Genomic DNA, 144,179 nt, shown 5'->3' on the forward strand with positions numbered 1-144,179 from the left:
TGGGTGTCTCAGTCGGTTGAGCGTCCGACTTTGGCTCAGGTCATGATCTCGCGGTTTGTGAGTTCGAGCCCCACGTCGGGCTCTGTGCTGTCAGCTCAGAGCCTGAAGCCTGCTTCGGATTCTGTCTCCTCTCTCTGCCCCTCCCCAACTTGTGCTCTGTCTCTCTGTCTCTCAAAAATAAATAAACGTAAAAAAAATTTTTTTTAAAAGATTGGCAAACTACAACTACCAATCCAAATCCAAGAGAAAATTTTTTTTTTACATTTAAGTTATAAAAAGAAAGGAGACTATATGATAGAGTCCTTATGTAGCTCTGCAAAGCTTAAAATATATACTATCTGGTCCTTTGTAGAAAAAGCTTGCCAATCCCTGGAGTAATCAAACACTGAAAGGCCAGGTACAATCTAAAGAGGTTTTTCTTACCCAGTGTAAATATGAGATCGTTTTCTCTAGTCCACTACTCAAGTAACTAATTTACAGAATTAAGTAGCAGTTACATCAAAATGTTTACTACTAAGTGTATTTAGCTTCGGCAGGCAAAAACATCATTCTACAAACTCAGAAGTACAAGAAATAGAATTTATTACTATAACAACTTACTTTCTATTTCTCATTCTACCTAGGGAGTTGAAAGTTAATGTCAATCTGGGATTCCCTTCTTTTTAACAGGACTGAGATTAATTTTGAGAGGACATTTGGTTACAGAGTACCACATGCTGGTACTGGTGAGACAGGCCCTACCCTTTCTGCTCCTGGGTTACTGGTCCATCTCAACTCTTATGCAGCCCTGCTTCCCACCCACGCAGCTCATTCAGGACTTTCCTCTAGGTTACTTCCTTGCCACTAAGGCCAGGATGGGCTCACTAAATAGAAGCTAGTTTCTTTCTGCTTGGATTATTCAGTGCCTGTAATTGTCAATATTTGCTTGCCTCATGTCTTAGGCTTTCCCTACGCTTTAAAAGTTATCCCTCTTAGCTTCACTATATTCTGCAATACATCTTTTATAGCATTTGTTAATTTTCTATTTTTGAATTTATTTGCTCCATGGTTTCTAAACACCTTTTGAGAATAGGTACCATTTTGTTTCTTCATTTATGCATCTCCTGTTTATAGCAGCTGCTGATACATATCAGGCCAAAAATATTGGTTAGTGTTAATGACTCACTAAGTATGTCCATTACAGAAGACTTTTCAGACTTGATTATAGTTTTGTCAGCACTTGAGTTCTTGTATACATCAAAAATAAACATTACATTTCCCTTATTCTTTTACTTCCCTTACATCCAATGAGATTTTGTTCATGTTCGTATAAATATTTACACACACACACATACCCCTGAGGTCTTTAAAATTTCAATGAGTATAGTAGAAAGAGGAACTAGAACTGGTGAGGACATTAGATATTACCAAATATGATGGGGTTTTTCATTAAATATTAAAATAAGGTCCACAATAGCTTCTGGCATATGGTAACCACTAGTTGGGTAGACATTGAATGAACTTTGTACAAACATGACAATCATTTATTTTAGATACACATTTTATCTTGGCCTACAAATACTCTAGCTCTTGATGTGGAAATGAAACAGCTCTAAGTTCTCCCTAATTTCTCCAAGTATTAACTTTGTTGCCTGCTCATCTATCAAAAATGTACAGAAGACATCGCTTTATACACCTGTCAAGGAGCTCAACATTGATTTGAGTACCGTCCAGCAGCTTCAATGTAGAGCTGAAGCAAATAAAAGCCAAAGAGGGAAACATACAGAAAGCTATATCCCTGACTGTACCAGCTTACTTCTCCACAGAATTATCCTTAAATTATGACTTAATATTTTCTTATTGGCTTTGTTCTGAGAGGAAAGTTTGGACATGCCCTGTAAAATCACAATTGAAGATTATGGGTGGTTATAGGATAATGTGTCAACTGAAATTCAGTTAAACACAGAGGTATGTGTCTAGGCCTGTGTCCTAGGCAGCACAACAATCTGACAAACTGAGCAAACCGGTCACTTTGGAAGTGGTCTCTGCTGAAAAAAAGGGTACTTAATCGAGCAACACCAAATACCTGAAATGCCCCTTAAAAGTACTTACCTCACACCACTTCAGTTCCATGCACAAGTAGCCTTCTGATGATTACGTGGAGAGAGGATACGTTGTGATTTGGAGATGTGACCATTACAGTTACTGGAGCGTTTTCCATTGTAATTCTAACCTGACAAAAGTGATTTTTAAAAATGTATTCATGGTATCAGATACATACAACTTTAGTAAATATTGATAAGGTCCAGTTACTGCCAAGAACCACTCAGCTAGCTACAAATTCCCAGACCAAGTTCTGAAAGGATAGGGACTCTTCTTCTTTAATCCTAGAAAATCAGCAGCTGTCATCCAACACCTGGTATATGTAGGAGCTTGGATAGTTGCTGAGTGGAATGAATAAATGATGTGCACATATAGCTAATTCATTGTGAGGCTGACTGATAGCCCACTATATTTCCTTCTGTTGATCCCAAATTCTGTCTCCTTGAATAGGCCTTCCTATTTAAATTTTAGCAAAGACATTTGTTCATTGTTAACATTCTTTACGTAAGAATTCACAATGTAACCTCCTTCTAAATTCTGGTGCCAGAAAAAATTAACTCCAGGAAAAATTAAGTGCTTCCTTTTATCCGGTGTAAAAACTTCATCATCCATCATAGTCTTTTTGTCTTTGCTGCCAGGAAATTCAAAGATACATTTACGTATAATTGCAATGATTATTTTATCTTCTGATAAGATTTCTTTTAAACAATACCTCATTGTTTTAATCTTTTATTTGTTACATTTTAACATATTGCTATTTCTAAGTTTATCCATCTTAAACATCTACTGACTTTCCATGGTAAAAAAGAACTTTGCCTGCTTGAGACCATTTCTCCTTGCTTTCTTTTCTTCCCTCAACCCCCAAGTTATTAGTTTTTATCATGCTTTGTTGGTTACCTTTATAACTTTTTTTTTCTTTCTTCTCTGCCTCCTCTATCAGAGACAGTCTCTCTCCTTTCTTCACGTCCTCCACCCCTCACCAATCTCCTGTGAACTAAGGATATAAATGCCCTCTCCCCTTAGGTCTTCTTCCACCTCCTTTCAATCTTCTAATTTTTAACAGCTGTCTTTTTACAGTGTCAAGGTTGATATTTACATGCAGCACCATAATCAATGTCTACTGTGCTCTATGGATTAATTCTAAAACAGTATATTACTGTAACTATGTATATTCACTGAAAAGTTCAGCAGTATACTTTAAGCATTCTTGTATCCATGTTGTTTTCCTGGAGCTCCTACTTTTCTTTCCCTTTTACTTAAAAAAAAAAAAAAAAAGAATATGCATTTTTATTGCCTTTGGCATAGTGGCACTGTGACAGATGTCAGTTCCAGGGTCCTCATTTTGCCAGTTCCCTGCTGCATGTCTGAACAAATTAATTACTTGTTTGAAGTTTGCATGGAATAAGAGGGCCTTGACTTTTTAGAAAGGCATCACTAGGGATGATCTCTAAGTTAGGCATTTTCAGAGGACTTCAGAGAAAGTATGTCCTTCATTAGTGAAGTCACAAAACTCCAATCAGCGTCATAAAATATAAAGTTAAAGCCATTCCATGACTGAGGGGTCGGGGGAAACTTTGTTAAAGTAAACTTCTAAATAGGCAAGAAGCAAATTTATAGAATCTAAGAAGAAAAAAAAAACATATTTAAAAAATAGAACTAGCCAAATGAAAAGCTAACAGTTGCTCTGACACAAATAACAACAGAAACTAACCCTAGCAGTAACAAAATGTATATTTAGTATTCAAGACAAATAGGGCAATATTTTCATAATAAAGCAAAATAAATCTTAAAAGTAGGCCAAACATACATTCCCCTTACCCTAATGGTTTATATAGGCTTAAATCATGTATTCAGACTTAAAGATTCTAACTAACAAATTTGCCTGTCAACTGAGTGCCTTCCAAGTGCAAGGAACTATTCTAGGCACCAGGGACGAACTTGAAAACCCAGACAGGTGTTCAAGGACTTACCTTCCAGAGGCAGCACACATGAAAGCAATAAATGACATCACACTCCACAGGGTGCCATGTGAGTAAAGACCACCTAACTGCCTGAAAGACTTAGGGAAAGAGTACCAGAGGAGATTTCAAGAATAAGGATTTTCTTAGGAGATAAAAGGAAGGGAAGGGTATCATAGGAAGAAGAACAGTTCAACAGACAAGAGATCTGAGAAATCAGCCACTTGGATAATGGTGAGATACCTGGCTCATGTGATCAGTGTGAGGATAGCACAGAAAGCAGGACAGTCAGGTAAGAAACATACCAGAAAGGCTTTACGTGTCACATGACGAAAAAGGATTTCATTCCAAAGTAAATGAAAACTTTTCACAGCAAAGTAATGGAATAATCTGATTTGTATTATCAAGGTAAGACTGAAAGGAGTCAGGGCTTGGCACAAAATCCAGTGAGAAAGTTCAAGTACTTTGTGTTACTCTGCTAGGGCTGTCATAACAAAAACCCCCAGACTGTGTGGCTTAAACATTAGAAATTTATTTTTCACAGTTCTGGAAGCTAGAAATCCAAGATCAGGGTGCAGCAGGGTTGGATTCTCCAGAGTCTTCTTTTTGATTTGCAGATGGCCTCATATGGTCTTTTCTCTCTCTGTGTATATCCCTGATGTCTCTCTTCCTCTTCTCATAAAGGCACCAGCTTACTGAATTGGGGCTCCACATACTGGCCTCTTTTCACCTTAACTTACCTCTTTAAAGGGCCCCATCTCCAAATACACTCATATTCTTAGGTACTGGAAGTTAGGACTTCAACCCAAGAATTTTTCAGGAACACAACTCCGTCCATAACAAAGTGACTGGCAGTAAGAATGGAGAAGAGAGGACAAATGGAAGGATAGTTAAGAAGTAGAAATCAAATACTTGACTGATGAGTCAGGTATACACAGGAGATAAGGGGTTCTGCTTGATCTCTGCTTTAGGCAATCAGGTATATGCTGGTGCCATTTGTCAAAACAAACAAAAACAATAGAGAAGGAGGCTTGGTGTGCTCAGAAAAGTGAGAAGTTCAAGTTCCAATTGAAGTACTCATTTCTAGTTAACAGGTAAGTAAAATTTGAAGCTTAGGAAAAAATAATAAATATATTAATGATATGATATAATCCAACAATATAGATGGAAGCCCAGGGTACAGGAGATTATCTAGAAAGAAAATATAAAATAAAAACAAAGGGAATGAAATTCGGTAAATAACTTTAAGGGTGCATGAAGAAGCCAAACATGAAGGCTGTGAAGGTATATCTGGACAGACAAAGAATGAGAACAAAAGAGAGTGGCACAAAAATTAAGGGCAAGAAGAATTTAGTGGGAGATGGCTATTAATTCCTAAGACTTTTTCAGAAAGTTAATGGTATTTTACTTCAAAGATGGGCTTTTTAAGAGTTCTAATTTGTGCTTTTTATGAGTTCTGATTTACAATATTGTTTGTGATGATTTCTCACTATCCAAAATGTGTTCAAAATACCAGTATTATGTAACATTCCTTATACCTTTTGAAAATTATAAATCTTTGGAATGAAAAAAAAAACCTTTAAAGCCAGAAATGTCAAATGTATTAAACTAATCAGTAAAATGATTTTTTTCAAGGTTAATTATTCTTGACAACGCTCACATTTATGCTGGAAGGCAAATGTTGAGGTGGGCTACCTACAACAATGTATAGGCCTTAATTCCTGTAGAGGTGGTAAGATATCTCATGGATTAATATCTGAACAATAGAACACATCTTGGAATGCCACGGTCTCATAGCACTAGGTAGCCTGAAATCTGTTCATGAAATATATTTGAATGGCACTACTGATTTAATGTACAAAACAGAAAAACAAGTTGCAGAGGGGAGTAACATTTATTTGTCAGCTATTTTGTGAGTATTATTTTTAGACAATCACTTATAGACACTTCAGAATTCCACATTACTCTAGAGACCCAAAGGCACAGATACAATTGATTTATTATGTTTTTTAAAAAGTGACAAAAGGGAATATTAGTTCTGGAAGATTTTTAATCAATTCAACACTATTATACACTAGAGAAAAAAAAAATTTCCACAAACATTCCTTCACAAAATCCATAGTTTTATATTTACATAGAATTATTATAGCAATTTTAAATGTTAATCTATGATACAATGTTACTTCAGATAACATAAAAAATATAGTTTTTTTTAATAGCCATGCTCCCATTTTCGATGAAAGCTAGTCAGTTCATCCTAATATTAGTTTAACACTTTAAAAATGCATAACAGACATTCAGTCAGCCTTATAAAACCCCTACGACAGAGGCTGTCAAACGGAATAGACAGAGGGCTCATCATCACTTATGTCTGAATCATCTTCATCTACTCCTTCAATGACTGATTTCTTCCCTTTACAACAGGATACAATTAATCCAATCAAGAATACCTATAAATTTAAATAAGTTACATGTTACTTCTTAAATCTAAAATCACTCAGAAAGTAATGAATTTAAAATCCAATGTCATTACTGTGATACAAATGGGAAATTAAGGATCAAATCATCCCTAGGTATGACAACAGTACTTACCCCAAGAAAGGCCCAGTTACCAAAATAGTATGCTGCACTAAAGAACCAGAATTTGTGAAGGAACAGGTACGTCCGGGTAACAGTACACTGATCTATAAAAGCAAATAAAGGACTATGGTGAGATATTTTCTTTCTTGAAATGGACTATCAATACTTTATCTAAAAGACTGTTAACCAAATAATGGCCATGGTCAGTAAGTGTTAGAGATAGGACTGAAATCTAGGTCCTTCTCCAAAGTCCACTCTTTCAGTACCCTTATAAATTACCAAATAATAGGATATTTAAAAAAATGAATGTCTCCAATGTAATCCTGGCTTATATAAGTATATATATATATAAAGCCAGGATTACATTGGATTATGTGTATATATATATAATATATATATATATATATTATATATATACTTAAAAGCCAAGATTATATATATACATTATATATATATATATATATATATATAGAGAGAGAGAGAGAGAGAGAGAGAGAGAGGCTAGTTTAATTTGAAATAGAAAAAGCATTTAAACATGGAGTGTCAGATATGTGCTAAAACAAAACAGATAAAAAGTTCCCCTGATGAAGACAAAAGAACAAACAAAACAAACAAACAAAAAAAACCAAAGTAATCAGAATTGATTATAATTAAGTTGTACTTTTCTAAGAATCCAATTTTCAGGACAGCTCAAATTTGAGAGTTTTTTGAGATTTTTTTTTTCTTTTTAAGAATGCTATTGAAAAGGCTGCTACTTTTTTAAATACAAAATTGTTATTTACTAATATGATATTGCTTGAATTTTAGATTAGTATTTAAATTTTGAATTAAAAATAAATCATACACCAAAATGAATCAATCATAAAGAAAAACGTAACTCTTAAAGAGACTGATTGTTTAACATTTTTGTCAGACTCCATACTAGTTTTATCCAAATAGAGTATTTTCATTAGCTTACAGAGTCCTCTATCCATATACACATATATCTGATAAATAATATCTAAGGAAATATTCGTTTATTAAAACCATTCAGAAAAGGCTGGGGCAACAGATACAATATAATGTATCTGATTGAAAAATTATATATGCTGCAGCTAATAAAGGATTCTAACCTTCTAAACTTCAGAGGGCCCTTCGTTCATTACAGAAGAAAATCCTTATCTTACAAGGCAACTTCTTTCCAGTCTATTGATTTCTGCATATTTTAACCAAAATTGACAATGGCAAGAAATTTCACATGCAGTTAGGAGACTAATATCATAATCCTATAGCTGATTAAGAAAATAAATACACTGTTGATTTCTAATTTTACCAACTCTCTTATCGTCATCAATAAATGCTATTTTCTCTTAAAACATAAAATTAAGCTGAATCTGTAGCTCAATTTATTACACAAGGGTTCTAATACACTTTATTTTGGGGCTATCACATGGTTTTCTGAGAATAGCCTTTAGGTTATAGTTTATACAAATACAAGACTTGTTACGTAAAGTTTTAGATATGTTACATACATATAAGATAATCTAAATCTTATCTACTCTAATCCCTTCCACTGTACTTCAAACATTTATTTCTGAATTGCTCAATACCAAACTGGACAAAGCAATCTTTTTTTTTTTTTTTTATTTCTTCTTTAATAAAGAAGCAATCTCTTCCTTTCATAAACAAGAACCACCAATCTAATGATGATCTACTGTCCCCCATCAAGGGCCTCCTTCATATTTTTTTCTCTCTTTCTCAACAGAAAAGTCTAGAAGGAAAAGTCAAAGCTCTCTAACAAAAACCAAAATGGCTTCAAGCAGTGGCGTCTGAACAAATGTTTATCTCCTGTCCTATGGTTACTAGCACTCAAGATTATAGCTGGGTGCTGTGCTGAGATGAGAGTTCAGTCTAACAGAGGAGAATCACAGAGAGGAAAGTCATTAGTCATTTACTCTGCTCCACAATATTTTATTCTCACCTCCACTACAGATCTTGCTTCAAAGTAACAGAATTACAGGCATACCTTGGAGATATTGCAGGTTAGGTTCCAGACCACCTCAATAAAGCCAATATTGCAATGAAGCAAATAAAATGAATTGTTTTTGTTTTCCCAGCGCATATAAAAGTTATGCTTACACTAAGCTGTAGTCTAAGTGTGCAACAGCATTATGTCTAAATAAACAATATACATACCTCAATTAAAAAATACTTTATTGCTAAAATCTAACCATCACCTGAGCTTTCAGCAACTCATAATCACTGATCACAGATCACCATAACAAATATGATAATAATAATAAAGTTGGGATTTTGTGAGAATCCTAAAATGTGACACAGACATGAATTGAAGAAATGCTGTTGTAAAAATGGCACCAGCAGACTTGCTCAGGCAGAGCTGCTGCAAACCTTCAATCTGTAAACAATGCAGTATCTGCAAAGTGCATTACTAAAGCAAAGCACAATAAAACGAGGTATGCCTGTATTCAATTTGTCACTTTTCCCATTAGATAAGTCTGAGTACTCTAAAGTATCCATCAGTGAACCTGGCATTCATATTTAAAATAGCTGCCAAAGTAAGCTAAAATTTTTTAAAAGGGGTATTTTATTTAAAAATTGTATTGCTAAATAGTACCTTTTCTAATGTAACTAAAATCTGACAAGATTCCAAGGATGTCAAAATGAGAGACTTGCATAGATCATGAATATGAAGTATAACTACAATGTCCAGTATGGTGAAGGAAGAACCCAGACTCTGGTGTCTGACAAACAGTGTCAAATATCATTTGGCCACTTCCTTGCCAAGTGAATGGGCAAATGTGAACTGTTGAGACTATGCTTGTGAAATGGAGAGATTGCCTCTGTACAGGGTCATTCTAAAGACCAAATGAGGTATACCAAAATCTCCGTGCAAAGTGGCAGTTAATATTAATTTTCTTTCTTTTTTTTTCCCCCTTCTTCAAGGTATAACTGAACCCATGATAAAGAACATACTTAAGAGCGGCTCAAGTGGTCTCAAGAAAAACAACTAATATTAAGATTTTTAAAGTATATGTCCAATAGTAGTAAAGAAAATAATGGCTTAGACATCGGTATCATGACTATTGTGTCTATATTCATTATTTTTATGTCTCTATAGTCAAAGTGTCACCACCTAGACCCCAAGACCTGACCTTTACTGCCCACTAGCTTATATTCACTAATCTCTGTCTTATGTTTTTCCTTAAGCACTTCTTTCTTGCTTACCTCTCAATTCAGGCAAATGAAACTGGAAACCACCCCCAGGTGATGGTGACTGCCCTGACAAGACCTCCCACTGGACTAGATCACCCAGACCATTTGAGCTAAACCCCTGACTTGTGCCTGCACAGATGCACCAAGAAGTGATCCCTGGAATGACCAGCAATTACCTTTACTTCATTATAATACTGAACGTCTGCCCAAGGAGGAGCCTTAGCCTCATTTACATCACATATAACATATGTATAGACATGTCTATACATATAGATATGTATAGACATGTCTTCTTAAGGTTCATGTGTGACCTTATGCTTCCTCTACATATGACTACAAGGCTTCCATATCTAAATATTCACCCCAACCTTAAACAAAGGGTACTCATTCACCCTCTCTTGGGGAGTCACAGATTTGGAAGCCATTCCACATGATCTCCTTATCTGCTGCAAATAAAAGTTTTCTTTGTGTGACAACTCAACCTGGTGCACTTTCTAACTCACCAAGGAGAGAATTCATGTTGGTTCAGTTAGAAATTCAGACACAAATGGATTTAGCGAAATTCAAATGTGTATAATTCAGTAATATGATATGTGCTAAACAGTAATATACCCTTAAATAAAAATAATCCATTTGAATGTTTCAGAAATGAAGAGAGGGACAGGCTGGGACTTGTGCAAAAAACGCCTGTTAACAATTATTTTAAAAACAAGAACAGTATCTTCTATGGCTTAAGTATTTTATGAGCTTAACCCTACAAGTATAAACATGTTTGAGAAAAGTTCTTCAACCTTCTCCACGTTGTTACAATGTTCTAAACTTTAAAAATAAAAGTTCCATTACTCCTTTCCATACTGAAAGATATTTCGGGATTCAAAACACCACTGAGTTAGAAATCTCAGGGCCAGAACGGGGATTTTATTTTATTTTATTTTTTTTAATTTTTTTTAACGTTTATTTATTTTTGAGACAGAGAGAGACAGAGCATGAATGGGGGAGGGTCAGAGAGAGGGAGACACAGAATCTGAAACAGGCTCCAGGCTCTGAGCTGTCAGCACAGAGCCCGATGCGGGGCTCGAACTCAAGGACCGCGAGATCATGACCTGAGCCGAAGTCGGCCGCTTAACCGACTGAGCCACCCAGGCGCCCCCAGAACGGGGATTTTAAAACAGAGGCTGAAATGGCAGAAGTCAGTCAAATCAACTTATTTTTCCATAGAGGTCTAATAAACCATTCAGTGACATTTTAATTTGTCTTATCACCACTGATTGTTTGGCCCACCACAAAAAAATGTATCTCATTTTTCCTATCATGTTATTTTACATGTTTACCATTTTTAAAGGCTGTAGATTTGACACAAACCTTCTAAAATAACATTAAAAGGTAGTCATTGTTAGTTTTCTATGTTGTTGAAAAATGACACTAGATCACAAATCCATACACACAGTATGTAACAACTCTTTATAGCTATTTTTATATGTAATGTATATATCATTATGTTTATATTGATATAAAGTGGTATATGTCCACAGAAGAGTTTTGGTTAATAAGTGCATGCAAATATATTATATCCAAGTGATGATTCCACACTCAATCAACAGAGGGGGCTTTTCTCCTCACCATCTGCCATCTTCCAGCTGTTTACCTGAATCATGGATATCTAGGAGATCTATGGATGTCTTTATACAGTTATCTAAAAAATTGTAATTAAATATTTTGTTGATTTTTTTTTTTTAATTTTAGAAAGAAAGAGTGCAAGTGGGGTAGACGGGCAGAAGAAGAGAGAGAGAGAATCCCAAGAAGGCTCTACCCTCAGCACAGAGCCCGATGTAGGGCTTGATCCCATGAACTGTGAGATCATGACCTGAGCCAAAGTCAAGAGTCAGATGCTTAACAGACTGAGCCACCCTGGTGCCCCTATAATTAAGTATTTTGAACTTGGTTTGACCTTCAAAATAAATTTAAATCACTGGATATTTCATTTAAGGATTGTGTTCTAAAATTAACTGTTCAGGAAATTTCTGTTGTTCCTCATAAAGACATATAAAAGTTCTAATTAAACTAAAGAGTACTGTTAACAATGAAAAATTAAAATAAGGGTTCAGATAAAAACATTTTTTTTTTCTGATAAGGTGGCCACACAAAAAGGATCAAAATTAAGACCCAGGAAAGGATATCTGGAGCGCATGAATAAAACAAGATACTTTTGACTACTGACATGATGGTCAACCCTTCCTCCATCTCTTCTCACTTATTATCAAACAGATGAATAACAGAAAGTGCAATTAAATCTCTATTTTTCATGTAACAGCAACCATTATAAATATACCTGATAAATTTTATATTATGTATTTCCTCTTTCCTTTTAAATTGTTATGTCATTTTTAAAAATGTTTATTTATTTTTGAGAGAGAGAGAGAGAGTGAGCAGGGGAGGGGCAGAGAGAGACAGAGATACAGAATCCAAAGCATCCGGCAGCACAGAGCCCAACGCAGGGCTCAAACTCACGAGCCATGAGATCGTGACCTGAGCCGAAGTCAGATGCTCAACCAACTGAGGCACGTAGGCGCCCCCGTATGTCACTGTTAATGTGTGCTGACTGACACTAAAATAACTTTGGTTATTAACTATGATAAACCACAACTTCTACTTCAAATATATTTTTAAAACATGTAGTGTTGATTTAAGCCACAATTAAGTCATCATGTTATACCTTCACCTGAAATCAACTCAGAATTAATTACACTCTATATCTGTACTTAACTTATATAATGAATTCTTATATTACATATGCATATATAGAGAAGGCCTTTGAGAAAATTCATGTGCCATGGAGAATGAACTTTAAACTTTAAGGCAAATATTTTGTCTGACAAAAACAGACATCTGGACTATTTAGAATGCCACTTTATGTCTCATGGTTGCCCCTGATTATGCTAACTCTGATTTCTGCTTAGGGTCTTGATACTACTGAATATTTAGAATAGACATGTAAATCTTAACTGTACATAGGCTAAGGAGCTTGACTTTATTGTGATATGATTAGGAATTATTTATCAAATGATTTCAAGAAAGGGAATAACATGAGTGGAATGTAGACTGGCAGAGGGGATTGAGAGTAGATAGAAGTTCACTAAGTCAGGAGACAATCTGAGTGAAAACGTGAGCTGTCAGGATAGAAAAACAGGTTGGACTGAAAGATTTTGGAAGTAAAATCCCAGTTAATCACTGTTTTACTGTCAAACAGACTTAAAGCATATGAAATATATACACATAAAAACCTTTGAGATACTAACAAATTACATCTCAATAAAAAAAGAGGTACTGGCAATATACTTCCAAAAAAAAAAAAAAAAAGCAGAAAAAAATTTTAAATATGTAATAAAAACCAAAGTTGTATATTTATCTTAAAATTTAATAAATGGGGTTATCTGGGTGGCTCAGTTGGTTGAGGGTCTGATTTTGGCTCAGGACAAGATCCCAGGGTCATGGGATGGAGCCCTGTGGAGCCTGCTTAAGATATTCTCTCTCTCTTGCCCTCGGCCCTTCCCCCACTCACTTGCTATCTTTAAATAAAATGAATCAAAAAAAAAATTAACAAATAGCATATAGTTAAATCAATATTTTGTTAAATTTCACTGGGGGAGCCAAGTAAAAGGGAAAGAAAGAATTGGTGAACATTAAAAATCAAAATTCTAAAGGAAATAGTTTTATTGTGTTTTATGAATACACAAACTATATCTGGTTAATAAAGATAACACTTGTCAGATGTTTTACACTAAACAATGAGTTTTATAGTGATTAATTTTAAGAGCCAGTATAACTGGTGTTGAGTTCTGATTACATTTAAGTAAGTTTAAGATATTTCAAAGGTGCTAAATTATGTAGTGCTCCAAGAAAGAATGTTCTTAATTTCATTTGTGTTATCCACCGGCCATATAAAATTTATAAAAAGGAGTTACAAAGGTAAGCATTAGCATATAACTTGTAGAAATAATCACAAACTTATTAGTAAACTCTAAATTAACAAGATTTACTATCTACTAGTCTTTTTCTATATTTTTTTTAACATTTATTTTTGAGAGACAGAGCAAGACAGAGCACAAGTGGGGAAGGGGTCGAGGGACACAGAATCTGAAGCAGGTTCCAGGCTCTGAGCTGTCAGCACAGAGCCCGACACAGGGCTTGAACTTACAGACCGTGAGATCATGACCTGAGCTGCAGTCGGCTGCCCAACCAACTGAGCCACCCAAGTTCCCCATATTATTTATTAGTCTTAATTGACCAAGGATAGTCAAATAAAAAAAGGGAATAGAAAACAATTGTTTTCCACTACTTAATTTTTTCATGTAAAAAAAATAGTTTGGTGGGTATAGTAAAAAATACTAAAGTTGGAGATAGAAAACGGAGGTGTCAGTTTCTTTGTAAGTGACAATAAGATGATATCTGCCCGAGGTATACAATGACAGGATAGACTGACCTTCTGAGAATTAAAAATAGAGAGAAATCTACATGTGATTGCTGATGTTTTAGGAGTTAGCAACCTTAAGCAAGAATCTGCATATTCGTGGCTGAGAAGTTTCACAAATTACCTAGACTGGCTTTGGCATAGACTCCAGAGAACTTAGAAAGCTTATACCTAATTAACTTCACTATTCTTAGTTGAGCTTTTATCATCACCTAGAAAAAGAACTTTGATATCAAGAAACTCTCGGGATCTCAAGCAAAATCCAAGAAAAATGATGCTCTGGTCAATACCTAATTTTCTGGTCTGCATGGCAACCTCACTTGACAAGAGACACAAGACATTAGGCTATCTCAGCTGGATTTTACCAGCCAGTAAGATCAATGAGGCCCTCTTTCTGACTCCATGCCTACCTAGAAACTATGTGACTATAAATCTGATTTTCCATACAGATTCTTTGTCTCTTGTGAGAGTTCACTAACCCAGGCCTCTAGTTTCTTTGATAGTTGTGCTTCCTGTGGTAAATTAATGAACTCACAGCTGGCTAATACATTAGTCTCTCTTCTGCTCAGGTATCTGAAGCCAAATATAGTTGGTGATCACCAAGGTATGGTAGTATTTGATGGGTAGATTTAAATCAAATAAAGCTATCAATTCACAAACTTATTATTTGTCAAGTAAAATATTATAAATTTACAGTACTTAACCATGAAGGACTATTTCAATCTGTTGAGAACAAAAGTTTTTTGGTTCAAGATGACAGACTGGGCACAGTCATTTGTTCCTTGTCCTTCCCAGAACCTCATTAAAGCTAGAGTAGAGGAATAAAGCCAGGAGCAATCTTTTAACAGCAAATAGAATGGGAAGAAGGCCATCAGGTGATTAGAGACTTCAACAAAAATCTGGAAGATGAAAAGCCACATTTAAAAGCTTTCCAGTAAAACTGGTTTCCCTCCTATTTATTATAAAATATAAATTTAAGGATCACTAGAAACCTCAATCACAGAATTCTCATGATGAGGCCTCCTAGTTTCTGACACTTAAATATAAATTAACATAAATATGAATACACTATCAGATATATATAGAAAATATCAGCATGAAGGAGAAAGAATAAGATAAACAGAACTGTTCCTAGACAAACAGAATTGTGATTTTATTTAAAGGAAACCATTACGAAAAATGTATAAAACCTTCAGATATTGGAGAAGATATTACACATCCATAAAACAAAGATGTTTGAAAAAGACCAGAATACTAAAGTACTTGAGGAAAGTAAGACTTTGTTATATGAAATAAAAAATTCAGGATATAGTCTGAAGATAAAGCTGAACACATACTTAAGAATCCAGACTAAAAATGGTAGGCATAAAATATGAAATATAGATAAGACAAATGATCAACTGAAGATATCCAGCAACTAATGAACATAAGCTCCCAAAAGGAAAGTGGAGAAAAGAGAGCTTACCAAGTTAGCTTCAAAAGAAGAAATACATTGGCATTAGATATCTCACCAGTTAAAAATGAAAGACAGAAGATGATGCAATGCCTTTAAAGTTCTAAAAGAAATAACTTCTTATACAGAATTCTAAGCATAACCAAACAACCCATCAATTATATCAACTGAGAACAAAATAGTTTTCAGACATATAGGTGTTTTCTGATATGTATTTCATACAAAGCATGTCTTTTTTTTTTTTTTTTTTAAGCTCAAGTAAAGCCAGAGGCTTGGGGGAAGAAATCAAGAAAAAAGATATGGTTTATAATGCATCAAAAGTCCAGTGAAGAGAAATTATAACATTATAGATGAGCAGCAGAATCAGAAAGCAATTGAACCAAATAAGAAAAGGAAGTCAGTAGGGACTTAGAAGGTACAATGGATTTCATTCAACAGATAAAGTAAGCAAGAAGCTACAAGATGCTAGGTATATTAATATTTTATGATACTTTAATAACATTTTTTAAAAAGAGAAAAAAATAACAAATAAAAAAAGTAGTTTAATTCTACAAATTGTTGTTTTGAGGGAGACAGAAAAATATACTTATGTAACATTTTCTTAGCCTGAAGGAGCTATAAAAGGGTGTCTGGCTGGCTTAGTCATTAGAGCATGTGACTCTTGATCTAGAGGTCATGAATTCGAGCCCCATATTGGGCACAGAGATTATTTAAGAAAGAGTAGAACAGAGATAAGATATATAAATGACTATAAATTAAGACAGAGTAAGGTAATGTGATAACAAGTAAATGTTATGGGAATTCAAAGGAAAAAAAGAGACCACACATGTTTGAAGGTTCAAATCAGAAGGTCAGGTTTAAAGTAAACATCAGATAGTCAGGATTCTGGGTGATGAACATGGGCAGGGTGACAACAGAAACTAGTTGTGACATTTCAAGGACAAATAGTTAAAAAGTAAAGGTGGAAAAGATGGTCATGTTCAGAAAATGTATGGAAAAATCCTACATATTTGAAGGATGGATTAAATAGTGGTAGTCCATCAATCCTAGTCTGAATCTGTCAGATGATAAGGGTAGAGGAACTTAAGGTTTCTACTGAAGGAATGGCATTATCAGAGTACTTCAGAATAGTGGTTTCCACACTGTGGCTCCCAGATCAGAATGCTCAGAAAATTCTGGAGTCTGACCTCAGATTCACTGAATCAAAAATTTTGTAATCTATGTTTAACAAGCCTTCAGGAGACTCAGATGCATGCATAAACTCGATAATCACCGCTTCAGGACAATTAAGCTAATAGCACTGGGTAGTGTGGATTAGAGTGGAGTACTAGTTAAAAGGTACAGCAATTCATGTGAGATGTCATGCAGGTGAGATCTGAGGGTCAATCTGGCTACAGTCCCTTAGCAGCTGACTAGGTGTGCAGAAAGAGTGGATTGAAGGTAACTGTGCTTTGAAGAATGGTGGTAGTGTGAGACACAATGAAGTCAGTAAGTATAGTCCAAGGTCCTTATGTAATAGTTTGTATTCTCTTTATCGAGAACTATTCATTTTATTTTTTTCATGTGTATTTATTTATTTTGAGAGAGAGGGAGAGAGAGACACAGAAAGAGAGAAAGAGAGAGAAAGAGAGACAGAATCCCAAGCAGGCTCAGTGCTGTCAGCCCAGAGCCCAACATGGGGCTCAATCCCACAAACCATGAGATCACGACCTGAGCCGAAATCAAAAGTTGGACACTTAACCCAATGAGCCACCCAGGCACTCTAAAAACTATTCATTTTAAACATTTAACAGAATAAGGTAGGCTCTATATATTATTTTCATTGGATTGATAAATCTTATTTAGAGCTATGCACAGATAGCTAACAGGCTCACATCTTTATTTTGCCTGCTTTCTTGACCATGAGGTAATGCCCTAACCTCACATACCACATACCACACTTGCTCTCAGCCTTAAGGGAAATCTAATGAGAAAATGTGCAATGACTAACCATAGACTAAGAAGTTAGTAAGTTATCTTGTTAGTTTCCAACTTATGAAGTAATACCATAAACTAAGCAAAGTCAAACAGGCTCAAGGAAAAAATGTATAACCTTAATAGCTACAAATATTGGTTTTAAAGATAATTATTCTAGATGTTATCTAATAAGTAAATATATAATATTAAGTATCATTTTCTAATTAAAATACTAAAAAACATAGACATCAGCAGGGGGTGCTGACTGTGGAGCCTGCTTGGGATTCTCTCTCTCCCTCTCTGCCTCTCCCCTACTCACACGTGTGCTTTCTCTCACAATAAACATTAAAAAACAAAAACAAAAACAAAAACATAGAAATAACCCCTGACTCCTTTTTCTCTCCTATCTTATACTAGATTCCTCAGCAAATCCTACTGGTTCTACCTTCAAAATACATCAGCATCTGACCACTTCCTGCCACCTGCACCACCCCAAGCTCTCCCTTGGATTACTCCAAAAGCTTTCTGGCAACCTGTTTTTGTCCTTGGGTTTATAATGGCCTATCTCAAGGTTTGGCAAATTATAACCTAAGAGTTACATTCAGCCCGTCACCTGTTTTTATAAGTTTTACTGGAACACAGCCACAGCCATCCATAATGTATTATCTATGGCAGCGGTCATGTTGCAATCAGCAGAGTTGAACAGTGTGCCCCACAGAGCATAAAATATTTACTATCTTATCCTTTACAGAAAACGTGTGCCAAGCCCTGGCCTATATGCAACACAGTGATCAAAGTGATCCCTTGAGAACATCATGTCATTGTTCTGCTCACAATCTTGCATCTGAAAGTAAAAGCTAAAGTCCTTAAACTTGACTGCTTCCTGTTCCTCTACCTCCTCCAGCACACTCCCACTCTGCACATTTCTTAGGTCTGGAATGCTCTTCCCCAGATAGCTGCCTTTGCTCCTCACTTGTTTAAGGTCGTTTTGCTCAAATGACAGCTTCTCAGTAGTAATTTCCTTTCTACTCAAAATTTCCAATCATCCCTCCTTCTGGGCACCACTCACTCTCCTTTAGCCCTTTATTATTCTCTATAATACTTAACACTTGACATACTTATTTGCCTCCTTCTACTAAGTAAGCCTCATGGGGACAGGAATTTTGACTATTTTGTTCACTGTTATATCACTAATACACAGAAAAATGTCTGACACATGGTAGATATCAGTAAACATTTGTTAAGTGAAAAAACACAGGAATAATAGGTAAGTAAAATTAAATGATAATATAGAATCCTGGAAATTAGCACATCTATAAATTTACCTCAGAAGTTCAAGACAAATAGGACTATAATCCTTAGTATTACTAAAAAAGATGTCAATATCTTCTAAAGGTGTGCAAATTATAATAGTCAGTACTTAATGTTGGATTTCTCAAACTGGATAAGTTTCTGAATAAAGCTATTAAAATCATCACAATGTTAAGAGTTGACTTATCCTTAACTTCCCACCCCCAAATTTTCATAAAACAAAAAGACCATATAGTTTTTCTTTTTAAGGCCAATGCCCTAATGTGCTTGAGTCTGAGGGTAAGGATGACACATATTCTCCAGAAATGGATCTACTTATTAGTTACAAAATTCCAGAAAGCTAAAATTAATTAGCTTCACCCAATATGGGGTAGGAGGTGTTAAATTGATAGTCCATATTTAAATCTGCCTTTTAAATCTCCATAGTAAGAGTCTGCTATCATTTTCATTTCAGATTATATTTAAGGACCACCGACGTGGACACAGCACCACAGGAGACATTAACAAATACTGTCATCACAAAATAGCAATGTCCTTTTTTTGACCTCAACCCTTAAGGCTTAGTTTCTAATGAAATCTCTTGAGCAGCTTCATTTTCAGCCTATTAAAACTGGCTTTCCTTAAAATGTACATTTTATTTATAATTATATAAACCAAACATGAAATGTCAACTAGTGTAGTAACTCCTTTAGTAATATGGATGTTTCTTTTTTTTTTTTTTTAATATTTATTTTTGAGAGAGAGTGCGAGTGGGGGAGGGGCAGAGAGTGAGGGAGACACAGAATCTGAAGCAGGCTCCAGGCTGTGAGTTGTCAGCACAGAGCCTGATGCTGATGCTGGCTCATCAGCCAGGGTAGGTGGGTAAAAAAAAAAAAAAAAAAAAAAAAAAAAAAAAAAAAAAAAATCACCTGAATCCATTGTTAGTGTAGTGATCATGTAAAATGCTTTGAGCAGTACTGCTTAGTTACCTAAGACTTCAAAATTAAAATTTCCTGGAACCTCAGAAGCTTAAGTAGAAAAAAAGTTCCATATTCTGGCCAAAAGGATGGTACTAAGAATTTAAGAAATTTTTCAAAGTTTCAGTAAACGCCCAACCCACTCACACATTTCAACAAACTGGGAAGAAAAAGTCTTCTGTAAAATCAGTATCTACTTGGTAGATGCATTTTTATTTCATCTGTCATTATTTCCACCCCTAAAAAGGCTTACAGTGCTTTCTAATTACAGAATAAAATCCATTCTTTAAAAAAAGAGTAAATATTTACTTCTTGTCTTTACTCCAAATTTCATTTTCCTGGGGTACAGACAGATTTCTAGATGTGTTTGCCAGCAACAGAATAAAAAATGAGTATCATTTTCTAATTACTACTATCATACAGTATTTTTCCACCTACTATCATACAGTATTTTTTTTTTCTATGTTGAAACATAAAGCTATATCATTGTCTATGATGTTATTTCAAGAATTCTCACTGGTGGATAAACATTAAGTTGTTTCTTTTTCTTTGCTATTTCTATCTAAATGCAATGGGACTTGGCAACTGGCTAGCTGTTGGAAGAGCAAAAAAATGTAAATACGATTTCAAGATTTCCATCTGAGTAAATAGCTGTGGGCACAGAAAAGGAACAGGATAACTCCCCCTGCTCCCCGCAACAACATGAAGGTGACAGGTAGGAAAAGTGGAAGAGTCTTAGACTTGAGGTTTGAGGGGTTGGCTGGGCATGCATTTCCATATAGATACTAGCAGCCAGCAAATAAAAACAGAGGTGTAAGATTCTGAATCTCTTGATTAAATTATTATTCCTTAAATTACTCAGCATGAGTAGGCTTATTTATTGTCAACTAGCGGAGCTAAATTTATTAGATTAACTATAGTGAGGGAAAACAAGGGAAAAGACAGGATAATTATAAGGTTTAAGGGATTGGAATGTGCTGGAATGTGCTTTAGTCAAGGTCTTGAAAGGTAGGGAACTGGGTACAATTGGGCTAGGTTTTGGACAGAAGTTTTGGATTGGTGGATACAATGAAATGAGAAATCTTAAAGTAAGTTTTATTGAGCAAGTAAGCTATTTTAGTAGTTTCACAGTCAGGAGTACTTCCTGAAGCAAGTAGATAAAACTATTTTTGTTCTCAGTATTATTTAACACAGGGATAGGAGATAGGTCTGTGCCCAAAACTGCTGAACATTAGCAACATTGTGTTGGTGTCAGTTCCCAACATTTTATGGGATTCAAAAGGTTTTAACATTTATTGATAAGCAGTTGAGAATGGTTTAGACTTTAGACGGTATATCATGAATTGTTAAAATATGATACTCTGGAAAGGACAATATGCTAGAGTTAACAGAGTAAATCTGAAAAGTGTTCAGAAAGAAAAAGGCTAGGTTGCGGACACTATCATAAGAAACGAGTTAGAAAACCCACATGTTTTAGCTCATAGCTTTCAAACAAAAGCTTCACATAAAAAAATGTAAAAACTGCTCTATCATTAAAAATAGGTAATAAATTTTGAGAAAAATCTTAAATTGTTTAAAGAAACTGGATTATATTGCCAAATATAGAACACCATCTTTGCACTTATAAATTGGTGGATTACTAAAAATATGAAAAAATTCTTCAGTAAGTTTTAAAGTACTATGTGCCTTTAGAGAAGAGGTTTAATTCTAAAGAGTTTTTAATATGTTCTTTCTGGATTTAAACTATCCTTCTGCATAGGGCCTCAATAGAATACATTCTGTAAACCTAGTCAAAGAAGACTCATTTTACATGACTCAATATGTATGTCTATAATTGAATCAAGGTTTATTTGATGCTAGAAAGTTATACCAGAAGTGACAGGAAAATGTGATACATGAATTATTTTGTAGAAGATTCAAAATTAAAAACAAACAAGGAAGATTAACTCAATTTCATAAAAATTTATACCTTTTATTCGAAATTGCTTAGGGAATTCATTAACTTTTATGTTCAAAATGTGTTCTATCATTTTGTAGGGCAAATATAACATTGAACCACTGGGGATATAAATTTAAATTTATGGAACTTAAGAAAAATATCATATACATGTATACATTTTTAACAGTAATAAATAATATATAATTATATAAATAATATAATGTATAACATCTGCCAAATGGTAGTTAGAAATGGCCGTCTTCAGTAGTTTCATATCTTGTCCTATCCTTGGGACTGCGAGTGTTTAAAATAGTTGTCATTTGCTGGTGTACAGCCGTTCCCATGTGGCAGTCTACTCCCTTTATCATTCCCTCAACATATACACACTTATATTTTCTGAACTGTATATGTCGACTTAACATCTTAACATGTCTGTATTTTTCAGCAGAAGGATATTTGCTTTCATAACCAGAGTACAGCTATTTAAGAATTTTAACATTGATACTATATTTTTAGAAATTTACTCTACAATTCATATTCCCACCCTGTCATTTATCCCACTTTATTCTTTCTAGTATTTTTATCCTCTACTACAGGATCCAATCCAAAATCATATATTACTTTTGGTTAACATGTGTCTCTAATATCCTTAATCTGTAACAGTTCCAAACCTCCTGTCTTTTACGACACTGACATTTTTAAATCATACAGGCTAGTTACTTTATACCACGTTCGTCAATTATCAATTTGGTTTTGTCTGATATTTCTTCATGATTTGATTCATGCTCTCCATTCCTCTCAGGATGTCATATCTGAAGTCACGTGATGCACTGCCAGTTGATGACAGTAATTTTGTTCACCTGGTACAGATATGGCACAGTTTCTCTGATGTACAGCTATCATAGCTACTACATTTCCTCTTACAACTAATAAACAATGTGTGCAGAACTCATTGTGGTTTTAAGCTGTAGTCCCTCAAGTGAGTTTAATTCCCATTACTGTGTGTTTATTTCTAAATATTGTGGGGCGCCTGGGTGGCTCAGTCGATTGAGCGGCTGACTTCGGCTCAGGTCATGATCTCGCAGTCCGTGAGTTCGAGCGCCGCGTCGGGCTCTGTGCTGACAGCTCAGAGACTGGAGCCTGCTTCGGATTCTGTCTCCCTCTCTCTCTGACCCTCCCTCATTCATGCTCTGTCTCTCTCTGTCTCAAAAATAAATAAACATTAAAAAAAAAAATTAAAAAATAAATAAATAAATAAATATTGTATTTGGCTCAATTACGAATCTGTTACTTTTTCATTCACTCATTCTGTTGTCCCCTGCCAATATTTTGACCTGTTCTTACTCCTTTTATCATAGCTAGCTGCTCTATAATCTGTGTTGATAATTCCAATATTTGGTCTTTGCAAGTCCCTTTTTGCTGCCTGCTATTTTTTCTAGCTTTCCTTCATGGTGCTTTGTTTCATCATGTGCTTAAATATGTGGCTCCAATGTCTTTATTTGTGCTCTTCTGCAGGAATTTTTTGAGGCCTCAATTAAGGTATGTTCCTCTAGTGAGCATTTACTTGTGCCTTGTGCCTGGTCTGCCCGTCTGAGATGACAATGAAACAGATTCACTCTAGTGATGTGTATCTGGACTGCAAATCTGCAAAGGGTTAGTACTTTTGTGGTTACAATTTCTCAGGGATATGATTCTTCCCTTTCAGTCTTAACACTGAGGCCAAATTTTCATTCAGCTTTCTGGAAGTAATATAGCTTTATTTCTGTTCACCCTCATGTTGGTGATGTAATTCTTAGGGGAGGGAGGGGCTCAGCTTTACAAGAGGGTACCTGCATCACCTTTGAGATGCTACCACTCATGTGGGCTCTAGACCTGCGTGTCCCATATAACAGCTACTAGGAACATGTGTCTGTTAAATACTTCACATGTAATCACTGAGACTAAGGAATTGAATTTCTAATTTTATTTAATTTTAATTAATTCAAATTAAAAACTGAAGCAGTGTATAATATTTTTTTTCATTAAACACAACCTTCCTGCTTTGGTAGAACCATATTTCACCTTAATAAATGGTTTCATTTAGAGTTGTTCAGTTGGTTAAGTGTCCGACTTCAGCTCAGGTAATGACCTCACAGTTCATGGGTTTGAGCCCCACATCAGGCTCTATGCTGAGAGCTCAGAGCCTGGAGCCTGCTTCAGATTCTGTGTCTCCCTCCCTCTCTGCACCCCGCTGCCCACTTTCTCTCTCTCTCTCTCTCTCTCAAAAATAAACATTAAAAATTTTTTTAAAAAATAAATGGTTTTATTTAGATGATGAAAACTTAGGGTTTGAATTACGGTGTTATTTACGTGTCAGATATACCCCAGGTTTTGAAGACTTAGTAGGAAAAAGGCTATAAGGTATCTCAGTAAAACATTATGTTAGTTACTACATGTTGAAACATTATTTTGGATATACTGCTTTAAATACAATGCCATTTAATAAAATTAAAGTCCTCTGTTTCTCTTTTCACGTGACTGCTGAAAATGTTTAAATCACTTATGTGATTCACGTTACGTTTTCATTGTACAGTACTGCTCTAGACTTTATTTTCTGTCCCTTTTCCCTCAAAAGGCTGTGAAAATTGGAGCTTAAATCACTGAATTTGGTAAGTGACCTCAGAACAAAGCAGCTTAGCACTCTACTCACTTCTTTGTTCTGGGGTTCTTTCCTTCACTCAGACCAATGCAGCACCAGAATCACCTGGACGGACTATTAAAACAGACTGCTGGGTTCCATCCCTTGAGTTTCTGATTTAGGTGGGGCCTAATAATTTAAATGTATTCTAACAAGTTCTCAAGTTCCCTGATATTGCTGGTCTAATGATGTTGACTGAGAACTGAGATTTTTTGTTTGTTGGTTTTGCTTATTTATTTATTTTTTGAGAGAGAGCAAGCCAGGGAGGCCAGGAAGGGCGAGGGCGGGGGGGAGGATGTCGGGAGGGGGTGTGGAGGATCCCAAGCAGGTTCCACGCTTTCAGCGCAGAGCCCAATGTGGAGCTCAAACTCACAAGCTATGAAATCATGACCTGAGCTGAAATCAAGAATTGGACTGAGCCATCCAGGTGCCCCTGAGACTTTTGTCTTAAGATCTTATCAGCACTTTGATACTTTTAAGAAATTTGGTATTTAACTCAGCAGTTGTTGTTTTTCCTTGGTGTTTCTGCCATGACAATCATTTCACACTGTTGGCCACTCAAGTCCCTACTCCCTCTTTAATCTGCTCCAATCAGGTTTCTTCCTGCCCCATCTTGTCATAACTGTTCTTGTCAGTCATCCAATTAAATGACCCATGAAAATGACCAAAAGTCATTTTTTAGTCCTTGTTTTACCTGACTTATCCTGACAATGTTGAACTTGACCAGAGCCCTGTCATCTTGGAAACGATGCTGGTTCTTTCTAGCCTTGTTTACTCCTCCCCACCTAGGGAAAAATCCTCTTTTCTGCCTGATCTCTGAAACAATTGCAGCTTCATGGTCAGAAAGTTTTCCTTATTGCAACAGTTCCCCTTTTCCTACTGTTATCATCTGTTCAAATACAGTTTCTCTCTCTTTCTCTTTTCTTTTTTTCTTTTTTTTTTTTTTTTTTTTTTGTTAATTTGGCAAATGCCAGCATCTGAAATGGTTCATCACTCTTCCTTTGGCTTATAGGAAACTATATTTGCCTAATTTTCCACCTAACTCACTGGTTGTCCCTTCTTAGTTCTTTGCTGGTTGCTCTTCTTCTTTCTAACCTCTAACCACCAGACAGTCACAGAGCCTCTTGTACGTCCTCTCCACTATACTCAGTGATCTCTTACCCAGTCTTACAGCTTTACTTCCCATTGAACCCTGACTAATCCAGCATAAATTTCTCTACAACTTCAGATCCAACTCTGCCAACTCAAGATCTCCACTTGGATATTTAAGGAACACTCAAACAAAAATGTTCAAAACTGAACTCTATGTTCTTACTCAATGCATGAATTAAGGAAACAGAAATGTGGAATTAAGAATACATTGACTTTGGGGCGCCTGGGTGGCTCAGTCGGTTGAGCAACCAACTTCGGCTCAGGTCATGATCTCACGGTTTGTGAGTTCGAGCCCCGCGTTGGGCTCTGTGCTGACAGCTTGGAGCCTGGAGCCTGCTTCTGATTCTGTGTCTCCCTCTCTCTCTGCCCCTCCCCCACTTGTGCTCTGTCTCTCTGTGTCTCAGAAATAAACATAAAAAAAAATTAAAAAAAAAAAAAGAATACATTGACTTTGTGAAAAGACTTGAGGACTTAGCCACAGAGCAAGCTCCTGAATGCATTTTAGTATAATCTCATATTAAAAACTGGATTGAAGGGTGCTTGGGTGGCCCAGTCAGTTAAGCGTCCAACTTCAGCTCAGATCATGATCTCACAGTTTGTGGATTTGAGCCCTGCATCAGGCTCTGTGCTGATGATGGCTCAGAGCCTGGAGCCTGCTTCAGATTCTGTCTTCCTCTCTCTCTCTATCTGCCCCTCCCCTGCTCATGTTCTGTCTCTCAAAAATAAATAAAACGTTAAAAATTTTTTTTTAAATTAGATTGATATACAACTTTAGTAATAACTCCATGCTTTTAGTTCATATGCCATGTAATATATGGGGTTTTTTAAGGCTATGTAAAAAGCATGACAAAATCCCAAACCAAAACCACATCAAGGTAAGGAATTTTCTTCACTGTTAAATCTTTTCACTTAATTCTCTACTACTTTAGCCCCAAACTACCCTACTAAAACTGCATTGTCAAAGGTTTAAGATTTGCTTGCTAAATCTCTCTCTGAAGCATCAACACTATTGACCTCTGGACACAACACTCTATTGGTTACTATAATGCTATAGTAGTCTTGTTTTCATCTCTCGTTTTCCAGACTCTTATTTTCCTTCTCCAAGAGCCTCGGTTTAACTCTTGAACCTCTGGTTTTCCTTTCTATTGTCTGTGACTTTCATTCCCTCAAGGCTTCAAATAACTATCTCCCTTAGAACTTTATTTTTAAAATTTAAAGGACAGATGATACAAACAAAACACAAGACACAACAATGTTAAATGTAGGAAAAAAAGATACTAGGAATCCAGACACTTGCATTGAAGTCCAAAGTCTCAAACTATCTGTATAACTTTTAATTCCCATTTCTTAGGGCCTTAGTTTCTGTATCTGCAATAAAGGGAATTAAATAGTTAGATGTCCTCTCTAAAGTAACTTTTGTTTTTTGTTTGTTTTTCACTTTAACATTCTAATTTATATCTTAAAACTGTTTACAACTTACATGTCTCTTTGTGGCCTTTTTTCATTTCTAGAATTCTCACAAAAAAAAATGCAAAGAAAAAAAAAAGATTCTCTATACCTAACTAACACAGTATCTTAGATAAATGTTTTTAGAAGGATAGCTACTTGAGGTTCTGAGAAAACAGGTCAACTTGTTTATTTGCTGGCATAACAGCCAGGTAAACAAGTTTCATTTACAGAGAATGTATTTTGAGTCACTTCTGGATGATGGGCTTGTTTACTCCAGAATTTAGTGTTTAACTACTTTCTAAAGCAAGCTATCAATACACAGTTTACTTTATTAACATTATTAAATTTTTCTTTAGTTATTCAAAATAATTCCCACTTTTCCCTTTGTATTTAGGCTCTATAATTATAACCCTACTTTAGCTTTTTAAGTCTTCTCAGTTTTTTTACTGTTTATTTTTATTTAAATATTTATTTTTTATGTTTATTTTAAATTGAGAGACACAGGGAAAGCGAGCATTAATTGGGATGGAGCAGAGAGAGAGAGGGAGAGACAGAACCCCAAACAGGTGCTGCAGTGGAAGCACACAGCCATACCCAAGGGGGCTCTGTCTCAGGAACCATGAGATCATGACCAGAGCTGGTATCAAGAAGCTTAACTGACTGAAGCTTAACTGACTGAGCCACCCAGGCGTCCCTCTGCTCAGTTTTCTGTAATTCATGTAGTTTAGTTTAACACATCAAATTCTATTTTAGCATCATCATTTAACTTGAGTCATCTTAACCATTTGTCCTGGTAAAATTATAGCCTAACATGAAAATCTAATGCTATATAGATCATCTGATTATTTTTTTAAGATTGGCTATATATATTAACAAATACACTTAACTAGAATAACCCACAAAAATCAAGTCTGACTTATATGATCATTTCCAGTTCCAAGACAACACAAGTTAACTTCAAGAAAAGATAAAAGAATTAAATACGACAGCATAAATAAGACTTGGGGGTTCATGGGTTTTTAAAAATAGTCATTTGGAAACATATTATCTTGCTTCATCCCTCACTGAATTCCCCAAATATTCAATGTTCCTGCCACAATTTATGGTTACTATAACATGCCAAATATATTTATGTCTTTATGCCTTATTAATGCAGGTGCCTTCTCTGCTTGGAATATCCTCTAGTATTTTTTTGTTGTTGTTGTTCATTTACATTTATTTATCTTATGCTTTTGGGCCCAGCTGAAATGTTATACTGCCTCTTGGGTAGAATAAATCATTATCACCTTTTGCCTTCCCATAGCATTTTGCCTATAATTTCTTTATAGTTTGCCACTTACTTTTCCTTCTATTACAATTATTTATTTTCATATCAAACTGCACTAGTCTGTGTGCTACTCGATGGCAGAGATACATATACTAGGTAGGCGTTTCCTCTGACACTTTCCCAAAATCTACCCTAGTATTCACAATATCTACTGTGTTTGTTTATTAAGAGACAATGATCTTTTATCTTCCTATTTTGACTCAAATATTTATATATGTATATGTTACTTTTAATAATTCTGTGCTTTTCTTAAATATTTTATTCATATAAACACCCAAATTGTATATTAATGCTTATTAGATTAAGTAGCAATTAAAGAATATATAAAACTAGGAATGTAAAGATCCTTTTGCCATAATGGCATATAAAAGTTAAAGCTTGATTTCTAATTTGCTGAGTTGACTCACTTTAAACATATAAACTATGCACTACCTGTCAAGATAAATCACATAATATTGTCATTTTAGGAAAACTTTATAAACATAGTATGATAGGTATTATTCATAAATCTGCTAAATCATTCTCTTCTTTAAGAGATTATTTTAAACACAAAAAACCTAAACTATTTTTAGATGAATGACTCTTTTGAATCTTAGACACTATAACCACTTAAAAGTAGGGTGTCAGTATGTTTTCTATATGTTTAATAAATGCAAGACTACCTCACATATGAACACAATATTACTTAAGAAAAAAGTCTCTAAAATGTACTGATTAATAAAAGATCCATATATGTATTTTTAGAAATTGATGCTTTAATATCTTTCCAAGGAGATTATTTTTCTCAGAAACAATTTTAAGTATAACATTATAATTTTTGCTTTTAAATCTAACACTCTCCAAAATTCTGTTACTTGCAAAAGACACATAACAAAGGTGCCATCAAGTGCCTTATGGCATATTTATATTGTAGCATCATCTACGCTAGCCAAATGTGCCCAACAAAATGTCACAAATATTAGTGCTGATTTTTTTCTCTGCATGCTGAGATTTCCGAATTCATGTTTGAATGGATACAGCCATACCAGTCTGTCACCATACATTCCACACCATTCCCACCCCTATGTGTCAAATCTCATGTTCTAATCTGTTCTTCATCTCTCTCCATCATTATTTGTATTTAAAAAATCTACCCTGCTACCCTAAAACTATGGCCATATTTCTACCATCCTCCTCTAAGTATGCACAGGCAAATTGAACATTTAAAGATGAACTAGAAAACAAAGAAAAAAGGTGGAGAAAAATTAATCATGTCCATAAATCTAAAGGTGTGCTTTTGTACTGCAAAGTAACATTTCAAAGGCTAATTCAACTGAAAAGTTTAAGAAAAATCTTCAACAGTTCAAATGGAGTCATTTTAACTAAATTAGATGAAAAAGAAAAATACTAAATGTGATTCATAAAAGGTTATGGTCAAGTTGTACCATCTGACTAAAGCTTGTTGATCTAGGATACACAAATTCACTCAGTTCAGCAATACAGGGGCATTTTAAATTCCCTTTACCAGTGCAACATAATTTGAAATCCTAATTTTTTTAAATTTATTTTTTCTGCTAGATTTCAATACTGCCATAAGATTTTTAAAAGCAGAACCTATTTTAGATCTTCAGGGTCAATGCCCTCTTAGTTCAAAAAAAAAGAAATTACAAGTCAACTCAGCAGTAATTTTTCATTCTATTTTCACTTAGCTAAAAATGACAACCCAAAGCATTTCAACTATCAAACCTATTTGTGATGTGATGTATGTGTACATTTCAAAGTCAAAAATCTGGGACTAAAGTCATTACATAAGTATAATTGGAAAGTCAAGTCATATTTTTTATACTAGAAACGTTTTACTATTTTTCTTCAGGCAACAAAAGGTATCTCACTGGATTTGTTTTCCCATCTCCTCTCTAGTTTGTTCTTTTCTCCCAGTTTTAGAGTCTTCCCTATCCCGTACGCATCCCAGATTCTGTGGTTGGTCACTTAATTCTCTCACTCTCAGCCTGTCCTTTGCCTTGCATCCTACTTCAACTCTTCAACCTATATTCCCCAGACAACCTAAGCACTGATGGATAATAATCATATCAGTTGTAAAGATCTATTCAACAAAAACACAAATTGACAATTTCATCTTTGTCCTTTGACGTATTTATCTATCACCAACTTATTTTCAGTCATATCCCTATTTATTCACCTTCATGGCCTATCAGAAACGTTTGCCACTTTTGTCAATTTCATGCCCCCATGGCCTACTCAATTCTCAGCAGATGACCAGAACTTACACTTCAAAGCAAACGGAGACAGTCATATACAAATGACAAATTCCTGCCCATACTCATCACTAAGAAATTACTATCTGAGTCCATATCCTTGCTTCTTCCCTCACAGTCATTCTACCTAAAGCATCCTGTCTTGGATGTTCATAATACCATCTCCTCTGGAACTGGACATTGTCTCCTCATTCATCCTTTCTGATATTTTTCAACTTCTCCTCCTCTATTCCATCTCATCATCCCTGAAGTCTCTCTTAATCTATTAAAACAAACAAACAAACAAACAAACAGCAAAACAAAAATTTCTTTGACCCTGCATGTCTTTAGTTTCTGCCTAGTCTCAGTCCCTAATACAAATTTCCATGAAGACTAATAAGTCACTAGATATATATTCCTTTTTACCCATGCGAGTAGATCTCTCTTCATCAACATTTTTTTTTTTCAGTCCTCTTCTCTGTACCTTCTTTACCTTCTTTCAGATAACTTTCCTGAGATCCAGTCTCTGTGCTCCTCTCACTCTCTATCATCTCACTTCCTTACATATATATTCATCTGTCTCGGAAACCTCCACCTGAATTTCCCAGAGATATCTCAGGTCAACTCATCATTTCTTACAATTCTCTCTAATCTTCATATGTATTTTTATCTCAGTTTGGTGATACCAAAATTCACCAAATGACTCAGTAACTAGAGGGCCATTCTAGAATCTTTTTGTCTTCTTCAAAAACACTTTAGATCCAATCAGAAATCTCATTTCATCCGAATTTCTTTCTTTATTTCACACCCTCATGACCACTGTTTAGTTCAGGCTTTTACCATCACTCCTGGATTACTATAATAGCTCCTTCTGGATACCCCTCTCATCTGATTTCTATGCCCTGGTTTCAAATCCAGGCTCTATATAAGACACAACTGTTACACTTTAAGTTACGGACAATAAATCAGATCATAACTTCTACTTCCTCATTCAAAAATTTTCATTGGTGCTCTTACTTTCCAGAACATTTTGTGATCTGACTCCTAACTCTATAATCTCGTTTCCTCCATCTCTCCAAACTCTTACCCCTATAATTTAAAATACAAAACAATAACAATGTTTTAAATTCTTTTAAACACATACCCATATAGTTTAAGATAATCTACTTTGTGCATTTTGTTCCTCTGCCTAGAACAACTTCCCTTGATGCACACACACCAGATAAATTCTTCTTTAACTTTGAAATGCAGCTCTGATATTGCTTTTCCAAAGCCCATCTTTTGACTACCACTGCACAATGATCTCCTCCAGGTAGAGGTAATTACTTCTTCCTCTGGGCTATTCCAGTATTCTGTGCCTATTCTTCCTATTACTCCATCACATTCTTTAGTTGACCCTGCTAAAAACTCAGAAAAATTTATCTTTTTATTATGGTACCCATGGGTGATTTATGAAGAGATATACTATATTGGACGTATTATTTTACCATGAAATAAAAGCATTTTGAAGCCAGGAGTAAAAAAAAAATAGCAAATTCTGACAGAATGTATCTGGAATCCTTAGTAAGGACAGAATACTGTAATATTCAAAAGAAAAAAAAATCACCTAATGCACAGGAAGAGGAAAAAAATAATTTTCTAAAATTACACAGAGGAAAAGCATAAGATCACAGTTTTTCTTAGAATACACATAAAATACTTAGCATAGTGCCTGGAATGCAATTATATGTTCTTAAAAGTGAACTGCTATTGTCATTAACATTACTATTATTAAATAACTAGACACGTATGAATTAAAAGTTCTAAGTCATAGGTACTTACGGTCTTGGTCCTAAGAATTACACATTCTACCAAAACTATCTTGAGTTTTATAAGGAAAATAAAAGGTATTTAAGAGTGATTTATTACATTAGTAAATGTAATAAATAATAACTACCTTTTGCTATTTCATAAGTAACTAATTTATAATGGTCCTTTCCCTAATGGAAATCAATATATCACCAAGAAATTCTATTGAAAAGACTTAACGATTTCTTCTTGCTAAAAGTTCCTTTGTCGCCACATATTAAAACAGATGAATCAAATGATTAACACAGCAAAATGCAAGCCAACTCTTTTCTCATAGAGTTATAAACTTTAAGATAGTTGATAAGAGCTGCCTCACTTACCTTCAGGGGCATCTGCATCACATCTCTTTGGCACAGGGAGGGCTGAGTTGTTTTTATGGTCATCATAAGTTATATTGCTCTGAAAGATGAAAATACAATTAAAATACAAATATTACATTAATACATATATTTGGACTAAAAAGTAATCACATTATGAATTTTAACTCTGTTTTCTATTAAACTACATCTAGCTAATATTCTAAAAGGTAATTTTTATGCAAAATTACAATTAGAAGAGAAAGATTTATGGTAAATGTAACAGTAGGGCTTTTTTTTTTTTTTAATTAATTTTTTTATTTTGAGACAGAAGGGCAGAGAGAGAAGGAGAGAGAGAAACCCACGGAGCCAGACATGGGGCTCAGTCCCACGACCTGTGAGATCATGACCTGGGCCCAAATCATGAGTCAGACACTTAACTGAGTGAGCCACCCAGGTGCCTCTAACATTTGGACCTTTTTGCAACAATCTTTAGGTCCTGGTTGAACAACAGAGTGTTTCCCAGAGAAACAGCCTACTTATTGTTCCACTGTAAAACAAGAATTATCTTTTGTCCATGCAAATGCATGACCTCACTTCATTTATTCATACAAGAAACTTTAACAGGCATGACCTAGTGAACTAGGTGGAGGGGATAAGGCAAGAAGAGAATAAAAAGATACAAGAAGTAGAAAATATGATTCAAGTGATCTTCCAGTACTATGTTTCCCAAACTCAGGTTACTCATGTACCTCTATTACAGTTTGTGCTTATATTTGTTCCACCTACATTATTACTTAATATTTGTCAGTGAACTAATTTTTCAACAATCGGTAATATTATGTATGGTACTAATGGAAGGCTGGATGTACTTGTTAAATTTTTGTTCTTAATTACATGTTAAATAAAGTAAAGAAAGAAGGAACTACATGATAAAAAAAAAGGAGTGATCTGGGTAGATTAGTAACCAAAGACTCCATTAAGAGCAAGGCTTGAAATAGAACCTGAAACACAGATTTGATTTGCATTATTAAATAGAGCAAAGTATTTTAGGAAAAAGAAACAAACCACACAAAGGTTAAATCAGATATGGTCAAAATATTTTAATAGGTCAAAAAATCCAAACTAGCTGTCCAGTTACAACTAGGAACTGCAGCTGGCTTTTTGAAAGATCAATATCAAGAAAGAGTATAACAGGTAAGAGGATACCCATTATGTTAAAAGGAAGCTCAGACACCCACAAATACAATATTTTTAAAGCCTCTTCTGTGGGATTCACAGGACTGATGACAAACTTTGCTCATCAAAATTCTGGAGGAAGTCATATTAATAAAATTACTTGAAATATTTATTTTAGAGAAAATATTATGAGTTTCAATAGAGTGCTGAGATAAAGCTCAGCACCTTGGTACCAGGGGATCCATTAAGGAACTATTATAATAGAATTCAGAGTGTTATTAAAACACTTGTAAGAAACAAATATAAATAAGTTCAAAAACAGAATGAAAATCTTATTTTAGCAATATTAAACTTAATCTGATGAGCTATTACCTTATTGGAGTCTTCACAAATTAAAAACTGTTTTTAAATATCACTATCTTTAAAATGTCACGATAATGGGGACACCTGGCTGGCTCAGTCCGTTAAGTGTCTGACTTCTGCTCAGGTCATGATCTTGTGGTTCATGGGTTTGAGCCCCGTGCCAGGCTTTGTGCTGACAGCTCATAGCCTAAAGCCTGGAGCCTGCTTTGGCTTCTGTGTCTCCCTCTCTCTCTGCCCCTCCCCAGCTCACTCTCTCTCTCCCTCTCAAAAATAAATACTAAAAAAAAATTTTAAATAAAAAAAAAGTCAAGATAATGAAGTTTAAAATTTTACACTTACCTCTATTAAGTAATTTTGGCTTCCATACATAACATATTGGGGAGCAAGACTATAAATCATGTAACTAGTGTGAAGGACAATAAGCAGAAGTATCATGCAGAGAAATAAGAGTGCTTGGGGCCTTGTTCTACCTCTTCTAATTTTATATAGCTGCAAAGAAAAAAGACAGTAACGATATTTCAGCAATATGTTTTATTTGTACGGCACTAAGTCCTGCTCATATGTTAAAGGTAATGACACAGTTCAATCAACCATTTCTTTCTTCCAAAATAAATATTAAGAATTCTTAATCATTTTGGGGCACCTGGGTGGCTCAGTTGGTTGGGCATCCGACTTTGGCTCAGGTCATGATCTATCTCACAGTTTGTGGGTTCGAGCCCCATGTTGGGCTCTGTGCTGACAGCTTGGAGCCTGGAGCCTGCTTTGGATTCTGTCTCCCTCTCTCTGCCCCTCCCAACTTGCGCACGTGCACGTGTGCTCTCTCTCAAAAATAAATAAACGTTAAAAAAAATTTTTTTTAAAGAATTCTTAATCATTTCAAATGATTATGAGAATGACAAAGACAATTCTTTCCCTGCAAATCTTTTAGGTGTAGATTTATGTTTCCTTTAGTCATAGCAAAGCATCTATATTCAAAGGATCCTATAAATGATCCATGAAAAACTCAAGACCTAGAGAATATATTAGTATTCAGCTGGTTTGTTTCCAGACAAATCTTCTAAACTTATTATGTAATAGCATCTGCTAGAAGCTTATAGAGCTAAGAAGAATTATGAACTACCACTAATTCTATCCAAAGATTAAAGGAATGAGTTTAAACTGTAGGTATTAGTAATATATTTGTGGTTTTATATATTACTGTACAAGAACAGACATGTCACATGTTTATAAATACTCATTTCTATGAAATACTCATGACATCCTCCTACCATACTATTATAAATTCTAGTTTAAAATAATTTATAGGGGCGCCTGGGTGGCTCAGTCGGTTAAGCGTCCGACTTCAGCTCAGGTCACGATCTCGCGATCCGCGAGTTCGAGCCCCGCGTCGGGCTCTGGGCTGATGGCTCAGAGCCTGGAGCCTGCTTCCGATTCTGTGTCTCCCTCTCTCTCTGCCCCTCCCCCGTTCATGCTGTGTCTCTCTCTGTCTCAAAAATAAATAAACGTTAAAAAAATAATAATAATTTATAATAATGATTGTAAATATTTTCATATATATCTATAATAGAGAGAAACTAAAACGTGGTATCAAATACAATGAGCCACAGGACTTTCTTCATTTCAGTGTCAGAGAACATTTTTATTTTAGCAACTAAGATATCACTTTCCTGTTTTATTAATAGATTTTAGGACAACATAGAGTAAATTAACTCCAATTCTGGATGAGATGAAAACATGAACACCTAAAAATTGACATTTCCCAGTTTCCCTTACATCTCATCATAGCTAGCAGTGATAAAATATTAAACATCAAAAGGAAAGAAGTGTGCTGGGGATTTGTGGGAGTTCTGCTTTATTGATAGAAATGTTTTTCTAATGGAACTTGAACAGGATAAACGGAGCTGCAGCAGCCATATTATGATCATGCAGGAGAAGCCAAGAGAATTACAGAGATGTCGGACTTGACACTTTTGAGCTACAAAGCAATGCTAGATTTTTGAAATTTTCCACAGCAAGAAATCTTTCATTAGTTCAAACCACTATTTCACTGGGTTTTCTTTTACTCACAGCAGGACGTAGTTTCTATCTGAATCACCTTCATCTTAAAATTCTTAATTTACCTCAAAATGAGTGTAAGAAGAAAATAACTTTTTCCAATCATATAGTAATCTTTAACTTCTAGTAGGAAGAGCTGTCTTTTGAGCTATAGTGTATCCATCTGTACTTCAATACTTCCATGCAGCCAAACACTATGGAAAAAATACAAGGATCTCTGTGCCTTGGCATTGTTGACATTTTGGGCTGGATAAGTCTTTGTTGTGTGAGGCTACCCCGTGCAACACAGAGTGTTTAGCAGACTCCCCAAGCCTCTACCCACACTATACACCAGTAGCACCCACTAGTTTTACCAACTGAAAATATCTCCAGACATAGCCAAATGTACCCAGGGGACAAACCTGCCCATTTACAAACCACTGCTCTAAACAAAAAGCATTTTTATGTTACCATGAAGTGAGAAAGCAAATATTTCCATCGCTTTTAATATCAAGATATTTACTTTTATATTACAAATCTAGGTTAATGTGTAGTAATGGAAATTACATACAAAATGAAAAAAATCAAAATAATATTGTTATACTTACTCTAACCCAAAAGAACCATATGCCAATATTTCGAATTCCTGCCATTGAAGTAAAAATAAAGTACATAATAATAATTGTTATAAGAATATAATCAAGAGGAAACACCTGAAAAAAAGATAAAATTAAATTTAATACACAAACAACAGGAGTTCTGGAAGTCATATAAAGTTAACTGAAACTTCATTCATATTTGACAAGTGTTTAAAATATCAACTCTGATTTAGACCAGGCTACTATGATAATACAAAAAAAAATAATAATAATCCTCCAAAAAACAATTACTAGATTGTTACTAAATTGTTTAGTGCCACTATCCTAAGAAAAATCCTGTAACAAATTAAACAAAAATTACATCTATGTATGGAATAAAAGACTTCATTAGTTCAAAAATAGGAATTCATTGGAAAAGTTCATCTTAGGTATTATAATGTATCCCAAATCAAATTACGTATAAGAGTTCAGTAATATGTCACTATAATAATCTTGAAAGTACTATTATCGATGTAGAAGTCATATGTAAATGAGCCAAATCAGCAGAAGCCCAAGCATATATTGCCAAGTATCAATAGTCTGTTAACATACTAGTTTGACAGAGTGTGAGAATGTTTGCTAGAGAAGAAAATGACTGATTTTTTTTTCCTTTTACTCACTGTTTGTAGAACAGGCAAAAGCATATTCAGTGGATTACTCAGGTTTGCTCCAAAAATTATAAAACCAGAATCTATTCCAGCTGAATGAAGAGCTTTATCCAAACTAAAACAACAAAAAATTATAAAGAGTGAATTTATACATTATACTAGCACATTTTTAATTAACTTCACAGGATGTGTGCTGTACAGAATATGTGTACTATACTCACTTTGATAGGAAGAGAGAAATTACAAACAGCAATGCAACTAAGATGAAAAATATTCCCCAAATGATCTAAAAGCACAAAAAAAATCATTAAAATATAATTTTAAAAGGTGATATTAAAAGCACAAAACCATTATGCTCAATATGAGTTGCAAGCATACGACAATGATCCAAATAAAATGATCCATGATATATTTTAATTCAGCATATAATCCGAGGCATTCATCATCTAAATTTTCATTATGAGGCTATTTGACTCAAAACACATACACAAAAGAGACAAAGTATTTAAAAGTCTTTATTAGTAAGTAAACAAAGGAGACTCTGCTAAGTCACATAAAAGGTTTATGTTCAGTTAGACTGAAATATAAACTTCAAAGATAAATGAAAAGTACATTAAGACTTACTACATACACAGACAAACCAAAACCATGAAACTCATCAGGTTATATAAACCTTTTGTCAAAAAGGGAACTTGGAACATTTTCCCCACAGATTTTTTATTCAGACATACACACACACGCACACACACACATACACAAATTCACAGTTTTTGCTTATGTTGTGTGGTAACTAACTAACTAACTAACTATGGCCTAGAACAGCACTGAAGACATTGTCATGTTAAGATTTCTGGTGAAGAAATGTATTAAGCATTGTAATTAGTAGAATACATTTCCTTACTGTATGAACTTTATATTAGAGATGGTAGAAAACAAGCAAAAAATTTTTGGAACTGGGTCTCTTAAGAATAAAAACGCCTGAAATCTATGTCAGTAATAACATAGGTTCTTTTTTTCCCTGACATCTTCCTTAAGTTCCAGTGACAAGTAGGCTGAAGAGTCCACAAAGTCAGAACAAAAAAAGATTCCAATTAAGCAGAGTTCAGTGTTTTTACCTTCTCTTTTGACTGGAGTTGATAGGAATAGATGGATAATATAATGAATGTGATGGTGTTTTCCACCTTACTTCACATTTTAGAATTCTGACAGGATAAATGAAGTAAAACAGCATCCTACCCCACATATAAAGATGAGTTTTGGAATAAATTTTAAGCTGTGTTCCTGGGAATTCTTCAGTTCTGAGAGAGTGCCTTTGGAACTCATTGGGAAAGAAAGTTGGCAAGAGAAGACCAAAAAGGCTATAGTCATTGCTTGAAATAGAAAACAATGCATGTACCTGGAATTTCACATAAGAATTCATTTATTTAAAAAAGGTCTCACTGCTAAAGAGGTTCGAAGTGACTCCTTTATAGTAACAAAAGTTCATTATAGTAGAAGCTATAAAGGAGCTTACACAGTCTTTTTCTACTAGATTTGAGCACCTTTATTTGATAACTAGGTGAGGACAATATGATTACACTGAGGATCAAAAAGTGAAACCTATTACTTCCTAATAGACTGTTAATAAGAAATAGCTTGTAGAATGAGGGAGTATAACTACCAGATACCAAATAGTAGTAAAAAGAACATGACACAGAAATAGCAAAAGTTAAAATTCCCTTTCCTTGATGTCGATTTTGGGGAAGCAAAAAAAAAAAAGGAAAAAAATCCTTGACTATTTTCCCAATCTGTTGGGATATATGACCCAGAGTTCAACTGTTTAATCATAGCTACTTAATAGAATATATTATAAATGTGAAAAGATAAATTTTATAAAAACCTCAAAAACAACATACACTTAAATGAGAACTTAAATTAGTACTTGAACTAAGTGGAAACCATGACTTAAGAACTAAAACTAATAATGAAAACAATGTCTCACTAAAGACTATCAAGGGAGAGAAATTATAAAAAAGAAGTGAATTGAAATTCTAGAGTTGACACTGATAAGAAAATTTCATTACAAGGGTTAAACAGCAGATTTGGGCAGGAAAGAAGAAAATATCATCAAACTTAAAGCAACTGAGATGACCAAGTCTGAGGAACAGAATGAAAAAATAATGAAATAAACTGAACAGAGACTCAGACACATGTGACACCTTGAAACATAGCAATATAAGCTCAATAGGATTCCCAGAAAAAGAGGAGGGAAAGGGGCAGAAAGAAAACTTCAAGAAATAATAGGCAAAAACAATCTAAATTTGATGAAAAATAACCTATGCATCCAAGAAACTCAACAAAGTCTAAGAGGAATAAATTCAAAGACATCCACACCTAGACATGCATAAATGGAGGGGAGGGCAAATCAAAGAGATCTTGAAAGCAATAAGAAGGAAGAGACTCATGTAAAGCAGATTCTCAGCAAGATTAACAACTCATTTCCTATCAGAAACCATGAAGGCTAGAAGACAGTAGGAAAACAATTTAGATAAACCTAGTAGTTTCTTATAGTTGAGTTTTAAGAGTATTTTATGTATTTTGGATTGAAGCCTATTTTTTAAGTTTTTTTTTTTTTTTTAACTTTATTTATTTTGAGAGAGAGAGAGAGAGAGAGAGAGAGCGCAAACAGGGTAGGGGCAGAGAGAAAGGGACAGGGAGAATCCCAAGCAGGCTCGGTGCGGGCAGTGCAGAGCCTGATGGGGGACTTGAATTCATGGAACCCTGAGATGTGACTTTTTTTTTTTTTTTTTTAGTAGTCTTCACATGCAGCGCAGAGCCCAACACAGGACTTGAACTCACAACCCTGAGATCAAGACCTGAGCTGAGTCAGATGCTTAACCGACTGAGCCACCCAAGCACCACTGTGACCTGTCCTTTTACTTCCTTAACAGTGTCCTTCACAGAGCAGTACTTTTTAATTTTAATAAAGTACAAGTTATCCATTTATTTCTTTCATGGATCACGCTTTGGTGATGTATTTAAAAACTTACTACCATACCTCAGGTCACCTAGATTTTCTCTGTTACTTTCTAGAAGGTTTATAGTTTTTTTTGTTTTGTTTTGTTTTGTTTTGTTTTTTAATACAACGGGTCTATAATTCACTTTAAGTTTTGTGAAAGGTCTAAAGTCTATGTCTATATTCACTTTTTTTGTGTAGATGTCAAATTCTTTCAGCACTATTTGTTGATAAGAGTATCCTTTCTCCAAGGAGTTATCTTTCCTACTTTGTCAAAGATCAGTTAACCTCATTATGGGTCTATTTCAGGGCTCTCTATTCTGTCGCACTGGTCTATGTGTCTCCTCTTCCACCAATACCATGCTGTCTTGATTACTGTAGCATTAGAGTAAGTCTTGAGGTTGGGTGGTGTCAGTCCTCTGACTTTGTTCTTAGGTATTGTGGCTATTCTGGATCTTTTTTCCCCCTCCCACATATGTTTTATAATCAATTTGTGAATATCCACAAAATAACTTGGGATTTTTATTGTAATTGCATTGAATTTATAGGTCAAGTTGGGAAAAATTGACCTCTTAAAACAATGTTGTTTTAGAGACATAAATATATAGAACAGAAACCAAGTTTTTCCTGTGTATCAGATATGAATCATGTAATGTTCATTAAACCACATTAAAGAGGTGAAACGTTATAATCTACAAAGAATACCAAGTAAGACATTACTTTTTTCAGAGTAAAAATACTATCAATGTTACTAACTTGACGTGTGATGTTATCTAAAGCAATGATGAATCAACTGTCCAGAAAATTTTCCATTACCTACAAAGAAAATTTATGTTCCTCTATCTCATTAATAGCATACCATTCCCCCAAATCTCTTCCCTTTCCCTTTTACTAACTTTAAAACCCTGTGTTCTTTTCTTTCATTTAAATCAGTGGTTCTAAATTGGATATATTCTACCCCCCTTCAAAAGGACATTTGACAATGTTTACAGAAAGTCTGTCATGATTTTGAGTTGGGCAGGGGTGTTACAGCAAGCAGGTAAGAATGCTGCTAAATACCCTAAAATGCACAGGACAGTAGTCACCCTCCCCAACAAAGAATTATTGGGCCCCAAATGTCAACTGTGCTGAGACTGATAAAGTCTTATTTAAATTGAACCCTGAATGGTCTTAGAAAGCAGCATGAATAAGCTATCACTTTAGCAAAAATAAACTTTCAATCACTCTCTTAAAATCATTTGTGTTTTGAGATGCTAATTAGCCTACCATAAATCTCTTATCCTAGAATTTAATACTGTCTGACAATGTGAAACAAAACCTCCAAACAGTATAGAAAGAAATAATTTAGGATCAGTTTTTTTTGTTTGTTTTTTTTTTTTTTAGGACACACCTCTTATCAAGTTTCATAGGTGAATTTCCTATATCCATAAAATAGCTTTTGTGTATACAGAAATATAACCCAAAAAAGTAGAAAGTTACCACACCTAGAGACTCAAATAATAGTTACAAATGTAAGATAAGAATAATTTCTATTGTATCTTATTATTTTTGTTACCTTAAATAAAATACCATGTACTGCTTCCTTTTTTGCCTTTTTCTAGTTTTCTTACTCTTTAATAACAATGCGGATAGGAAACAGAAGCATGTGGTCCCTTTATAACTACCTAGAATCTTGTTAACCAAAGAGTGGTCATGGACCATCAGTGTCAACTGGGAGCTTGCTGGAGCTTACACACCCTTGGGACTTACCAAAGGTGGACTGGATCTGAATTTGTATTTTAACAAGAGTCCCAAGTAATTCTTATGTTACAATTGAGAAACTGTGCCTTAGAAAAGTCATTTAGAATATCAGATGACTACCATAAAAAGATACCACTTCAACCCAGGTTAACAAGAGTTTGAAAAGATAATTCTGGAATGGAGAACTGGATTTTAATTTAACCCAAACTGAACATTCCTCTCTCTAGAAACCCATCTGACATTATGTGTCCAGTATTACATAGCTAATGGCCATGGGTCCCAGGTCCCCTAACTCTAAGTGGCAAATCAATTAGTCTTCAAGACTCTCCTCAGAGGTAGAAGGTTAATACATAATTTTCATTATCAAATCTTGATAGGACATTGAGGGTTAGTTCTAGGAAAAGAATTAAGTTTCTTTACATGTTGCAAGTGTTGTACATAAAGTTTTTTAAAAAGTTAGAAGATCAATAATATTCAGCTCTGGCTACAAATTATTGTATTTTAAATTACAAAGAATCTCATAGTGATTTGTTAGGGTAGTACTTGCTAATGGTATTTGGTCATTGTTCTATACTATTCTTATAGAAGAGACTTTCATAAAGATTGACATTAAAAATGAGAGTGGTAAGGATAATGCCAAAATCAGGGTGGGGGGGAGGGGGAAGTAGGGGAGGTCTAGTAGAAGTTAAGATTTTAAAGCCTTATTTTGCCATAATTTCAGATATATGAGAAAACTGCAAAAACTGCACAAAGAATTTTGGTATACGTTCCAACTAAATTGTCCAAATGTTAACATTTACCTTGCTTTATCATTCTCTAGGTGGCTGAACTGTTTTTGAGAATAAGCTGCAGAAAAATACTTTAATACCTATCCTCCAAAAGCAAATTCTTTCACATAATCACACTTCAATTATCAAAATCAAGAAATTAATATTGATATAACACTATTATATAATCTATAGACTTAATTCAAATTTTAATTGTTCCACTTAAGTCCTTTAGAGAACAAAGTTGTGTTGTTGTTTTTTTTCTGGTCCAAAATGCAATTCAGCATTATACTTTGCTTTTATCTGTTTAGTACCCTTTAATCTGGAACAGTTCCTAAATCACTTTTACCGTCATGACCTTTATATTTTGAAGAGTCCAGGACAGTTATTTGTGTTGTCCTTCAATGTGGGCTACCTATTTCTTTACAATTATTTATATTCAGTTCATGTATTTTTGGCAGAAATGACAGAGGCACAATCGTATCTATTACCCCATTACTGATAAGCTTAACTTGGATCACATGGTTAAGGTGGTTTAAGCCATGTCTCTTCACTGTACAATTACTACTGTCCCCTTTGTAATTAGTAAGTCTTGTGTAGAAATAGTGAGATTATGCAAATATCCTGTTATCCCCAAATTTTCACCTTCTAATTTTAGTATTCATTTATTTCTCTTGCAAGAAACAGTACTGTATGTGATGTTTGCCAAATACTGATTTTCTAATTCTGACATTTATTCTACATTTATTAGAATGCCACTGTAGGGTAGAGCTTTCCTTTCTCCATTTACTTATTTCCATCATTATACTCATATATTTTGATACTTAAATGGTCCCAGGTTTAGGAAGCAAGAGCCCCTTCAAGCACATTCCCTTATCATACTCTAGCTATACTTCTTCTCTAACATAAGCAGGTGTGGGCTTATATACTTTCCCAGCACCAGCCTCAGCATCAACCATTTCTCCAATCAGCCCGGTTTCCTTTCAATGAAGTTAGTGTTTTATCTATTAGTTGAAACATACACATAGAAATTATTGATCTAGTTTTCCTCTTATTGTTTTCTGATTTTATGTTTACTTTTTTCCTTGTGCTTTCTGTTGGTTTACTTTGCTCCTTTGCTAGCCTTGCATGCTTGGAATTTAGAGTATATTTTTATCCTTTTTTATTGATAAATGTGTTTAAGGCTTTGAATTTCCTGATCCTTATTTCATGATCACTGTCTTACATGTATCTCATAGGTTCTAATATGATATTTCCATTGTTAATTTTAAGAATTTTGAAGTTTGTTTTTATTTCTCCTTTCCTTTCACCCAAGAGTTGCTGAATACAAGGTTAATTTCCAAGTGAAAAGTGTCCTACTTTATTGATTTTATTATAATTTCTAGTTTTAATGCTGCATTGCAATCAGGGAAGAGGTGTTTGTAATATATCTACTCTGTAGAATTTATTGAAGTTTCTTCATGACATAATATATGATCAATTTTAGTGAATGTTCCATGTGTACTTGGAAAGTATAGACTCTATATTGGGATTTAAAGTCCCAAAGTTATGATATGCCTTATTGACTTAGGTCTTCTATATTCTTACTCAATTTTGTGCATCTGAAATGTCTTACCCTGAGTATGGTGCTATGTTATTCTCCTACTATTAACATATTTCAATCTACGTCTCCTTGAATATCTCATACTTCTTGCTTCATAAAGGTGGTTGTGTGTTCTTTGGTACGTAACTATTTCATCTTCATCATAACTTACAAATTTTCTTAATAAGTATATTAGTTTTCTATTGCTACAGTGACAAACTACTACAAATGTAGTGGCTTAAAACAACATCTACTTCTTATTCTGTGGGTCAGAAGTCTGGGCACAGCACAGCTCAGATGGTTCTTTGCTTAAGGTGGCACAAAGCCAAACTACCAAGTTGTCAGCAGGGCTGTATTCCCTCCGGGAGGCTCTGGGGAAGAATCCCTTCATGCTCTTTCAGAGTGTTGATAGAATTCAGATCCTTGAGGTTGTAGGGCTCAATACAGGGTTGTAGTCTTTGATGGCTATCAGCCTCTCAGTTCCTTAAGCTGCTTGCATTCCTCTTCATACTGCCCTCTCCATCTTCAAATTAGTAATGGCAAGCCAATCCTTTATCACATTTTCACTATCCCTGACTTACTCTTTATACCACATACATCTCTCTGACTCAGGCCAAAAAAGTTCTCTGCTTTTAAGGGCACATGTTATTAGACTGGGCCCACACAGATAATCCAGGATAACCTCCTAAAAGTCTGTAACCATAATTGCATTTGCAAAGTCCCTTCTGCCACTTCATGTGGCTACTATAAAGGGTTCCACAGATTAGGGCATGGAAATCACTGAGGGAGGAGAAAAGGATTCTATCACAAAAAGTATCCTTCTCTGTCGGACTTAATGTTTTTCAGCTTGAAATTCTACTTTGTCCAGTATCAAGATCGCTATACGTTTTCTTATCATTTCCATTTGCCTAGTATATCTTTTAATATACATTTTTAGCCTTTGTCAATCTGTTTTAGGTTATACCTCACTTTGTGAGGAAAATTTAAATTTTTCTTTTAATAGTGAGTTAGGTCCACTCATATTTATTGATATGCCTGGAACATTAATCTCAACATATATTATTATCTGAGACTTGTGTGTATTTTATATTTCTCGTGTTTCTTTGTTAATATGTGTTCTTCACTCTTCCATTTTTAAGTCCTTTTTGTCAAGTAGCTTTATACTTTTGTTTCAGTGTATTTTAATTTTCAAATGCTCTTAGCCCCTGTTTTCATATTTAGCCCTTTAATATAAAGTTGATTAGTTTTTATGTATCCAACTCCCACCTACTACCCATACAGTAATCTATAAGAAATTCTACTTCTCTCTCTTAATTGCATGATTTCTGTCTCATCAGAACCTATGTTTACACATATTCTCACCCTTGCCCACATCTTTTCTTCATAGATCTGCAATATTAAATATTCACCATTACTTCTTTTGCTGATGTTTTCCACCTCATCTCTTGGTTGGTTAGAGCTTGGCAATTAGTGGATTTCTCAAGAGCCCGTGGGTACAGAATTCCCTAAGTCCTTAAATGTTTAAAAATCTCTTTTCTAAAAGATAGTTTGGCCAAATATAAACTTCTGATTTTGGACTGTTCATTTAGGCCTTTTTTAATGTCCCCCCGCCCCATTCTTGCTTGCTTTATGTTTTTTGAAAAATCTGATAATAAGTCTAACTATGTTGACCTTGTAAATCAGTGGATTTTTTTTTACTTGGAAATCTTAAGGACTCTTCTTTAATTCTGAAGTCAGTGTTACTAGGAAAATGCACATAAATTTTCCCAGGTACAAAGTGGCTATTTCAATGTGTAGATTTCATGTCTATTTTTAGGTCATTTTTTGGAATCACAACTTTAAATATTAGTTCCACTAATTTCTTTTGTTTTGCTTCTGCATGGACCAATTAAGCTTCTCCTTCTCCAATTAAACACATGTAGTTTTTCCTTCTCTTCCATTTCAACACTTTTTGATTCTTTTTACTTCTTGTTTCTTTCTCTTGGTTGTTTCTCCTACCTTTCTTCAATACTGCTTACCAAATTTTGAGTCTATTTTCCTTTGGACACCCTGTAATTTTGTTTTCATCTCTGTTTTCCTCTCATTTTTCCCACAGTCCAACTCTTCATGTCACTCTGGTTCTTGGCCATTTCTGGTTTTTTGTTTTTGTTTTTTAAATAATGGTAAAAGATACATAACATAAAATGTATCATCATAACATTTTAAGTGCACAATTTAGTAGCATTAAATACATTCACAATGTATAACCAAACTCCAAGAATTGTTTGTATCTGGCAAAACTGAAACTCTGTACCCATTAAACAACAACTCCCCATATCTCTTTCTTTCCAACTCCTGGAGGCCACCATTCTATTTTCTGTTTTCATGAATGTGACTACTCTGGATACCTCATATAAGTGGAATTACACAGTATTTATCTTTTTGTGACCAGCTTATTTCATTTAACTTTTAGGGGCTTTCAGATCAATCTTAGGCCCACCTCCAAATTTCCCCTTTTCTCCCATGCAATTTTCCCCAGACTGACTATCTTTGTTTAAACACAAAGTTTTGCAATAAGAGCTGGAGGGAAGACTTGCTAGATTGGGAGATTTCTTTTTGTTTTTACTTAGAGGTACAGTTGATTCTCATTTGTAGATTCTGTATTTGCAAATGCATCTACCCACTAAAATTTATTTATAACCTTAAAATCAATACTTAGGGCACTTACGTGGTCTTCTGGGATATGTGCAGGGTAATGAAAAATCTAAGTCACCTGATGTGCAAATTCCCAGCTAAGGTTGAACAAGGGTACACCCTTTCTTGTTTCAGCTCTCATACTGTAAACAAGTATCCAGTAAGTGGTCTAGTTAGCATTACATTCTTTGTTTTGTGCTTTTGTGTTGGTAATTTTGCTCTTTCAAAGAGCCCCCAGCATAGTACTGAAGTGCTCTCTAGTGTTCCTAAGACTTAAGAAGGCTCTGATTACTGAGGATGTACTTGTGTAGGTAAGCTTTGTTCAGACAGAAGTAATACTGATGTTGATCTTACATCTACAGTTCAATGTTAATGAATCAACCATATATGTTAAACAAGTCTTCTTAAACACAAACACAAAAAAAAAGATCAGTCATTGATTTTTTAAGACCCACTCCAAGCTTTTCTATGCACTGGAGTTTCATTATTATACCAATGTAAAGATGGATTAGGTCACTTACAAGTGGGTTTATTCTTTATATGAACTACAATATCCATACCATAAAGTTACTGGGAATCTACAAAAGATACTGTAGGTTCCAGAAACTCTAATATACAATTACTATTACTCTAAGAAGCATCTACATTAAAACCCCCCAAAAAATCTCTCTCAAATAGTGATCAAGTAAAATTTGAAATGCACATTTATACATCCAGCAAAAGCCTCCTTTAAAGTTAAAAAGTGCCAGTCTTTTTCTTTAGACATACCTAAATAGTATGACCTAAAACAAACAATAAAAACATACATGCTTTAAATATTATTCTCAGAAAGGAAATCTGCTACATCTTTAAACATAGTTGTAGTAAATTCTAGAGGCTCCTGGGATGACAAAAATATTAGTTAAAAAAATTAAAATATTCCCACACACCTTCAAAACAACTAAGCACTGTCTATGTATGATAAAACTATTTTTCATTGTTTGTTTACCTTATGAATTTTAGTTGTGTTTGTGTATGTGTTGGGGGGTTAGGAGATTAGTGGGACAAGTAGAAATATAAATTTTAATAGTTCTTTATTATGTGTCTGATTCAAATAAACAGAATAAAACAAAAATAATAAAATGCTTAGGAATAAACTTAAACAATGAGACAAAAGACTTATCCACTGAAAACTACAAGACACTGCTCAAAGAAATTCAAGTAGACATAAATAAATGTAAAGACATGCCATGTTCATGGACTTCAAGACTTAGTATTATTAAAATAACAATACTACTAAACGTGATCTACAAAATCAATGCAATCTCTATCAAAATTACAATTTTTTTTTGTTTATTTTCTGGGTTTTTTTGCAGAAACAGAAAAACCCATTCTAAAACTCCTATGAAATTTCAAAAAACCCCAAATAGCCAAAACAATCTTACAAAAGAAAAAGTTACAAGACTTGCATTTCCTGATTTCAAAACTTACTACAAAGCTACAATAATCAAAATAGCTTTGTACTGTCATAAAGACAGATATATAACTAATGTAATAGACCCCAGAAATGAACTCTCCCATATATGATCCATCGATTTTTGACGATGGTGTCAAGACCAAAAGGTCAGTCTTTTCAACAAATAGTGCTGGGTCAAGGGCATCCAAATGCAAAAGAATGAAATTGGACCCTTAACCTTAATCATATAAAAAAGTTAACTCAATATAGTTAAAAAGACTTAAACCTAAGAGCTGAAACTATTAAACTTCTAGGGATAAAAAGGGGGAAACATCTTCATGGCACTGGACTTGGCAATTATTTTTTGGATATGACACAGAAGCACAGGCCACAACAACAACAAATATTAAATAAATTGGACTTCATCAAAATTAAAAACTTTAGTGTATCAAGGACACTATCTACATAGTGAAAAGACAAACCAAGGTTGGGAGATAGTATTTCCAAATCCTATATCTGATAAGGGATTAATATTCAGACTACTAAAAAAAAAAATCCCTTACAAGTTGACAACAATAAAACATAAAGAATTTAAAAACAGACAAAAGACTTGAGTGAACACTTCTCCAAAGAAAATAAATACACAAATAGCCAATAATCAAATGAAAAGATGCTCAAGATCACTAATTATTAGGGAAATGCAAATCAAAGCCACCATGAGGTATCACTCCACAGCCATAAGGTTGGTTATTATCAAAACAACAGAAAATAAGTGTTTGCAAAGATGGAAAGAAATTAGAACCCTTGTGCATTTCTGGTGGAAATATAAAATGGTACAGTCGCTGTGAAAAAAAAGTTTGTAGGTTCCTCAAAAAACTAAACACAAAACGGAAATGTCATCCAGTAATTCCATTTCTAAGTATATACTCAAAATAACTGAAAGCAGGTACTCAAACAGATACTTGAACACCAATTACCGCAGTAGTGTTATTCACAATAGCCAAAAGTTGGAAACAACCCAAATGTGCACCAATAGATAGATAAGCAAAATGTAGATTACATACACAACAGAATGTAATTCAGTCTTAAAAAGAAATGAAATTTTGATGCATCTACAACATGGATAAATCTTGAAGATATTATGCAATTTGAAATAAGCCATACACAAACGAACACAGTAATAATTCCACTTATATGATGTACCTAGAACAGGCAGAGACAGCAGGACAGAGGTCATCAGGGGATATGGGCTGGGGGGTGGGTGTGGAATGGGGAGTTATTCTTGTTTAATGGGTGTGGTGTTTCTGAGATGAAAAAAAGTCCTGGAAATGAATAATGGTGATTGTTACATAATGTTGTGAATGTTCCATGGTTAGTATCACGGAATGCATACTTACAAATGGTTAAAATGGTAAATTTTATATACATTTTACCACAATTTTTAAAAAGTCTCAAAAAATCTGTGATATAATTATGAACATGTATTTACAACTTTCTATGTAAATACAAGAGGTATGTATATAATATAAGGTATATATATATAGTAAAACCAAAAGTTGGATTTAAAACCTAATGAATCCATAGGTTACCCAGGCCAATTAGCTATACAAGTTCGAAGTATGCTGTCATGTAGTTAACGAACATCAGACTGTATTCATAGAAATGTGTTCAGTATTATTTCTGAAAGTTGTTTTAAGAAGCCATTAATTTATTCTAATTAGATGCTTAGTTTTATAAATGTCTACAACATAAAACGGGTATTTTCCTTTGAGTTCTATGGCAGCATTTAAGAAGTTGAAAAATTTTAAATATAAACCTATAACAATAGCAGCTGCAATCTCCTGAGCTGTTTACATCAAAAGGCATTAACACTACATACATTATTTCTTTTAATTCTCACAACAAAAATAAGGTAAGTATATAAATCCATTAGTGAGTTAAGTTAAGGTGAGAAAAGTTAAGGTTTAGAAAGGTGAAGGAACAGAGTTTAGACAGCTGGTTAGGATCAGAGCAAGGACTCAAAACCAAGTGTATGAAACAGCAAAGTCCATGCCTCTGAAATGAGGTATGCATATCCTAAGAATGCAGAGCAATGTGAAACCACAAGATCATTAGGTTTCTCATGAGGATTTACTCTTATGAAAAAAAATTATAATATTTTGTCATAAAAAAAACTATAGAATCGTAGAACTGAATTTTTCCATTTGCGAAAATTTAAATCCAATACATTTTCTTTTTTTTTTTAATTTTTTTTTTTTTTAACGTTTATTTTTGAGACAGAGAGAGACAGAGCATGAATGCGGGAGGGTCAGAGAGACCGAAAGGGAGACACAGAATCTGAAACAGGCTCCAGGCTCTGCACTGTCAGCACAGAGCCCGATGCGGGGCTTGAACTCACGGACGTGAGATCATGACCTGGGTCAAAGTCGGACGCTTAACCGACTGAGCCACCAAGGCGCCCCTCCAATACATTTTCTAATAAAAGAAACATGGATCAGAATACAGATTAAAAGGCAATATTAGCACAAAAGTTTGAGATAGAACATAACTTCAAAGGAATTTCTATCAGGAGAGTCTCATGGATTGTAAGTCACCTCCGGCAGGTAGGGAACAGTGAGTGGGATGAGTGGACCTGTCTCTACCTTCTTCCACTAGGACTACTTAGATGCTAATATTTAAGAAGCATTAAGAGCATGTATCTTCCACTTTATGAACTATATCAACTATGCACAAACACAGAAGTGATAATAATTTTTATATTTCATTTGAGTAAAAAAAAGCAGTGTTTATCCCGTCACAATCATGTTAAACCCTCAATTATATAACAATTTAAGTTTGTATCCCCAGAGTTTTCCTTCAGGCATGCCTATTTTCATTCCTCACTGTTCCTAATTATTCCTCTTATCCTTAACCTAGGCCCAGAAAATGAAAGAAAGGTAAGAATTTAGATCCATATTCAAGAATAATACAGTCATATAACAAAAAGAATAAGTGGTAAATTGATTGTACAGGAGGTTTGGGCCAGTGCAATAATGGGAAGAAAAAAAAAAGCAATTGGGACTCTTACACTGGAAAGGAAGAAATAAAACTGTCTTTAAGCATCTAACATGTTCATGTACATAAAAATTCCTTAGGAAACTATAATAAAGCTACTAGAAGTAAAAATTTAGCCAGGTTGCATGATATAAGGTCAATGCACAAAAACAAATTTCTACATACTAAGAGAAGCCAATAATTCAGGACTGAAGGTAAACAAAATCATAAAATCTTCTGTCTTCTCACATGGAGGAGGGGGTGAGAGAGCCCTCTGGGGTCTTTTTTATTAGGGCATTAATCCCATTCATAAGGTCTCAACCCTCATGACTTAATCAGCTCCCAAAGCCCCCACCTCCAAATACCATCACATTGGAGATGAGGATTTCAACATACAAATTTTGGGGGAACAGAAATATAAAGATATAGGTAAATTTATCAAAATATTTTCAAGACCTCTACATTGACCACTACAAAATGTTGCAAAGAGAAATTTAAGTTATCATAAATAAATGGAAAGCTCTCACGTCCATGAATTGGCAGGTTCAGTATTAAAATATAAGCCGGCATCCATCTTGTCAGCTCAGATGAAAGAATGAGCACTAAAGGTTGTATCATCCCCAGGCAAGGCTGGACTGGCCAGGGAACCTGCAGAAATGCAACTCCACTAGCTTATAAACAAAGATATAATCACCAAATGTACCTAATGAAATCTCTAACATAAAGAGTAAAAGCATTTTTCAGATTCCAAGTCTCCTGAAATGGAAAAGACTTTCAGGAGACCAGACAAAGCAACACCAGAGCACCTGCTAACATGACCTTCTGGGCCTCCAATCAGTGGGGTCCACCTTCTCAGGAGGGCCTTTGCACCAAAAGTTGCCTTTAAAAACCCTAGTTTGTCAGGGCCCCTGGGTGGCTCAGTCAGCTGAGCATCTGAATCTTGATTTCAGCTCAGGTTATGATTTCGGGGTCATGGGATCAAGCCCCAAGTTGGACTCCATGCTGAGTGGAGCCTACTTAAAGTTCTCTCTTTGTCTCACTCTGTCTCTTTCCTTCTCTCTCTCTCTCTCTCTCACCCTCTGCCCCTCCCCTGCTCACACTTGCACTCTCGTGCTCTAAAATTAAAAAACAAAACAAAAAAACACCCTCACCTGTAAGCCACTGGGAGAGTTCAGGACTGTGAAGCATTAGCTCCCTGTTATCCTGGGTGGTGCCACACCAATAAACAGCCTTTCTTGCAATAGGCTGGTATCAAGTTTTTACTTGCTTGCTGTGCATCAGATGGATGAACTCTCATCTGGTTCAGTTTACAATATCAAGTGTCCCCAAATTTGCCTACAGATTCAAAGTAATCCCACTAGAAATCCCAGTGGGCATTTTGTAATATTCTAAAATTTATATTGAAATGTGAAGGATCTAGCATAGCTAAAACAATATTGAAAAGAAGAACAAAACTGAAGAATTTAGACTACTTGATTTTGCGACTGATTATATAACACACCAATAATCAAGTTTTAGCATAAGGACATATAAATAAATGGAGCAAAAGAAAAAGTCCAGAAATAGACCCACATATGCACATGATCAATTGATTTGGCAAAAGGTACCAAGGAAAGCCAATGAGCAAAGAACAGTCTTGACAAGAAAATGTTGCTGAAACAACTGCATCTCCACATGGAAAAGAAGCCCTTAAGTTATACCATCCCATAAAATTAACTTAAAAATGACGACAAACCTAAAATATGAGTTAAACTGTAAAATTTCCAGAAGAAAACATATCAGAAAATGATTGCTATAAAAACTTAAGGAACATCTCTTTGAATGACAGTGTTAAGAAAACATAAAGGCAAGCCATAAAAAGAGACAACATTCACAATACATATATTTGACAAAGTATTTAATCCAGGACACATAAAGAATTCGTAGCTCACTCATCAAACAAAAACTTAAATTTAAAAATGGACAAAAGATTTAAACAGGCATTTTAGAGCAAATATACAGGGGTGTCTGGGTGGCTCAGTCGGCTACGCAGCTGACTCTCAGTTTTGGGTCAGGTCATGATCTCCCGGTTCATGAGTTCAAGCCCCTTGTTGGGCTCCAGGCTGTCAGCACAGAGTCTGCTTGCGGATCTCTCTCTCCCCCTCCCCTACACGCACACTGTCTCTATCTCTCTCAAAATAAACAAACACACTTAAAAACTCTTACAGAAAATACACAAATGGCCAATAAGAATACAAAAAGTGCTCAATATCATTAGTCACCAAGGAAATGCAAATCAAAACCACAATAAAATATTATTATACAGCCATCAGAATAACTATTACAAACAGTTACAATATAAGAGCTGACAAGGATATGAAGCAATCTGAAATCTCACATTGCTGTGGGAAAAAAAAATGGTACAACCACTTTGGAAAATACTTTGGTACTTTCTTAGAAAGTTAAACATACATTAAACATTAGACCCAGAAATTCTACTCTTAGTTATTTACCCAAGAAAAATGAATGAAATGAAAACACATCTACAACAGATGTTTACATCAGCATTATTCATAATAATCTCCAACTGGGAATAACTCAAATCTCCACTAAAAGGTGAGTGGATAAACCAACTGTAACATAGACACCAATCAGGATACTACCCAGCAATAAAACAGAATGAACTACTGAAAAAAAAATGCAACATAGACAAATCTCGAAAACATTTTGTTGCGCCAAAGAAGCCAGAAAAAGGATTATACTACACTCTATTCCATTTATATGAAATAATACAACACATAAAACTAAACCATAATGACAGAAAGACATCAATGGCCATCTGGGGTCTGAGTTCAGTGGGAGACGGGAAGACATGGGGTAGTTTTTGAAGTGATGTGGGTCTTCTATATCTACATAGTTGGCAAAATCAATCTGCACACTTAATAAAGTTGATTTAAAAATCCCTCTAAACTAGGTTCAGTGAAATAGGACAGAGCATGTTTAAATCAAGGCAGCTAATGTTAGAGACCAGGTTATAAATATTTATAAAGAAGCCATATAAAAAATTTAGAATTAAGATAAGGTTGAGGAGAAAAAAAAAGAAGAAGAAGATAAGGTTGAGGAGGGTTTTAGCATACCTTTGGTATTACTAAGACAATCACCTTGCAAAAAAAAGAGTGGTGAGTCTTTAACAAAATTGATTCTAACAGAAGGTTTAAAAATACACAATAGGGGTGCCTGGGTGGCTCAGTCGGTTAAGTGTCCAACTCCGGCTCAGGTCATGATCTTATGGTTTGCAAGTTTGAGTCCCGCATCAGGCTCTGTGCAACAGCTCAGAGCCTGGAACCTGCTTCAGGTTCTGTGTCTCCCCTTCTCTGCCCCTCCCCTGCTCACTCTCTGTCTCTCAAAAATAAATAAACATTAAAAAAAAAAAAAAGTAACACACAATAAATCTGATTATGATATAATTTTGAAGAACTCTTCCAAAAAGGAGATTTTTAGGATGAGCAGTCAGTGCATTTCCTTATTTCCTTTCTAATTATAAGAAAAAGATAAAGCAAAACTCAACCTAACTAATCCTTTCATGGGGCTCTCTAAAACATTTTTTTTTAAACTTAGGTAAAACCCACTTTAGAGCCTCATCTTGCCTAACATTCTTTACACCAGTCTATTCACTGCACTTTGTAAATTACAACATGCATACTGTTCTATACAAAGTTCAGGTGTTTGAAATGCCAGATACAGAATGGACAATAAAGAAGTCTGTTGCCAGCAGTTCTAGACACTTTTTAGACTCAGAGTTGTATTATTATGCCCTTAGTTCAATCTAGGTCCTTAAGTGTAGGTACCACTATCCAATCTGAAGAAATCAAGGCTAGCAAATGATCGTTTCAAAAAAGAAAAGAAAGAAAGAAAGAAAGAAAGAAAGAAGGAAAGAAAGAAAGAAATGGTTTTCTGCCCTGAATAATACCTTTTTATATACTTTCAGAAACATACCACCTAACAAGGAAGCAAATTCTATTAATTTCAGTTAGGGTACCTGAGTTCTAAAGTGGGTCCCAGTTTTCCTATTTATAGAAAAGTACAAACTTGTGCAGCATGTGGGTGGCTCAGTTAGTTGAGGGTCTGATTCTTTATTTTGGCTCAGATCATGATTTCACAGTTTATGAGATCAAGCCCAGCGTCAAGACTCTGGGCTGACAGCGCAGAGTCTGCTTGAGATTCTTTCTCTCCCTCACTCTCTGCCCCTCCCCCACTCATGCTGTCTCTCAAAAATAAGCAAACATTAAAAAAAAGTACAAATTTTCAAAAATGTGCTGGCAGCACACATTACTTACCTATATTCTAATTTAAATTTCCCAACACCTCTGTTACAATACTTGTTTTACACAGGAGTAAATGAAGTTCACAGAGGTGTGTAACTTGCCCAAACTACCAAATGACAGAGCTATGATTCAAAACCAGTTTAACTTCAAAATTCATGCTCAGAAGTATCATGCTATAATGCCTTACAAAGAGAAGTCATTCTCTCTGACAGGTCTATATAAACTGAAGAGTGACAACATAATTTTTGAAAACTCCATTTACCTTCAGGGGACGCAGAGCACCACAAAATTTTGTCCACCAGCTGTTTTCAATGAATTCTAAGTGCCTCTCTCTTTTCCTAAGTGTTCGTAACCTTTCTTCAAATTGTTTTAAAGCACGTTTATCCCTTGATGGCAAAGGTCGACCATCCTTGCTCTACAAATAACAGACCAAAATAAAACAGTTTTTTACCATTAAGGTCTTAGTAAAGTATCCATCAAATTTAGAAAATCATGCAACAAAAGCTTTTTTAGGTTGGATATTCCTCAGGCAAATTTACAAACTGAAAAATACAGACAACAACTAGGTGACAACACACATCTCTGAACCAAGGTCAGCATCAAAATGCAGATGTATACACATTTAATACTGAACTTCTTGATCCCTATTTTCCAAATACATGGTCAAGTTACATGGAGAGACATAAATATCTTTAAAAATACCTTTTTATATGGTACTTTATTCAATTTGCTCAATTACTCTCCCTAACCTCCAAGCTCCTCCTTCTATTCCTTAATATGTTTGGTCCTACCCCTCCTCTCCCTTTGGTCAGCACAGGTTTCATATATCAGCAGAGAGATGCAATACTAGTATGTGCTATGCAGATGTTTTTAGAACTGCTGAGAACTTGCACTTTCTTATTCTCCAAGTACTTTTGCAAAATGAGTCATGTTTTCTTTAGCCAACCTACTGACGGAAAACTCCCAACGACCTATGTTTATGTGATGCTTACTGTAACCTTGAGCAGTACCTTTTCCATGGTCTCGAAGATAACACTTTCCCACTTGAATTCTCCTGGCCCTAAGTGTCTTCAATTAGGTACAATAATAAACTACAGTAATATGACAACTGCTGAATATACAAAAAGGTGAAATGTAAACTTGGTTTTATTGGAAGCAACAAGAAACATATTTACATGGAACTACATTTTTAAAATATAAAGACATCAGATATTAAAATGTTAATATCCCTACTTAGGTTTAAGTAGGTTCTTAAGACACAGACAACAAAATTGCTCTCTAGTGTATCCCAGTGCAGGCTCATCTGAAATCATCAAAATAATGAAGACAACACTCAAATATCCTTTAATAAAGAAATTTACACAGTCATAAAGGTCTCTTTACATAATGGCATTGCCATGCTCTTCTAGACCGAGCCATCCTCTTCCATACCTTACCATATTGCTTCTCAAACTTTATCATGCATAATTACCTGAAAAGTTTGTTAAACACAGATTTCTAGACCCTATGAATAAAATTTAGTTGGTCTTGGGTGGGGCCTAAAATTTGCATTTCTACCAAAGTCCCAGGAGATGCTGGTGCCACCCAAACAGGGACCATACTTGACATACCTGAGGCTATATTTAATTATCTTCACTCCTTTAAGTCAAATACCATATGTACTATCAAATTGTATCCTCAATAAAAGGAACCTGGGAGAAAGGTATTTTCAGAAGGACAAAGGAATAAAACAAACACTCCCTTCTAGAAGACAGATCCAGGCAATAATACTTCAAGTGTATGGTATGAGAAAGGTTTGGTACTTTGTACCTTAAACATTCAGTTTTTCTCAAAACTGCCATTCTATTATCCAAAGGATACCAGCAATAAAGTAGTTTTATTTAACAGCTGGCTTTCACTATTTCAGAAAAAAAAAAAAAAAATAGTAAACTGATTTAAGGGTCCACTGAAAATAAATCCAAGTTATCTGCCTATTTGGTGAATATTTCAGTGGAGTAAAAGACAGAAGTCCATTCTGCTTTGCCTATTAACCAAACCAAGATAAGAAGAATATTGGTTAGAGAAACAAACACCAGGATAGAAACTCAGCGGGATGCCTGGGTGGCTCAGGTCATGATCTCCTGGTCTGTGAGTTCGAGCCCCACGTCGGGTTCTGTACTGATTGCTCAGGACCTGGAGCCTGCTTCGGATTCTGTGTCTCCCTCTCTCTCTGCCCCTGCTCTGCTCGCACTCTGTCTCTGTCTCTCAAAAAGTGAATAAACGTTAAAAAATATATATTTAAAGAAACTCAGCAACTAATTATCTCATCTGGAAAAAATATACATATAAAGTATATGAACACATAGCCTTTGTTCAAAAAAAAGTAAAATGTGAAAGAAAGCTTCCCTTCACACTGTCATTAAGTACTACTGCCCTTTCATATTGTTATCACCATTAAGTAAATCAGTATCCTTACACACATTTTCTATGGATTTATATGCATTCATATATGCTAATATAACATATGGTTTTTGTTATACGTAATAGCTAACATTTCTTGAGCACATTTCTTGTGCCTAAAACTTATCTGTTCCCTTACGTTTATTCTCCTTAAATCTTCAGAACAAAATTTTGAAGTTGGTAGTACTAGTATACCCATTTACTAGATGAGGAAAATAAGGCTCACAGATACTATAATATGCATGATAAGAAGAGCTAGAATTTGAACTGAGAGACTGATTTGATAATCTACCTCATTCTTTTTCATCACTGCACACCACATTATACCATGGCACCTTAATAAATACTTTATTTTTGAACACTTAGACTGTTTTCTTTTGGAAGGGGAGGGTGTGCATTAACAGTGTGCATGAACATCCTTATATAATGAAGTAGGATACATTCCTAGACATCAGCTGCTGGATTAAACTTTACTAACGGGTGTGTTTGTTTGTATATGTACATGTCACATCACATAGTTTTCTTTAAAAAGCTGTAGACTTTACATTCCCACAAACAGTGTATCTATGCCCCAAATCTCATTAATACCTGACAGAGGTAAAAATGTTAAAGATTTCTAAAAGATAAAAAAATAAATATAGGGGCGCCTGGGTGGCTCAGTCAGTTAAGCGTCCGACTTCGGCTCAGGTCACGATCTCACAGTTCGTGAGTTCGAGCCCCGCGTCGGGCTCTGTGCTGACAGCTCAGAGCCTGGAGCCTGTTTCAGATTCTGTGTCTCCCTCTCTCTGACCCTCCCCCATTCATGCTCTGTCTCTCTCTGTCTCAAAAATAAATAAACGTTTAAAAAAAATTTTTTTTTAAATATATATATATATATATATATATATATATATATATATATAATGAGTACTTCTAATTAGCACATCTCTGATTATGAAGGTGACCAACCATCCTGGTCTCTGTACTGCAAGTTCCATGTTCTAGAAAATCTCTCAGGTCCTAGGTGAACTAGGATGCTTGGTCAACCTACTTACTACTAAAGAGCTGAAGCATCATTTTGTAACTTTCACTGGATAGTTTTTCCTTCAGTAAATGCTATTTGGGTCTTTTGTTCAATATTTCTATGTAATGCTTGTCCTTTTTTCTTACTGACTGGAAGATGTTCTTTATACATAACCTATACTGCAGATTATTTCCTCACACTTTTTTTGCTGGTTCTTTAACTTCCTTTTTGGTGGTACTTTTTGGGTACATAAATTTTATTTTTAAAAAAATTTTTTTTCAACGTTTTTTATTTATTTTTGGGACAGAGAGAGACAGAGCATGAACGGGGGAGGGGCAGAGAGAGAGGGAGACACAGAATCGGAAACAGGCTCCAGGCTCCGAGCCATCAGCCCAGAGCCTGACGCGGGGCTCGAACTCACGGACCGTGAGATCGTGACCTGGCTGAAGTCGGACGCTTAACCGACTGGGCCACCCAGGCGCCCCGGTACATAAATTTTAGAACATAAAAATGTAAAACTCACCAATGTCTCAATCAGCATTTGGGATTTTTGTGTGCCTCGTTTAGAAAGGTCTTCTATACACGAACAAAAACTTTACTTTCACTTTCTCCTAATGTTTTTTAAGTTTTGTATTTGATTTGAATTCAGGATTGTTTTACTCTATGGTAGGGGGGTCTATGAAAATTTCATTGTCTTCTATGATTGCACTGAATTTCTACCTAAAGTTATGAACAACTGTCACCTCTACAATAATGAATCTTTCCAATCAGGAACTGAGGAAGTTCTCCATTTATTTCAGTCTTCTATTATGTATTTCAATAGATTTTATAATTTCTATCAGGAAAATTCTGACATTTCTTATTATTTTACTGTTTACAGCTATTGTGAATGAGATCATTTCCTATTACATCCTCCAAGTCGTTCATGATTTCTGCATGTTTGTATCCAGGCACTTTGATGAACTCTTATTAGTTCTATTAATTTGATTAATAATTAATTGAGGTTAATTTTTTTTTAATTTTTTGTAATGTTTATTTATTTTTGAGAGAAATAGAGACAAAACATGAGTGGGTGAGGGGCAGAGATAGGGTGACACAGAATCCAAAACAGGCTCCAAGCTGTCAGCACAGAGCCTGACACGGGGCTTGAACCCACAAACTGTGAGATCATGACCTGAGTGAAGTTGGGTGCTTAACCGACTGAGCCACCCAGGTGCCCTAATTAAGGTTAATTAATAAACAATCAGGGTTAATTAACCCTAACCCTGACTCTTTGATTCTGTCAGATTTTCTTGGTAGATGATATCTGCAAATAATAAAGGATATTTCCCTTGTTTTCACTCTCTCATTCCAATGTTTATACCTGCAATCTTTCTTACCTGACTAGCACCTCCACGAAAATGCTAACGAGCAACAGTGATACTGACTGCACTGTCCTGAATGGGAATGTTTCATTTATCATTAAGTATGAGGCTTGTTACAGGCTTCCTTTCCTAAGTACTTTCTTTTCTTCTAATTTGGTAAGGCTTCTTTTTTGTTTGTTTATAAATATAATTTATTGTCAAATTGGCTTCCATCCAACACCCAGTATTCATCCCAACAAGTGGGTAAGGCTTCTTTTTAAATCATAACTACAAATTGACTTTTACTAAATATTCTTAAGCATCTATTAAGATGCTAATATTTCTCATTCTTTATCAACATATTAAACTATTCTAATAGATTTTTCTAATGTGTCAGACTTTGCATTTCTATGATAAACCTAATCTGATAATTACAACATATTCTATTATAGCATAGGTTTGAATTGCTAATATTTTCTTTATAACATTTGCTTCTATGTTCATAAGAGAGATCAGTACATATATATATCCCTTTTTGTGTGCAATTACCATCTGGTTTCTATATCAGGATTATGCTAGTTTAGTAAAATAATTCAGAAAACTTTCCATTTTTTACTATGGTCTATAGATAATATTTATCTGCTCCTTGAAGGTGATAGAGAAAGAAAAACTTCATTGTGTTTTTAGAAGTACATTTAATTGGCAAGTGGTTACATGTAACTTTTAGCTTATTCCACTAGTATGTAAAACTTGAACATAAATGATACAGTAAAATCTGATGTTACACATGTAATCAGTATATGTGGGATAAGCAAGGTCCTGTTCATACCTGAGAAGAATTTTGTTTTTTAGTTGTTTGAACACTGATAGAAATTCTCAAATTGTCAATGTTTTGCATTTCACAGAAGACAAATTTTAAAACTAAGGACATAGTTTCTTAAGGATATGTTGCAAAAAAATTCAAACAATGTCAAAAATATGGAATTGCCAATATCTAAGTCATATCAGAAAATAGCACAAAGACAATGTACTTTTATGCTTCCCAATTACAATAAAATACCAACTTACTTTTGATTTAATCGTTTGAATGTGTTGCTCCACTTCTTCAATGTCTTCAGTGTTTTCTAAACGTTCATAAGCAGCACTTCTAGTGCCTTTTATCAGATTTAAAGGTAATGCAGACATGCCATAGGCCTAAAAGAAACAAAATTAAAATGTGTTTTCAGTAACACTATTTTACACACAATTATACACAATTTTGAGGGGGAAAGATCCTTTAAAGCAACTGCCAGGGCACCTGAGTGGCTCAATCAGTTGAGCGTCTGACTTTGATGTCAGTTCAGGTCATGACCAAGTTCATGGTTGTGGGATCAAGCCCCATGCTGGGCTCTATGCTGAGCATGGAGGCTGCTTAAGATTCTCCCTCTCTCTTTCTCTGTCCTTCTCCCCACTCGCATGTGCTCTCTCTTTATAAAATTAAAAAAAAAAAAAAAAATAAGAGCAACTGCAGAGTAAGCAGTTGTAAAGGATTATAGTCACTGAAGAACATGGTACATGGGAGTGAATCATGATTATACTGTCCCATAATTCTCTTATTTCACATAACAGTTATATAAATTTACATCTGTATAATACTATTCACAGAATAGATAACATGTATGGTTCAAAGGTAAAGTTGCAAAAATAATGTAAATATAGTACAACAAGCTCACTGATTCATGCTTCTGTTTATCCCTTCTGCTACTGAACCCCTCTAGTGTATTTTTCATTTCAGTTATAACTTCTATTTGATACCTTCTTATATTTTCTGTAGTTCTGTTAAAGTTCTTGCTGTGTTCATCCATTCTTCTCCCCAAATCAGTAAGCATCTTTTGGACCATTACTGAATTCTTTATCAGGTAAATTGCTTATCTCCATTTCATTCAAGTTTTTGTTTTGTTTTAAGTAGATGTGCCTTATTCTTTGGTTTGGGACATACTCTTCTATCTCATTTTGCCTCTATGTCTATATGTATTATGTGAAATAGCTACCTCCCTCAGTCTTGAAAGAGTGGTCTTGTGTAACAGCTGGTTCATGTGGGCCATGAGACCAATCTCCCTTGGCCATCAGAGCCAGGCACTTCATATGAATGTCCACTCTATTTGCTGCATATGCCCACCAGCTGTGGCAGAGCCAGCACTGTTGTGTGGAAAGGTCACTCATCCCACCCAGTTGTGGCTCAGGCACTGTGCAGGAAGAGTGGGGTTCCAGCTGCTTGCCCATCATGGTTATGACCCAGTCTCTATGCAGGTTAGATGGGCCTTAAGGTCCCTCTGGAAGCTAATTACAGCCTGGCTGCTGCTAGGGGACAACAGGGCTCAGGTGCTCATAAGCCCAGCTGTAGCCTATCAGGTGCACAGGAAGGTCTCAAGTTGCTGGACCAACTGGGTTGTGGCTTGGCTGCTGCACAGTGAGGGCAGGGCTCAGCGCACTCTACCAGCCCAGCTGCAGCTTGGTTCTCTGCACAGGTTGGGCAGGACTTACAGCACCCACTTGGACCACCTGCAGCTCGGCTGCTACATGGGGAAAGTGGGGATCATGGTGCTCATCTGGCCCATGTGCAGTCTAATCACTGAATGAGTACAGTGGGGACACTAGCCTGGCCCTTTTGCAGCTGGGGGGCTATGTGGTGCGGGGTGCTTGCCAGCCAGGGTAAGGGGTAAGTGGACAGAGTATGCACTCTAGTGCTAGCATGCTACAGGAAGGATAACAAAAATGGCACACATCTGCTCTGTCATCAGCAAGTTAGAATGAGATTCCAAAAATGGACTCCACCAATGCTTCCATCACCAGATAAAGTCCCTATAGGTCCCTGCCTTTGTCATAGCCACCTTAAAATTAGTTAAGTGGTTCTCTCTCACAGTATAAGTACTCTTCAATCTGTTGCTTTTGTGCTGGACCTTGGGGAGAGCAGGTGTACGCACACACCACTTATGAACAGAAATCTCTGTTCCCTATAGTTCTATGATTCTCCCTCTCTTAACCTACCCATTGATTTTCAAAACCAGATAGGATTTTTTTGGCAGGGGGGTGGGGGGGGGGCAGCATATCTCTCCAGTGCCAGCCCCTAGGGTCAGGATGCCTGATAGGGGACACAATCTCTTTACTCAAGGGAGAGTTCCTTACTTGGGGGATCCCTCCTGATTGTGGCGTCACCTGGGATGGGGTCCCCTGGGTAAGGCCGTATCTTTGATTCTCCTACACTACTGAATGTGTCTTTTTTGTCTTTTGTTGTGGAGGTGCTGTTCATCTAGTTCCAAATATAGCTGTAAGTTTATCGTGTCCATGGGAGAAGGTGAGTTCAGGGTCTTCTTATGCCACCATCTTTAAACTCCCTCCATGGTTTTGTTTTATTTTATTTATTTATTTATTTTTAATTAGGGGAGAATACAAAGAACATACTAAAATCCCAGAAATCAACTAGTTCTATCAGGTAATACCTACTACCTATAACACATTGTATCTAGATAATTATACAAAATTATTACCCAATATTCAAATCCTTGTTATTTTCTAAGGGAGAAATACCTTAAAATATAGTATTTCAAAGTTAATGTTCTCATGATTTCCCTATCATCTCCCCTTCTTCCTAAAGTGGTAGTAGGAAGTAGGTTCCGATAGTAGGAAGAAGGTTCTGTTTCATATTAGAAGAACACATAATTTAGAGTAATTTTTTTGCAATTAATAAATTCTTATCAAATCTATACTTGTAATGACCTTGATAAAATAGAAAAAGTAAAGAATATAAAATATTATATACTTAAAACACTGAAAATGTAAATTAAGAAGCCTACAGGAGCCAAAGTATACCACAGCTCTTTAACCTTTCCTTACAGGACTTTCCTATCCCTTTTACCATCTGACCCATTTGTTTCTTCTAGTAGTTCCACAAATTTTCAAAACATTATTGGGAAGAAAGTAACATAATACTTTCAGACTCTGATGAATAAGCAGTATTACCATGATTATTTGCCAATCATCTGCATTCACATATCGTTTTAACACCAAGTCTATGTTGCTTTTTACAACCAAATTCCAAGGCAAAAATATTTTGCTAAACAGTTTATGCCCAAATAAATTCCCTGTCCTCCCAACCACCTCCAAACAAGCTTATTTTACCCCAATGCTTGTTACTCTCTGTTGAATGGATTTTATCCCTAAATACAGAACCTCAGTATTCAATATTATTTCCGAAAGAATCTGTAGTCTACTAGTCTCACTTCTATAAACCTAACTTCTATGCTGCTTGCAAAGTAATCTCTAGCACCCACATCAGATTATGTCACTCCTCTAATTAACTTCCATTAAGATATCTAGGATGAATTAAAATAGTTTTCAAAGGGCTCTAGGAGGAGACCCTAGGATTCTGGGTAGATGCCTTTAGCGCCACTACAGGAGACAAGAAGGCAGGTAGCCAGGCCTGCTGCTACTTCAACCAGAGCAATTCTATGTTGTACAACTTTTTTCTGTATCATGTAAGATTGTTTTGTCTCATTTTGCTTTGTTTTGTTTTTTTCAATGACAGGTAGAATGACTGGTCTTATGAATTACTGGTCTTGTAATTATCTAATCCTGGCATACAAACCTCTTCATGACCCCTACCAGCGTGTCTCATGCCTCATACCTCTGAATTGTTCACTATTCTTAAAACACTCCAGTTTTACACAGGCTTTTCCAGCTTCCACACTTTGGCACATGCAGTGCCTTTATCTAGAATGCCCAACTTATCATCTCTACTTCTCTAGCAAATTTCAGTGCCCTTCAGGCCTCAGCTTAATTACACCATGTCTGAGAAATATGCCTTGACTTGAAATGTGCCTTGCTTATAACTCTATTATAGTACAAAACACTGTACGTTAACATGATTGGTCTGTACATTTGTTTCATCACTAAACACACTGCACATTGGCCAAACTTGGCTAATCAGAATCACTCAGAAAATTCTTATAAACATAGATTTATCAGCCAGACTACTAACAAGTACAGGAGACTATCTGATCTATAAAAACTAGGTCTCAATTCTTTTTCCTACCTTTATTCTAAGAATAAAGATTTATTAAATTACTAAAATAATTTTTTCTATTAATATTTAACCAAAAATTGTTTGAAAAATAAATCTTAGTTCACACAAACCTAATTCCTTACATGGAATTTACATATTTATTAGACTAGCTGAACTAAATTCCTAAATCGCTTAAACACAAAAATCTAAGAAAATAAAGATATGTCCTTGGTAACACCTTGTGCTAACAGGGGACCAGAATACATCTTTTCATGAATTTTTAATTGTCTTAAAAAAACAATTAGAGAAAGTTGTCATTGTTTGGGGTTACCTAACTTTTAGAGTTTTTTTTTGGGGGGGGGGGGAGGAAGGATTGCATGTTTAAGTTTCAACAATTATCAGGAAATGTAACCATAATATTTAGATTCTAATAAAATTGACATGAAACATTTAGTCAATACAACCTTAGGTTCTCAAATAGTCTTTTTGAACTTAACCTCAGACTTCTTTGGAAAAAAAATGTATTTAAAAAGCTATCCTTTTCAGAAATAAACTTTTATTGCTTACTACTGCCCTCTAGTGAATTACCAGAAAATCAACAAGGCTAAAGAGATTGTATCATTTAATATGCTTCCAGGTTGGTCATAATTGCTTCCAATTTTATTTGTTTCAAGTTCCAAAAATAAAGCACCATCCATATTAAAACCCAAAATTTTCAAAAGAATATATACAAATTACAAACATTTCTAATACCTTCTTATACTGCCCAGTTTAGAACAGCAACTTTTCCCTATATATATATCTCTCTAATATCCGGAATGATAGTTTCCAATCTGTGATCCATGGAATACTATAAAGGCATTGCCTGTAGACTGCATAAATGTCTTACATGTACTTGTAACACCTATTACTCAAGAACACGTGTGCTGTTATGACTAATGAAACAATTCACTAAACATATACTCAATTAAGATTTCCCCTTTAAAATATTCATTGATTCTAAGATACATATATATTTTCTCACATTTAACATTAGTGAAATTCGGATGCCTCTTATAATCACTGGCTACACAGAAGTCATGACATAGCTGTCATTACCAGCCCAGGCACAAATTTGGTCTCAGCTGGTTGCTTTATAGTTACTTCTTCATCAGAGTTAGATGCATTCTTGCTATCACTACTGAGTTTAATTGCCACTTAAAATATCTTTAAGATAGGGCTGTGATTTGACATTGAAACAAAAAGTTAATGTGTAGAAAGAGAGCAAAGGAGCCAACAGTGAAGCAAATATTTATTGAAACAAGGAGCATAATTCTGTATTTTCTTGCAAAGCAACAGTCAAGTGCTTTATGAGCTTAAAGCAACATACCCAAGGTAAAAGCCATTTTCCATTTGCCCTTCATATGGCAAGACAAGAAACAACAAAATCAGTTTATACTTACACATTGGGTATGTTAGCACCTTCAAAGAAAATTTCAGAGATAAGAGTGGAGGCTTCAAGAAAAGCTGCATCACTAATTCTCTTGATAAGACAAAAGAAACATTTTTTTTTTTTTAATTTGAGAGAGAGCACACATGTGTGAGCTGGGGTGAGGGGCAAAAGGAGGGAGAGGGAGAGGGAGAGGGAGAGGGAGAGGGAGAGGGAGAGGGAGAGGGAGAGGGAGAGGGAGAGGGAGAGGGAGAGAGAGAATCTAAGCAAGCCCCATGCTCAGTGCAGAGCCCAATACAGGGCTTGATCCCATGACCCTGGGATCATGACCTGAACCTAAACCAAGAGTCAGACTCTCAACCAACTGAGCTACCCAGGTGCTCCAAGAAACAATCTTGTATAGTAAAACATGGACATGAATAACCAATTCAAAAAAGTGATTCAGAAGACTCAGATTCCAAATGTGAAGTTTTAGGAACACCTTTTCAATTTATTTCATGTATATATATATTTATTATATATGAAGAATATGATTTTTTAAATGTATTTATATGTGAAAAAAAATAAAAGTACTTACATATGTAAAAACTCCTCATGAAATATAAAACAAAAATTATAAATAATAAAAAGCATAGGCAGAGATCATCATAGTGGTACGTAAAGTAAAAGTACATTTTACAATCAGTGGCATAGACTTAATGAAACAGTATCACATGGAAAGCTGAGAAATTTGACTTTTAAAGAGCCTTTCTCTCCTCAAAGATTACTGAGAACCAATGCTCTATTTCTATTTCTGAATCCTTAGTTTATCATTTTTATTTTCTTTAATCCAGTATTTTATATTTTATATTAAATGTATATGTTTTAGCATAATGTTATATGTGTGTGTGTATGTGCATGTGTATACACATATACACACGTGACATGGTCAGATTTTCACTGCAATGTGTATATAATAGAAAGTTCAGTAGTTACCACCTCTATAGGCACTTCAGTGGTCCACAGGATACATTTTGTATGAAAAGTATCATTCAACATTTCCCCACTTGGTGGCACCAAAAAAATTAAAATATCCACATAAATATTTGTGTTTAAAGGTTTCCTTTTTTTATTTGAAAAGTAGCAGATTCTTTTCAATTTAAGCTGAAACAATAGTCGAGCTATATGTTGTCTAATATTCTTCTAAAATTGAGCGCCCAATTATTGGGTTATCCCTTAAAGACACAGAATAGATACAATCTTGGTAAAATTTAAATGATCAACTAGTTTCTAAACTAAACAATAACGTATAGCTAAGAAAAATCACACTCTATTGACACATTACAAAAACTTCTCTGGTCTCAATACTAACAGTTACAGAGTCTGTAACACACATGACTTTACCTTTAATAATTAATTCTTCGCACTCAGGGTCAAAATAGTCTAAATATTAACTTCCCACTTTGGGTATTTTAGTTAAAATTAAATCTCCTCTATTTCCCATGGATATGTACTGTACCCTCTTTCCATGCTCCACCAATGTGAAAAGCTCAATTCTCAAGCTTTTCCATAACAAGTTGGAAGAAAGCTTTATATCTGTAAGCAAATATGATAATTAATACTATTAACCACCTCTGTATAATAAAACCATCTATCTATAAACAGGTTAATTTTCTTTTTTTTTTTTTTTTTTTTTAATTTTTTTTTTTTCAACGTTTATTTATTTTTGGGACAGAGAGAGACAGAGCATGAACGGGGGAAGGGGCAGAGAGAGAGGGAGACACAGAATTGGAAACAGGCTCCAGGCTCTGAGCCATCAGCCCAGAGCCTGATGCGGGGCTCGAACTCACGGACCGCGAGATCGTGACCTGGCTGAAGTCGGACGCTTAACCGACTGCGCCACCCAGGCGCCCCAACAGGTTAATTTTCAACTTTCAAGTTTTCAAATAAAGATTGAGTATTAATGGCCTATTTTTACAGACAGAGAAGCTATGGTTCAGATAACAGATTTTACATAAAGACTTTCACTCGGGACTAGCTCTCAGCTACAACCACCATGCTACCCCCTTAAACAGGGTCTCTTCAATACACACTAGATAGTAAAACTGGCCAGACTGGTATGGAAGCAAACCATTCTTCCACTGAGCTCTGAGCATATTTTGTGCTATTTAAATGATGTTTGTCTCTCCATCCCCTCCCCCACCAAGCAATGACCACCGAACTTTGAATACCTCTTTGACTTACTCATCTTTACATAAACCACATTCTCACTGATCATGACCCAACTGCTATTAGCATCTGGTTGACTTTCACTGCAAGATGTGGAAAAGAGGTGTACACTACAGTTTAAATCACACTAAAGTGTGAACATTCAACAGTGTGAGCTACTAGTGACCACTGAGGGGCCAACAAATTCCAAGACTCCGTAAACTGCTTAAATTCTCAAAATCTTATTAAACATTATTCCCACTTTAGGAATCAGTAAATTTAGATAGTAGAGTAGTTCAAGGGACCCACAGACAGTATCCACATTTACGACTCTTTACCAAGGATCGTATTTTATTGCTTATTCTACTTAAAGAAAAAATATAAGTCCTAGGTAGTTTAATCTTACTATGCTGTTCCATTGGACCCTCTCCCTCGGGCTTAGGACTTAAGGGATCCCTCTCTACCAATTCAGCATACCGTCTATGTCTTTTAGGTTCCCAGCATGGGCCATGTTATATCAATGTCCTCAGCCCAGCCTTCTGCACTCTAGAAAAATAAAGTTCTTCTAAGGATATCGTAACTTAGTATGATTATTTTATTTGGTTTAGTTGATTGCTTAAATGATAATTTTTGCAGCTTCAGCTAGACTAATATAAAATATTACTTCAAAATATTTACTTTACAATAATATTGTTCCTAGAGGGAAGCTCTCTTTTAAGGAATTTTAATAACTTCACACGTTTTTTCCACTCCCACACTCACCATTGCCACAGCTTATGAAATTCAGATCCACCAGAGCAATGGTGTTAAAATGTTAGATCCTATTACTTCTCCATTTAAAACTTTTCAATGGCTTCTAATCTCAAAACAAAATTCAAAATCCTAACCATGGTCTAAAAGGCTCTATATAACATGGCCTCTGGCTATTTCTCATCTAAACTTCAGTCATCCTTCCCCTTGTTAACTGAGTTACAGCCACACGGGCTTTGCCTCACTGCTATTATCTGAACACAGCATACACGTATCTGCCTCAGGATTTTTGCACTTAACTCCTCCTCATGGCTGGTTACTCAGGTCTCTGTTTAAATACTAGAGAAGGCACTCCTGACTTTTACAGCAGAACCAGCCTCTAGTATAGTCTATCCCATTATACTGCCTTATTTTTCTTCATAGCATCTACCATTTGACTATTGGAAGACAATCCTCCCTGGGTCTCTCATTTCTGCACACCTTGCAACTAAAGCTCATTTTTTTTCTATACTATCTTTTCAAGGATGTTTACATAGAAAAACAGCCTTCAGAAAACAAAGATAGCATCTTTCTCTAGAGCAAAGGGCAGAAAGGCTTACTGTCCATTCTAAAGATTCAGGTTCCCTAAGCTCAAAGTTCCTCTTCTACATGAAAGTACTATCTGGTGTACTTAACGTTGTCCCACGGGAAGTGAACTCAGGAAACCAGAACAAGAAACTGCTAATCCTAAGGCTACTGCTATTACTGTAAGTAAAAGTCTTTGTCTTTGACCCAGAAATCTTGCATCTTCAGTCAACAACCAAAGAGCTGTAGCAGGCTGCAAATAGGATAAAATTTTAGACCCTTCACAGTTCTTGATATTGATCTTACGTATTGGTTTCCTCTTTTTCCATCTGTTTCTCCTGACTAATCTTTTATCCACTGTTATATACTAATTTTCCTACAGTTTTCAAAGTCATTTGACCTTCAAAAATATGTAAGAGGCATTTTTCTATTCCCATTTACTGGGAAAGGCACTGATCCAGGAAGGTTAAAAAATACAAAATGAGCTTAATGAGTCAGGCACAGAATAGCAATTTGAGTCCAGGTCTAACTCTTAATTTGTTGTTAATCTGTGACTGCTTCTTAAAAGACATAATAACATACTACCCCTATATTCTGTGAGATGGAAGAATAACTACCCACTAATATTATGACAAATTCCTTATGTAGTGATACATGAAAAAAAAAACAAAAATGGCAATGAATAAAACAGAGTACCCAAATAAGCACCTAACAGATATTAAAATGCATGCATTTTAGACTTCTTTTATTCTAAATCATGACACCTGAATGATTATCTAACAAAACTAGATTCTGCTATCACACTAAGAGCCCATTTCTTTCATGCCTAAGAAAGACATATTGGAACAATATCCAAAAATGTTTTCTTTATAACCAGTATTTCCCATTTCTGCAAGAATTAAGAATGCTATAAACATAAATTCCATTAATCTGAAAAGGTTCTAGATAATTTAAAGTTTCTTATACCATTCTCTTTCAGGAGGTAGATAAGAAGCATTTATTACTGGTTTTTCCTCTATAATTGGAGCAAAACCCTCAAAGAGTAGTCTGTACACAAGACTGGCAAGCTATTAACTCAGACCTTACCAACTCCAGGAAAAATAAAAAATACTCTGAGTATAAGATTAGATTCTATACACTAGAGAAATATGAAGTTATAAATATCTAATTTTAAAATTCCTATATGCCGAAGTAGGATGAATCTATTGCATCCATAATAGATACTGATCTACAGTTAAGAGTTCTAATATGCTTATAAATCACTAACTCTATTACTGGATAGTATATAATTAACTTCAAGGTTTACAAGTTATAAGATTTGTTTCTAAATATTAAATTTCAGAAACACAGATAAAATGATTGTGACTAAGTAGTTAAAAGTTTGCCTTCCTCTATGTAAAGAAAACTTAAGAAAATGAAAAAGAATGCACTAAAATGTTAAAGAGGAATATATAATTGAATACATGACTAAGGTATTACTTTATGAAGTAATTTTTTTAATTTTAACTCAATTATCAACATTACACTTACTGTGTAAGTTATAGCTGCCAACATTCCAATCAAGGTCAGAGAACTGATAGAAAATGACAATGCAGCTAAACCATCTGCAAAGAAATAAGAACTCTGTTAAAAGTGTACATATATACTATTCAAACATTCATATTCAAAAAATCAATATAAAAATATAAAAACTGGGTTTCTTAATACATTCTGAAGGAATAAACTCAATGTGTATTACCTCATCTTTGAAGTGTCAACTCCAAGTGGAGACAAGAGTTTTTAAAGAGCTATTCACAAACTGATTTGCAGAAGATCTTTCGGACTAAGATTTTCTTTCTTTCACTTCTTAAAATTAAACAGAAAAACTACTGTCTAATTGAGCCTAAAAAGAAAGCAGCAAAATATTACATGCTCAAAAGGTGGCAAAAAAAAACATCCTGGACTTTCTCAATGGCAGACCTTGAAAAATAACATTGCCCAGGAAAGCCAGTGACCTTGACTTTTTCTTCCTCTCCCTTCCATCTTGATACTCTTGGTTTCTTTGTTCTTAATTTTCAATTAAGTTTTCAACATAGAGTCTAAAACTAAAATCTTAGAGAGTTTATTTCACCCTTTAATTTGAAAGGAGCTGGCCTGCCCATGTGGCAGGGGGGAAAAAAGCAAACACAAAAATAAATTCAAACAAAGCACCAATATAGAATTCTATGTTAACAAGTTAGACTTAGGAAATTATTTAAGGGAAGGCCAATAAGTCAGAGGCAGGAGTAACACTTTTAAATTATTATACCAAATTATACAATAAAATACAATGCAAATTTGAATCTTCTTAAATGTTAGTTAGTAATACTAATTTTTCCAGTTGTAATGCAGGTCCTATCGAAACTGTTTCATTTTCTTTTCTTTTTTTTTTTTCATTTTTTTAAATGTTTATTTTTGAGAAAGAGAGAGAGAGAGAGAGAGAGAGCAGGGGAGGGACAGATAGAGAGGGAGATACAAAATCCAAAGCAGGATCAGGCTCTGAGCTGTCAGCTCAGAGCCTGACCCGGGGCTCAAACCCACGAGCTGTGAGATCATGACCTGAACTGAAGTCAGATGCATAACCAACTGAGCCACCTAGGCACCCTGAAACTGTTTTGAACTAGTTAAAATGCAAGTCCTGTGGAACCAAATATAATTTTAATTTAATGTATATTAATCTTTTCATGAATAACAATAAAATTAGAATCATTTCTCTTCTTAAAACTCATGTCTTGCTTTTATATAACACATGAACAAAGCATATTATTAACAAATTCACAAACCATGCAAGGCTAAATTTTAAGCCTTAATCTCATGAAGCTAAAACATCATATTTTATGGACTCAAAAACATTTGGTGCTATAACTTTCTTGATCTTACTAGAATTATCAATGGAAAGTGTTCATAAAACAAGGAGAGATCTGGTATTTTGCTGATAGCAATTTTAAAGTACTATCACTTATAAAACACACCTGGGTGGCTCAGTCAGTTAAGCATCTGACTTCAGCTCAGGTTATAATCACATGATTCCTGAGTTTGAGCCCCGCATTGGGCTCTGTGCCTACAGCTCAGAGCTTGGAGCCTGTTTCAGATCCTGTGTCTCCCTCTCTCTCTGTCTCTCCCTGGCTTCTTCTCTCTCTCTCTCTCTCTCTCTCTCTCTCTCTCCCTCTCTCTCTAAAAATTAAATAATAAACGTTAAAAAAAATTAAAGAAAAAATAAAATGCATCCTAATATTAGAAATATAAAAATGTGGGGAACTATGCATCTTACAATTGATAAAATGGAGTATTATGCTAACATGGTTGACCAATCAAAAAAATTAATATTACTAATTTTGATAAGTAAAATGTACTCTAGGATATGGTGTTTAAGATTTGAGATAAAAGAAATAATGTTAAGACTAAAGAGCATGAGATTACAGAAATTAGAATAATGCTACCTATATAATTACTGATTCAAGTTATACTAATACTCAAAGACTAGCATAACTTATGAAATGATGTTTAAGGCAGAGGAGTAATTACTCAAGAGACCTGAAGGAGTTAGCTATAAGAAAAGAAGCAATTTATTCCTCAGTAATAGGATCAGGTGCATAAATCCTGACAATTTAGTATTAGTAGATGCCAGGATTGCTATCCTAGTTCTTGCTAGTATCAGCAAGATATTAATGGAACACAATTTATAAGATGAAATCTTAAGTGGAAAGCAAGAAAATTAAGAAGTTGTATAGCAAGGACTCTAAGATTTAATTTAATCATTTAATATTGTATCTGGGTAAGGAAAAAGAAATGTTGATCAAGAATGTACAGTACCTATTAAAAATAAATAGAAAAGCAATAAGAATTTTTCAGGTTTGTAAAATAGATATTCTAGGTTTCTTTGAAAATAAAGTTATTACTATGTTCAAATGCACATGAAATTGAGTAATAAGTACACATTTATATCAGTTTCTAATACCCATTGTATCTTTTCAATGAGTGAGCATCTTTCTTAACCTAACCTGAACCTGCCTATTTTTTTCCTTCTAAAACCCTAAATCACATAAGAAAAACTTCTGAAAAAGCAATTCTGAATGTTTTGGTAAGGTACATTTATAATAAAATGTTATTTCATTCATATAAAACCTCTTTAATTTATATTCTATATAAAAAAATTACTGGGGCACCTGAGTGGCTCAGTCGATTAAGCATCCTACTCTTGACACTGGCTCAGGTCATGATCTCATGGTTCGTGAGATCAAATCCTGTGTCTAGGGGGTGGGCAGCATGGAGCCTACTTGGGATTCTCTCTCTCCCTCTTTCTCTGCCCCCCCCACACTCACACTCATGCGCGCACTATGTCACTCCGATAAATAAATAAACATTTAAAAAATTAATCATGATCAAACAGCAATATAGGGTTCTCTCATTGGCTCAAAGTTAGAAATAAAAAACAATATATCAAGCACATTTCTTTAACATTGTCTATATAATCTCAGGTGAATTAATGAATACATAGAAATTATAAGACCTTCACTGCTAAAATTCTTTGAAGATCATATTTTTGTTTCAACTTGGTAACTGTATGAAGAGACTAACTACATAATAGCTAGAAGTAAGTCTTAATATCACACAGTTCCCAATTTTTCTAGCACACTTTTAACCACAAGTCAAAAGAGCTGTAAGGTTAAATTCTTAACACTATAAAAACAGACTACTCAGAAAAGTCCCAAGAGGTACAAAATATGTATTATTATGAGTGTGTTTGCAAAAAGAATACTTACGACTACTTCCAAGTTCTTCAAACAAGAATTTCACTTTTTCCCACTCTGTAGAATTTTTGTTATTTGGAACATTCAGAGGAACAAAAGCACTACAAAAAAGAAAATAATTCTGCTTAATGGTTTTAAAGATAAAAATTTGAATAAAAGGAAATGGTCTAAAATTCAATTTCTAGTAATTAAAAAAATTTTTTTTTAATGTTTATTTATTTTTGAGAGACAGAGTGTGAGCAGGGGAGGGGCAGAGAGAGAGGGAGACACAGAATCCGAAGCAGGCCCCAGGCCCTGAGCTGTCAGCACAGAGCCCGACACGGGGCTTGAACTCACAAGCTGTGAGATCATGACCTGAGCCAAAGTTGGCTGCCCAACCAACTAAGCCACCCAGGTGCCCGTCTAGTGATTTTTTTATACAAAGATTAACCTCCCCCACCACCACACACACAACTTAACAAAGCAAATCTGCACCGTGTACAGAGGGGTGTGGTAAGTTTCTTACATATGTGTTTATTACATTATAAATTTCTTTTAGTTTTATTACTGTATTCAGTATAATTAGTTTTCTTTGTAGTCCTATGTATTTTATTTTTTGCATTTAAAATATTTTGAGAAGAGGGCACCTAGGTGGCTCAAGTTGGTTAAGCATCTGACTCCTGATTTCGCCTCAGGTCATGATCTCAAGGTCATAAGATCATGCCCCTCTCTCCATTGGGGCTCCATGCTGGGCATGGGGCCTGCTTGAGTTTCTCTCTCTCCCTCTCCTTCTGTCTCTCCCTGACTTGCAGGCGCTCTCTCCTGCTCTCTCAAAGTAAAGATAAGATAATTTTGAAAAGGAGACATGGGCTAAAAACCAAAAAGGCCATAATACAAAAAAGGTCAAGAATTTGTCTTAAATCAGAAGAACACAATATATATAGTGATTTCAACATATTTATATAAATAGAATAGAATGGAAATATATCAAAATAAATGGTAAATATCATGTTGTGAAGCTAGGGCAATTTTTACTCTCTTCTTAGCATTTTTTTTTTATGTCATTCAAGATTCTAACCAATACATAAAATTAAAGTAGTTTCTATTTATTTTTCAATCCACAGTTGAAGGGGCATCTTGGAAATAACAGTGAGCTAGCTTCCTAGGACTTACTCTAGATGCTTAAACTGGGAGAAAATGGAAGACAGAGATAAAATAAACAAGAGAAAGAAAAGAGAAGGGAAGAGAAGGAAGAAGGTTGACAGTCACTTTAGTGCCTAACTCAGAAACAAGATTAAGGTAAAGGGCTGGGTATCCCTTAAATTGTACATGTAGAGAATCAAACAGGAATGTAAGAAATGACTCTAACACTACCTCCTTTCTAACCTAATTTAATTGTAAGCAAAGCACAAAGATCTATCCTCTTCTGTAAAGACGAAATACTAAATGAGTTCAACAATATATACAGTAAGGTATTCACTCCGATAATGTGTGCAAGTAAAACAAAGCAATCATTCTACTTTTCTGTTTTAAACCTTTACCCCTTGGTACTACTGATACTTTTTATTCTTATAAAAAGGTGAATGATCAGAGCATGTCAGGAGGTTATTTAAATTTTTAACTATTTGCATTGATGTGCATTTACTTCACTCAATCTTGGAGACTTATTTCACACCACTTTCAGAAAGAAAAGTGACAAAATTAGAGCAATAAATGTAAAAAGTTCATTATTTGTTGCCCTGGCCATAAAATCAAAAAACAAATAAAAGTAGTCAAGTAGAATCAAAACATAAAAAAATAAACCTCTTGCAAATTATACTTCTATGATGATATTAACTTATTTATTTGCATTTGAATAAAAGTATAAAGCAAGGAAGAAAAAACTATCTATATAGTATCTATTTTATTTGGACAGAGTTTTTTCCAGATATATATATTTATATTTCAAAAAGTTTATTTTGAATTTGTAAGTTGGCAGTGACCAATTCTGTGAGTAGGAGGAAAAACTTCTGTGTTGCACAAAATATCACCTATAGTACTTAAACAGAAATATGTATTACAAATATCTAAAACTAGTATTCATACTTAGAATATTTTTTATCTATGTCAGTTTTAGGTAAACAAAGGTTCTACCCAAAAGTAGAAGAAAATTAACTCTTAGTTGTTGATGACACTTACATGTTCAAACTCCTGAGCTGGGTTCTTTAGCAGTTCAAATATTTAACAAAGAAACTTTCTATGACCAAAAAAAAAAAAAAAAAAAAAAAATTTAAAGTTCAAATAGCCCAAACTACTGTCAGGATGACTTCAGGAAAAATACTGATTGTGAAGAGATCCAGGAGAGTTAACATTTTAGCACTGATTTTTAGGTAGGAACTATAGGGAGTAACGAAAGCACAAACCCCAAACAGGTTCTCCTCAGTTAGGGGAATCTTGCCATCAGGACTGTATAATCTAAGAAACATTTGCAAAATATTTTCACATAAACTAAGATAAACATCTATAAGCAGAATTCAAGAGTTACAACTAAATTCATCTATATATCCTGGACAGTAATTTAACAACCAATATGGCAAAGACATTGAAAGGGCGGGCCTACGCCGGCTGACTCCATCTTGTTCTGTGTCCTTCACCTAGACCACGCCTCCACCCCTTGAGTAACCTCCCACTCACCCGTTCAAACTTCCTGGTCAAAACACGCCCAGCGACCTTCTTAACAGGACTCTGACCCTTCCCCAGCCAATCAGCTGAGGCCACAGCCATTACCTCACCAACTGCCCCTAGGCCCCAATAAAACCTTTGTCCTTTTGGAACTCACTCTCTCTCCCTGGTATCTCACCGCTGCATCGGTGCAGGTAGGGGATTGAGCTCGAGCTAGCTCGAATGAAGGCTCTTTTGCTTTTGCATCGGACTCGGCTCCCTGGTGGTCTTTGGGGATCACGAATTCTGGGCATAACAACATGAACCAGTCAACAGAGGCACTGGCCTTAATTCTGGAAGACACTGCTGAACCAGGCTTTACCCTTTAAATGGGCCTAGGGTGGGGTAAGAAGAATCAAGAAGGCAGAGCAGCAGCTGACTCACATGGAAGCGTTTCAACCTCTTAACAACCAGAAGGGGCAAACTAGTGTTCACCAGCCAAATGTCAGCCTATAGACAAAGATCTATGAAGAGAAAGGAGTTTCTCCTAACAGATGCAACGGCAACTAAAACTAAAGTCAGATGTGTCTGGAATATAAATACATCAATTTTGATGAGGAGGCAGCATTTAATAAGGTTATCAGCCATTTACTAAATGATGATGACACTAAAATAACCAACGAGTATAATGAGATTTGTGTGGTAGAAAGTACAGATATTTTCTTAATCTCAGTCTCTCCCAAAAAAAAAAAAAAAAAAAAAAAATTGCATACAGAGAACTTCAGCTTCCAAAGACACACCATACTAGATCAAGATGAGAACTGCGGCCTCATAAGGTTATAAATTTCTCTTACACTCTTAAAATAGTAAAACTGAAAAACTGATTAGTAAAAATATTTTATACCCAATTTGACTCACTGTATTAGTTTAATACAGATTTTCACTTAAAGGAAGAGACAATGCAAAGGCTAATGAATTTCAGTAGATATGAAACTGAAATGATAAACTCAGTAGAATAGAAAGTAAGATTTTTCACATCTTACACCCAATCACCAAGTCATATTTATCTTCCAAATATTTTATCAGTTTCTTCCTGTCTGTTCTCTTTGTAACTACTCTAGTTTAGACCCTCATCTGTCAGCTGAACTATTACAATAATTACCTAACTGGTCTTCCTATCATTTATATTTCAATTCTCCAACCCAATTCCCAAATGCCCCTTTCAAATGCATCCTTCATGGTGTTAAAACTCTTAAAATAAATTCATATATAATTACTTTCATGCATTCACAAACATAAATGTATATACATCTTCACTGTCTTTCAACTGATCAGCAGGATAAAACTGGAAATTTCTTAAACATTGTATATAAAACCCAGAGTTCACCTACCTGGCTAATGCCATAGCCTGTCACCCACACAAATACCTGAAACGTCACAACATACTTTTTTTCGGTACTGTGAGAGTTTAAATTCACATTGTATGTTTTAGGTCATTCTTCAAATACTCCATGCTAACTACAGCCTCTCCGTTACCACAATGTTATGAACTCAACTGGTCCCCCTAAAATTCATATGTTAAAGCCGTAATCACCAATTTAATGGCATTTGGATATTGAACCTTTAAGGAGGCAATTAAGGTTAAATGAGGTCCTACAGGTAAGGCTGTAATCCAACAGGATTGGTGTCCTTATAAGAAGAGGAAGAGACACTAGAGAGCTCTCTCTCCCCCTGCTAGCACAGAGTAAAGACCATGTGAGGACACAGTGAAAAGGTAGCTATCTACAAGTCAGGTATCCTCACCAAAAACCAAATGTGCTGACACCTTGATCATGGACTTTTAGCCTTCACAACTCCAGAACTGTGAGAAAATAAACGTTCACTGGGTAAGCTACCCAGTCTGTGCTATTTTGTTACCACAGCCCAAGTAGACAGTTATAGATTTTGATACCATAAAGTGGATTCCTACTGTAACAAATACCTAAAAATGTGGCTGTCTCTTTGAAATTCAGTAATGGGCAAAAGCTGGAAGAGTTTTAAGGTGCATGCCAGAAAAAGCCTGGGCTGCCCTGATGGTGTGAAAAAAGAATAAAAGAAAAAAGAAAAAGGTCCCAAATGGAGTCACTTGTGCTGAATCCCACCAATATTTAATACCTAACCTAGTTGCAGTTGCAGCCTCTCCCAGGAGTGGAATTTAAAAAAAAATTTTTTTTAATTTTCTTATTTTATTTTTGAGAGAGAGAGAGAGAGAGAGAGAGAGGGCTTGAGCAGGAGAGGGGCAGAGAGACGGAGACACAGAAGCAGGCCCCAGGCTCCAAGCTGTCAGCACAGGGCCCAACACGGGACTCAAACCCAGGAGCCCAGATATCATGACCCCAGCCGAAGTCAGACCCCCAACTGACTGAGCCACCCAGGGGCCCCTAGAAGTGGAATTTTAAACTAATCAATCTGAAATTTCCTAGTCAGTACTAGTAAGGTAATCTGCCTGATAAAATCCCCTGCCTTCCCCTCAGGGAAGGTGACCTTCCCTGAAACAATTCACTCTTTGAATTTCCTTATCTCACCAACTTCTCCCTGTAGAAGGCTTCCATTTTGCATTAACTCCTTAGAGCTCCTTTCCATTTGCTAGAAGGATGCTGTCCAATTCATGAATTGCTGAATAAAGCCAACTAGATCTTCAAATTTACCCAGTGGAATTTTGTATTTTAACAAAGAGACTATTGATAAAAAATATGGATGCTAAACACAATTCTAGGAACAACTGAAAAAAGAGTTATGGAGAAAACTATTGTTGTCTTAGAAAAGACATAGATCATCTCATGAATACAATGGTGGTAGAAATATGGCTGCTAAAGGTCATCCTGGTAAAATCTTAGCTAGAAATGAAGAGCATATTATTGGAAACTAAAAGAAAGAAGATAACATGTTATACAGTGACAAGGACTTTTGGGCTGAATTGTTTTGTGGTTCTATGAAAAGCAGAACTTTTAAGAGATGAAATTGGGTACTTAGCTGAGGAGGATTCTAAGCAAAGTGTTGAAGGAGTAGGCTGGTTTCTCCTTACGGTTTACAGAAAACTGTGAGAGGAGAAAGGTAAGGTAAAGGAACTGTTAAGCAAAAAGGAACTGTCCCAAAGTATTGTAAAAAATAACGAAGCCTGTTCTAAGATGGTGGCTGAACAGGCTGATAAGGAGATTAATAAGGGTGGAAACCACGGATTTAATCAGCCATCTCACCAGAAGCCAGGAACAATGGTGGGATGATACTAGCAGAAACACTGCCGATCTGACATAAAGGGAACACAGATGGGTCAAAATAAGGAAGGATATGAGATTTGGGGGATTCACAGGACAGGATAACAGAATTATTTAGCTGAGAACGTGCTTTATCCTTCAAGAAAAAATATCCAAAAGCAATTCAGTTATAATGAGGGCTGCCACTCCCACTATAGGCCCAGGGGAAAGGTTGCTTCCTCTTCTATTTCCTCAATTGTGGCCACAGGGCAACTGCTGCAAGGAGTCAAGGGAGCAGGACCTATGCCCAGAACTAAGAGGAGAGGCCCAATACCTAGCGCCATAGTAGTGATTCTACTACCTACCCCTCAATGGGCCTGGACAGTGGAGCATTCAACCAAGGATGGTTATTCTTGAGCCTTAAGATCGAATAATTTGCCTTGTTAGGTTTTGGATTTGCATGGGATGCATAACCCTTTCATTCCTTCCAATTTATCCCTTTCAGAATAGAAACGTCCATCCTATGCCTGTCCTACCATTCTACCTTTGAGGCACAAAATTTGTCTGTTTTCACAAGTTCACTGCTAATGAAGAATTTTGACTCCTTTGACTCAGACGGATAAATCATACTTCGGGTCTCACCTATACTGGATTTAGAGGATATTTAGATGAGACTTCAGACCTACAACTGATGCTGAGTTAACACTTTGGGGGCTGCTGGGATGGGATGAATGTATTTCACATGTATGAAGGACATGAATTTTGGGGGGCCAGAGAATAGAATGTTATGGTCTGAATTTGTCCTCACAAAATCCCTATGTTGGAGCTCTAACCCCAAATGTGAAGGGTTTCGGATACAGGGCCTTTAGGAAGGTAATTACTTAAATGAGGTCATAATGGTGGGATCCTAGCCCCATGGGGTTGAGTCCTTTAGGAAGAGGAAGAAACACCAGAGAGCACTCTCTCCCCGAGTGACAGTACAGAGGAAAGATCCTGTAGGACATGATCTGCAAACATCCTGATCACAGATTTCTAGTCTCTAGAACTATGAGAAAATAAATGTCTATTATTTACAGCACTCTGAAAAGACTAATATACTATACATGCTATTCAACTTTTTTATTTAGTCAGCTGATCAATTTCCACTCCTCAAACTTCAATTCAAATATTATTCCCTAGTAGGTCTTTCCTGATTCTTCAATGCAGAATTCCTATTATATGAATAGGAACTTGCTGGGGCACCTGGGTGGCTCAGTCGGTTAAGCGTCTGACTTCAGCTCAGGTTAAGATCTCACGGTTGGTGAGTTAAAGCCCCACATCTGGCTCTGTGCTAACAGCTCAGACCCTGGAGCCTGCTTTGGATTCTGTGTCTCCCCCTCTCTCTGCCTCTTCCCTGCTCATACTCTGTCTCTCTCTCTCTCTCTGTGTCTCTCTCTCAAAAATAAATAAAATGTTAGAAAGAAAAAAAAAAAAGAATAGGAACTTGCTACTCCATCATCAAAACCTGGTACCTATCTCTTATTACAGCACTTAAATGTTATAACTCAAGTTATATATTTATGTCTCTCTCCCCACTGTGAACCTTGAGGAAATAGACAATGACCCTCCATCTTTATCCCCAAGATTTTGCACACTACCCAACAAAGTGCTCCAAAAATGTTAGCTGCATGAATTAAACCTCAACAATGTTTTTGCCATAAAATTATCTACTGTTTTAAAAGAAAAAAAAAATCACTTAACAAAAATGAGGAGTAGGTCACCATCAAGAAAATTTCAGGAAATTTAGTCAATCACTTAACCTAAATGTATATACCTCATTCAAATATGGTAATGAGAAGAACACTACCTTGGGTAACCAAAACAATTACGAGTCTTTTATTCACAAATTTCAGGCTTGTGAAATACAGGAGTCCACATATGTCCTTCTCTACCAGTGCTCTCAGCTAAAGATCTCAAATATCAATGAGAAAATAGAGGCCAATCAAAGAGGAATACTTTTATTTGCACACAAAACCTAAGAACCTACCTGTACCTCTTCATTTTTATCGTTCTTGTAACAATGGAGGAAATATCCTTCCACCTTAATCAAAGCCTTCCACCTGTATGGGTGCTTTTCTATGCCATTCTTTCTCACCGGTTATCCACCATGATAGCCAACATTATCAATTCAATTACAAAAGGACCATAGTATTGAGAAAGGCAGGAGGTAGCACAGGGAGCAACACTTAGCAATTCTTCAGCTTATCTTTCATATTTTACAAAGGAGAAAAAAAAACTCATTTTCTCATTGGAGCTAGATACTGATATTGGAAGAGCAGAGACTAAACTCTGACTTTTCTAATGCTTAATCTAGTGGCTTACTCATCATCTCTTCCTGAATGCCTATAAAATGTACCATGAACTAAACTGAGCTTCTGATACTCTCCCATCAAACCTGCTCCTCCTTCAGAAGTGCCTATCTCAGTTGATGACAACTTCACCCTTCTTTCTGTGTAGCAAAGAATTTGGCCTTGCCCAAAAAGAGGTGTGAATTTTGCCCATGGCTCCACCAGGTACCCAACTGTCATGCCTCATAGGAGTATCTTTATTTAGGGCAGGAGCTGGCAACACCCAATCTTAAGTCGTGGGCCAGAAAGAACAACCATATGATTTACGGTGGTGGACTCTGGGTCATATGGCATCCACTGACCTAGGGGCTGAGATAACTATGTGGGCAATCAATCAATCAGACTTGTCTACATAATAGAGTCTCAATAAAAACTCTGAATGTTAAGGCTCATGTGAGTTTCCCTGGTTGGCAATACTCCACGTATACAGTCATACATCAATGCCAGAAGAGTTACATATCTTGAGGAAAATGGAAGCTTCATATCTGGAATACTCCCAGACTCTATCTTATGCATCTCTTCTTTTGGTTGATTTTAACCTGTATTCACTTCTTATAATAAACGGTAACAATAAACATGACAGCTACCAGTGATTTATTTAAATCTTTCTAGAGAATTATGAAACCTAAGAATGGTTTTAGGAACTTCCCAAAGTTGCAGTTGGTGTTAAAAGTGAGAGAAATGTTCCTAAGACTTTGCAGTTTGGCTAAAAGTAGGTACATCCTCAATCTCTCTTTCTCTCACACCCCACCTATCTATCCTATCAGAATATCCTGCTGGCTCTTTCTCCAACGGCTACCATCATGCCTTGCCATCATGCTTCCTCACAGATCTCATATTTCTACCCTTAGCTCCATAATGTCAAATCTCAAAACATCATCCAGGGATCCTTTTAAAATGTCAGATTATGTTCCTCAATAACAAAACCTCTCTAATAGCTTCTCATCTCTCCCACAAGAAATGTCAAAGTCCTAACAAAAGCCTATGATATCTTACTAAATTTGGCAGATCTAGTTACCTCTGACCCTATCTTCAGCTACTGCAGCTTTCATTCACTCCACTCCAGCCACACTAGCTTCCTCACTTTGTCTCAAACATGCCAGGGCTCAGGGCTGCCTCAGGGCTTTTCATCTGCTGGAATGCTCTTCCCCCCACAAATATTCATGGCTCTCTCACTTGCTTCAAATGTCTTCTCAAATATTAACTTCTCATCAGTGCCTTCCCTAACATTTCACAACCTCAACACAACCTATTTTTGTATATTTTCTTTCTCTGCCCCTCTAAGCCTCTCTTGAATGTATGCCATGAAGAAAAGGAGTTGTCTTTTCTGTTAAGTGCTGTTTCACCAGCACCTTGCACGGTAGCTGCAACATAACTAGTACACAATAATATGTGGGAAAAAAGTGAATGTTGCAGTCTTCAAAAGGGCTGGTCAAACTGTCGCTTCTTGTTATTGGTATATTTGCAAGAAACATTTGCTTAACTTTTAGTATACTGCTTCTAAATAAATAAATGTTGGGGCGCCTGGGTGGCTCAGTTGGTTAAGCATCCAACTTCAGCTTAGGTTATGATCTCACAGTTCCTGAGTTCGAGCCCTGTGTTGGGCTCTGTGCTCACAGCTCAGAGCCTAGAGACTGCTTCAAATTCTGTGTCTTCATCTCTCTCTGCCCCATCCCCATTCATGCTCTGTCTCTGTCTTAAAAGTAAATAAAACAGTAAAAAAAAAAAAAAAAATTATAAATAAATAAATAAATGTCATCTAGAGATCTGTTAAAACTATCAGAATCGTGCAAAATGTTACTCTAAATGAGGATTGAGGGTAATCTGCCATGAATACAATGAGTAAATTTAAAAATATACTTCCGGGGGGAGCCTCAATGGCTCAGTCAGTTCAGTGTCTGACTCTTGATTTCAGCTCAGGTCATGATCCCAGGGTCATGGGATTGAGCCCTGTGTTGGACTCCTCGCTGAGTGTGGAGCCTGCTTAAGATTCTCTCTCTCTCTCTCTCTCTCTCTCTCTCTCTCTCTCTCTGTCTTTCTCTCTCTCTCCCTACACTTATCCTCCATTCAAGGTCTCTCTCTCTCTCTCTCTTAAACACACACACACACACACACACACACACACACACACATACTTCGGATACCTTTTATCTGGGACAGATACTCTGGCTGTTATAAAGATTTGTGGTTTTACTGATGGTTCTCAGTTATGTTCTAAATCAGGAGCTGGCAAACTTCTGACTGCCGGTGTTTGTCAATAAAGTGTTATTAGAACTGAGCCACGTCATTCTGTTTGCATATTGTCTACAACTACTATAGAGCTACAGTAAAGTTGAGCAGTTGCCACAAAAACCGTATCGACCTCTAACTTAAAAAACTACGCTTTAAGAAAGTGTGCTGGGGCACTAGGGTGGCTCAGTTGGTTAAGCGTCCAACTTTGGTTCAGGTTATGATTTCATGGTTCACGAGTTCGAGCCCCATGCCAGGCTCTGTGCTAACAGCTCAAAGCCTGGAGACTTCTTCAGGTTCTGTGTTTCCCTCTTTCTCTGCACGTCTCCAGCTTGCGCTGTCTCTTTCTCTCTCTCAAAAATAAATAAACATTTAAAAAACAAAAGTTTGGGGCATCTGGGTGGCTCAGTCTGTTAAACATCCAACGTCAGCCCATCATGAACTCATGGTTCATGGGTCTGAGCCCTGCATCAGGCTCTGTGCTGACAGCTCAGAGCCTGGAGCCTGCTCTGCATTTTGTGTCTTCCTCTCTCTCTCTGCCCCTCTCCCGCTCATGCTCTGTCTCTCAAAAATAAATAAACATTAAAAAAAATTTTTTTTTCAAGTTTGCTGATCTCTGTTCTGGATAATTTATGTTTCTAGAGAAGAGACTTTCACATTAACTTTCACATTAACACAACTGGCTTTTTTAAAAGGCCAACAGACACTAAAAAAATATATTCAATACCTAAAATAAATAGAAAAACTACTAAAAAAATGTTCTTTCAATAAGTACTCTTTTTTCATGACACATCAAGGCAGACAAAGAGTACTGGAAATATGCCTTGATTATAAAGCATTTGTGTTCTAAGAACTCAGAACAACAAAAGATTATTGACCAATTTTATTCCCACTACAAATTGCATTTGATAAATGCTACTTTTTATTTATTGAAGTTTCTGAGATCAAATTACAAAAGGGAACTTTGAAAAGCTTATTAGCACCTCACACATTTCCTAATATTAAAAAAAAAAAAAAAGAATCAAAACCTATTTTAATAAGGAGAAATGTCTTCCATTAACAAGGATAAATGTTTCCAAAGAGAAAATTTTAAATGTATAAAAAAAATTGTAAAACTTTATTGATATTAAAACGTTAAGGAAGAAGATTTAAGAAAGAAACTCACTGACAAACATTAATTCAAAGATTTAGACTGATGCATTGGATTCGAAAAGATACACAGATGGGTTTTCATCAAAGAACTGTTTATAAAAATGGAAAAACTGCAAACATCATAAATGTCCAAGTAGTCGTCACTAGAAGATTAAATAAATTGTATCCTTTAACTTTCATCTTTTTTTTTTTAAATGTTCAGTTATTTATTTTGAGAGACAGAGGGAGAGTGTGAGCAGGGAAGAGGCAGAGAGAGAGAGAGAGAGAGAGAGAGAGAGAATCCCAAGCAGGCTCTGTACTGTCAGCACAGAGCCCAACACGAGGCTCAAGCTCACAAACCATGAGATCATGACCCAAGCCAAAATCAAGACTGGATGCTTAACCAAATGAGCCACCCAGGGGCCCCTAAATAAACTGTATCCTAAAAAGAGAATGCAATACTGTCAAAAATAATGAATCTACACTACTATCCTAAAGACATACCTAAAATATGTCAGCAAGTAGGTTATCAAGAATTACATAAAATGAAATCACATTTCTGTAAAACTATAACATGGAGGGCATATGTATGGGGGGAAGGGCACTCTGCATGTATCTGACCACATAAAAAAATGTCTAGGCAGAACAACACAGACAAAAATGGATAATTGTGGTTATTGCTTGGTGATGATATAAAAGGTGGTTTATTCTTTTTCTTATTTTCTTTCTACATTTTTCTGAATGAGTCTTTATTATTTCCATTATATACTATTTCCATTTTCAGGGGGAAAAAAATCAAGACTTACCCAACTAAAAGAAGAAGTGCACAAATTACAGCAAATCCCAAAGTATACTTGAATGCTGTTTTAATTTGCTAGATGCCAAGGAGAAAAAGTATACCATTTAGTAAGACCTTTAAAATATAAAATATTCTTGCTACAGTGTAACAGTACTTTCATATCAAATGTACATTTATATTCAATTGCATAAAATTTCCTTGTTGAAAAAAAGAATCTTAAAATTTAATAAAAAACAACATATATGCCACATCATAAGTATCTCTGCAAACCATACTAGATTTTAAAATCTTTTCAATGATTAGACCTTATGAAAATCAGTACTCAAAAACATAATCAATTCTTCAGTGAGCATCATTAGTAAAATTATCAGAATATTTAATAAAATATTCCCCCAAACAGGAAGCAATCAGAATCTATAATACCTCTCCCCCAATTCATTGAAATGGGTTATAATAGTAATTGCAATAAATATTTAATATGCATATATGTGTATATACTTTATATATAAAATATGTACTTATATAAAACAAATATATAAAACATATATGTAAGTTTATAAGACATCTATCATTATCTTTGTTCAAAGACAAAGAAAAATACAAAGCTGGATATTCTAAATACGAAAAGACAAGTTAACCTCAAAGAAAAGGTTAAATTGGTAAAAAAAAAAAAAAAAAAAAAATTTTGTCTCTCAGCCTAATGAAGTCTCTAAAAGTCACTTTTTAAAATTTAAATTCATGCTTCATATAAACGAATTCTTCACAAAGGACTTAAGACAGTCTTTAGGAAAAAAACTAAAGGTTAAGGAGGATCTTAAGATCAACCAAAGAGTTGGGGAAGATGAACTTTAGAACAAGTGAAAAGAGAAAGCATGTATCTCATTCAGTTTTTAACATTAATTTCCTAACCAGCCACTCCACCTTACATATGTTGGGTTTTCAAATAGAGTTACATAGGTATCTGCAAATAATTAATTTTGACTTTCTTTATAAATATTTAAACATCTTATTTTTTCTCTAACAAATTGTACTTTTTACCACTCAGGTAATCAGTTAAAATATTGTTATGTACTTGCTCCTGATCTTAATGCAAATACTTTAAGGTTTTAATAAACCTGATTAAGCATAATTCTGGCTTTTGAGTGAAAACTGCATATATTTTTTTGTGCTTAAATACAAAATATAACCAAGGTATAAAACAAATTCCTGTAATTCAATAAAAAGACAAAAGACATTCCTTTTATGCTGCTTTTTTCCCTTAAATCAGAAAAAAACTATTCAATTTTAGCAAATACCTTTCAACATACAATTTCTTTGACCTATTAAATTACTATATATTAATAGGTGTGCTGATTCCAAATTACCCATGTAATCTAGAGATGGGCCCAACTCAGTTATACTATATTAATGTATTTTTAAGATACCTCTGAATTAAATTCGGTAGTATTTCAGTTAAGATTTTTATACTAATATTAAGTGATTATTAATATAAAATTAATATAAATTCCTTGTTGAAATTTCCTTGGGCCTGTGTAGCCTGTGGGCCCCATGTAGCCTGCTTCCTATTTTACTGGATCACATTATGCTCATTAAGTATTATCTCTGGCTACTTCTACAATACAAGAGCAAAAGTGAGTAGTTGAGACAGGGACTATATGGCCCACAAAGCCTAAAATGTTTACTCCGTGGCCTTTTAGGGAAAAAGTCTGCCAATCCCTGTTCTAGAACTGCTCTAAACAAGTCACATGTGGCTATTGAGCACTCGATATTATGGCTAGTTCAAACTGAGATGTGCTGTAATGTAAAATACATTTTAAATTTCAAAGACTTAGTGTGAAAAAAGAAACTTAATATCTCATTAATAATGTGTTTTGCCTCTATTTGAAATTATCATACTACTTGGAACCTATTACATCAAATACAACATACCATTAAAAATAATTTCAACTGCTCCTTTTTACTTATTTTAATGTCACTATTAGAAAATTTAAAATTTCACACCTGGCTCACATTGTATTTCTACTAGACAACACAACTCTATAATAAACTCAAACAGTCATGTCATTCTTTGAGGAAATAATCTTTCCTCTTCCCCCTAAATTGGGACCTCTAAAACAAACATACTTACAGTGCATTTACTAGTATCATCATCATCCTTTTCTTCATAGTAGAAGTAGACAAAAGGGATCCAGAAGAACACGCAGAATAATATAACAGAATATAAGGCTGTGGAAAGAAATAATAGACTGAGTTCTACAGAATACATTTGAACTTAATAATTGTCATACATATATTCTTATGTGTGTGTATATTAACATACATATTAACTTAATCAAATTCACATTTACATACCAAATTTGCTCCCCCATCTGATCTTTAGACCTGTAACTCTATGTAAACTCTATGTTTACATATATACATATTGGATATATGTAATATCCAAATCAGCCTTTTCTGACCCCTGTCCCAAGAAATCAATAGCACCATCACAATTCAAATTAACTATGGGTCAATTTTCAGCAATAATAATGATAATAACTGTGCCTATAACAAGTGTGACGGCTAACATTTGAGCTCTTACTATGTACTCACCACAGTGCTAAGAACTTCCTATGAACCACCTCATTTAAGGGAATGTTAACTTTTATATTCCTTCCAACTTAAAATCAAGTAAAGTTGACAAAACATTTGCCAGTCACTCAAGTTAAAGAAACAGCTATAATTGATACTGTTCTTTTGGTACAAATAATTTCCTCAATCTAAGTTTAAAATATGGAGTGTTATAAAACTGATCTTATACAAATCAAAACTGAGAGAAGTTAAGAATGGTAAAACAGTAAAATCAGATTCAAAGTTAACAGATACAAATTACTATTTATCTGCTTTAAAATAATACTAAAGATACTCTGACCCAGTAGCCAAAGTATTTTTTTAATTCAATCTAAAACTTAAAATTTGAACAGCCAAAGTATATTTAACAACAAAAACAACATAAACAACTTTTAGAGGCTTCATAAACCTAAGAAACGTGTTTTTAAAATTTTCTGTGAATTTACACTTATTTGCATGTACATAAGTTCACGGAAAGAGGGACAATATAATTATATAAGACAATCACAGGATAATAATCATTATACTCCTTTGTAAAAAAAAAAAAAAAAGGATTTGTTAGTAATGTATAATATAACCTCAATTACTTTACCGTTGGAAGGAATGATTATATAAGTTATAGAATTTTTAAACATGATCTTAATACTTGCTAGCACTATCTCATTTATCTGGAGGCCACTTATGAAACAGCCCCATGAAATGCAGCATAGCTATAAAACTCAGCAAACAGCCCTAAATAATCAATGGAAAAGTAAAAGCTAATTTTTATTGAGCAATCATAAAATAACTGTCAGCAAACTAAATTTGGGCACTACAGATGTTTAGTGAAATATATGCAGTCTTGCCGCTCTGGAAAACAGTGTGGAGGTTCCTCAAAAAATTAAAAATAGACCTACCCTATGACCCAGCCATAGCACTGCTAGGAATTTACCCAAGCGATATAGGAGTGCTGATGCACAGGGGCACTTGTACCCCAATGTTTATAGCAGCACTTTCAACAATAGCCAAACTATGAAAACAGCCTAAATGTCCATCAACTGATGAATGGATAAAGAAATTGTGGTTTATATACACAATGGAATACTACTTGACAATGAGAAAGAATGAAATATGGCCTTTTGTAGCAACGTGGATGGAACTGGAGAGTGTTAGGCTAAGTGAAATAAGTCACACAGAGAAAGACAGATACCATATGTTTTCACTCTTATGTGGATCCTGAGAAACTTAACAGAAGACTATGGGGGAAGGGGAGAGAAAAAAAAAGTTAGAGAGGGAGGGAGTCAAACCATAGGAGGCTCTTGAAAACTGAGAACAATCTGAGGGTTGATGGGGGGTGGGTGATGGGTATTAAGGAGAGCACCTGTTGGGATGAGCACTGGGTATTATATGGAAACCAATTTAACAATAAATTCATATTAAAAAAAAGAAATATATGCAGTCCTTTAATATTATGAGAAACTATTAATGGCAGTAACTCTTTAAGGGTAATGAACACTGGTGTTTCTATCACAAGACTGAGAATACAGTTAACCCCTGAATAATGTGGGGATTGAGGCACACTCCCTGCAGAGATGAAAATCTGCATATAACTTTTGGCTCCCCTAAATCTTAACTAATAGCCTACTCTTGACTGGAAGCCTTACTGGTAACATAAACAGTCAATTAACACACAGTTTATATGTTACATGTATTATACAACACATTCTTACAATAACACCAGCTAGAGAAAAGAAAATGGTATTAAAATCATAAGGAAGAGAAAATACATTTATAGTACTGTACGGATTTATCAGAAAATATCCACATTAAGTGTAACTAACAGTTCAAACCTGTGTTGGTCAACAATCAGCTGTAGTTATTATTAATATTTCTATTATAAATCTAACAGCCAATGGAAATAACACATATTCCAAATGTAACCAAAATAAGTATTCTAAAAACTTTAAAAAAGTAAAAATAAAAGGGACACAACTACAAATCACACTAAATACTATTCTAATAATTATGATTAAAATAATCAAATAGGGACACCTGGGTGGATCAGTCCGTTAAGTGTTTGGACTCTTGATTTCGGCTCAGGTCATGATATCATGGTTATTGAGATTGAGCCCCTTTTTGAGTTCTGCCCTAATAGCTCAAAGAATCTGCTTGGGATTCTCTCTCTCCCTCTCTCTGCCCCTGCCCCACTCAAATGCTCAGGTGCATACACTATCTCAAAATATAAATAAATAATCAATTAATCAAATAACTTACATAGAATAGGAGGAACCCTAAATTAGCATAACAGAGTTTAGTGGGCTGATAGCCACATCCCCCAAATTTTCATAAATTAACAGGTGCCATAAGGCTTGGCTTCACTCTCAGCATGTTGCTTATGTCTACTACTTGGTGGCTTATGCCTTTAGGTAGCCAAACAGCCTATGGCTATTTCATAAACATTACTTGTATTCCTGAATCCCTGTGATCAATGATCTTGTAGCTACATAAGTTAACATCGTATTCAATTAGCATAACAAACTATAAAATTAATTCCTATAACTGATTAAAATACAAATAACCCATTTTTTAAAACGGACAAAAGACAGACACTTCACCATGGAAGATATACAAAATGGCCAACAAGCACACTTTAAAAGGCCCTCATCGTTAGTCATCAAGAAGATGTCAATTAAACCGACAATGAGATACACATACCCAAAAGAACAGCTAAAATTCAACTGACAATACCAAGTGCTGCCAAGAATGTAAAGCAACTGACATTCTCATACTTTGCTAGAGGCAGGGTACAGTGGCCCAACACTACAGAAAACCGTTTAGTAGTTTCTTACCAGGTTAAACTTACAACTACCACGTGATCCAGCAAGTCTATTCCTCTCTCAATGAAGAGCAGCAAAATATGCACAAAGTGTTTCTGCCCAGAGAAGCCTGCTGAGGTTACAGAGTCCAGGGCTTTTACTGGGGACTTGTAAAACAGGCACAATACAAAGTACATCCAAGCATTGGGTTCACAGGAGTTAGTCCAGGGTCAGCCACACAAGCAGGCCTTCCTGAAGGTAGGCGATAACTGAACAGACTCAGGTGAACAACAAAAGTGTTCTCAGCAACATTATTCACAGTGGCCAAAAACTGGAAACGATCCAAGTGTCCATCAACAGGTAAACAGATAAACAAACTAAGTGGTATTATATTTAAACAAATGACTAGTATATAGTAACAAAAAAGAACAAACTACGGATACACACAAGGAATAAAACAAGCCCAGACACAAGAGTACATTTTTTGTGACTGAACTTAAGGAAGTTCTAAAACTGGAAAACTAATTTATTGCAACACAAGTCAAAAAAGTGGTTGTGGTAGCTACTGACTGTAAAGAGACATGAAGATGTACAGCAACTAAAATCTGCATATGTTGCTGACAGGAACATCCCAAAAGAGACAGTTTCTAGGAATCAACACCTGAAGGAAGGAAGTGGGGAAGAGACACACTTCCGAGAAGATTCTATAATATCCCTTCAGCAGTCTGTGATTCAAAATACATGTAGAACAACTGCTCTAAATCTTTGCTTTGCTAACACCACACTCTAAATCAACTATCTTCTGACTATTCTTTTTCAGTGTCCTTCATAAAGATCCCTTCCTTTAGTCCATAAATGTTAATCTGTAAAGAAAAAAAAAAAACTAACATTTTTATGTGTTTCAGATTAGTTCCCTAATGTCCAGGTGAGTTTATATACCTGTAAATAAAAAAAAAAGTTGCTGCTACCACTATCATGAAACAGAGAAATTGCTTCTTTTAAAGTTCTACTTCAAACTGATAATTATATACAAAGGAAAATTATTCTTAACAGTGATGACACTCTGATATCCTTACATCTTTATAAAGTGTGCTTTAATTTGTAAATGTTTTTGTTAAAAGACTGCTACTATCAAGTAAAAGATAAACAGACTGGTTTAATAGTCCCACTAACATCAAAGAAAACATTAACAAATTTTAGAACCTCATGTCCACAAAAATTGGCAAGAATTAAACTCATAAAACAAATTCTTTTTTAAAAAACTTAGCAAGAAAGCAGCAAAAACAAATGAACAGAGAGCAATCATGTCATGTCCATCTTAAAAGGATATGGACAAAAACTGGGTCAAAGAATATATGATAATTGTTACGATCATTTCATATACACAAAGCAGACAATCTACCTTTTAAAAAAAGTCTATCATTAAATTGCAACTCACAGGAAAATGAATTTGGATAAATTAGGCTTTTTTTTTTTTTTAGTTCATTTATTTTGAAAAAGAGAGAGGGAGAGTATGCAAGCAGGGAAGGAGCAGAGACAGAGTGGGAGAGAAAGAATCCCAAGCAGGCCCCATGCTGTCAGTCCAAAGCCAACATGGGGCTCGAGCCCATGAACCATGAGATCATGACCTGAAGTGAAATCAAGAGTCAGACGCTTTAACTAACTGAGTCACCCAAGTGCCCCAACTGGGATAAATTAGGCTTTTGAATTTTTAGACATTCTTTGTTCCTCCTAACTACCGATGAAAACACTAAAACAAAGGATAATTTAGTCAATATTGTGAGATATAATTAATCATTACTACAAAGCATTTTGTTTTAGAGGGTCAAAGTATAAAGATATTCTGGGAATTCTAAAAGCCTTCTAAAATTATCCCATTTACCCAGCTGAAAGAATCCGGGGTCAGGACTGCTAGCTGCATATCCAAATACTCATTTTCATTTCAGCTGCTGTGCCCCTTTTTGTCCTTCCCCTTTTCTCCAGCTTCCTGCCTGAAATGGATACATGACAACTTAAACTCCAGCCATCATTTTGGACTTTGGTAACTATATAAGATGGAAATCATGTACTAAGGATGGAGAGCAGAGGAAAAAAAAAACAAAAAAAACCCACAAGCTTACGACCCTCATGATGCCATAGTACTGCCATATGATCCCTGAATAGCCCATTTCCAGACTTATTTTAAATGAGACTAAAAAAAAATAAAGTAAAATAAGGACAACACTATACTATATATGCCATGTATTTCCAATCTGTTAAACAGCAGACAGGTGTAAGCCCTAAAACAGAATATGACACGAGGAATAGGAGAACCCAAACATTCACTCCTGAACTTTCCAGAGCTGTTGGTAGCCTGTGAGTCATGAGTGTAACAGATCTCAATTAACTTTTACCACTGAACATGCTAGCATCATGAGATGCCCCAGAATCCCCTGGGTTTTAGATATACCTCTTGCCTTCACTGTGTAGCAGCAACTCTATTTCCCCTAATAACCAGCATCAATCATTCCAGCCAACATGGTAACTATTATTGCCTGTTCATTTCAATAGAATAAGGAAACCAAATGGTTAGGTGGAAGTAATACCTCTAATTCAATGTAACTATTGTTTCATCCTTACTAGAAGTGCTTCCATCTGGCTATTAAGAATTCTAACCAGCAGAACTCAGTTACTAGAAACAAGTTTTGTGACTAGGTCATTAGAAATAATTGTACAAACTACCACACTCACTTCTATCCCTTAGTTATTAAAGATGGGTACAGATTATGGGACAGAGTCCCATGTAATGCTCACTGGTCCATAGCATTCTCTAAAATAATAATAATAGTAATAATAAAAACAATTCTCAGTTCATTTTATGAAGCTAGCAGGGTTTTCATATGCAAACCTGACAAGAATAATAAGATACAGGAAATTTATAAACCAGTCTCACCTCTCAATTTTTAAGAGAATCCCAAATAAGGTAACAGCAAAACAAGCCCAACAAAAGATTTAAAAACCAAAAAAGCCACCATCATGACCAATCAAGGTTTATCCTAGGAGTGCAAAGTTGGTTGAAGAATAATTTACCTATGTAATACATTACTTAAAAGATTAAAAAAAAAAAAAAAAAAAAAAAAAAAACCACCTCACATGATTATCTCCTCTGATAAAATGTATTCAACTCAAATATCTAATGAGTATGTTCCAGTCATCATTATAGGGTTCATGAATATGGCTAAATCAAAGCTCAGAAGTCCCTACTTTCATAAGAAAGATGGGGGGAGTGGAACTCAGTGGGAGGAAAAATAAAATATTTGGAATCACTGTGTGAACAGCTCAGACCACATTAAAAAAATGTCTTAAAACGGTTAGAAAAACACAAACAACCTAACTTTAAAAAAGGTAACTCAAATAGAAAATTGAAAAAGCCAATAAATTTTTTAAAAACATGCAATTTCTTTTTCAAAATAAGAGAAATGAAGATTAAGGACCTATCATTTCACACTTGCCACACTGGCAAAAACTAAAAATACATAGCAGTATCCAAGTTTGGCATAGAGAACACCTGAAACTAATGTAACATTGTGTGTCAACTATACTCCAAAAAAAGTACACTATGGATTCTGAAACTATAGCCACAGTCTCGCCGTTCCATATTATCCAAATAATATTAGTCTTGTCAGTAGTATTTAAAAAAATGTTTTTAATGTTTATTCATTTTTCGAGAGACAGAGAGAGACAGAGCATGAGAGGGAAAGGGGCAGAGAGAGGGAGACACAGCATCCAGAGCAGGCTCCAGGCTCTGAGCTGTCAGCACACAGCCCGACGTGGGCCTCAAACTCATTAACTAGGAGATCATGACCTAAGCCAAAGTCAGATGCTCAACTGACTGAGCCACCCAGGTACCCCTTGTCAGTAGTATTTTATAGCAATATTTTAATCTCAGGTTACAGTTTCCTTGCTATTCCAAGAACTCAGATAATGCATGAACACTTTTTTTTAAATGTTTATTTATTTTTGAAAGAGAGAAAGAGAGAAAGTGTAAGGGAGAGGGAGAGAGAGGGGGAGGGAGGGAGAGGGGAAGAGAGAGAGAGAGAGAGAGAGAGAGAAAGAGAGAGAAAGAGGGAGAAAGTGAATGAACGGGGGAGGGGTAGACAGAGAGGGAGACAGAATCCAAAGCAAGTTCCAGGCTCTGAGCAGTCAGCACAGAGCCCAACACGGGGCTCCAACTCATGAGCCATGAGATCAAGACCTGAGCTGAAGTCAGACACTTAACCAACTGAGCCACCCAGGTGCCCCAATACATGAACACTTTTAAATGTTCTTTTTCTACCCTTCATTTTGAAGGTAGTATATACTCATTTTGGTAATCTTGCAAAATAAAAATATACACACAAAATAAAACAGTTACACATAATTCAACTACCTAAATGCCACCTAATTTAACCTTTGGGATGTTTTCTTTTAGTTGTTGATTGCACACACAGCTTTTATTTTTATTTTCTATATAACTGTAATAGATCGGGCCAGGGGCCAGGAAACTACAGCCTATAGGCCAAATCTGGCCCACCACCTGCTTTTGTAAATAATGTTCTATTGGAATATAACAGCAAAAACAAAAACACCAACTTTAGGATACAGAGCAATTGGAAGGATCACACCCTTTTCATGGGAATTAAAGTGGTATAAATACTGAGGAAAATAATTTGTCATTATTTAGAATGTTCAAGATGCACATAACTTATGGTCCATCAATTTTATGTATGTATTTGGCACATATGCAACAGGAAACGTGTACAAACATGTTCCTCACACAGTTTTTAGTAGCAAAAAATCCAAATGTCCAGACTGATTACCATGTGTTATATTCATACACAATAAACTACACTTTATGCAAGAACACGTAAGAATCTCAGAAACATAAGGCTGAATGAAAACAAGTAATTTCGTATAAAGTTCAAAATGTAAAACCAAAGATACAGCATGGCAGATACAGCAAGGCAAAGCAAGGGATTAACAGACTAAAAAAGTCAGAATAGTGATTACTTCTAAGGGGGTTGGAGGAGAGATGGCACCAGGGAAAGGCACACAAGGGACTTCAAACTTTATATGTTACATGCTTAATAAATATTTTGCAAGTATAAAAGTATTATATGTTGACTAAACATCAAATCTGTCAATATTTGCAACACTGCTATGTCAGCTGCATCTGGATTCTTGACCCAGAGAAACTGTGAGATAATGTTTGTTTTAAACTGTTAAATTTGGGTGTGATTTGGTACACACAACAGGTAACTACTACTGCTGTTAATAGTAACTCACTGATTCAAACAGCAAGGAGCATGATCTGACAGTATACAACTCAGAGAACAAAACTGTTCATAGGCTTTAACTTAGAATATGTAGTCTGAAGAATAGTCATTTTCCTTAAGAGGTTTTTTGGTTTTTTTTTTTGGTTGTTTGTTTCCTCTACTATTTCCACTTGGAAACAAATCCTTAGGACACTAAGTCTCATGGAGTCATTATCCAGAGAATGTCTTGAGCAAATGTAATCCAAAGCCATTTAGAAAACTCCCCCAATGATTAAGAATACAGTCTTTTAAGAAGGGGGAAGGAAAGCACAACTATCTCATCAAGAACTTCACAAAACTGAATCAAAAAAAAAAAAAAAAGTCCTCCAATTTAGTCTCAGTCCATCTTACCTAGAAAAGCAATTTAGAGATGTTTCCACAACAATAAAGAATCAAAAAGATGTGGGGCGCCTGGGTGGCTCAGGTTAAGCGTCTAACTTCAGCTCAGGTCACGATCTCATGATTCGTGAGTTCAAGCCCCACATCGGGCTCTGTGCTGACAGCGCGGAGCCCGGAGCCTGCTTCAGATTCTGTCTTCCTCTCTCTCTGCCCCTCCCCCGCTCCCCCTCTGTCTCTGTTTCTGTTTCAAAAATAAATAAACCTTAAAAAAATATTTTAAAACAAAGAATCAAAAAGATGTAAATCTGATGAGATGTTAGGTCAATTCTTCTAATTTTCCCGTATCATTGCACAGAGGTTTACTTTCCTTGCTCTCTTAGCTGATGTGAATTAAAACAACAACAGATACCAGATACCACATGTCTCATACTCCTCATACCATGAAGTAGATACTACTTTATCACCACTTCACAAGTGGAGTAGTCATAAAGAAGTTAAATGACTTCAAGGTCCCACAGTACTCATCTCAAACTAAGACACTAGGAGGTTGTAAACCCTACGTTCAAAATGCATAGTAAAGACTCCAGGTACAACTTTTCAGGATTTAACCAACAGGGAGTAACGAAAAACTTCATAAAAGCCCTCTTAAGTGCTCTTAAGGCATGGCATAGAAAAGGCATGGCATAGAAATAGGAGTTTGAAAGTTTCTTGGTCCATCTTATTCTTCCTTAGTTCTGTAACTTAACCTCATCCAAATATGCATACATCTATTTTCACTAGAGAAACACTGAAGAGCAAAAAGAACTTATTATAACACCTAATAATCTAGGATTCTTTGAATAAGAGCATTCGTATGGTGGACAACAATGCAGTAAATGCTTTTTAAAAAAAATACAGATACACTAGATCCTCAAACCAGTAGTATTTGAAACAGCCCCAAACTATGGCCAACAGGCACATGAAAAGATGCTCAACGTCACTCCTCATCAGGGAAATACAAATCAAAACCACACTCAGATATCACCTCACGCCAATCAGAGTGGCCAAAATGAACAAATCAGGAGACTATAGATGCTGGCGAGGATGTGGAGAAACGGGAACCCTCTTGCACTGTTGGTGAGAATGCAAACCGGTGCAGCTGCTCTGGAAAACAGTGTGGAGGTTCCTCAAAAAATTAAAAATAGATCTACCCTATGACCCAGCGATAGCACTGCTAGGAATTTACCCAAGGGTTACAGAAGTGCTGATGCATAGGGGCACTTGTACCCCAAAGTTTATAGCAGCACTCTCAACAATAGCCAAATTATGGAAAGAGCCTAAATGTCCATCAACTGATGAATGGATAAAGAAATTGTGGTTTATATACACAATGGAATACTACGTGGCAATGAGAAAGAATGAAATATGGCCCTTTGTAGCAATGTGGATGGAACTGCAGAGTGTTATGCTAAGTGAAATAAGCCATACAGAGAAAGAGAGATACCATATGTTCTCACTCTTAGGTGGATCCTGAGAGACTTAACAGAAACCCATGGGGGAGGGGAAGGAAAAAAAAAAAAGGAGGTTAGAGTGGGAGAGAGCCAAAACATAAGAGACTCTTAAAAACTGGGAACTAACTGAGGGTTGATGGGGGGTGGGAGGGAGGAGAGGGTGGGTGATGGGTATTAAGGAGGGCACCTTTTGGGATGAGCACTGGGTGTTGTATGGAAACCAATTTGACAATAAACTTCATATATTGAAAAAAAAAAAAAAGAAACAGCCCAAAACTGAACTCAACTGATCATGAATTTCAAAATAAACAAGCTATGATATGTTAATACAATGGAATATTTATAGCAATGACAATCAACAAAGTACTGTTACCTGCAATAATACAGATGAATCTCAAATACAATGCTAAACACTAAAGAAACAAAACAGAAAACAATATATACTATATAATTCAATTTACATCTACACAAAAAATGACAGCCCAAGAATCAGTGTCAGAAGAAGGAAGGGTCTCTAGGATAAAGTGATAGGACAATTACAGAAGGGCTGAACACACCAGTCTTGAATAATTCCCGCTTTTGGTTTGGGTTCTATTGCTACAACCCCTGAATGCATACAAAATCAAAACAAAAAGTTAGAGAAACTATTAAGTAAAATGAAAATTCACTTAAAAGAAATTAAGGAAACAATCACAAAATCAAAAGGCAACCAACGGAATGGGAAAAGATATATGCAAATAACATATCAGATAAAGGATTAGTATCTAAAATCTATAAAGAACTTACCAAACTCAACATACGAAAAACAAATAATCCAGTGAAGAAATGGGCAGAAGACATGAATAGATGCTTTTCCAAAGAAGACATCCAGATGGTCAACAGACACATGAAAAAATGCTCAACGTCACTCCTCATCAGGGAAATACAAATCAAAACCACACTGAGATACCACCTCACACCGGTCAGAGTGGTTAAAATTAACAACCCAGGAAATAACAGATGCTGGTGAGGATGTGGAGAAACAGGAACCCTCTTGCACTGTGAGTGGGAATGCAAACTGGTGCAGCCACTCTGGAAAACAGTGTTGAGGTTCCTCAAAAAATTAAAAATAGAACTACCCTATGACCCAGGAATGGCACTACTAGGAATTTATCCAAGGGATACAGGAGTGCTGATGCATAGGGGCACGTGTACCCCAATGCTTATAGCAGCACTTTCAACAATAGCCAAATTAAGGAATGAGCCTAAATGCCCATTAACTGATGAATGCATAAAGAAGATGTGGTTTATATATACAATGGAATACTACTTGGCAATGAGAAAGAATGAAATCATGCCATTTGCAACAATGTGGATGGAACTGGAAGGTATTATGCTGAGTGAAATAAGTCAGTCAGAGAAGGACAGATATCATATGTTTTCACTCATATGTGGATCTTGAGAAACTGAACAGAAGACCATGGGGAAGGGAATGGGAAAAAAATAGTTACAGAGAGGGAGGGAGGCAAACCATAAGAGATTCTTAAATACAGAGAACAAACTGAAGGTGGAAGCGGGCGGTGGAGGAGAGGGAAAAATGGGTGATGGGCATTGAGGAGGGCACTTGTTGGGATGAGCACTGTTGCATGTAAGTGATGAACCATGGGATTCTACCCCAAAAACCAAGAGCACACTTTACACACTGTATGTTAGCCAATTTGACAATAAATTGTATTTTAAAAAACTAAAAAATTTTTTAAAAATTAAAAATTTTAAAAAAGAAATTAAAAGAAAGTAGTGAAAGTGTTAAAACTAAAAATTTCAAGAATGGTTAGAGAAAACATTATAGTAAGCTTTACAATAAATTAAAATTAATACAATGTAAAAATTTAAAGATTAAAATAAATTTGAAATGTAAAAATAGAACTCAGATAAAAAGCCTAAACACATACATGAGATAAAAACTTGAACAGGTTCAAACATGAGATTAAAACAGAAGTGAAACAAAAATGTCAGACAAGAGCAGTTTTTTAAAAGAAAATATCAAAGAAGTTTAAAGATATAAATCAAGAAATAAAAACATTCAAAAAGGAAAAAAGGACTGAATCCTGAATGTTTCTAGGATAAACAATAGCCTCATATGAGGGGGTCTCTTCTAAGTACAGAATCCCTATGAGTATAGGGCAAAAGAGCAGAAATAAACAACTTTACTCTCTCATCCTTCAACAAGCTCCAGGAGACTCCTTTGCAGGCAGCTTCAGGTACCTGAGGACTGTTAATAACCAATCAATAGCTAGGGGAGAACAAGCAGGTAGAAGCAGCAGCTAGTTGGCCTGAATCTCCAGGAAAAAAATACCCAAAGTTCCATTAATATAACAGAAGTATCTCAAAAATACGGTTTCCAGACCCTAGGATTAGCACGGATCATTTCAGGGTATGCAAATATGAAAATTATTTTCATAATATCAAAATGTCATTAGCCATTCCACTAACAGCTACTATTTTTTTATTTATTTTGAGAGAGAGAGAGAGAGAGAGAGAGAGAGAGCAGGGGAGGGGTGAGAGAGAGAGGGAGAGAGAGAATCCCAAGGGGGCTCCATACTGTCAGCACAAAACCCCACATGGGGCTTGAACTCACGAACTGTGAGACCATGACCTGAGCCGAAATCAAGAGTCAGTCACTTAGTCAACTGAGCCACCAGGCACCCCATAGTTATTATATTTTTTGTCACCAACCAATCACCAGTGGGGAAAACTTTTATTTAGGGAAGTCCCTTTTGACGCGGTAATAATTCCATTAGATGTCTACCTTTGAGTACCCACCTTTTTAATATCCTGTGAGAAGAGAGGTGCACATAAATTGCCCTTGTGAGAAGCACTCTGGTATTTCACTTGTGAGCTACACTAGGCACTTTTTTTCAAAGAACACCATTTTTCTTGAAAGAACAACTGACAGACAAGCAGTAGTTATCCAGGCTTGAGTATTAGATGGACTTTCTCAAAAATGAATAAAGTGGCCTTGTCACTTCAAAGAAAATAAGTAATAGTATTGCTGCCCAATAAAACCTAAGTTTTCAAAAGAAAATTAAGATTTTTGGAAAACTTGAATCCACCACCTTGAGTTTTACAACTTTCCAATACATAAACACTTTTCTGATAAGAGCATTGGTGACATTAATGGAACACCAACGTAAACCAGACTCATTCTGGGTGTAATCTAGCATTCCGTATTATTTAAAAGATCCCAGATGATTTTTGGAGCTGCCCTGGGGGTTCAGTGCTATGAAGAATTCCCACAGGTAACATCCTCAGAACCATTTATTAAAAGGCAGCTCATTTAATGCCACAAAGCTCCAGCTTTAGGTTATGCCACTCACTAACAAGGTGATCTTTAATATCGCTAAATATCAATTTCTCCATCTGTAAAAGATAGAAAATACTTCCCAAAAAATGACATTCATGAAAATTAAGTAAAACGTTGAATATGAAAGTCTCATACAGTTCTTGGCAAGGTTAGACAATGAAAACATGTTGATATGTTAGAAGAAATTAGATGAACTGTGGAATCTCACAGAATGGATACATAAAAATAGTTCTTTGGATAATATCTAGCATTTCTGGAGAAACAGGTGGGCTTGGGAATAGTAACTATTTCAGAAGCTATACAATCCTTTAGGCTCCCGGCGGTAGGTCACCATCTAAGTAAAAGCCAAGAGCCTATTAGCCATAGCTAAGGTGGATATGACTAACTTCATGCCAAAAACGATTAATATTAGTCTTGCTTTGAATCCACAGTCATCAAGAAATCTTCTATCATTATTTGGCTTCTCATGCAAATTTCTTCCCTAGGTCAGTATCTCACCTATACTATCCCAAGGTAGTTATGTTTCCAACTATAACTCAAGTTCTGCCAAAAATCAAACCCTTTATCCTTAAGTCCTCTACTGTTTGTAATGATTAACTTATCTCCCATGCTATGCATTTAAAATAGTAGGGACATATTTCCTTAGGAGAATTGAGAAAAATACACACTAAAATCATTTTAGGTAGATTAATTCTCTCCATAAAACAACTGAAAGGGCTTCATTAACATGTTCATTCAATTAACATTCCTGTATAAAAGTCTTTGTAACCTTGGTTACAATGGATTAATCTGGTAGCCTCTAAGTTCAATGATAAAATATGGCTCTTCAACTTGGACTGCACCAAGATAAAAGTTGCCTTATCTTGTCATGTGCTCTATTGCACAAATACACTTTAGTGTCACATAGAAGAGAGGCTCCCTTCCCCCAAAACTTTTTTGAAGTGATTTATATACATCCTACCAAAATCTGTACTGAAAAGATAACATTCTGTTTAATACAGCACCATTTCGAAGGTTCTAACAGGTCAAATTTATATTTTATGATTTACATTTAATGTATTCATCAGAAATAATGAATTCTACATTAAAATACCACAAAATATTTCTAAAATACATGCCAGAGGGATAGAATTACATGGGTTCTGAAGATTTTAGATCAGGAGAAAAGGCAAAGGCAGAGCCAAAGCAACTAAGTTAAAATTCAATGAAACCCTTGAAAAAATTATCCCACCAAAAGAAACTGCTATGTTTTTTCAGTTTCCAATTTAGTGTCCTGCTGAATTCTTATTCAACATATTGATTCATTGCTGAAAAAAATTGGCATTCCTTCCTTAAATCAGCATTAATATGTTTATAAAAACACAAGTCTTATGTATATCCAGAGAGAACATCTGGGAAACATTTAGGTGCTTATAATAAGCTTTTATAATTGAACATTCGGGAAGGAAGAGAGAGGAAAGACCCAATCAACCAGAATCCCTTGGATTAAACTGGATCAGTATAGCACAATAAAGTTGATGCTACAAACTCTCCAGTGTACCCTCTACTAGTGTCAATGCTTAGAAAAAAATGTCTAGAAAACAGAGATTTTTTTAACTCAAGAGCGCAACTGGGAAACTGGTAATGTTAACAAAGGACAAGACTTGAGATTTAAAGTAACTTGACTGAAACTCTAAAGAGACATATAAATAAACCCAAATGAAGCAGAGTAGGTTAAAAGTTCCCAGATTAGGGGAATGAATGCTGTATTACTTACTCCTGGTGTTGAAACAATAATCACAAAAGTGATAGCAAAATGTTTACACATAGCTTAATTCTACATTTTGGTTAGCAGCCCAAATAGGAAATGAAACTGAGATACTTACTATAGTAACCATATAATACAGTGTCCTCAATCTGTCTGCTGACATTAGCATTAGCCCAGTCCTGGGATAAAAAGGAAATAGAAATATTAATGAAACATCCATTTGTGTAACAATTACAATTAGGTTTTAATATAACTGAATGTCACTTATAAATACATCATCAACTAAACAAGTATGGCCTGTGCCTTCAATAATTAATTAAGAGACAGATAAGTAAACAAACTTCAACAGGCAAATGCTCAGATGACAACATAGTTCTAGGGAAACACATAAACAGGAGCCACCAAACTCAGCCTAAAGATCAGGGATGGCTTCCCAAAATGATTCTAACCCAAAAAATGAAGAAAGAAAGGTCGTTCTCAGAAAATAGGAGAAAAAAAAAAAAAACAGTAGGAAGTACAGAAGATGGGAGGAACATACCTGAAAGTTTGAAAAAACTACAAGAAGCTAAATATATAGTTTCATTAGAGCCTTTGGAAAGCTAAGAAAAAGCAGGTGGAGCAAGGGAGGGAAAGAGCCAGGTTTAAGGGACTATGAGTCATGCTAAGTATTTTGGACTTTGTCCTAAGGAAAACAGAAAATAGTGACGAATTATTATACAGAGAGTGAAATACGATTGAATTTTAGAAAGAAGATATTTGAGTACAATATACATTTTTTAAAAATACCTAAAAAAAAGTCAATCTAAACTTCTTTGCCTTCATCCCACACAAGTGTTCTTTAAATTAGTAATTTAAATGTAGTAATTTAACTTAGAAAATAATTCAAATTAATCTTTTCAAATAAAAAAATCTGTATACTAATGAATCAGAACTAAATGCAAATCTTTTTATTAAATGTCCTAAACTTTATGCATATGAAAAATTAAATGTGGAGAGTCTAAGTGACTACTGCTATTAAGTAGTAAGGCTCAAATTGGTATCAAAGGTCATTTCTTTTCTATAAACACTTTAAGAGCTCAAGTGGTATCAACATCCCACTATACTGGCTCTTAAGGAAGGGTATCAGCATTTAAAGTTCCTTCTAAAATAATTTAGGTTTTTCTTTTTTTTTTTCTTTTTCACCTACAAACACTTTGAACAATGAACATCTATGAATTTCTTGCTGACAAATTGGTAAAAGAACAAAAATGTGGAAAATCCAAATTTAGCACCACAAAAGCAAAACCTTGACACACAAAGCAGAATAAAAATAGTATTTTTCCAATAGCAATAAAGACTATAAAAAATTTAATAGGTTAAATACAAATGTTATATTATACAAAGAAAATTAACTTGATTATAGAACTTTTTAAAGATCTAAATAAATGACAGTCACATGTTCCCACACGAAAAGATTATAAATACCAAATCCCTCCAAATTAATCTATAAAAACTATATATACTGCCAATCCAAATCCCAATATACTAGGAGGTGGAGTATTTTGACATGCTGATTAAAAAAATCATCTGAAAAACACAGGCAAGAGCTAGGAAATTTTTCGAAAAAGATCAACAATGAGGAATTTACCCAATTATGAGATTTTATTAATAAAACATAAAAATCGGGGCGCCTGGGTGGCTCAGTCGGTTAAGCAGCCGACTTCGGCACAGGTCATGATCTCACGGTCCGTGAGTTCAAGCCCCGCGTCGGGCTCTGTGCTGACAGCTTGGAGCCTGGAGCCTGTTTCAGATTCTGTGTCTCCCTCTCTCTGACCCTCCCCCGTTCATGCTCTGTCTCTCTCTGTCTCAAAAATAAATAAGCGTTAAAAAAAAATAAATAAATAAAAATAAATAAAACAAAAAAATCTATTATTATAGTAACTTTCCATTTACCTAGGTGGCAAAATTTAAAACACATTATTAGTGGCAAATGTGGAGACAAAGCCATCTCCTACATGGTAAGTAAAATAGTCTATGATCTAAACATTGTTTGTTGGAATATATCCTAAAAAGATTCACACAAATCAGGACAGGTATCAGTACACAGATATGTTTTAAAGACAAATAGTACTGTCTAATGAATGACCTCAAGAGCTCTTACTGGATTATATGGCAACAAGCTACCAAAATGAAGCCTCCATTTCCCATACAGTAGGAGGAGCTGAACCCCATATTCACAGGACTAAAGGAGCCCAAAGTCTCTAGATGTTCAGCAACTGGAATGTCCAAGCACCTCATGAACAGCTTGTATCAAGCGCACACTACCCGGCACCCAAGTCCATACTGTTTATCTACCTGCAAGGCCATTCTCCTTCTTGCCATATAAGACGAGCGAACAAAAGGAGGAAGAGGTACCTCTGCTAAAGCACCTGCACTTTGGGAAAGGTCATCGTTTTGCAGAATGTCAAGTAGATAAGAACCTGTGTACTTGCTGACCATTCTCTCTGTAATTCCAGCCTGCACCAAATGTTTATTGATTCTTCACTCAAGAGCTCTTTATCCAACAATATTCAGTGTAGTGTTGTTCAAAAAATTAAAAAACAGTAACAACAACTGGAAATAATCTAAATGCCTGAGGAGAAACTGTATAGACATTAAAAACAATGGAATCTATATAAACTAGCATATATAGATATCCATGAGGGGATAGCACAGAACACATTGCAGCTAATAGTTTTAACACATGCAATCTTTGTCTAAAAAATGAAACACCCACACATATACAAAAAAAAAAAAAATTTGCAACAGTGTTTACCACATGGCCATGGCAAAGCACTGGGGAGAATTCTGTTCCATGACTGGAAATTTTTTCAATGATTCAAGTATCCAAATTAATATGTACATAATCAAAACTTCAGCTCCTAACAGTTTCTTCAGCTGTTGTGTATGCACAAAACAGAATTTTAAAAAGATTTCTGAATCCTGAAGATTTTTTGAAATAGAGGATAATTCATCTATCCCTAATACAAACTCCCTTCCAATTTCCAAAATAATCCCACAAGAATTAATGTGGCCATTGAGAATTACTTAAAAGTTAAACTTTAAACAAGACCCCAACCTCAGAAAAAAGTTAAAAGTAGAAAGTATGTTTAGGTAATCTAAAGCCAAAGATTCACTGACATTTAGTACTTTTCATCCTGCAAGGTTCTTTTGTTTAACCAAATCTTATGGCAAGAAGAAAATATTTCTGTTACTATTTTAAAGCTAAAAATATGTGTAAAATATACATCATTCCAGTACTATTAGTGCATATGGCTTTTATACAGTTTTGCCTCCAAGGTATATACTGTCAAAAGAGCTTAGTTTATGAAACCTTCCTTCTTTTACATTTTGAGAACCGCTATGCCCTTGATACATTTTGTAGACCACTGCCTCCCAAGGTAGAGACCAAAAGAAACTACAGAGTCATTGAAGACCCAAGAACTAATACTAGAGAATATTAAAGACCACTTGAGATGAAAGGAAAATAGAAATTCCATAGAACAAAGATATAGTGGATCATGTATGTAAACTTTTCTTTCTATTCTTCAAGATGACACTTTGAAATGATCAGCCCAACCCAAAACTACACAACCCACCTCGATTTTACCTGGTATTCTTACCTTAGGCCAGTAGTTTTTATTCAGGGGTGACTCTGGCTCCCATGGGCATTTGGCAATGGAGACCCAGGGGGTAGAGGGGAGTGTCAGTGTGCTACTGGCATTTGTGTGTAGAAGCAAAGATGTGTTAACTGTCTATGATGCACAGGATAACCCCCACAACAAAGATAAACCAGCACAAAATGTCAATGCCTAAAAAATGCTGACTTGGAGTTCCCTAAAATAATTTGGAGCCGTAAGACAGGAGCTTACTCAACTTACTACCAAATCTAACACCTACCTCCATCTGTATTCAAATGTTAGTCCTTCCTCCAGCCAAGTACCTATAGTCCTATTTATGGCCAATCCTTTCACATTTAGATCTCCAACTCCTCTGCTTTCTCAAGAACACTGTCCCTGCAATGATATCCTATCTTCCCTCTCAAAAATTTCTCCCACTGTACTGAATCCTAAAGTATACCAACTCTGGTAACTTCCATCAAGCACAGAGATAATACGCATAACCACCACAAATAACACCTCTCTTGATCCCACCTCCTAATCCCTTAGAGAACAAAAGTTCTCAAAAAGTTTTCCTCATTCCCTATCACCACTTCCTCACCTCCCATCCAGAGTTAACCCACTCCAACCTGACCACTCATGTGCTCCACTGAAACTATCTTGTTCCTTGCTTACCACTGACCAAAGCCAGCAGTCACTTCTCTACCCCTCTCCCTACACCTCTCAACAACACTTCCAACTCCTACTTGATACCTCCACTTTTATATATACAATAGGCATTTTGAAGGTAATTTGTCCAAAATACAGTTCTATTAACATGACTTAAGGTCATAAACAATCCACCAGGCCTCGTCTTAATCTCAGCTAGTACCGAAGTGCAACACCACAATACCACAAATAGGTCAAACTCATCTCGAGCTTCTGTATTTGCTGTTTCCTCTCCCCACAGGCTTTTCCCTCTGGTTCTTCACCTGACTGGCTTCTCCTTATCCAGGTCTCATCTCAAGTAATCTGTTCCAGCAATCTGGCCTTCCTGTGCCCCTATCTGAATTACCCACAACTTAAACTTTCACATCAATCTATTATATTTCCTCACAGAATGTACCAACATGAAATTCACTTGTTTTGACTGTTTACTGTTGGCCTGATCTTACAGAATGTAAGCTCCATGAAAAGAGCAGCTTCATGTGTTTTATTAATCTCTGTGCTGACAGCTTGGAGCCTGGAACCTGCTTCAGATTCTGTGTCTCCCTCTCCCTGCCCCTCTCCTGCTCGTGCTCTCTCTCTCTCTCTCTCTCTCTCTCTCTCTCTCTCAATCTCAAAGAATAAACAAACATTTAAAAAAAATGTTTTAAATAATAATTTGCATAATTGGAAAGGAAATCAGAAATCTTCCAGTCCAACATCCTTCATTTTAAAAATGAAGAACTTGAAGTCTAGAAAACTTAACTAATTTGACCAAAATATAGCCTAGATAGTAGAGTCAAGTCTAGAACTCAGGTCTTGTAACTCCCAGCTAGCTTAGTGGTCTTTTCCATATACCATACTGACTCAAAGTACTCCATGTGAAACAGACTGCAATTGTGATCCACCACTAAAAAAAGCCCTTGTAAATTATTTACTGCATTAATGTAAATCAACTCAAACTTCAAGGGAGCTAGGAGAGATACAAAATAAAACCTACTGCATTACTTAATATATTTTCGGATTAACAAAAGGTATTCTTCACACTTGGAGAGTTGCTGAATCAGTACCAGTTCACTTCTAGTCTTCCATGTTGGCTGTCCCATTCTTAGCCTCTGTGCTGCATGTACACCCTCACTGATTCCCAGACACAACAACAGAAGCACAATATATACTGGACTACTAAACTTAAACACTTATTTGCCAAGAATTTGAAAGGGGAAAAAAAAATCACAAGTATGATAGTAATTACCTTAAAGTACGATAGTAATTACCTTAAATGTACCATTTTGATTCTTCATGTAAGAAACCAGAAATATATCCACTGGTAGAAGTGCTGAAGTGATAAGTGCAATTGCCAGAGAAAAAATTGCCGTTATGGTGGAGACAACTTCACTTTCCCGCTGACTTTGGTATTTACGAACATATATCCAGCAGAATGCCAAAATAGCCTGAAAGAGAACAAAAAGAAGTGTTTTGCTACTGCACTATGTATTCTCTAACTCTGATTTTAGCATGTGTTTGAAAGTTTCCAATGGGAAACTATGTCAAATGAAGGTCCTTTTACATGTGTAATGAAGGTCCATTACCTCTTATAACCTTATTCTAGATTTATAATTTTCAAAGCCTATTTCATGAATGCAGTACAATCTCACTTAGATGCAAAGACACACCAAAAAACAAGTTATTGATAACAGTGCTCAGTTACATATATCCTCATTGAATACACTGCAATCATTAATGGTCTCATATGTCATAGTTGTAATTAGCTTTGCATACTTTTTACCTATAGATTTCTCCAGACTAATACAATATAACTTGAATTGAAATTAACTTCTGCCCCATTATGACAGTTCAAGAGTACCATTCAGCTAAAAGACTAACTGCCAATAATCACGATGCAATCGACAAGTTATAATATAATTCAAATTTTAAAGGGCATTAAACAAAGAAAAGTGAACATTAAAAATGAGTACATGTGCACTGCAAGGAACTTTCCAGTGATAAAAGTACACTCAGAGGTACTGAGGATGACATCTCTAATCCACCAGGTACTCTTAATAGCTGTCAATGCCTTTCTAATGACTAACACAGAGCATAGGACTTTGCTCACGATTCTCTAATTTTAGGGAGTATCAGAATCATCTGGAGGGGTTGTTATAGTAAAAAATGCTAAGCCCCACTCCCAGAGTTTCAGATTCAGGGGTCTGGAGTGGGCCCAGAAAATGTGCCTTTGTAACAAGTTCCAAGTGAGGCTGCTGTTGGTCCAAGAACTACATTTTGAGAAACTCTCCTCTACTCAAATGTAGGGAATTACAGATAGGTACTAAACCAATGATTCTCAGCCTAGGCTGGGTTAGAATCACCTGGGCAGTTTTTAAATACCTTTATGCTGTCCCCACAAATCAGAGTGAGGTTCCTGCAGGCCACAGCATTTTTAAAAAGCCTGAGGATTCCAATCTGAGCCAAATTTGAGAACCACGTTATTTTGTTTTTTATTTTATTAAAGTAGTGTTGACATGCAATGTTACATTAGTTTCCAGTGTACAACATAGTGATTCTACAATTCTAGTCCCTATGCAATGCTCACAAGTATAGCTGCCATCTATAACCACACAACTCTATTACAATATCGCAGACCTTCCATCCTCATGACTTACTCATTCCATAACTAGAAGCCTGTACCTTCCGCTCCCCTTCACCCATTTTGCTCACCCTCTCCCTTCTGGCAGCCACCAGTTTGTTGTCTGTATTTATGGGTCTGTTTCTGGTTTTTTGTTTTGCTTTTTATATGCCACATACAAGTGAAATCATATGGTATTTGCCTTTATGCCTCTGGCTTATTTCACCTTCTAGGTCCATCCATGTTGTTGCAAATGGCAATGGAATATGACTTAACCATAAGAGAGAACCATTGTTTTAAATAAACTCTATTAAGAGCTCTGGGACAAAAGCGTCGTTTTGTCCTTTCACTCTCTTCAACAGATTCCACTGTTACTTCCTTTCCGGGTATCCTAGTTCAGGAGCCTGAACTGAACTAACACCACCACTCAACTTGTTTCACAGCTTCCAAATTCCCCTACCACAACCAAGATGTAAGAACAGTTCCACCACCACAGAAAAATCCCCTTTGCCCCTGTGTAGTTAACCCCTCTGTCTACTCTCCACCACTGTTATCTGTCCCGATAGCTTCTGCCTTTCTAGAATGTCATAATGTACTATATTATATAGCATGTCATCTGAGTCTGGCTTCTTTCACTTAGCATAATGCATTTGAAATCCATCCAAGTTGTTGCATGTAATTCCTTCATATTACTAATATTTCAGCTGGTGTCAGAACAGCAGAAAAAATAACGTAAGAAGGGAATGTAGACTTTGGAAACTGGATGTTGGAGGAAAAATAAGACCTAGTGTCAAATTCTGGCTATTTATGAATTTATTTTTGTGTTAGGAAAACATTTCTCATTAATTTATATTAATATTTTACCATTTTTGTTTTTAAATGAATTCACAAATATTTAAAACATTCCTCAAATTATTTTGAAGCCACTGCAAGTTGAGCTTTATCATTCTATCCTTAGCAGGACCTGACACAAAGTATTCAGTAATTTTTTTGATGGATTTCAAAAAGATCTGAACTTTACAAAGTTCAAAGTGATAGGTATTACTGCAAAGGAAGATGTTTGCCAAAACCAGACAGACAAGTAGGGAAAGGGCAACTCAAGCAAAATAGTTAAGACAGAGAATACTGAATTTTTTGGTCTCAGGAGATATTTATAGTTTTAAAACTGAGAACCCCAAAGAGCTTTTTGTTTATGTGGGTAAAATCTATCAGTAGTGACTACATTATAAAATAAATCAAATGTCATCATCTACAAAATAGTAATAAGAATATTTCATAGAAGGTTATAAGACTTAAATAAGATGTAAAGACTTAAATAAGATGTAAAGAGTTTAGCACAGTGCCTGGCCACAATAACTGCTTCACAAATAGCAACTGTCATATGAATTGCCATAGATCACTACATCATATGAAACCAAATGTCATGTGAAATAACATCTTAAGAACATTTCATAAAAGAAATATGCAATTTTGTTAATAATTATAAAGAAAAGTTTAGAGCAGTCTCCAACCCCTCCCAAGAGATTCTAATTTAACTGGTCTGGGCAGTAGACTTTTTTAAAACTCCTTAGTTGACTTTGATGAGAAGTTAAGGTTGACAATGACTGGGGGAGAGGCAGGAATGAGAATGGATGAATGTTTCTTAAACTAATGAGCATAGATCCTTTCCGTATCAGTAAGGCTGGGGTCTTATATTTAGTATATCTAACAAGTTCCCTTGTTAGTATATCTAACAAGGTGATGGTCACTTTGAATAACAAGAATAAACTTGCTTTACAGAAACGAAGTCTCTGTCTTATATAGCAAAGGGAAATGCAATTGAGGATCTTGGGGGACTTATATAGAAAGGTTTAGATTTCATATAGTAAACATAGGTAGTTAGATTATAGGCTTGGAGGACTAAATCTAACCATTCCTCATGTGGCAGAAGAAAGTGAAGTCCATTCTGTTTGCCCAGGATCACACAAATAAGTCAATCTTACTGTTCGATTCTTCAGTAGATTACTGGCAGCAGCTGTCAAAGTGTGAAGTCCTCCAACCACTGGCAGTCCCAGAACCCTTTCTAAGGATTTGCAAATTGAAAACTATTCTCGTAACACTAAAAAGTCATTTGTCTTTTTCACTATGTTGCTATCTGCACTCATGTTGCGTAAGTCATGGGTAAAAACTGCTGGCAAATTAAGCATGAATCAAGACAACAGCACCAAATTGTGCCAGTAGTTACTGTATTCTTCACCTCCAGATACACACCCACAGAGGACAATTTAAGACTGTGCTTAATGAAACAGTAAAAATTAACTTTACTGAACTTCAACCCTTGAATCTTTTTTAATACTCCATGGGGGAAACTGCGAAGATTAGGCTGGAGTTTCTGCTGCTGCACGTTAAGGTGTGCTGGCTATCTCTTAGGAGTAATGTAGGAGCTGAAAACCAAGTCAGGCACGGGTTTCAAAGGAATATCGCTTTGACTTGACAGTACGTGTGATTATGGTTACTCAGACTTGGACATTCGGCATATTTTGTTGAAATGAACAGAACCTATAACCTCAAGAGGAAAAAACCAAAACAAAACAAAACCTGACAGTATGTGTTCCCAAAGATAAAATTCGAGAGTTTAAATGAAACTCAGAATTTTGGAAAACTTGTATCCACAACTGTGGGCTTGACAGTTTCTCAGTACTTATTTCTGGAACATTTCTTCTGACAAGATCAGTGGTAATAATAATGAATGTGATATGTTAACATTATATATTGAAATATATCCATATTTGGAATATCTGCATCACTCAGTGAACCAGTATTTTCCAAATAATCAACGCATGATGTTATAAAACCATGCATGGGGCAGAAAGATCCATTCAAGTGCAACAAGGATCAACAAATTTTACTGTAACAGAATGAAGTTTATTCACAGGGTTTCAGATTCCATTATTTCAACTAACCTTTAGAAAGCTTCTATTTATTGAGTTTTGGTGTCATATTTAAGAATATCCACAATTACCTAAAAAATACTCCTCTGCGAGGTACCACTAAAACAGGATTTTCTTCATACACTTCAACCAAAATAACATTTCAAAGACTGGATGCAAAAGCAGACATAAGAATCTAGCTCTTTTCTCCCAAAGCATAAGAGACTTAAAAACTGAGAACAAACTGAGGGTTGATGGGGGGTGGGAAGGAGGGGAGGGTAGGTGATGGGTATTGAAGAGGGCATCTTTTGGGATGGGCACTGGGTGTTGTATGGAAACCAATTTGACAATAAATTTCATATATTAAAAAAAAATTTTTTAATAAAAATAATAAAAAAACAATCTAGCTCTCTTCTAATAAGCCAGGAATTATAGAAATTTGCAGAAAATTAAACGATAGCCCTTATTACTAATTTTTTCCTGTTCCAACATCTAGTTTCAAACTCAATTCCCTTCTCATTTTATTTTTTTTCCTGGTGTATCATCACCAATTTCAATGACTTCCTTTATTCATCCATCCAATGTCTACCTCAATTCCACTTTCTTTTGATATTACTCTCTGTTCTCTGAAGTGCTATATATCATTTATAAAATCATACTTTGGTTTTCAGTACTTATAATACCTATTTTAAGAATTTTTGTTTTCCCACCTATCTTCAGGCCCACTTAAAAGCTACTTTGTTTTGTTTACATCCTCCCACAATTTATAGCACAACTCATATACATTAAATGTTTATTAATTGATAACTGCCAAGATATTCCTGCTAGACTTTGATACTGGTTACATGCTCATTTTTTTGCTTCTAAACCAACTGAATATGATAGTCTGTTCAGGAACTCCTGAACGCGAGGAACTCCGTAAGTACAAGACTGGATGGGCTTTGGAGACATGGCCACCCTCTCTAGTTTCCATTTTCTCCACCAAGAAGAGTAAATAAAGTACGTTCCAGTGTAAAGGCAGTATTATTTTCTGGGAGAGTGAAGGTAGCAAGAGATAATTTTCCATAAGTTTTCACATTTTTTTCTTTGTAGCATTTTATCTGAAACATTTACCAGCAAAACATACTACCCGGCTTGCAGACATTGTAGTGGAATCTAACAAGTCTTGATTTCCAGAACTGAAGTTAGCAGTTTTAGGGGCTGATTTTTGTTTTCTGTTTTAGTAATTGCAAAGCAGCAAAATACTTTGGGACACAAAGTACCCAACAGGATAAGGAGAGTGAGAATGGGGAGGGTTATGGAGAGAAATAAATTGGACCCCCAAATAAAATAAGCCCAAGGATTTTAATATGAGGCAGTAAAGTAAAAACTAGGCCATTTGGGCTATTTAGGCCCACGTTTTGATCACTAAACAGGAGTAAGACGACTGGGAAAGGTGGTACCTGAGGTCAGATACATTTTAGTATATACACACCCTGATAATGGCAGTAAAGAGGGCTACAGCTCTTCCCTACATAGGTTTCTACATCTACCACAAAAGACTGAAAAGGAATGTGAAACCGAGAAGTCAGAAGGAACACCTCACGTCATCAAAGCATCGCACAATCGGTACAGAAGGTTGCAGACTTAATAATCCCAAGGGTAGGGAACACGGACAAACAATTTTGGGAAGCAGAGGCCTCCTGCCAGATCAAGGCCAGCGCCTACTGAACTTGCAAAGATCAGGCGCTGCTGCCCCACACCTTGTGCTCCCGTCTCACGTGGGGACCAGGGGTCACTTCTCCCTTCTGAACCCGGAGGGTCTCCTCCGTTCCCAAACTCCACCCGCCCCAGTGCTCTAGTGAGGGATGAGGGTAAGAGTTTCGATAATGGAAACCTACAATACTAGACGTCATCAGGGAAAATACATCAAAAGCAGCCGGAAATCAGTGCCTCCGTACCCACTCCGAGAGCAGGCCCCGCCCCGGAGCAGAGGAGCCCCCAACAGTCCAAACTAAAAGGGGGGCGGGGCGGGACGAGGAGGGTCTCCCAGGCCCTAACAGACCAGCTGCCGGGCCGACCGGCCCCTCCCTCTCTCCCACCAGTCCAAACACTGGGAAAACTATGAGCACCTCCCCTACCAGTAATAAGAGGCCGAATATGCACCAGCCGATCACCAGCTCCGCTGAAGCCGCGCCAGAAGGCGCCGCCGCCGCCATCTTCACTTCCGGCCCGGAGACTTGGGCACGAGGGGTGGGGAAAGGGGAGGGGGAAAGGGGAAAGAGTGTGAAGGACTCTGCGCCCGTGCACCCTAAAGGTTAAAGGGGCGGAGGAGGCGGAGGGGGCGGGAGGGGCGGAGCAAATGGTTGCCAAGGAGCCCCAGCCCTCTAGCGTCCCCTGGCGCTGAGCCGGGCGGGGGCGGGGCGCTCCCGGGCGCCGTGACGTCACCGCGCTACTCACTCCCGAGGTGAGGTGAAGGCTTTAAGTCAGGGTGTTGTTTTACTGCATCGCAACCTTATTAGAAAAATTGGTTCAGCCCAAGCTGATAGACGGGAAAGCGAGGGAACTCCACAAGGCCTGGATTGGGTTTTTCTGGAAATTCAAGCCAACATTAGGAGTTTCAACTTTCTCCTAGAAAGGAAGTTTGTCCCTAGTGTCCAAGACAGAATGGGCCATGCAGTTAGCAGAGCTCACCAGATTGCAGGAATGGCCGTCTGAAAAAAAAAAAAAAAAAAAAAAAAAGTTTGCCCAATGCCTAAATGACTTTCTAATTTGCTGACATTGGGGCCCCCAGCCTGAGTAACTGTTTCACTGGATATGGGCTTATCACATGGTGCTGTGGCTTTTCGATTTACCTCTATACATGACTGTGAATTTCCATAATGACTTTGTGAACATATTCATAGGGAAATTGAAAGCTCTCCTAATATTCATAAGTGAACGAAACAGTATGGTAGGCCCTATTGAGACAAGGAGGTAGTTCCTGGGATAGCTCGCCTGGGTCCCCTGCAGTCGGAGTACATATTAAACCACTAAATTGAAGGAGCATAACTTGTAATCAAGACACAATTTATGAATTAAGCCTACCATATCTTTACAATGCATTATGTGGTGGTAAATTATTCCCTACCCCCCTACCTAAGACCTACTTCTAGCTGAATCCAGAAGTAGGGAAGGAGTGGGGACGAAGGGAAGAGAAAAGAAGAAAATAGAGGAGAGAACGGTTTTAACATAAGTTGATACTGTCATAAATTGGCTTTGTGTTTTCTGTACCTGTGAATGTTTGATCATGTCTTTCTTCTGTGCAACATTCACTTTTCTGGAGACATCTTTCCTATATAGTTTCCTTAAAGTGAATAGAGACATCTCTATTCCAAGTGGTCATTTAGATTCCTTCACCAGTTTCCAGACATACTGTGGTATATTTTTGTTTTTGTTTTTGTTTTAAGATTTTATTTTTATATAGTCTCTACAACCAACTGGGTCTCAAACTCATAACCCCAAGATCAAGAGTTGCACCCTCTACAGACTGAGCCAGCCAGGCACCTCTGTGGTACTCTTCTGCTTTTTCCTGCTAGTCTCCTAATCCTCTCCCAGGTGCTCACTTGGCTTGGAGGAAGGGTCTCAAGACAACCCCAGGCCAGTTTTCCCCCTTTCCCTCATGGCTCAAATCCCCTGTATAGGAAATGATCATAAGTACCTTACATAACAACCTTTGGAAGCGCAGGCCAATCTCTGTGTAACTATTCTGCTACTTCTACCATCAAAGCTATCAGCCCTTCTTGGATATCCCAGAGGGAGTCAGCCTACACTCCACAGTCTGCTGTAGTCCTCCCATGCCTGAGTCAGGCACCAGCCCTCCGTATCTCTCAATTGCAGGGACCATATTTCAAATTCTCCAAGTAGCTCCCTTGAGGCCTCACTAGTCTAAGGTTAAATGGAAACATCCTAACCCAATGTTCCCTCACCCCCAAACACACACTCTTTTGGAGTTAAAGGTGGGGATCCACAAACCAACAACAATTCTCATGAAAGAAATCTCTGCAACTTTTCTTCTCCCAACTCTAATCCATTTACTAGTATTTTATCTGGCTGAGGGGTTCAAGAGTTGTAGAAAAAATTCCTTTCACATCCCTTTTTTTTTTTAGTGTTTATTATTTTGAGAGAGAAGGAGAGAGAGCACGAACACAGGAGCACAACTGGGGAAGAGGCAGAGAGAGGGAAAGATAGAATCCCAAGCAGGCTCTGTCAATGCTGTCAGCGCAGAGCCCCACTCAGGGCTCAATCTCACAAATCATGAGATGACATGAGCTGAAATCAAGAGCGCCAGGCTTAACCAATGAGCCACCTGGGTGCCCCATTTCACATCCCTTTTTAATTCTGCATATAAAGGAGAATTTACATAAGGCTAGGAGGGAAACAAAGAGTTAAAGACCATAATCTTCCCTACCACTTTACATTTTATGCGAAATTGGAGCTTTTAGCAAGATCAAACAGCCTATTTCTGTACTGATATGCTGTCCATTGAATTAAGTCCATTTAATAAACTGTTGTCTCTGAATGCGTAAGTACTGGGATCCTGTTGGGCAGTTGTATGATTTTTCAAGTTGGAAAACCTTTTAACCTATGTTGCTGACAAGTGTGACTAGGTAGAAGAATAGTAATAGTTTGATTCAGGAAAATTGGGACAGAAAAGAAAGAGAATGTGAGGCATCTGGACAGGTAGAGATGTGCATATTAACCTGTCTCTCCATTCTTCAGCCTAGTCAGGATGGACTATTCATTTAGCATACAGACTAGGCCAGCAAGGATGAAATAACAGATACTATCTGTTGATACAGGTAATCCTGTCCTGCTCTCCAGGTGCTATAGATTGAATATTTGTCACACACACACACACACACACACACACACACACAAATTCATGTTAAGTCATAAAGCCCAAGGTAATGGTATTTATTGGTAGGGCCTTTAGGAGGTACTTAGGTCATGAAGGTGGAACCTTCATGAATAGTTAGTGCCTTTATAGAAAAGACCCCAGAGAACTCCCTTGCCCCTTCTACCATATGAAATTATAAGAAGCCAGCCACCTATGAACCAGGAGGCAAGCCCTAGCCAGATACTGAATTTGTTGGCACCTTGATCTTGGACTTCCTAGTCTCCAGAACTATACAAAATAAATTTATGTTGTTTATAAATCACCCAGTTTATGGTATTTTTGTTACAGCAGGCTAAAGAGACTAAGATGCATGGAGTTACTAAAGAATACCCTTGCCCTACTCCCCACCAGGAAGGTACCAGAATTTCTGTGGAATCTGCTCCATTTTAAGTTCAAAGTAATGGCCATGTAGAGCCCATCACTCCCAAGGGATTTAATAAGAGGATACCTTGCAGAAAACCTATCAAAACCTAGCCCCCATTACTGTTAAGAGGGCTAGAGACCTCTTGGGGCACCTAGGTGGCTCAGTTGGTTAAGTGTCTGACTTCGGCCTAGGTCATGATCTCACCGGTCCTGAGTTCAAGCCCTGCATTGGGCTCTGTGCTGACAGCTCAGAGTCTGGAGCCTGTTTAAGATTCTGTGTCTCCCTCTCTCTCTCTCTGTTCTCCTCCCCCACTCACACTCTGTCTCTCTCTCAAAAATAAATAAATGTTAAAAAAAAAAAAGAGAGAGAGAGAGAGCTAGAGACCTCTGAGTGGGAAAGCAACATTTGCAAGATAGCAATTATCCTTCTCCCATTCCTCTCTCCTTCAGCTTTTGAGTAGTCCTTCTTCCCTAAAGCCAGTGAGAAGAGGACACACAGGGAATCACCCATATGGTTAGAGGGTGTGACCTGAATTTTGGGAGAGGCCCAGCATTTTGCTCCAAGTGCTGAGAGGGAGTGACTCACAGACATGCCTAGTGCTGAGCTAGCATAGAAACCTGTGCTGGGAGTATCCCTGTGCAGAAAGGGTGTGGATTAGCTCTTCCCCACCCTTCCTCCCAGCCCTGCCCCACAATAGCCCATTAAGTTCACACTGAAGGCTTTGGTAGATGGCCTCTGAGAACCACCCTATCTATGTGCTTATTCCTATGGATGGATTCAGCAACCTGTACTGGAGGAGGCCTTTCTAAGAATTCTGAGAACCAGGAACTTGTGGACAGCAGAAAGTTGAAGAAACAGCCCCAAGTGGGTCAAGCAGTAATAACCTACAAAGGTCACTTTGGTACCAAAACCAGACAAAGATGGAATAAAGAAAACTACAATGATCACAGATGCCAAAACTCCCAGCAAAAGAGTTCATAAAGAAAGGATAATTATTCCTCTCATCTCTGGCCCCTATGGAACCAGTGGTTCCCCTCAAGTGGTTCCCCTCCCTAAGCTGGGGAATTGGGGATGGATTTGGGAAACAAGAGGCAGGAGAATGGTTTCTCATTCCTTTTACAAAGTGCTTTTGGAAAACCAAAGGTTGGATTATGATCATGCTAGGAAGTAAAATTTATAAAAACAATCTTACATAGGAATTGGTAGAAACAGCAAAAAAAAAAAAAAAAACTGAAAGTTTCAATTAATTAAGAAGAAGAAGTAACAGGCTGGAGGAAAAATTGATGTCAAGGGGACACCAAGGGAGTAGAGAATGAAGAAATCAAGTAGGATTTAGAGGCCTAACAAAGGCCTGGATCTAGAGGGTAGAAGAGAGGATGAGTCAGGACACATAAGGATCAGGACCCAGCAGAGGGATCAGCAATCCAAAAAAGTTCCATAGTCAAACTAATCACACAATGGGAACTATATGAGTTGATATGGCTTGTACTATGAAATTACATTTAGACAATAACAAAGTCTAGTTATGGATCCAAATTAACTATGTATTATACAATCAGATCAGATATTAACATGCTGTTGTTTTCTTTTTAAAACAGCTGATTTTTATACATCATTTTTTTATTTTGTTACTTTGTTGAAAATGTAAAACATTGGACTTTCTGTCCAAATAAGACACTTACTTGAAAAGCCTCAAAATTTCTCTTTCTGTCATGTTGTCTGTGCTTCTGTTGCTAACCAATAATCCTTCTGATTGACAAATTCTTTCTTTAGCTTGTTTAATACCTTCAGTCAGGTTACAGTTAAGCCTTGCTGGCCTCAGATCCTAGTGATTTTGCACATGTCTATCCTGATCCATTATTTGTTGATTTAGAATTTAGCTCTCTTTTGTGCTCCATGTACTGCCTACACTTAATCTTCTGTCAAAAAGATTTAACAGTGATCCTGAGTGAACATTACTGTGGGCCTGAGAAGGTTGGAGTAAACCTTTTTCTCCCATCACTACATTATCTCCTTTCCCACGTAATCCTTCCACTGTCATCCAACTGAATTTGTCATCACAACCCTAAGAAGTTTCTTCTTTCCTTTGTAAAGGGCTGAAAGTGTGTTTATGAGGGAATTGGCACAAATGGTGGAGAGGCCAATTTGGTTCTGCTAGAACATTTGCTCATTTGTGTATAATTCTGTGGGGAGCCAGAGGTTTTTGCACAAGAGCCAACCCATGAAAAATTAAATGTTTATGGTCTACATTTTTTCTTTTAAAATCAAAATAGCTTTATTGAGCCCCAAAGTATAAGGTATATTCAAAAGTATAGTTCATCTGTTTCATTGTATAGAAAATGGCACTGAAATGTTAATATCTGAGTGTTTCTGATTTGTGGAAACAGAGGCAAATTTCCAATTTGTCATCCTAAAATTAGATTGCACATAGTATCATAATGTGAATTGTAAAATCCACATTTCCATATTTCTGCAATTATAAACTCTTAATGGATACCATTTATATACTTCTAGTGGGACAAACATTCCCACATGAACTTGTGGTGCATGTTTATTTTCTTCTTAAGATTTTTCTTCTGGCTATGAAAGAAATTATTTAAACATAGTCTAGACATGCTAAAATATCACTTAATACATCCAAATGTTTTTCATGGTGTCAATTCCTAAACCTGGTATTTATGTACTTTAAGGTATAAACTAAGTTTGCATATACAACTCAAACATAAGGGAATGTCAAAATCATTTCTGATTAGAAATTACAATAAAAACTGATTCTAAATTTATATTTAAAATGATCCATAGCATACTCAATAATTTTAATAAATGATGCATTTTTTATTTGTAAGTTGTGTTGTGCTTTTTTCTAACAATAGGATTCCTCTCCTGACTCCAACATCTATTCTTGTTCATTGTGTAGTTCTGCTTCCTTCATTTTCTGGACACAGCTCTCAGCTTATATTTGAAATCAAAATGTAACTTTTGGTGTTAAATTCCCACATGTTAATAATTTATAAATCATAAAATTTTGTAAAAACCAATTGTTCTCGTTAGAATTTATGGAGCTAAAGTAGCTCAGGTCTAGATATTGTAGCACAATATGAAAGAATTTTAAGTCGATCTTTAAGTTTTTAAATGATTAAAGACATTTATCCTTATGTTTTTATTTGTTGCCAATAGATACTGTAAATTCTTCTATTGTTTTTTAATGGTATAAAGTAGGGAATTTCAACCACCATGTCCAAATCCTTTTTTAAAAAAATGCTTTAATTAAAAATATGAAATATATTCATTGAGGTTTAGAAATGCTTCCAGGAGGAGGCAACATTGGGCTAGGTTTTAAAGGATGAAAATGAGTTTATCAACACAGACACACAGGGAGAACACCATGTGAAGACAAAGACAGAGATTGAATTAATGTGTCTATAAGCCAAGGAACACCAAGGATTGCTAGCAACCACCATACGCTGGGAGAGAGGCAAGGGACAGAACCTTCCCCCACGCCCCTAACCGCAGTCTTGGAGGGAGCATGACCTTGCTGCGACCTTGATTTTGGAATTCTAGATTCCAGAATCATAAGAGACTAATTTTTGTAAGAGTTTATCAAATAGGCTAGGAAAAGAATGTGAATGCTGAGTTGGAGCTGGAGAATACTTGCAGCAGAGTTTATTTCAGTTAAGATGCTGTCACTACAGTCAAGGCAAGAGATGATAAAAGCTAAGCAAGCTGTCAACATGAAAGAAGAAGACAAATTTATGAGATCGTAATAAAGATTCATTTTCAAGACATGGTGTCTAAGTGTGAAAGGTGAAGAGAGAGAGAAATTTATAGCAAGGAATTGGTTTATGCAATTATGGGGGCTGGCTAGGCAAGTCTGCATGCCATAGAGCAGGCCATGAGAAAATGCAGGCTGAAAACTCTAAGGTAGGAGCTGACAATGGCAGAAATTCCACAGGCAGAATTTCTGCTTTCTCTGGGAAACCTCAATCATGCCCTTAAGGCCTTTTAACTGATTGGATCAAACCAATCCAGATTATAGAAAATAATCTCATTTACTTAACCATAGTCATTACATAGCAACACTGTTGCCAGTTCTCAATCTAGAGCTGTGGAGAATGACAGTGACACTAATTGAGATAGGGAACACATTAGGAAAAACAGATTAGGAAGGAGGAATGACAAAAATTTACTGTATTTCATAGATTCTGGGTTTTTTTTTAATTTTTATTTAAATTTCAATTGGTTAACATACAATGCAATGTTGGTTAAGTAGTAGAATTCAGTGATTCATCACTTAACATACAACACCTAGTGCTCATCACAAGTGGTCTCCTTAATGCTATCACCTATTTAGCTCACCCCCTTCCCATCTCCCTCCTTCAACCTTTTTTGTTGATTTTTAGTTTGTTCTCTATTATTAAAAGTCTCTTGTGGTTTATTTCCTTCTATTCTCCACCCCCTCCCCCCCACCATATGTTCATCTATTTGGTTTCTTAAATTCCACATATGAGTGAAATCATTTGGTATTTGTCTTTCTGTGATCGACTTATTTTGCTTACTATAATACATTCTAGCTCCATCCACATGGAACCTATAAATGGCAGGATTTCATTATTTTTGATGGCTGAGTAATATTGCATTATATATATATATATATATATATATATATATATATATATGACGTATTTTTTTTAATTTTTTTTAACATTTATTCGTTTTTTGAGAGACCAAGAGAGAGCACAAGCAGGGGAGGGGCAGAGAGAGAGGGAGACACAGAATCAGAAGCAGGCTCCAGGCTCTGAGCTGTCAGCACGGAGCCTGACGCGGGGCTCGAACTCACGGACTGCGAGATCATGACCTGAGCTGAAGTCGGACGCTTAGCCAACTGAGCCAGCCAGGCACCCCTATACTACATCGTTTTTATCCATTCATCAGTTGATGGACATTTGGGCTCTCTCCATACTTTGGCTATTGTTGATAATGCTGCTATAAACATTGGGGTGCATAAACCCCTTGGAATCTGTATTTTTTACCCTTTGGATAAGTACCTAACTGCAATTGCTGGATCATTGAAGTAGTTCTATTTTTAGTTTTTTAGGAACCTCCATAGTATTCCCCAGAGTGGCTGCACCAGTTTGCATTCCCATCAGCAAGGCAAGGCGGATCCCGTTTCTCCACATCTTCTCCAGCATCTATAGTCTCCTGATTCATTCATTTTAGCCATTCTGACTGGGAATGAGGTAGTCAGGTGAGAGGAAGGAGATGAGTCAATCAGCCAGGATTCTGGTAAGAAAAAAAAACAAAACAAAACAGAGAGTATAGCCAAAAGGGGTTAATCAAGAGAGTTTAATGACTGGACTATTTACAAAAGTGTGAGCAGGGAAAAGCGAAACTCATTCTAAAATTGGTAATAGCAGGAAGCCAGTACCACTACTAAAAGGACAAAACAAGAAGTTACTAAAATCTGGCAAGACCTATAAACTTAGGTAAGAGCCACCTAGTAGCCATTGTCAACCCAACATCTCTTAGAGAGAGAGAGCCAAGGGGATAAGTGCCCTGAATTCTCTCTTCTCCCATCCTCTTAACTCCTGCCAGTGCCTCCTTTGGATAAATTCACAAAGCCAAAGGGTAAGGGAATCCATTTGATGCACAGCATAATAGTTAGCCTCCCTGGGTACACAACAGGGTAGAGAATGGTGGAGAACGAATTTGGAGGAGTAAATGGAAGACAATTAACAGAAAAGGAAGGGTTTGTCCAAAAGGAAATTAAGACCCAAGACAATGGAACTCCTGGTGAAGACAAAGAGGGCGTTTTCTACAGATTCTGTGATTTACTCTAGGAGTAGTGACAACAAAGACTATTCTAATTTTTTGCCTAGTTAATGAGAAACTGATATTTCTAAATGAGAAAAGGCCCAACATCCTTGTCTTAATTAATATTCATTGTGCATTTCGTATTGTACATAATCAAAACAACCAATGATATGTATGGTTTAAAAAAGATTCTAATTCTATGCAGAATAACAAAGCTATTGACATGTTTTGTCTTTTTACATAAAAACAGCTTTATAATTAAGAGGACTCTTCTTTTTTCAAAAATTTGAATAAATTGATGTTTAAAAAAATAACTGCTACTGATAACTTTAGCCCTGAAAAAAATGAACAATGTTAAAACTTTCTTTAGGTCTTTGTGTACATTTTTGTGCCAGTACCATACTGTTTTGATTACTACAGCTTTGAATAGCTTGAAATCTGGGATTGTGATACCTCCAGTTTTGTTTTTCTTTTTTAAGATTGCTTTGGCTATTCAGGGTCTTTTGTGGTTCCATACAAATTTTAGGATTGTTTGTTCTAGTTCTGTGAAAAATGCTGGTGGTATTTTGATAGAGATTGCATTAAATAGATTTTGCATTAAACAGAATTGAGAGCCCAGAAATAAACCCATGGTTGTATGGTCAATTAATCTTTGAGAAAGAAGGCAAGAATATGCAATAGGAAAAGGGGAGTCTTCAATAAGTGTGGTTGGGAAAACTGGACAGCTACATGGAGAAGAATGAAACAGCACCACTTTCTTAAACCATATGCAAAAATAAACTCAACATGGATTAAGGACCAAACGTGAGATCTGAAACCATAAAAATCCTAGAAGAGTGTTGTAGGATTTTTTACCGCAATACCCGGGATTGGTTGTCTCACCACTTCAAAGAATGAAAAGGTGAACACAAAATAAGCACCAGGCAAAAGTTGGTTAGAATATAAGATTAGAAAAAAAGAATAGCAGGAAAGCTCTCTTTACATAGAAGGGACATTCAAAAATGAATACTGAGGATTCTAGGTGAGAGTCTTTGCTTTTTGTTTTATTTATTTATTTATTTATTTAATGAAATGTATTGTCAAATTGGTTTCCATACAACACCCAGCGCTCATCCCAACAGGTGCCCTCCTCAATGCCCATCACCCATTTCCCCCTCTCCCCCACCCCCCATCAACCCTCAGTTTATTTTCAGCATTTAAGAGTCTCAAGAGTCTCTTATGGTTTGCCTCCTTCCCTCTCTAACTTTTTCTTTTTTTTATCCCTCTTCCTCTCCCCCTGGTCTTCTGTTGAGTTTCTCAGGATCCACATATGAGTGAAAACATATGGTATCTGTCTTTCTCTGCCTGACTTATTTCACTTAGCATAACACTCTCCAGTTCCATCCACATTGCTATAAATGGCCAGATTTCATTCTTTCTCATTGCCAAGTAGTATTCCATTGTACATATAAACCACATCTTCTTTATCCATTCGTCAGTTGATGGACATTTAGGCTCTTTCTGTAATTTGTCTATTGTTGAAAGTGCTGCTATAAACATTGGGAGACACATGCCCCTATGCATCAGCACTCCTGTATCCCTTGGGTAAATTCCTAACAGTGCTATTGCTGGGTCAAAGGGTAGGTGTATTTTTAATTTTTTGAGGAAGCTCCACACCGGTTTCCAGAGCGGCTGCACCAGTTTGCATTTCCACCAACAGTGCAAGAGGAGGGTCCTTGTTTTATAAGGTTCTAGACAACCCTTTCCTTGTTCCTTCTCAGAGTCTACCCCTTTTGGCTTGATAATTCTAGGTGCTGGGTTGTCCATATCTGATTGGCTTGTTTCCATTGTATGAGGGGTGATCTATGGCCATACCAGTTCCCTGTGGGTATTAGGTCTTATGGTCTACTTATTTTTAGTCAGGTCTTTTGTCAAATTCCTGAAGGAAACCTGAGGGGGAGTCACCTGAAGGGGTTTTCCATGGTCAGACATTCCCAGCATTGTTCTAAAATATGTCTTTCCCTGCCCAGGGACCTCAGGTCCTAATCCTTTCCCTCTCTGCCCATTTTATCCTATTTTTTTCTTATCATAAGAGCACAGGCAGTAATTTCTCTGACATAGCAACATTTTTCTAGACATGTTTCCTGAGACAAGGGAAACAAAAGCAAAAATAAACTATTGGGACTATATCAAAATAAAAATGCTTCTGCACAGCAAGAGAAACAATCAACAAAACTAAAAGATGACCTACTGACCAGAAGAAGATTTGCAAATGATATATCTCATAAAGGGTTAGTTTTCAAAATACATAAAGAATTTATACAACAACTGGTGGGAATGCAAACTGGTGCCGCCACTCTGGAAAACAGTATGGAGGTTTTTCAAAAAATGAAAAATAGAACCACCATATGCTCCAGTAATTCCACTACTGGGTATTTACCCCCAAAATGCAAAAACACTAATTTAAAAGGTTATATGCACCCCTATGTTTATGAGGCATTATTTCCAATAGTCAAAATATGGAAGCAGCCCTAGTGTGCATCTATAGATGAAGGGATAAATAAGATGTAGTGTATATATATATATATATATATATATATATATGTGTGTGTGTGTGTGTGTATATGTGTGTATATACATATTAAAATATCATTTGGCCATAAAAAAAGAATGAAATCTTGCTATTTGCTACAACATAGGTAGATTTAGAGAGTATAATTCTCAGCAAAATAAGCCAATCAGAGAAAGACAAATACCATATGATTTCACTTATATGTGGCATTTAAGAAATAAAACAAATGAAGAAAGGCAAAAAAAAAAAAAAAAGACAAACCAAAATACAGACTAAACTATAGAGAACAAATTGATGGTTACCAGAGAGGAGGTGGTTGGGGGTATGGGTGAAATAGGTAAAGAGGATTAAGAGTGCACTTATCTTTTTAATTTTTTTAATGTTTTATTTATTTTTGAGGAATGGACAGTGTATGAGTAGGGGAGGGGCAGAGATAGAGGGAGAAACAGAATCTGAAACAGGCTCCAGGCTCTGAGTTGTTGGCACAGAGCCCTAAGAGGGGCTGGAACTCGTGAACCACAGGATCATGCCCTGAGCTGAAGCTGGATACTTAATCAACTGAGCCACCCAGGTGCCCCAAGAGGACACTTATCTTATCTTGATGAATACTTAGTAATATATAAAATTTTTAAATCATTATATTGTACACCTGAAACTAATATAACACTGTGTTAACTATCCTGGATTAAAAAAAAAAAAACAACTTTCTGTAGGTCTTATAAATCAAGTGACCCTGGTAATATTGATTCCATATCTATTTCCTTTCTAGAATCAATTATAGATAATCTTTAACTAGCAGACAGTTTAAGAATTGTGTAAAATAAAAAGCCAGGGCTATTTCTACATATATAAGACCTTAGAGAAAAAGAACCTAGAAACAATAGGTATCAAATTTTTAAATTATTCTCATCAATACATAAATGTGCCCACATGCACACTTTCTGGATTGATACCTCATTGTCATTCAGAGAAGTCTTTTCTCATGTTGAAATGGAAGAGGGGTGCCTGGGTGGCTCAGTCAGTTCAGTGTCCTGCTTTGGCTGAGTTGGAACCCACATCAGGCTACCTGCTGTTAGCACAGAGCCTGCTTTGGATCCTCTGTCCCCTCTCTCTGCTCCTTCCCTGCTCTCTTTCTCTCTCTCTCTCTCTCTCCCTCTTTCTCATAAATAAATAAATACGTACATACATACATACATACATACATAAATAAAAGACAGCTTTGATAATAAATTTGATAGAAACCTTTAAGAAATTTCCTTTTCATAACTTTTAAACAAACAAAAAACAAAAACACTAAGCCATTACAGCAATTAACATCTGACCAATTCTAGAATATGCCTAATTTTGAAGGGCAAATGGAGCTCTATAGAAATTTTCCCACGTCAGATGTTCACAACTCATTTTTTCCTTAGGCCAGATTTGTTTTCTGATAAATACTTGCAAATTCAAGTTTTCACAACTTTTTTTGAAAACCATTTGGTCTTGGGGTGCCTGGGTGGCTCAGTCGATTAAGCGTCCGACTTCGGCTCAGGTCATGATCTTGCGGTTCGTGAGTTCAAGCCTCGTGTCGGGCTCTGTGCTGACAGCTCAGAACCTGGAGCCTGTTTCAGATTCTGTGTCTCCCTCTCTCTCTCTGACCCTCCCCAGTTCATGCTCTGTCTCTCTCTGTCTCAAAAATAAATAAACGTTAAAAAAAAAGAAAAGAAAAGAAAACCATTTGGTCTTTACCTTTACCATCTACCAAAGTCAACTATCTGTTTACTATTATCTAATTATCTCATAACCTGTATGGTTCTGGGGCTACTTATAATACAGTCTGGAGTCACATTCAAGGAATTGTTCCATATGGGCATAAAAATATAATTAGAAGCAAGTGAAATCTTTACTCTGTCTCTTTAGAAAACACCAAAGGATAATTAGGGTAATTAAGCTTCTTTAAAATCCTCTTTAGACCTCACTCTCATTTCCTCTCACATGTCTGCAGGGTCAGATTTACAGTGACACTAATGAAACTTAAACTTCAATGACTCACTTGCATAGGCATTTTCCATGGTCTCTGAAAGAGGGCCTAGAAATGTGTTCACATGCTTTTGTGTTTTTTTGTAAAATATTTTTAGAATAGGAGTGCTTGGCTTGCTCAGTTGGTGAGGCATGCAACTTTAGATGTTGGGGTTGTAAGTTCAAGCCCCAAACTGGGTGTAGAGATTACTTAAAAATTAAAAAAAAAAAAAAAAAAAAAAAAAAAACATCTAAAGAAAGAAAGAAAGAAAGAAAGAGTAAGCCTTTAAAAAAATTTAGGGGTGCCTGGGTGGCTTAGTCGGTTGAGCATCCAACTCTTGATTTCAGCTCAGGTCATGATCTTGAGGTCCGTGAGATTGAGCCCTGCATCAGGCTCTGAACATACCATGGAGTCTGCTTAGGATTCTCTCTCTCCCTCTCTGTCTGCCCTTCCTCCACTCGTTCTGTCTGTCTCTCTCTCTCAAAATAAATACACAAATATAAAAAAAAATTAGAGTAATGTATTTTCTCTTTAATCTTTTGATATCACTGTCTCTTTCCATTTACATTATCTATCACAATTCCCCTCCTATGTATGAGTGTCTTTTGAGTGACCAGAGGCATTCTGAGGATCCACCTCTGAGCAAATAGGGTTAAGTTTCCATTTAGTGTGGGTTTAATGGAATGTATTTGTGTGGCTCATAGTTATAATCCTATATAGTTAAGTTATTGCTAGGTGTCCAGCTACAGGAATGGCTTCTAGGAATGCTTTTATGGCTTACTATTCCACTTGTGATATAAGAAATGTATTTGTTTTTTGTTCCTGATTTCTGACATAGAGCTTCTAAAACCTTTGGAATTTCCTGAGTAATAAGAGTGTCTTTTTTTTTTTTAAGTTTGTTTGTTTGTTTGTTTGTTTGTTTGTTTTGAGAGAGAGAGTGTGTGTGAGTGGGGGGAGAAAGAGAGAGAGAAAGAGAGAGAGAGAGAGAGACAGAGGAAGAGAGGGAAAATCCCAAGCAGGCTCCACGCTTTCATCACAAAGCCCAACATGGGGCTCAATCCCATGAACTGCAAGATCATGACCTGAGTCAAAACCAAGAGTGGAATGCTTAACCCACTGAGCCACCCAGACACCCCAGTAGTGTCTTCTGTTATTATAATGAGTCCCTTTTGATCACACTGAAACTGATGCTAATGAGGTAACTTAGGGTGGGGTCCCTAGACAATCTCAGGGTGGGACTAGTCACAGTAAAGACTCAGCGATTAGAGGTTTAGAATTTTCGGCCTCACTCACCAACCTCTGAGAAGGGAAGGATTGGGGGTTGGAGATTAAGCACTATGAAAACTCTTGAATGACTGGATGAGCTTCCAGAGTGTAAGCCAATATATTGAGGTGCTGGGTGGGTGGTATGCTGGACAGCACAAAAGTTCCAAGGACTCCCATTCCTTGTACTTTGTTCTGTGCATCTCCTCTATTTGGCTGTTCCTGAGCTGTGTCCTTTTGAATAAACAGGTAAATATAAGTAAAGTGCTTTTCTAAGTTTTGTGTGACATTCTAGCTAATTGTGGAACCTAGCAAATCACAGAGGGAATTGTGGGAAACCCAGATTTATTGCCAATCAGAAGTATGGATGACCTAGTACCTTATATTGGTATTTCAAGTGGAGGCAGTCTTGTGGTACTGAACCCTTTAACTTGTGGGATCTGATACCAGCTCCAGGTAGATTGTTTTAGATTTGAATTGAATTGTTGGACACCCAGCTTGTGTCAGGAGAATTGAAAATTGTTTGTTGGTGTTGGTAAATATCCCACAACTTAATAAATGCTATGACACAAAGGCCAAGACAGAGTCCTGTATTGTGATAGGAAGACAAATCTCATAGTGCCCAACAGCAGAAGTTTGTGGGTGATGGAGACAAAACTTTTGAAAAGTATAGAGCCAGAGGACTTTTTTGTTGTTGTTGTATTTTTATGTCTGTGATATTTGTCAGCTATTAAAACTTTCTAATTTGTTTTTTTCTTGTTCTAAATGAAAATACACTTTTGAGTTTGACTTTGTATTCACAATTTTGTATTCTTTTATGTGAAAGGGACCCCCTCCCCAAAGTTTCTGCCTTGCAGTTGAGAAAAAAATTCTCCTCTCTCTCTCCCTCTGGCTTCTCTGTAGAAACTTTGCTAAAGGCCAGACAGGCTAACATTTTTGTGCTAAGCGCTACTCCTTCTTTAGCAGTATCCCTCCCTCTCCTGTCCCCCTATTGAATTTTTTTTTTGTACACTGTTCCCACCTCATAAAACTGCTAAGTATCTGGGTTCTATTACTCTGACCCCCTCTTCTGGCTACTCATTTCTAAGAAGTAGGTCTCTGCTTTGGAATTAAAAGTGAATAAAATTCTCCATATTTTACATGATTAGCCAGTATTTCTCAAACTTGAATGATATATGGGTGGATCTTCTCAAAGAGGGAAACATTTTGGGGAATCCCCAATGTCAATTTAAATTATTTTTTGTGATGCTATTTAAATATGTAAAAATATAAAACTATAAATACCTTGAACTTATAGACCTTTTATAACTTTAAAACAAATTAAAAAATAAAATCTAACCAAAAATTTAAAAGAAGATAAACTTCATGTTGATAACATTATTTTAATATGATGCATGATGGTGTTTTGCTGAAACAAAATCACCCAGTGGTGAGTTTAATAGTAGAAAGATGTAGGCTTATGTCTGCTATATAATTAATCTGTTTTGGAATTCTGATTTCAGTAACACAAATGTAGAAAATGTCTGTGCCCAGAGTACTTAATAACTTCAAATCTTTGTTTGCTAACTAAGTTTATTCAGACTTTATGTTTAACTGAGTCTGTGCTAGTGAGTTATCCTTGAGTGTCAGTTTAAAGTGGAGCCACTTGATAATTGTATGAATTTTTTTCTTCCCTTGCAAATAATGTATTGGCACTATTGGCACATACTGAAGTATGCATTAAATGGTTTTTGTAATTCAATTATTATTGGAATTGGGAATAGAACAATTTATTATTATGCATTTTCTGCTAATGAAGTATTACAAAGTGGGACATACACAGATAGAATTTCTTCAAATCACTTGTTCATTATGTGAATATAACATCAACTAACCGAAGAGGTTATTTTAAATTTGGTAAGCCTGCATTATCTTGTGCCACGGGATCATTCAATTCTACCATCACATTTTTCTATTTCAACCAATGAACTACTTTCATACATTCAATTTGATATGTTTGTCATCTGATTTTCACTTGTTGCCAACAGGACAGGAAATACCAACTGCAAGATAGTATTCAGTTACCAGGTGTTTCAAATGATTTGTATATGCTCAAATTCATATATGATTGCAAGATTTTTGTGAAAAAAAACCCAAAAAATGAAAAATAAATTGACCTAAAAAACTCTCAATGTTATTTTGCTTTACTAATAAGATAATCATAAAAATATTTCTTAGCAATTTACTACTAAAATTATGACTGTCAGTTTAGTCTTTTGTTATAGTTATGTTTGAATATCTTATAGGTTTCCCAATTATTTATATATTTATCAATGTGTGGTATGCATATAAAATCAGACAGTTGAAGAAAGTTTCTGATTAATCAAAAACTGTAACACTAAAATTCACATAAGAAACTGTGACTTTGGGGTACCTCGCTGGCTCAGTTGGAAGAGCATGCAATTCTTGAACTCAGGGTCATGAGTTTGAACCTCATGTGGGGTGTAGAGATTACTTAAATAAAAAACTTAAAAAATCTGTGGCTTCAAGTAGAGAGCTTGGAACCTGTAAGATAAAAGCCTCAAAGCTTTTAGGCATCACCTTTTAAGGGTATCATGACACCTCTTGTACAATTATGTATCCAATAGAGTTTTGTTATTGGTAACTTGAATGTTGTATAAGTAGTTCACAAATTATTAGAAATATTGAAATTGATCTTTGTCTTAGGCAAACCTCACCTTGAAATGCCTCTTATGCCCATTGGCCCTTTGAAGGTGAACCTGCCCGTAACCCTTTGTTGCAAAAAAGTATCAGGACACTTTAGTGGCCATGTTATGCCCTGATTCTGATTTCATGCCAGATGACAATACTGGAGATGAAGAGGGGACCTGGTCTATAAACTGGACAGGAGAAAATAAGAGGAGGATGCTGGCTAATTATGCCTAACAGTGACAATGGGGATAAACTGACTACAAACACAGGAAGTTTTGAAACCAAGAAAAGAGAAAGGGAGAGTGTTGACCAGATAACAGAGCAAAAGGAAAAAGGTAGAGAGAGAAAGCAGAAGCCGTCACCTGGCAATAAAAGTTACAGGCCAGAAGCAGCGAGTTGCCAAATACCAAGAGAAGGTAAAAAGAAACATAAGCTATAGCTCAGAAAGGAGATAAATGAAAATTGAATGAGCAGTGGCATGTAAGGTAAAGAATTTTAAAATTTACATCATGGAGGAATTGATGATGGCATAGATTGAATCCTGAATGACTGTCCACATTCCTGCAGTTCAGGAAACCCAGCTTTACCAAAAAGATTTCAATTCTTCCCATGGGGACTGGATTGGGGGCATTTCCTGGATTCCCAGGAGGCCAGGACACATGAGTGAGATTTCTCTTTTTCTTATTTCCACATGAAGCCTTCTAATAAACACCATATGACTAAAGTCCTTCTGAGGGAAGTTCTGCCGTTGCAACAACAAAGAAGGCCTAATTAATACAACCTTTTTATAATTGCAGAACACGGTACTCATTAGCTAGCATATGCACTTACTATGTTGTATTAAAATGGTCTGTCTACTTATCGATTTTTTTCTCCACTTGAGTCTCTAGCTCTGGGGCTATTTTTGTTATCTACGTCTTCAGTTTTGGCACATAGGAAGTGATCCATAAATTTTTATCAAATGAGTAAATAAAACAGCCATTCTAAAAAGGTACAAACACATAAACTAGTCCTTAATCGTTTCTATGTATTACACATTTCATTTGTGCAAAATATAGTGTCTGATATGGCGGATACATTAGACATACACACATAAACACACACATTTTAATAAGAGAAGTTACTTCTGTTTCTGTTTCTTTCTTACAGAAAGGCAAAATGTAAAGTCACAATAAGCAGCTATTTTTTCTATGAAGAATCACTGAGAATCTCCTTCTCTTAAACAATAGCAGGGATATAAGACTTACTAGTGATGGGCATGGGAAAAGTGCAATAGAACCTTTTATCATTTGATTAATGATGTCCCTCACTAAAGGTCCTGTACGCAAAAGCTGATTACCCTGGAGGAGAATCCAAGGCTTTCTGGAAGGAAAGAAAATCAACCCCCAAATCCTGTTCTCTGAGACATGACGTTGAGAATCTGAGCTGTGTAAACTGCCATACCAGTTTCCACTAAGTCTTAGACTTCAAGAAAGAGCAAGAAACTTTTGAGGTAAAATCATCATGGGAAAATTTTGTCACTGAAATCACATTGCTCACGTTGGTCCCCAAGCATCATGTGAGGATTTACGCTGACAAGGTCTAAAGGTGCCTCCTGACTCTGCCACAGTTGTTAGGCTTTGGAGAATAAGAGCTGATCAAGGGAATGTGAATGAAAAAGAGAAGCCACATTGGCTCCCAATGAAGGGCACCACTGTGACCTTGAACACAGCTCTGAAACAGCAAGAGCATCCCTGAGATGATGGATAAGACTTTGGAGCTACCCCAAACCAGTCTCCAACCTAACACTGCATGACAGGGATAAACAATGGAGTTGTGTACTGCATCACTCTGTTGGCCCAGCTCTCCTTGGTTAAAAAGAGTACTGAATCCCTCAGAATGAGCATGCCCTGGGCTTATTGATGATGAGTGTGTGGGGTAAAGGGAAATGCCTCAAGAAGGTAAGACTCAACTTCTCCTAACAGATATATTGTAGGTCAAATGATTCATTTGAGCAATAAAATACGTCTGTATTCTACTCCAATTTTGTGGAGCATTTTAGATATATTTCTTTGTACATGTTTTGCCTCTTTATGAATATATTTGGTCTTTTCTTTTCCCCGCAGTCTCTTTTGCTCTTGTTCTCTTCTTCCTGAACCTATTTGTAAAAGGGAATACTATCTCTCCTCTTTGGGATATGCTTTCCAGCTTGTTACTCCCACACGTGCTGGGTCCGGGCCAGCCAGCAGCCTCACCGCCCATTTCCCACCGCACCCTCCTACTTCTCTCCATGCCCATCTGCTCCATTTTGCCTTTCCTGAGGGTACCCCAGCTGCTCCTTTTTTTAATTCTCTGAGCCGTATGCCATCTTCCAGGCATACTTACCTGACCTCCCTGCTTTACCCAGTGGCTGTAAGGACAGGCTGGGAGTCTCCAAATTCCAAACTCCAAAACATTTTGATCATTGCCTTTGTTTGGAGTTATGTTCATCTATCCCATATTCCACCTCTGAGCATGGCACAAGTGCTGTTTGCCTCCAAACAGGTCCAAATGTTAGTGTTCCACATCAAATATCCAGGTTTTCCTTGGTGAAACATCATAGATATATTAATATTCTGTAGTTCAATCTTGTGAACAAGCTTAGTTTTGTTAAATGAAAAATATTTACTACTTTATGACGGCACCGAATTTTTGCTATTGACTCCCTACTGTTGGTATTAGTTTTAACACATAATTCAAATATCTATTTCATTTATTTTACAGTGTGCTAGTTTCATATCACCACTGTTCTTAGGACTGGCTGCATAATTTTCAGGGAAAAGTGAAAATGAGGGACTCCTTATTATAAAAGCAGAAAAAAAGTGCTATTAAAGGTAGTAAAATATATAGTTTTTTTTTTAATATACAGCTTTTTAAATTTCTTCCATTTCCTCCATTTCCCCACTGGACTTCACTTACAAAATTTGAAAATACAATTTTTTTTTTTTTTTTTTGAGAGAGAGAGTGAATGTACACATGCAAGTGTGCAGAGAGAGGGGCAGAGAGAGGAGAGAGAGAGAATCTCAAGCAGGCTCCACACCCAGCACGGAGCCTCATTTGAGGCTCTATCCCATGATCCTGGGATCATGCCCTGAGCCAAAATCAAGAGTTGGATGCTTAACTAACTGAGCTACCCAGGCATCCGAAAAATGCAAAATTTTTAAGTTTATTTATTTAGTTTTGAGAGAGGCAGAGACAGTGTGAGTGGCAGAGGGGCAGAGAAAGAAGGAGAGAGAGAATCCCAAGCAAGCTCTGTGCTGTCAGCATGAAGCCTAACGCAGAGCTCGAACTCACAAAACCATTAGATCATAACCTGAGCTGAAACTAACGGTTGGATGCTTAAGTGACTGTGCTACCCAGGTGCCCCAATACAATTTTTGAATTCAAATTCACATAAGTAAAGCAAATGTAATTATTATGAATTTCAAGGCAGTGATAGTGATAGTACATTAAACCAAGCATGGGGTCTATCCGAATGTGATTGAATTCCCATGAAGCTGATCCTGACTATAACCTTTAGTTGCATTCTGTCTACCTGTTCATCTTTCTTACAGAAGTATTCATTTCCAAAAAGTTACCAGTCTCTCTAATCAAAACAGATTAACAGACAAAATATGTTGTCATCTAGGAATTCTATCCATCCAACACCAAAGGTCAAGTAGATAGTTCCACGAATGGCTTCCCTGTGCCAACGATATTTGGGAATCATTCCACTATATGCCTGTCATGACCTGGAAGGTTTGTATCCTCTCAAAATGCACATGTTGGAATCCTAATGCCTAATGTAATGGAATTAGAAAGTGCAGCCTTTGGGAGAAGATTAGGTCATGATAGTGGACCTCTCAAAAGTGGGATCATGATCGTGCTCTTATAAAGGAGTTCCCACAGAGCCCCTGCCCCTTCCACTGTGTGGGAGAACAATAAGAAGTCTTTGACCTAGAAGGGGGCCCTCACCAACCATACAGAATCTTGAATATCCAGCCTCCAGAACTTTGAGAAATAAATGTTTATTGATTATAAACTACTAAGTCTGTGGTATTCTGTTATAGCTGCCCAAGCAGACTAAGAAAATGCCACACCCTCATATCTCAATGATGGTTCCAGGTACAAAGATCAAAGATGGCACCAGTTTTCTCTCCTGTCAGAGTAGCAACCTGCTCTCCAGCATCCTATAGACAGTATTCCCAGCCACATATCTCCTCTATGTTGCTAAACATCTATTTACATAAGTGGCATAGAACCACAAGCAATAAAGACATTCTGTTATGTGTATGCATGATTATATAAAAAGAAAGTTCTTTCATCTACAGGTCTTTTTTCCCCACCCATGTGTAGCCAGTCCAGGTAAGAATTTCAGGGCAATGTACCAGAAAGAACACCAGATTTAGAATCAAATAGCATACAGCCCTCTCGCAGCAGGCTTGTGCACAAATAACTAAAACCTTCAGAGGCTCAGTTCGCCATTTGTGGTCTTGTACTGTGTTGACTTTATTAGACTAGAATTATAGCTCCTAAAATCCTCTAACCTTTATAGTTCTAGATTAGTGTTGGCCACAAAAGACGTTTTGCAAGAAGGCAGAAGTGAAAGAGCAGCCATGTGTTTTACTCATTGAAGTACACTGCAGGGCACCAAGTACTGTGCCAATCTCTTCAAGAGTTTCCATGGCCTTCTACACATATATTGTGGGATATTCTATTTGGAACATCTCAAGACATATATGAATCTGAACTCATCTTCTCTCAGAAATCTGTTCCTTATTCTCAATAACTTGATGGCATTACTATTCACTCATTCACAAATAATGCTATGATGAATAACCTCATATATGTCTAACTATATATAGGATCAAATTAATCTTCACAGTAAATTCCAAAAGTGGGAATTTGGGGTCAAAAAATAAATTCATAAATATTCTCCCTTAAATAATAACAATTTCCCCTTCAGAGGGAATGTACCATTTTGCTCTCCTATTAGCAATGAATGAGTGCTTCATAAACACAATTATCAAGCTTTTTAATGTTTGCAAACCTGATATGTAAGAAATGTATCAAGTAGTTTTCATTAACATTTCTGTTAGTATGACAGAGGTTAAGTCTTCTTTTCATATGTTAGAGACATTGTAATTCTTTCCTGAGATTTGTTTTTGTTTTTGTTTTCTTGGCACCCATTTTCTATTGGTTTTGGCCTTTTTTCCCCATTGATTTTTTTTTAAATTGAGATATACTAGAACATATAACATTGTATTAGTTCTATGAGTATAACATAATGATTTGATACAGGTATATATTGCAAAATGATTACCACAATAAGTTTAGTTAACACCCATTGATTTTTAAAAGTTCTTTATATATTTAGAAAATTAGCAAAACTGCAATATATGTGCAATAGTTTTCTCCTAGGCTGTTATTTGTCTTTGGCCTCAATTATTGTGCCTTTTGTCAAGTAAATTTTATAAAATGTTATGTAGTTAAATTAATTTGTTTGTTTGCTTGTTTGTTTCTTTTAGAAAGTTGAAAATCCCACTCCACAGCCTGTTTATAAAAGAAGTCACCCATGTTTTACTCTAGCATTTGTATGGCTTTAGTTTTTACATTTAGATCCCAGAATCTTTTGTAGTTTATTCTTGTATGTGGTGTGAGCTATAAGTTCAATTTTGCCTTTTCCAAATGGTCAGTTGTTACAGTATCATTTATTAACAAGGCCATTGTTTCCTTTGTGACTTGAAATCCCATCTTTTATCACACATTAAATTTTCTTATGTACTTTGGTTTATTTCTATACTTACTATTCTTCTATTTATGTCTCTCTACTTATATCAATATCACACTGACTATATTTTTAATAATATACATTGATAGCAGCCATGGTAGTTTCCATTTGCAATGGGTTGAATTGTGTCCCTTCAAAATTTATATGTTGAAGTCCTAATCCCCAGGACCTCAGAATGTTACCTTATTTGGAGATAGGGTCTTCAGAGAGGTATCAAGTTAAAATGATGTCAGTAGTGTGGCGATCAATCCAATATGACTGGTATCTATCCTTATAGAAATGGGAAATTTGGCCACAAAGATGTGCATAGAGGACAAGCGATGTGAAGAGACACAGGAAGACAATAGCCAACTACAAGCCAATAAGAGAGACCTAAACAGATTGTTCTCTCACAACCTTCAGAAAGAATTAACCCTACTGACATCTGGATTTTGGACTTCTAGACTCCAAAACTGTGAAATGAGGAATTTCTATTGCTTAAACCACCCAGTTTGTGGTACTTTTGGTTATGGCAGTTTCAAGAAACTACCATAAGACTGGAATCTTAATGATCTCCTTTTGCAGGATTATTCTAAAAATTCTTGCATGTTGTTTTGTATATAAATTTTAAAATTGATGTCTTAAATTTGACTTCAGAAAATAAAACTGGTACGTAAGTATATAAACGTGATATTTCTATAGGTTCAAGCTTCAAGTTTACTTTTATATATTTTAGTAATGTTTTCAGTTTTACTCATATAGGGTTTTGCATTTTTCTTGTTGAGTTTACTTCTAAATATTTTTATCTTCCTTTGTTTTGATTTTACATAGGGTTTTCTCTTACATTATATATTCTAACTGGTTATTGTGTATATATTTTAAGACAATTAATTTTATGCTTCATGAAAATAATTTGGAAGTTTTCTCTATTTTTTAATTTATGAAATAATAGAAGTATCACTCAGTTATTAATTTCAAAGATTCATAGAATTCCCTGTAACATTTTTCATAGGTAATTATTTTGTAAGAATTTAGTCTTAAGGTACATGCATGTGTAGCTTTAGTGAAGACTGCTAAAAGAACTTTTCTGTCATGGAGACTAGTGTGTAAAAGCTTTCTATACCAATTCTGGCAATTCTGGTTAATTGCATTTTCCTAGAAAATTACCCATTTAAACTGTACTTTAAAATTTATTACAAAGATTTGTTATTCGTGTAAAGTGGTCTCATTTTCTAAATTTCTCTCTTTCAGTGGTTATTTTCCTCTAGTTATTTTTATTCTGTGTTCTCAGTATTTGTCTATTTTGCTGACTTTTAAAAAAGCAGTATTTTGATTTATTAGTTTTATTGTCTTCCATTTCATTAATTTCTGAGTCTATCTTTATTATTTCTTTCTATAAGACATATTTTTAACATAATTTTTGTCTCAAATAGCTATTTTAATTGTACCCCAAAGATTCTTTTATATAATGTATTTATTATTATTATTATTATTTATTATTTTATTTTATTTTTTTAGAGATAGCGCATGCAAATTGGGGAGAGGGGAAGGGGGTAAAGGGGAGAGAAAGAGAATCTCAAGCAGGCTCCATGTTCAGCATGGAGCCTAACTGGGGCTCAATCCCATGACCCTGGGATCATGACATGAGCCGAAATCAAGAGTCAGATATTCAACTGACTGAGCCACCCAGATGCCCCTCATTATTATTATTTTAGAAATTCTGTAGTTCTATTTACATTTTCCATTTTATCTCAGAGTTTATCCTTTTTCATTGCTATGTAATATCTACAGTACCGTGCACGAACTTTATGTTAACGAATTTTTACTTAAGTATACCCCTGTAGCCACCACCCAAATTAAGCTGTAGAACATATATGGTGCTTCATAAAGCATTCTTATGGCCTCTATCAATCAACAACTACCCATGTCCTCATCACATGGCACTTATTATGATGACCACAATCACCACTGATTAATTTTTCCTATTTTTGACCTTTATATATAAAGATCCACATAGTATACATGGCTAATAACTTATGAAAGGATGCTCAAACTGTTTAGTAATCATGGAAATACAAATTAAGCCAACAATTGAGAAACTACTCACACCCACCTATGGGGAAAAAATGTAAAGGCTGAAAATATGAAATGTTGGCAAGGATGTAAAGCAATGACAACTGTTCTAGAGGTATCTTGGAAAATCTGACCATCTTGGGAAATAGTATGGCATTATTATGTAAAGCTGAACATGCACATATCATATAACCCAGTATTTCAACTTTTAGATTTATACCTAAGAGAAATCCTTGCCCGGGTTCACCAGAAGGCGCATATAAGAATGTTTTAGCAGCATTTTTTAATAATAGGAAAAATTATAGAAATAACCCAAATGTTTCTCCCTTCACATAAATTGGAAATAATATATGCAGTGATAAAAATAAGCTACTATCACGCATCACTTTGAAAAGATCTCAGAAATTAATGTGGAAAAAAGCAACTTGTCATAGAATTCATACAGTGTAATTCTATTAATAATATACTACTTTAAAATGGGCAAAATTATGCAATGTATTGTTTAGAGATACAAATGTGGTACAGCTATCAAAAAGGCAAAGGCATCATAAACATAAAATAATGCTTTATTCTGTTGTGGAAAAAGGAAAATGTGAGAGGTGGCACACAGGAAGATTTTTGCTTTTTTAAAATTTTATTTTAGAGATTGATAGCATGAGCGGAGGAAAGGGGCAGAGGGAGAGAGAGAATCTCAACCAGGCTCCACACTCCACACAGAGCCTGAAATGGGGCCTGATGCCATGACCCTGGGTCATGACCTGAGCCAAAATGAAGAGTCCTTTGCTCAACCAACTGAGCCACCAGGTACCTCTTCAAAGATTTTTAAGCTTTATTTCGTAGGCTCAGTGATGTTTGGGTGTTCATTTTATTATCATTCTTTAAAATATATTTAGACATTGGGGCACCTGAGTCACTCGGTTGAGCGCCAGACTTTTGATTTTGGCTCTGGTCATGATCCCAGGGTCATGGGATCAAGGCTCCATGCTCAGCATAGAGTCTGCTTAAGATTCTCTCTCTCTCTCTCTCTCTCTCTCTCAGTCTCTCTTTCTCTCTCTCCC

The 144,179-nt window shown here is 36.0% G+C and overlaps 1 protein-coding gene across 1 annotated transcript; it reads right to left on the reverse strand.

The window, feature by feature from the left end:
• Window positions 1-5,237: 5,237 nt before the first annotated feature.
• LMBRD1 (LMBR1 domain containing 1) lies at window positions 5,238-117,992 on the reverse strand. Its single transcript, XM_042939131.1, has 16 exons — window positions 117,805-117,992; window positions 111,427-111,603; window positions 105,949-106,009; window positions 90,302-90,399; window positions 88,181-88,248; window positions 75,788-75,876; window positions 72,537-72,610; window positions 62,104-62,229; window positions 56,513-56,665; window positions 37,943-38,007; window positions 37,734-37,836; window positions 37,084-37,188; window positions 34,781-34,930; window positions 32,924-33,002; window positions 6,633-6,724; window positions 5,238-6,490 (listed from the first exon to the last, which is right to left on the reverse strand). Exons 1-16 carry the CDS (start codon window positions 117,880-117,882, stop codon window positions 6,374-6,376), a joined length of 1,635 nt encoding a protein of 544 aa, XP_042795065.1. The 5' UTR covers window positions 117,883-117,992; the 3' UTR covers window positions 5,238-6,373.
• Window positions 117,993-144,179: the final 26,187 nt, after the last annotated feature.

The sequence above is a fragment of the Panthera leo genome, chromosome B2 (assembly GCF_018350215.1).
Source record: "Panthera leo isolate Ple1 chromosome B2, P.leo_Ple1_pat1.1, whole genome shotgun sequence".
Lineage (NCBI taxonomy): Eukaryota > Metazoa > Chordata > Mammalia > Carnivora > Felidae > Panthera > Panthera leo.

Coding starts and splice junctions, on each gene's coding strand:
- LMBRD1 (XM_042939131.1), bottom strand. CDS start 117,882: ATGGCGGCGGCGGCGCCTTCTGGCGCGGCTTCAGCGGAGCTGGTGATC. Junction 38,008..56,512: donor GTGCTCTGCGTCCCCTGAAG/GTAAATGGAGTT, acceptor TTGTGCTTTTAG/ATCATTTGGGGAATATTTTT. Junction 6,725..32,923: donor TGATGCAGATGCCCCTGAAG/GTAAGTGAGGCA, acceptor TTGCTTTTATAG/ATCAGTGTACTGTTACCCGG.